General features: G+C 37.8%; 7 protein-coding genes across 18 annotated transcripts in view; 6 read left to right on the top strand and 1 right to left on the bottom strand.

The window, feature by feature from the left end:
- The window catches only part of LOC139150104 (neurogenic locus notch homolog protein 1-like), a 56,969-nt gene extending 54,277 nt beyond the window's left edge, over window positions 1–2,692 (top strand). For all 11 annotated transcript variants that reach the window (XM_070722270.1, XM_070722264.1, XM_070722269.1 and 8 more), the window contains 3 exons: window positions 1–6; window positions 539–607; window positions 1,713–2,692. The exon at window positions 1–6 is cut by the window's left edge and continues 183 nt beyond it. In XM_070722270.1, coding sequence (XP_070578371.1) covers window positions 1–6; window positions 539–607; window positions 1,713–1,802 — 165 coding nt within the window. In that variant the 3' untranslated portion in view covers window positions 1,803–2,692. The remainder of the gene's footprint in view (window positions 7–538; window positions 608–1,712) is intronic.
- A 32,474-nt stretch (window positions 2,693–35,166) lies between these two features.
- Window positions 35,167–60,428, top strand: LOC139150102 (uncharacterized). The gene is made up of 18 exons (XM_070722261.1): window positions 35,167–35,288; window positions 38,430–38,503; window positions 43,761–43,904; window positions 48,621–48,761; window positions 49,597–49,824; window positions 50,099–50,226; window positions 51,508–51,595; window positions 51,970–52,149; window positions 52,835–52,966; window positions 53,599–53,692; window positions 54,376–54,503; window positions 54,779–54,805; window positions 55,533–55,691; window positions 55,927–56,379; window positions 57,732–57,941; window positions 58,468–58,635; window positions 59,334–59,507; window positions 60,208–60,428. Exons 2-18 carry the CDS (start codon window positions 38,440–38,442, stop codon window positions 60,411–60,413), a joined length of 2,724 nt encoding a protein of 907 aa, XP_070578362.1. The 5' UTR covers window positions 35,167–35,288; window positions 38,430–38,439; the 3' UTR covers window positions 60,414–60,428.
- A 1,215-nt stretch (window positions 60,429–61,643) lies between these two features.
- Window positions 61,644–72,253, top strand: LOC139150101 (uncharacterized). The gene is made up of 6 exons (XM_070722260.1): window positions 61,644–61,790; window positions 62,539–62,605; window positions 62,853–62,948; window positions 65,660–65,857; window positions 67,170–67,238; window positions 68,073–72,253. The coding sequence occupies exons 1-6, from the start codon at window positions 61,678–61,680 to the stop codon at window positions 68,121–68,123; spliced, it is 594 nt and encodes a 197-aa protein (XP_070578361.1). The 5' UTR covers window positions 61,644–61,677; the 3' UTR covers window positions 68,124–72,253.
- Window positions 72,254–73,480: 1,227 nt separating this feature from the next.
- On the top strand, window positions 73,481–79,760 carry LOC139150100 (dynein axonemal assembly factor 10-like). Its single transcript, XM_070722259.1, has 8 exons — window positions 73,481–73,770; window positions 75,837–75,937; window positions 76,613–76,743; window positions 77,101–77,202; window positions 77,606–77,721; window positions 77,919–78,053; window positions 78,492–78,589; window positions 79,128–79,760. Exons 1-8 carry the CDS (start codon window positions 73,597–73,599, stop codon window positions 79,333–79,335), a joined length of 1,065 nt encoding a protein of 354 aa, XP_070578360.1. The 5' UTR covers window positions 73,481–73,596; the 3' UTR covers window positions 79,336–79,760.
- A 335-nt stretch (window positions 79,761–80,095) lies between these two features.
- LOC139150099 (fumarate hydratase, mitochondrial-like) lies at window positions 80,096–88,867 on the bottom strand. 2 transcript variants are annotated; one of them, XR_011556192.1, is made up of 10 exons: window positions 88,681–88,867; window positions 87,812–87,937; window positions 86,696–86,806; window positions 85,853–86,029; window positions 85,298–85,453; window positions 85,023–85,134; window positions 83,727–83,807; window positions 83,199–83,402; window positions 80,519–82,834; window positions 80,096–80,422 (listed from the first exon to the last, which is right to left on the bottom strand). XR_011556192.1 is itself a non-coding variant. In XM_070722258.1 (9 exons), exons 1-9 carry the CDS (start codon window positions 88,786–88,788, stop codon window positions 82,407–82,409), a joined length of 1,503 nt encoding a protein of 500 aa, XP_070578359.1. In that variant the 5' UTR covers window positions 88,789–88,867; the 3' UTR covers window positions 80,096–82,406. The 2 variants fall into 2 exon arrangements, 1 of the variants encoding a protein (XP_070578359.1); XM_070722258.1 differs by having other exon boundaries at window positions 80,096–82,834.
- Window positions 88,868–89,095: 228 nt separating this feature from the next.
- On the top strand, window positions 89,096–106,664 carry LOC139150098 (steryl-sulfatase-like). Its single transcript, XM_070722257.1, has 6 exons — window positions 89,096–89,302; window positions 93,165–94,015; window positions 94,813–94,935; window positions 99,646–100,340; window positions 101,325–101,606; window positions 102,185–106,664. The coding sequence occupies exons 2-4, from the start codon at window positions 93,730–93,732 to the stop codon at window positions 100,236–100,238; spliced, it is 1,002 nt and encodes a 333-aa protein (XP_070578358.1). The 5' UTR covers window positions 89,096–89,302; window positions 93,165–93,729; the 3' UTR covers window positions 100,239–100,340; window positions 101,325–101,606; window positions 102,185–106,664.
- Window positions 101,375–102,543, top strand: LOC139148811 (steryl-sulfatase-like). Its single transcript, XM_070720242.1, has 2 exons — window positions 101,375–101,606; window positions 102,185–102,543. Exons 1-2 carry the CDS (start codon window positions 101,375–101,377, stop codon window positions 102,541–102,543), a joined length of 591 nt encoding a protein of 196 aa, XP_070576343.1.
- Window positions 106,665–112,500: the final 5,836 nt, after the last annotated feature.

Raw genomic sequence — 112,500 nt, 5'->3', positions numbered from 1 at the left:
TGTATGGTGAGTGTTTTAATTTAATTATAGGGTCAGCTTCGTAAGAAATCTAAAATTGAGTGAAATCCACAAATATTACAGTGGAGCGACTGGAAATAGCTATTCCGTTATGGATTGCATGGTGTCATCGAAGTATCGCATTATTTTTAACAATGTCCAAAATCTCGCAACGTTGCTTTAATAACTGAAGGGAAAATGTTGCTAGTCGGCAGATTAGAAGCGGACATAAATCAGGTTGTTTGAAACACATTTTAGGAAAAGGTCGTATGGTAAATACAACCAACGATTTTTCATTTGCTTGCTTCATTTTATCACTCGGCAGGACAAATTACTTAAATTTACGGCAATAATTGGTGACTTGGCTCTGTGTTAGTGTGTATGGTGCCAGCATTGCTCGATTATACAGTTGCACTGTGTGTGACATTTGAAATTTCTTCAGGAAACCGACAGCTCACACAGTTTGCAGGACTTGAATTCCAACCGCATGGCGCCGCACCGTCTTTTAAAGATATCTTGTCGTCATTTTTGTCGTTCACAGGTTGCTGGAAAATGTAACGACCGCAGGCGCAGATCCAGAGAAAAGGACTACCATCATAGCAATGGAAAGGTATGGATTTTTTGTGAATTAAAGAAATCTGTGCCTCAAATAAAAGTTTCAGGCTTATACATGATCAAGGATGGTTTGAACCGTTCTCATTCATGATATGATCAGATAAAGATCACTGAGTAAATGTTTTGAGTAAACACAGCCGAAATACATTACATTTACCCATATAGTGGAAATTAAATTTATCGAGTATTCTGTATCGTGAAATTTGGAGGATCCGATTGGCTGTCCCCTTGACGCTTTCTGTCTTAATGGTCAATAAACGAGTGTTAAGAATTTATTATCAAATTATTATCAAATAGGATAGAACAGATAAGATCCAAACACAAAGCTGCAGGGAATGAAAAAATACAGAGATTTCGACTGTACAGTTCGGCTGTGCTTGAGACCGCAATGAAAGAGAGAACTGAATACATTCAAGAGAAAAACAAAACGAACAACCAATCAAAGGAAATAAAGGAGACTTAATATTATAATTCTCTTTCCTTCTGTACAATATTGCTTCTCTGGTATCCACCAAAGAACTTGAAAATGTATTGTTTGAGAAAAACCTAGAAATATACATTTCAGTTGACTTCAATGAAATGGCTGTATCATTTATAATTGTGGTGTATTAGAGGGAAAGTCAAGCACCGTGCCATTTCAATCTAATACATTTCCAGAAAAGTTGCCCTACATCACAAAAAGACTTCTGAGGATATTGACCATTGATATCCTTGCGTGAGGGGCTTGAACGATTGATTTTGAAGCTGAATTTTTTTGTAACCAATATCTGTTGATAAGCTTTTCTTCATTTCTGGAAAAGTCAGTAGACGTTAGTGTATCAAAACGTTTGCCCCTTGACATTCCATCTTGACATTTCCCTCCCCTAAGTCGGTATCAGGGTGAGTGTTAGGGTAAGTGTAGCAGTGACTGTGTGTTATCCCCCTCTACGCATGACTGGTCATCAAATTGATTTTCAAACATGAATATTTCAGATCCTTTTCTTCACGAAACCGTTCAAGTTCCGCTTATATAATTACAACAAGTCCACTCCATTTTCGGTTGACTTTAAGTTTACTTACGTGGGTGTTTTGTTTTTGTTTTTGTTTGTTTTTCCCCGCAGCATGCAACTCCACGTGAGATTGTCCATGCCTTCGACAACAACGGATACACCAATGGCGAGTCCCCAGCAACAATAAGCGACAAGGTGTAGTTCCTTCCAGACAAAGAACAAAAGAAAAAATCAACCAGTACCTACGTCATCACTTGAGTGCCTTGATCCAGACTTTCCAACATAAACATAAGCAAATAAGCTATGCATATATATCTTATGTCTAGACCATAGAGGTAAACATGTTACCATATAAAAGTACTTACCCAGATTTGAATATTTCTTGTCGATCATGAACTTTTGTTGATAGAGAATGATGTGTTTAAAAACGGGTGTCCTTGAATGTACTCACACGCAATAATCAACTCCATTCTACCCAAAACAGGTTTTTTGGTAGTATTGTAGATTCATAGATTTATGAAGAGTATTTTCATATCCGAGTGTATGTGAATTAAGTAACGAAAGAGAAACATTGGTGTTTGTCGAACCAACGCATAAAAGTCGTAGCATGAATTATGAAGCGCAATTTTAACCACATTTAACTGCGAACTCCATTGTTACAGTAGGAAAAAATTGAATAATTTGAATTTAGATAATGTCTTCCCTGGTGGAAATGTTTGTTTGTACAGAATTGCATCTTCCTTTCCGTTTGACAGAATATAATGTAATTCTAAAATATATGACAACTGAGTCGTAAGAATTCTAAATTTATTACAATATCCGAGAGTGATTAATTGTAAAATAGGTTTGCATATCCGAGATTATAACTTACAATATTGAGTTTTTTTATCATTTTGTGACTATTTTGTAATGCTCATTTTTATGCGCAGCTCAGGGTGGCGTAATTGGCTTTCTCCGCTGTTCAAGATTGTATCATTAATCTGTTTGTGTACAGAATTTACAGAATCAGGGTAAACACCTTGAATAAATATCTGTATATTATGCAAGGGTATTGCTGCAAGCATTGGCAATAAATGAACTTTTATTGGTAATATCAGCGTTGTGTGCCGGGGGAGGGAGGGAGAGAGAGAGAGAGAGAGAGAGAGAGAGAGAGAGAGAGAGAGAGAGAGAGAGAGAGAGAGACATGGCATGGCGCGAGAGGAAAATCCAAGGTTTGAAGATTAATTTTTTGTTTATGTGTAAACTGCTTTTCAATCGTTTAAATTGATTGATTGATTAATTTCTTAACCGTATGATATGCAAAACTCGGTGGTCAATTGTGTTTGTCCATTAGTCCATTTATTATACGTCAAAGTCACGGATGGCAAACTTGTTTAGGCCAAACAAAAAAAATGGGGTCGTTCCGATAACCCGACCTACCCGTTACCTGCCGACCCTAAACTTTTTAGAGCTACGTAAACACTAGAGTAAAAAAAGAAAGAAAAACCCCGTAAAATCACGCGTTCGTTACTTGGCATTTGATTTTTGCTTGAACGAGGATGTCTTTTAACTTATTTCCTTTTATATGTATAAAACATTTTTCTGGAAATGTTGTGGCCTGTGTTTGACCGTCCTGAAACGCTGAAAAATGCATATTTAAAAATAAAAATATTTTGGAAAAAAATTCCTGCCGACCTACCTACCCTATTTTTGAAAACCGTGTTATCGGAACAGCACAGTTTTTTTTTTGTTTGTTTGTTTGTTTGGGTTTTTTTGCCTTATGACGTCGGGCAAGAGGTCACCTCCCCTCGAGCACATGGTTCCTTGATTGGTTGTTTGGGATATGATATATATTGCGGCCCATTACGTAATGGTGCATAGCGGGTTTCTGAGACCGCTACTTGCAACTGTTCTTAATGCAAACAATAAGAAATATGAAATACTTTGAGAAGGGTATTCAAAATGTTGAGTAAGTGTTGTGTTTGATATATATGCACCATTATAGAACAACTGGTCACTCGGTAAAATCCAACGAATCACAAAAGTACCTGGCATACTACACTCGAGCGGTGTGATCGTAAGTGCATATATATAGTTTCACGTACTAAGGTTTGTGGAGCTTGTCTTGAAATATTCGTTCGCAAATAAGTCTTCATTTGATATGCGAGGCACACAGTTATCACGTTTGCAGATTGAACTCCAGTCCAGAGACAAAACATTTGAGAGTGGTTTTGAGCATATATTTGTGGAACACGATGAAATCTTGGATTTTTGGTCCCCTCTGAATTATTGTCCTGTATACTAGTATTATCTTTTTCTGTATATTATCTGAGTTTGCGTAAAAAAACTGTCATTACAACGTCGACAAGGGAAATCTAACGAATGTAAACACAAATGTTCGATCGATTACTCGTAAATTTGTCGTTGAAATATCAACATTATCAAAGTACCAATTAAAACATATCTAAAGGTTGCATTGCATTTGCCGGGAAAAGGGTTAACTCATACAATAGACAGGCGATTGATGATTTATCATGAGTAAGTTATGTGTAAGTTATTATAGTATTCATTAACGAAAACAACAACTGTCGCCAGTAAGGTAAGGTATGGAAGTTCAGGACAGAAACACTGCTTCACGCCAATCAAAACATAACACGACAGCAGTTTCATAAACTTGTGAAAGGCGATATGACTGACCGTACACCACTGAGTAAAATCTGACAGTATCGATAACAGGATAAAAGACGTTCAAATTTGTTTCTAACACACTTATCAAATATCCATAAAAAAAGTGAGAGGAATTTTTAAAATGGTAAATCTCATCTCCCCGAAGCTCAATCCTTTTCCCGTTTTCGCCAGCACGCCAATTCCGCTCAGTACTACATGACAACAACAAGACAAACTTTACCGAACATACTTTCGCTTAAAAATGGCGTATGCCAACGTATGAAATATTTGGCGAATACGCTGGACGTACGGCTCGAGGAGGGCCAAATTAACGGGCTCGGCAAGCCTCGCCCGTTAATTTTTGGCTTTCCTCTCGCCCTTGCCCATAAATAAACGTTAATGGTCAGCGCGTCGCCCGTTATTTCTATATTAACACACGTTACTTGTAAGTTACTCATAAGTCGAAATAGCGATCTTTCACTAAACGAACATGAAAAACGAACGAGAACGTCGTGTTTCCAAGCATGCTATTGGTCAGCTTTCGTCACACTTGCATGCCTCGTCGCCAAATCTACATAGTCATTGGACTGAAGACTAATTAATAAGTAGCCGCCGAGGACTCATCAGTTCCTTCCGTCGTCTTTCGTAACATTATAATATTCAGACACTGCTTTGTATTGCCGCCACGGTAGCAGCCGATGCATGCCTGCCAATCAGAGAATAGCTTCATGTATGACAAATGATGGCTGGACTGTGAGTGAGTGTCAATGTAAATACACACCTGTCATCGTGTTCCTGCAATTCAAGGGATTTGTCACTCTGATAGCATGTGCTCGTGGGTGTTACAAGTACTGTGGGCTACGCAACCTTGATACATTCACGTCGTCTATAGTGGTATGCCATGATGTCTCGGAAAATTACGTTGCATTATCTATCACTTGTTTAAAATAAAATTAAAAAAAAATTAGATGTATTTCTTCATTGCAATAACGGAGAGTTTTTAAAATCTATTTTTGGGTTCGGAGGTCAGTCGGTCGGAAGAAGAAAAAAAAGAAAATCCATTGAATAGCCAAATTTTGTAATAATCAAAGTAACTTTGTGGAACCGTTACAGTCGCGTTGCATGGCCGTTCGGAAAGCATGACGTTACGAATATTCTCTTGGATGGGTTTCGGTGATTGTGTCTCGAACTGTCACAAGCAGCACTCCCTGTTGTCTATTTTGCGGCCAAAGTCCACTTACACTGTTCTTAACAACTTTTATTGCTGCCATTTAAAATAAAATATACTACAAAAGACATTCTCGATATCATGCGGGGAGTATCAAACTAATCTGTGACACCAGGGAGAATATTATATAACTAAAGTCTGGATTTTCAGTTGCTGCTGGGCATCGGCTCTGGAATGGCATTGGATATTTCGGATGATACACATTTATTTGCTAATGATAGATACATTAACAAGTTTCCGCTTATGACAAAGTTTCCAGCGAGTCAGCTTTTTGCGAGAATCGGATGTACCGTATAATATTCACTCGTGACTTTAATTGGTGTCGCATTGACGTCGAGCACGTAATATCATATTTCAAGATCTCTGAAAGCCACAGAAAGAACTGTACCACCAACCCCGTTGGTTCGTGCCTGTAGTTGCCGATGTATGTGCCTTTCTCGCTCAACGCCACATCATCTTAGTACGAAGACTGCGTTTATGAAAATATCGCAATATTTTGTTCAATCAACCAGTTTCGTTTGCCTGGTTTCTTAATATAAGTGAATGACAACCATCGTTACCATAACCATTGTGCGTGTACTCAGTATTTTATCTCAGTAACCAGATATGAACTGAATATGCTCACGTGTTTTGCAACAGGTTCAGTAGTACACTTCACAGAACAATAAGATATATGTTATCACTATATGTAGCAGGTTTTTTCAACATCGCACAGTACATCGCACAGTTTAATCACTAATTACAAAACTTTATTTAATATGCAATTAACTTGACACTGCTCAATGCTTTATGGAACAATTAGATATCCACCAGATCAACATTTGTAGCACGTTTTATTTAATTTAATGCTGTAATTTTAGAGTAATGTCACTAATTACAAAGTTCATTAAATATGCAAATAAACCCTAAATTTACTTGACACTGTTCAATGATTCATAGCACAATTAAATATTTATCAAATCAACATCTGTAGCAAGTTTCATTAAATTTAACGCTGTAATTTTGGAGTTATATACCTAATTACAAAGTTTATTAAATATGCAAATGAACCCTTAATTTACAATTTACAGTACTAAATGCTTTACAACACAGTTAGATATCTGTCGTATCAGTATGTGCAGCAGTTTCATCACATTTGATGCAGTTATTTCGGAGTTATATGACTAATTATAAAAATTCATGAAATATGCAAATGAGCTAATTATTAACTTGACACTGCTCAATGCTTCTTAGTACAATTGGATATTTATCAGATCAACATCTGTAGCAAGTTTCATCAAATTTAACGCTGTAATTTTGGAGTCATATCACTAATTACAAAGTTCATTAAATATGCAAATGAACCCTTAATTAACTTAACGCAACTCGATGCTCTACACCACAATTAGATATCTGTCGGATCAGTATCTGCGGCAGATTTCATCACATTTGGTGCAGTTATTTTGGAGGTTTATCACTAATTACAAAACTTCATAAAATATGCAAATGACCTATTTGTTAACTTAACACTGCAAAATGCTTCTCAGTACAATTAGATATTTATCAAAACAATATCTGTACTCAATTTCATTGACCTGGGTGCCGTAATTTCAGAGTTATATACCTATTTACAAAGTTCATTAAATATGCAAATGAACCCTTAATTAATTTCACACTACTAAATGCTTTACACTACAGTTAGATAAAAATCGGATCAGTATCTGTAGCAGATTTCATCTCATTTGGTGAAATTATATTAGAGTTATATGACTAATTACAAACCTTCATAAAATATGCAAATGACCTATTATTAACTTGACACTGCCTAATGCTTCTAAGTATAATAAGATATATATCAGATCAATATTTGCTGCAAGTATCATCAAGTTTGGTGCAGGAATTTCAGAGTTATCTCATTTATAACAAAAGTTCATTAAATATGCAAATGAGAAGATAATTGACATGACACTCAGAGTATCATCATAATGTTCGTAGATTGTCATGTGTGAAAAGTTTCATGAAATTTTGTGCAGTATTTCTTGATATATGTCTACACTGTCACTACCGTCTCCATAGGGAAACCATTGTAAGGAAAAAACAATATTGCATAACTTCATTAATATGCAAGCCACACTAACCAAATCTAATCAGTCCTTGCAAGTAGCATATGGTACCTGTGTACCAAATCTTACTTGAATCCGTTCGTGCGTTTTTGAGTTATCGTGTAAACAGACAGACACACACACACACACACACACACACACACACACAACACACACACACACACACACACACTAACACACACACACACACACACACACACGGACAGACAGACAGACATCGCTATGACAATAGCCCACGTGTTTACACACGTGAGCTAAAAACGAATGGTTTACCTCCTGACCTATAGAAGTCGTGCTACTCAGGATTTGAACCCTATCATCTTGGAAACCTCATCGCTAATACAAGGTTCCAGATATATAACACCCCCGTCAACCGCAGCAATGAATGGTCCCTTTGAGCTACTATTTCTGTCCATTGTCTTTTCAGTGACACAAAGCAGTACCCGAGTACTATAATGCGATGAAAGACGACGGAAAAAACTGACGGTTACTAATTAATCAGGCTAACTGTCCAACCTGGTTGCAGAATTTGCGACGAGACATGCAAATATGACGAAAGCTGACCAATAGCATGCTTGGAAACACGACGAGCCCGTTCGTTTTTCACGTTCGTTTGGTGAAAGATCGCCAATGCCGTCGAGATAATTGTCAAGCGTACCCAAAACGAATTTTAACCTATGACTACGTTATGAATACGCTATGTAAACGCCAAAAATTGAAAAAAACTTCATCGTTAGATCAGCAAGCCAGCGTTGTAGAGAATTTTTGATATGACGACGGCTAAATCGTCAAGGTGTGACAGGGCTCTCAGTAAGAGAGAATTAATTTCCTTCCCGTTTACATCTTGGCTACATCCATAGGCAGCGGAACGGAAAACCCTCCACTGTCTATGCTACATTCTGAATGAATATCCTTGTTCCTAGGTTGTCGATATTGTTACCATGACCTCAACTTTCATGCAGGAAACGATGTAGTCGTATTTTTGGTACAGTTTAATTGTCGTGAAAATTGCAGTGGAAATAAAGCGCCTTTGTTAAATTTCTCGATATCTATATTTCTGACATGCATTACGCAAACTTTCCAGAATTTTTGATTGTAAGGTGGACAAGTTAACTCCTCCCTCGAACATCAACTCATCTGATTAAATATGAAACTGGATTTTCAAGCGCAAAACATCTAACATGTGGTCGTTGCCTTGTGTCCCAGTGTAAACAAAGTTGTGAAAATGCGCAGCCCAGCACTGTAAAGCTTCACAAACACAATGAAAGTTTTCTGATACCCACCTGTTTTGCGTCTTTTTGTTTTGCATTGATCATTATGCAAATTCTTCGCAGTACATCTATAGAGCGTGCCGTATCGGGCTTTGCCGGCGGAAGGGGAATCCCGCCCGCTAGCAGTTTTGGCGTGCCGTACCTGTCAGTACACCCTTGCAAAAATTTCGCCCTCCATCCTGGTTCAGGCCGAGACTATATATAGGGGTAACTCTTGCTCGAAATGGGATGAAGGTGAATGCGAGAAAGTACGGACTTTTGCTGTGCTTTGGCGGCTTTAGCTTCGGCATTGCCGGTACGTACACCTTGGCCCCGAAGCCATCGTCGCCCCTGCGACGAAAACGTGCAGTACGTGCGCGCTTGCAGTGACGTACCGCGCACAGACGGAAAGGGAACTATGCGAGAAAATAGGGCTTCTGCCCGCGAAACTGCAAGAAAGTGGCGATCTCTTGCAGCTTAAATGCAGCACTCGGTTTTGCCTGGCCGAGTCGAAAGTACAGGGCTTTTGCCCGCAAAATATTAGACGAAAAGGGAACTATGCAAGAAAATAGGGCTTCTGCCCGCGAAATAAACTGCAAGAAAGTGGCGATCTCTTGCAGCTTAAATGCAGCACTCGGTTTTGCCTGGCCGAGTCGAAAGTACAGGGCTTCTGCCCGCAAAATATTGTTTTCCCACTCGGGAAAAACTGCAAGAAAGTGGCGAACTCTTGCAGTTTAAATGCAGCACTCGGTTTTGCCTGGCCGAGTCGAAAGTACAGGGCTTCTGCCCGTAAAATATTGTTTTCCCTCCCGGGAAAAACTACAAGAAAGTGGCGATCTAAGCAGCTTCATGCAGGGCTCGGTTTTGCCTGACCGAAAAGGTGCAGTACGTGCGCGCTTGCAGTGACGTGCCACGCACAGACGGAAAGGGAACTATGCAAAAAATAGGGCTTCTGCCCGCAAAATATTGTTTTCCCAGCCGGGAAAAACTGCAAGAAAGTGGCGATCTTTTTGCCGTTTAAATGCAGCACTCGGTTTTGCCTGGCCGACACGGAGTCCAAAGTACAGGGCTTCCGCCCGCAAAATATGTTTTCCCAGCCGGGAAAAACTGCAAGAAAGTGGCGATCTTTTTGCAGTTTAAATGCAGCACTCGGTTTTGCCTGGCCGAGTCGAAGGTGCAGGCTTTTGCCCGCAAAATATTGTTTTCCCACCCGGGAAAAACTGCAAGAAAGTGGCGATCTCTTGCAGCTTAAATGCAGCACTCGGTTTTGCCTGGCCGAGTCGAAAGTACAGGGCTTCTGCCCGCAAAATATTGTTTTCCCACCCGGGAAAAACTGCAAGAGTGTGGCGATCTCTTGCAGCCTAAATGCAGCACTCGGTTTTGTCTGACCAAGTGAGAAAGTACAGGGCTTTTGCCCGAAAACGTGCAGTACGTGCGCGCTTGCAGTGACGTTACCGCGCACAGACGGAAAGGGAACTATGCGAGAAAATAGGGCTTCTGCCCGCGAAACTGTAAGAAAGTAGCGATCTCATGCAAGTTAAATGCAGCAATTGTTTTGCCTGGCCGAGTCGAAAGTACAGGGCTTTTGCCCGCAAAATATTGTTTTCCCACCCGGGAAAAACTGCAAGAAAGTGGCGATCTCTTGCAGTTTAAATGCAGCACTCGGTTTTGCCTGGCCGAGTCGAAAGTACAGGGCTTCTGCCCGTAAAATATTGTTTTCCCTCCCGGGAAAAACTACAAGAAAGTGGCGATCTAAGCAGCTTCATGCAGGGCTCGGTTTTGCCTGACCGAAAAGGTGCAGTACGTGCGCGCTTGCAGTGACGTGCCACGCACAGATTGAAAGGGAACTATGCAAGAAAATAGGGCTTCTGCCCGCGAAACTGCAAGAAAGTGGCGATCTCTTGCAGCTTAAATGCAGCACTCGGTTTTGCCTGGCCGAGACGAAAGTACAGGGCTTCTGACAGCAAAATATTGTTTTCCCACCCGGGAAAAACTGCAAGAAAGTGGCGATCTCTTGCAGCCTAAATAGAGCACTCGGTTTTGTCTGGCCAAGTCGAAAGTACAGGGCTTAATTTTGCCCGAAAACGTGCAGTACGTGCGCGCTTGCAGTGACGTTACCGCTCACAGACGGAAAGGGAACTATGCGAGAAAATAGGGCTTCTGCCCGCGAAACTGCAAGAAAGTGGCGATCTCTTGCAGTTTAAATGCAGCACTCGGTTTTGCCTGGCCGAGTCGAAAGTGCAGGGCTTTTGCCCGCAAAATATTGTTTTCCCACCCGGGAAAAACTGCAAGAAAGTGGCGAACTCTTGCAGCTTAAATGCAGCACTCGGTTTTGCCTGGCCGAGTCGAAAGTGCAGGGCTTTTGCCCGCAAAATATTGTTTTCCCACTCGGGAAAAACTGCAAGAAAGTTGCGATCTTTTTGCAGTTTAATGCAGCACTCGGTTTTGCCTGGCCGAGTCGAAAGTGCAGGCTTTTGCCCGCAAAATATGTTTTCCCTCCCGGGAAAAACTGCAAGAAAGTGGCGAACTCTTGCAGCGTAAATAAAGCACTCGGTTTTGTCTGGCCGAGTCGAAAGTACAGGGCTTCTGCCCGTAAAATATTGTTTCCCTCCGGGGAAAAACTGAAAGAAAGTGGCGATCTCTTGCAGCTTCACGCAGGGCTCGGTTTGCCTGACCGAAAACGTGCAGGCAGTACATGCTCGCTTGCAGTGACGTACCGCGCACAGACGGAAAGGGAACTATGCAAAAAAATAGGGCTTCTGCCCGCAAAATATTGTTTTCCCACCCGGGAAAAACTGTAAGAAAGTGGCGATCTTTTTGCAGTTTAAATGCAGCACTCGGTTTTGCCTGGCCGACTCGGAGTCGAAAGTACAGGGCTTCCGCCCGTAAAATATTGTTTTCCCACCCGGGAAAAACTGCAAGAAAGTGGCGATCTCTTGCAGCCTAAATGCAGCACTCGGTTTTGCCTGACCAAGTCGAAAGTACAGGGCTTTTGCCCGAAAACGTGCAGTACGTGCGCGCTTGCAGTGACGTTACCGCTCACAGACGGAAAGGGAACTATGCGAGAAAATAGGGCTTCTGCCCGCGAAACTGCAAGAAATTGGCAATCTCTTGCAGTTTAAATGCAGCACTCGGTTTTGCCTGACCGAGTCGAAAGTACAGGGTTTTGCCCGCAAAATATTGTTTTCCCACCCGGGAAAAACTGCAAGAAAGTGGCGATCTTTTTGCATTTTAAATAAAGCACTCGGTTTTGCCTGGTCGACTCGGAGTCGAAAGTACAGGGTTATTCAGGGCTTCTGCCCGTAAAATATTGTTTTCCCTCCCGGGAAAAATTGCAAGAAAGTGGCGATCTCTTGCAGCCTTAAATGCAGCACTCGGTTTTGCCTGACCAAGTCGAAAGTACAGGGCGTCTGCTCGCAAAATATTGTTTTCCCTCTCGGGAAAAACTGCAAGAAAGTGGCATCTCTTGCAGCTTAAATGCAGGGCTTGGTTTTGCCTGACCAGGCCGAAAGGTACAGTAATGATGCGAGACGACCACCTTGTTTGCGACAATCCAATGGCTCCGCTTTCGGCGGAGGTCCCGTATATGCCAGCGGCCGCTCGGGCCTTCCCCACCAAACCCTGCCGGCACCGAGATAGAGAGCGCTTCTCGCTTTGTGCGATATATGCCACCGTGGAAGAAGCGGCAAATCACTTGCCCAGACAACATGGGTGTGGATTGGGATGTCATACTTTTAGCAGAGCAGGCTTCCATCATCCGCTGATTTGCCCGCAGCGGACGGGCAAGTTCGACCCCGGATCGACTGGGTCTTGTCGGGGAGAGACTATGTTGAAAACGTTTTACGGGGACAGAGACGGAGACCAAGCTTGCGGAGTGTCGGCATCGCGGGATGGCCGGCTGCAGAGGTGCGTCGGCGCCCGGCCCAACACCGTTGGCCTGCCAGGCTTTGTTGGGGAGAGGCATGAGTTAATACTTGTCTTCTCGTCGGGTGACCGACACAAGGGTAAAGTTGCAGAGGACGAGCATCGCGGGATATTCTGCCCAAGAGGTGCGTATGTGCCCAGCCACGCTGCCTTGGCTTGCCAGGCTGTGCTTGGAAGACGCAAGAGTCAAAACTTTGTCTTCTTGTCGAGTGACAGAGACAGGGGTAAAGTTGCAGAGCACGGGCATCGCGCAATGGTCTGCACCAAGCGTTGTGGCTATCGACACGATGATCGTGTCGGTAAGCAGGAATAAAAAGCAACTTAGCGACACGATCATGATAATTTGCGATCAAATGCAAATTGTACACTTTTATGTCACCATTTTGCGTTATCAAGTGGTCTCAAATGTACGGCTTTCGAGCTGAAATAAAATTTCCTCGTGTGACAAAAAGTGTGTTCTCCATAATTTAGCCTTAGGCCCACGTGTTCAATTGACAATTGAATTGCTGGCATCGCTTGCTAAAATCCACTGCCGTTTTATAATAAACCACCAATGAAATCTTGTTCGCGATCTCAATATTTCACGTTTTCGAGGCTCAAACTGCCAAAAAATTGAATTTGAGAGCATAACAAACAAAATCGCAGCTTGAAAGAGACAACAATACTTCTTCTATTTATATTGCTTATTTTCTCCTCCGTTTGCATCGATAACCCGATGGCACACCAGGAACGCAGAGTGATCACATCTGAACGATGGAAGCCAAGCCTCAGGAGATGCACATTCGAATCCCGGTCGCAGCCACATGTTTTTTTCCCTCTTTATTTTCTGTCAGTTACTTTGTAATTTTTCCCTTCTCGCTCTTTTACTCTCCTTTCCTATTTTTGCTATTTTCTCGCTAAATTCATTGCATTTGACAATCTCCGCCGATCCACTGCCAGTAATTTGAGTCAAACTAACAAACCCCTCAAGCAAAGCGCCATACTAGTACACACAGTACGTACACAGCCGATGTATGGAACTCACCATCACTCGTTTGCGACATTTCCAGGATAAAAGATGGCCGTCAAGTTTGAAACGTCGTGCATACTTTTTTTGCATTTTAGCTTATTTATATGTAATTTAGGGGGTTGCATGGTGTAGGGATAGAGTCGCCATTGAGTCGCGGATATAGTCACCCAAACATGCAAACCTTCCTAACTCCATGACCAGACCGAGTACGCCCATATTTTTTTAAGAAACATATTTTCTCTATATTCAATATTCAAATTTTCTAATTGAGATGATAATTAAAGTCTTGAGATGTAAAAAACTATAAAAAGGACGTTTCAGGAAAAGTGCAAGTGATCGTGCAAATAAGTAAGAAAAACCGCTTATTTGCACGATGATCGTGTCTATAAGAAGCATTTTCCGCTTATTTGCACGATGATCGTGCAAATAAGCGGAAAATACTTCTTATAGACACGATCATCGTGTGGATTATCCGTTTGTTTCTTATCTACACGATGATCGTGTCGGTATGTGTTGTTCTTTATCAAAACGATGATCGTGTCTTTAAGAAGCATTTTCCGCTTATTTGCACGATGATCGTGTAAATAAGCGTAAAATGCGTCTTATAGACACGATCATCGTGCAAATAAGTAAGAAAAACTGCGTATTCGCACGATCATCGTGCAAATAAGCGGGAAATGCGTCTTATAGACACGATCATCGTGCAAATAAGTAAGAAAACTGAGTATTTGCACGATCATCGTGCAAATAAGCGGAAAATTAGTCTTATTGACACGACCATCGTGTGGATAGGTAAGAAAAACCACGTTATCCACACGATCATCGTGTCGGTAAGCATTTTTTTTTTGTTTATTCACACGATGATCGTGTCGGTAAGCATTTTTTTTGTCTATTCACACGATGATCGTGTCGATAGGCGCCACCCTGCCCAAGAGGTGCCAGCCCCCCTGCAGCGCTCCCTTGGCTTGCCAGGTTGTGCCGGGGAGAGGCAAAGGTTTAGTCTGGTGACCCAGACAGGGTAAAGTTGCAGAGTACGGGCATCGCGGGAGGAGATGCGTCGGCGGACTACGAAGTGACCACTGCACAATCACACATCTTCGTGCTCATCGTGCGATTTCAAACGCCCCACAACTGATAGAAGTGGAAATATTCTACCATCGCCCGAGACAATGTATGCCCAATATGGGCCGCATCCTAGATTCGGTGATTTGGTCGGGTACGCCTCTACAGAAAAAATCGGTTAAATATGCACGAAGCAGGTCGACTCTAAAAATTTCCCCAGTTTTAGGCTGAGAAATGGCCAGAGTATTTAAAGCCATTACTTGGGTATAAAAGGCAGCTTAACTTCAGTGGGTTCATTGTTTCGAATGACTGACACATGGAAGCAACGCGAGCAACTGCTCCAGAAAACTGGCAAAAATCTTATCCACGGAGATAAATATAGCGCTGTGCCACCATAGTAACTTTTGTGAATACTTTTGACATAAGGTTGTAAGCCAAATATTGTCTGTTTTACAGTTTCAAGCGGCTTATTGATGAAAAATCTCTTTCTGTACACGGTCAGTGGCGTCGACAACATAGCCGTTGACCATTTCAAACGGCTGTCAATCACGAAGTGACGCGCAGATCGTGCTAACGATCAAACATTTGCTGTGTACACCGGATCACTTACGAAATACACAATGAAAAAATCCCCAAATAAATAGCATTCAATCAATAAAACCCCGAAATCGGCCGAAGACATACTGCCACAGTTTAGCTAAGAACGTTTTCATTCAATATTTCATAAGACTTTGCTTGTGACAATGCGCAATTTTAGGTATGTGTGTACGGCAAAAGCCAGTGTAGTATTTACGGTAGTTCTCTTTTTGGAAGATGTGTTGGTGGCCCTCAAAAGGGCCGTTTGGTTTGTGTCGAAGACACGACTTACTGCCAACGGTGACCCATGTGCGAGCGATTCGGAGGATTTGGGTTCAGGGACCGTATGAGCTGCAAAACACAATCGGGCATAATTTCCTCTTTGTGACAACAGCCCCTTCGGCCCGCATCAGACGTGCCTTGCGATCAATGTACCTGGCATCTATCCAGGTACCTCTCCTGCACAGAAGAGTCCAGTATTTTCTGTACAAATTTCTTCTGATGCCAATGTTCAGGTCACAAGCCTCATGCAGTACAGTTCCCAACCATTTCTGCCGTACTGTTGTTACACAGGGCTGACAAAGCAGTGCCGACATTCTTCTGCATTCTGATCTCTCTGTATATGGATATCGGTGGACAGTCTTCGGTTTTCCTGGGGCATAGAATCTACCTCCGCTTCTCTTCGACGTCAATGCGTTTCTTCCAGATCGATCTCCCATCCAAAATGGGCTTTAATGCCACGTATGACAGCCTCTTGCTCGTGATTCAGAGAGAGAGAGACAATTGCGCGCCTACTCATGTCTGTTCGCGAACTGTAATGATGTGAAAATTACTTTCACGAGATCATTTGATGCGTCACTAAATATGCAAATAGAGATAAGTGCCGATGACGCTTACCTATGGTTATCGACCAATAAGCTGCTTGGTTTTGTAAGGAAACCACGTGACCCTAAAAAGATATCATTTACATTTACCCAAAACTTTTGACAAAATCCTAACATTATCAACATACAGAAAAAAGTAATTATTAATGGCAATTTTTTTCGGTTCGATATATATTTGAAACAATTGACAAAAGTTATTTTTAATATCTAATAATACTAAAAATATATGTTGCTTCCACTTTATCAATTTCAATGTGTCTTTTATATTTATTAAATCTACTATGTTTTCAATCGCTGAATGCACCTATCATACATACCAATTACGGAATGGTAAAAATGACTTATGATTTACACTTGTGACCACCCCACCCCACCCCCGTTTTGTATCGTTATTTTGTCTCAGTGTTGATCCTCAGCGTTTTAGTTTTTTTCGAGTCGTTTTACGTCAACGTCACCTTTCGTCTTATGTTCAGTTGACAATTGTATAACTTGTTCCGCTAACATATTATTGTCGCAAAAATATGAATACTGAAAAAAAAGTGGCCTCGCTTTCTGGGTTACTTGTTGGGTACCGTAATTAATTTCATGTACATATTCTATGCCATGGAAGAATTTGTTTCCTCCTTACGATATGAAGGAGCAGTAACGAAGAATTTCGACATATTGTTGTTGCTTTTACGGTTTGTGGGACAATATTACAGTGTTAGCATTAGTCACGAGACGGTGCATTAGTCTTGGAAAGGTTTCGGACTATCGATTGCGTAAGTGTTCCAATCATTGCAAAAGACACATGTCACTGAAACCACGGTAGTCAAGGTGAAAATAAATCTGTTCTCCGTGGAGTCCTGTCGCCAATCATCCTAATCATGGAATTTTAGCACACAGGAGTTTACTACACTGTAAAGTTAAGTGTTCAAGGATAGAACACCGATTAAACGCCTTTTGGTAACACTTTTTGAACGCCTCCAGACGTTCAGAAATTTAACACTACGTGTTCAACCAACGTTCAATTTTGAACACACGTGTGTAGATTTTGAACGCTATGTGTTCATTAGACATTATATTGAACACCATGGTGTTCCATATCTGAACACACGTTGCACAGGAAATGTGTTCAAAAATTGAACGCTTTTACGCGTTCAAAGGGCTGTAACACTTTTTGAACGCATGGACGCCGTTCAACGATAAGTATGTTAAAGGCTAGAACACATGATGCGCGCTTCTTGAACACCTTTAATTTTGGGCGTTCACGGTATGTTCAAGCCTTGGAATAACATTACAGACCATTGATTTCCTGTAAAATTATTTTATTCTAAAAATACTAGAAACATTTCTAGAGTAAAAAAAATACAATCATTTCTAGAGTAAAATACAAAAATAAAATGGTAAATAAACATTGCAACTTTGTATGTAAAGCTTGTCAGAGGAAAAAAACAACAGTGTTAGCACCTTCCTATCAAAAACATAAGCAATAGAAATCACCATATTGTGGATTACGTTTTATGTTCATACTTGTTTAAAACGTACAAAAATCATCTGAAAAAGCTCAAATTTGGCATACTTCTTGTCTTGAAAAGACGTATATGTATGAAATGCATACTCAATTTTTGTAAGATGGTTTCTTAAAGACATTTCCTCCTTTATGGACAATAGTAAATTTTGAAGAAAATAGAAGTTAGTCAAAGCTTCTCTGGTGCACATGGCATATAGTTGTCCACACTAAAGTAAACACAACATGTCAAGTTGTCAAAGTGTCACAGTAAGGCACAACATGCAGAAAGTCGGGAAAGTGGGTCCTTGGCAGGGTAAAACCTATTCCCTTGTCCAACAAAGTCCTTCCTAAACAAAAAGGTTAGTTTGTTTGTAATATCTTTAAATAAACCCTGAAATAAATGGGTGACATTTCAAAAATATACCTCTCAGAAATTTAAAACATATTCGTAAAAACCTTTCAAATTCTGGTGTACCCTGCTTTTAATTTTTATGCAATTTTGTTTTACTAAAAATGGTAAAAATCACCCTTAAAATGAAAAAATGAACATTTCATCATAACTTGAATATATCACATTTTGGTAATTCCCAATGTCTTAAAAATGTCTGAAATGTCTTTAATGTCCTAAAAACACAAAGTTGCAAATTTCTGCATAATTTGAACAATCTGAAAAAGACTACCAGTAGAGAGATCTATGTCCTAAATATCAAAGCTGTTCGATTAGCAGTTTTGAAAAAGATTTTTTAAAGATTGTTTGACCAAAAATGACAAAAATTGCCATAAATTATAAAATTTGAATATTTCATCACAACTAGCACAAATATGACGATGGTCATTTTTAGGGACATGTTTACAAAATATTGAAGGCGTCAGTAAAAGAGAAGAAGATTTTTTCCAAAAAATAGCAAAATTAGCCTCAAAAATATAAATTTGCATATTTCATCATAATTTGAGCATATCTGATTAGGGTAATCCCTTTGGACCTTTAATCCAAATATTAAAGGATTCGTACAGGCTGTTTTGAAGAAAAACCTTTGGTTTCTACACATCCACCTATTTAGCTGACAGCAAAGCTAAAAACCAGTTGCTAAGTACAAGAGACGTGTTGAGCTACAATACAAAATAATTTACGGTTTGGTAGCAGGCTATGATCAACTAAATGTTACAAGGGCATAAGCTTTCAAAGTACGTGAAGTCTCCTTCATCAGATGCAAGGGGGGGGGGATGAAAAATTGAAGCAGAAAGTGACAGAAAATTCAGAGTGAAAATTTCAGAAAAATCAGTAATTCAGAGTGGACATTTTTACTCTGAATGGTCTGTCGCTTTCAGCTTTAATTTAAATAAGGGAGACTACACGTCTGTGAAAGCTTATTCTCCAGCAACATTTAGTTGATCATAGCATGCTACCAAAGCTTAGATTAATTCAGAGCATAAATACAGAAATTTATCAAAATTCAGTTACTGACCCTTTGAAGTTTAAATCTACATTAGAGATGAACTGAGGTTCTCAAGCTTGTTTCCAGACAGCTACCTGTACACTCATCTTCTTCGTTATCTGTACCACCAGTTTCTATAACAACTCTTCGATTTTCAGTTAAATCCAACTTTTTACATCCTGAAAAAATGCAACAATAGGTAATATGGCGAGATGAAACTTTAAATGAAAGACAAGGGGCTGATTATCATAAGGAAAAGTGGAGACTTTCATATACAGCGCCTCTCTTCAATACTGTTACAAAATATTTGCTGCTTCTTGTCATCAACTGATTAAAATTAAAAACAAACTCTCATATGCTGAAACAATACATTGTACACTCTACGATGTTTAACTGATGTTTTACATACGATTGTGTCTACTAAAAGACATATGTTAGCTGTGATTACGCAGTGGTACTATGCAAGGCGTATCGATCGCGCTCAGGTCAAGGGTTATCACTACAGTTGTATTGCGATGACCCTTGACCCGAGTGAGATCGATCGATAGGCCATGGCCAAAAGTACCACTGCGTAGTCACAGCTAGTTGTTGGTATAGCAGCCACTGAAAGAAAAAAGGTTTTTTTCACGTAGTTAAGCTATTTAAAGGTACAATACAATTAATTTCAAGGACGATAATATAGATGCTTCAAAAATCGAATACCTTTTACTATTTTGGAGAGGAAACTTACCCTTTCTGGTCTTGCTTCCGCACGATCACGACTTCAGGGTGCGCTTACAAGAAAAATGTCGCAACTTCCGTTTTGATGCATCATGGGATAGGAAAAGACACCAAACTTGAACACCAAGTGTTAAGAAGTAGAACGCCCCTTGCACGCCGATGTTAAAATTAAAACGTTCATGGTGGTTTTCTGATTTTCTTTTCTAATTTTTAAACTTTCACCCGTAATAAACGTGTAAAATTATTTTGTATACTTCCTTTTTTAGAAAAAACATGCTTTCAGCAATTGTAGGCCGGAAATATTTTTCACTTAGTGTGAAATTCGTTACACCAAAATCCGTGTACTTTTGCCGGACAGTGAAGCAATAGTAAATTTAATATAGCCATTGTAAAGAAAAAAACACAAAAGACTGTTAATTGTTTCACAGTATTGTAAAATTTCTGTGATGCTGAGTTTTTGAACACTTGAAGGAGATCGTTGTTAACACATAGTGTTCAGGTTAGAACATCATTGTTAATATTATGAACACTAGTGTTAACAATATGAACACTAGCCGTTCAAATTTGATCACCGACATGTACATTTTGAACGCGTAAAGACGCGTCTAGCGTCCGCTATTTTTACAGTGTACCCGCATGCTGTATGAACGTATTGTCTACTTCCATATGTTAATTGTCACATTGTGAACGTCTTCTCGATTAATTCCCACGACATGTGAATTGCTTTAGACAACGATACTCACTATGCTCTGTTTTGACAATTACCTAACGACAGCAAAAAATCGGGAAATAATAGTGCCACATGAAAAAACCAATAACGTATCAAGGAGACGTTTTACTCTCATAAAAAATCTTGTCCCAATACTTGGTTCAAGTCTGTGATTTGTGAATGTTAGAGTGGGGTGAACTTGATGAGTGGGGTGTACGCGATGAGTCGGATGTACGTAATACAGGGGAGTTTCTTCCGGAACCACGGCAGAAACTAACCCACAACCGAATAGACACAAAGGTAATGCATTCAATTGCTAGGTAAACCTGGCCTTGGCTGCAAAATTCCAACTGTATTTATATGAAAGACAAGAGACAGAAACTTTAACATGATTTTCTTCCAGTCTGTGAGCGGTTGAGTGAGTCAGGTAGGCATAGATCGGAATTGAGTTGATTTCGACCGAAAGTAGTGTTTCGTGCGCGGTCCAAATTGGGACCGCGGTGGCGGCTTTGTCTGTGGCATGCAGTCAGTAGGACTGTGTTGGGAGGCCGTATACTAGTAACGCCGGGAACACTCAGCATCGTACGCAGAGCTATGTACTCGGTTTTTCTTGCTTCACTCGGTATCGTACATGAATACTGAGCGTGAGGAATATGACAGCAAAAACTAGCTACCGTTTTTGTAACATCGTCTGTTATGTTAGCTTATAGTATTTGTGTTTCAAACAAAACTGTCTGGATTAGGATTTCCGTAGAAGTGGGTTTTATCTAACCCAATAATGGATTAAACACGAAGTCAACATGGGTTTTCCTTCATTATTCATTGCCACTCCCGGACCCAGGGATCGCAAGCGATGGCTTTAACCGATTTTATTTTGCCTAGTGTTTGGCATGCACGTAGGACCGAAGGGTATAGTTGTGGCCAGTAAATGTGGTAACCTTTTGATTTTGTAACTTTTTTATTTAGTTTGTTAGCTTGTTTCTTCCCACTGAAGTTTGACAGCGCAAAGTAATTTGGGATGTAAACATAAAATAAGTATGTAAATCTTTTGGTAGCTACCCTCAAATAGTCCTGACCATAGCAATTCACACGTCATGCTTTTACGTCACTCATAAAGAACTCGGAGTCAACTACCATCGCCTCATCGCAATGGACACCTGTGACAAACAATAATAATGAGACATTTGTGATGTCGTGGTTAAAAGAGCCTGACACCATAAGGGAAAGTCCAAATATTTTGTCAGCTGATGTTGCTGAAGCGATCGTAAAGCTCCCTCTTGAAAAATCTATCGGCCATGATCATCTGTCTGCCGAATACTTCAAATATGCTAATGAACGTCTGCATGTAATGCTGGCTTTGTCTTTTACTGCAATGTTCAATAATGGCTTTCTTCCTGAAAGTCTCATGAGAACTATTCTTGTTCCTCTAGTCAAAGACAGAACTCGTGATATGTCTAGCAAAGATAACAATAGACCAGTCGCCATTGCCACAGTGACTTCTAAGATCTTGGAGTTAATTATTTTAAAGCGTTGTCAGGATTGTCTTAATGCTACAGATTTTCAGTTTGGTTTTAATCCTACTGATTTTTGTATTTATGCCATGAAAGAAATAATTTCCTTAGGCTACTACAGTCATCTCAAAAGTCCAGTATTTGTGTGTTTTCCAGATGCAACCAAAGCATTCATGGTGGCTGTACACTTAGAAAAACATGGATAACCTCAGAGTGGCACACGTGACTGCAGTGCCAGTAGAATGTGTGTATCGAACAACATTCCATCTTTTGATGCTTTCAGACAAAAACTGTCGTATAATTTCTTCATCAGACTGCACAATAGTAAAAATTGTGTTCTAGCCGTGAGTGTGTGAGTTCTCATGCATTCGTCGAACTGTTATGAATTCATCCTTTATTATCACAGAAACATATATTTTGACTTCAGTTCAATAACCATTTTGACATTTAACCATACCCTATTCAGGCGTTTCATTAGAAGCTGGCAGCTGGAGAAAGACACAAGAAGGTAACAGATTTTCCATTCATCCACATTCTTTGGTCGTAATCTCCGGCAAACTAAGAAACGTTTAAATTAACAAAATGTATTGTCGTTGTTTGGCTGTTGAATATTGTGACTCAAACACTAAACATGCAAAAAATGTAATAAATATCAGTGTTCAATGTCATTTTCAAACAATTTTACCGAGTGCTAAACACCTCTCAGACTGCATCATTGCACACATCATCAATTTCTCAAAATTTTTGATTTGAGAGATTCGTGCTGCCCCCTTTGAGGTATTCTAACAGTTTCACCTAGTAAAAAAGAAAGTTAAAAACACCGCACCATTGCACACATAAATTTCATCCGAATTTTCCACGCCAGATAGGCCTAGAGGACACCCCCTCTGACACTTTCCCCCTCAGCCTCTTGCGTAGTTTCACGTATAAAATCCTAGGAAAATAAGATTCGTTATTTTTCCAAATATAATCTAACTGCCACAAAGTGAGCGATGGCAATGCAAAAGCTTTCAACTGAATACAATATGAAATAATCCTGCAGCTTAACTTTAATAATTTCAATTTTAGGTTTCGTTCTCTAGGGTAATAGCAACTAGCGGACGCGCTGAACGCATTCACAGTCTGCGTGCGATTTCGCGACGCAATGTAAGGCACCTGGGACTGAAAACCCGGTAAACCGCTACACGGTGACATTTGACTTATCTTCTGAAATTGGTACGCCATGGCGCTAAGCGCCTCCGTTGTACAATTGCCGTTTTATATCCTCTGATACCGAAACTTACTGTACATTGTAAATCTATAGGTTACAGACGTATTTGGGAACCATTTTATTATCAGGTATCGTTATGTGGCAGAAAAAAAATTCAAGTTGCTGAATATTCACGTATTTGCAGATAAATAACTGTATTATTTACGAATTTGAAAGTGCTAGCAAGTGCATCTATCATCCTCACTGTCTTATGTACCGATTGCTCATACCTTCACTTCATCTATTTTTTTAAAGTTAACTATATTCTCATACAAGAAATATTTCAAATTTCTTTTTCAAAGTACAAGCTTATTACTTGAATTCAATGCAACGATTTATCGCTTTTCTTGTTGCACATTCCTAGGGCTGATCACGTCACTATGACTATCTAAAGGGAGCTGCGGACGCGGACCGGAGCTGTGGGCTTCAGAATTATCACGGCCTACATGTTTATTGATAATAATAATAAGATACAAAAATAGATCGAATAGAAGAAAAAATACTCTGAATGAGCTTATATTGTGAAATACGCAAATATGTAAGCTTCGACTAAACAAGACCTAGGCCTAAATGATATCGATGCCGCCATGGCATCACTGGTTCTTGTAATACTAGTGCAATGTTTCCGTGACGTGGGGTCTGACGCACAAGTTGCCCTATCAACTGGCTGAAATGTTGCTAGTTATCGCTGAATTAACGACAAACTAGCTGTGGGTCAACCCCATCCATCAAACCTGAGCTTGCTTTTTGATTTGGCGGGAACTCAATTAAATAGCACAATGTCAGCGTAACAAAAGATTTGGACAAATATAACAAGTTCTGCGGTTTGTTGCTACACTGCACTGCACTGTTTTTACTTTGGATATAACAAGCATACTTATACAGTGAATGAGCAGGAGATTATTTGAAGTCGTATACCATGAAAAGGAAAAATACAAAAATACAGCTTTTTGTTTTCTTTTCCCTGGGTATGGGACTAGAAAATCTTCGTTTCGAGTGTCTAGTGCTTTGAGTAATCCCCTCCCCGTTTGGTGAGATGGGGGTACCCTCGTTTTCTTAGAATTCATGATATAATTAAATAATAACACACGCCAGCGAGGGCAAGATCACGATTTGTTGCCCGCCCAAGGGATGGTGCTCATGACGGTGATATGATGATGCCCGAGCCGAAGGCGAGGGTATCATCAATATTACCTTCATGAGCACCAGCCCGAGGGCTAGCGTGTGCCATTAATTTTATTACACCGAACAAACACTTGTTTTCGAAACTTTGCTCAGAATGCAGTCAAGTGTCGATCGAGACTCGCAACAGTGAAACGTTCTATTTGTTGCTCGATCGTAATGCTACATGAAGTTGAATTAACGTCTAAAAACGAAGACAGTGTTGTTCAAGCTTTTCTCGTTTAATGTACTAAACGTCGTCGTGTACTTCAGGTCGAGCTAATTTCTTGTACCTTTTCAAAAGCCATTGCTTTACAGAAAATACCAAGCAAATGTACGCGATGATGTGGTACGCGCAGAAAGGACGCGCGGTATTCCAGAACGTGGTAGCGGGCTATATCACTGCACGCGACAGGGCTATATCAGCGCAGCACAGGGCTATATCACCTAAGCCATGTTCTATCACTTTTTGTTCTATATCACGTGAGTGAGGCTCAGCCAATCACAGTACCTGGATAATACGTGAGGTGTAATAATAAATATTATTATTTATCATACACATACAGTCTGTACTACTATTCCCCTCTTGTTTGCAGACTACTGATATGAACCAGTGTGATTTGAATTTTATTGTCGTTGTAAACAGAACTTTTTTCAGCATAATACAGCTGTGCGAGCGACAGGAAGCATCGGGTAAATCTGCTGAAACTAGTTTCAGCATGCATGGATGTAAAAAATAGACATCCATGGTTTCAGCGTACAACCAAGATATTTGCGTTAAAAAGCCGTCTTAAGGTAGTATCGAAAGTGAAAGACAAACTTTTGCTCTAACTTTCCTCGAGGAATCTTTTATACATTCTCTTTCAAAATCAAGAATAAAAATAGGGGGTCACCGTGCAAATTTTGGTACTAGAGAAACAAATTACCCAAGATTTACCGATATTAGAAATTCAAAATGGCCGCCATCCTTAAGTTAACTCTATGGAGAGAAAAATAAAAATTTCGAATTTCGAAAAACTAAGCCGATGAAAAGTTGTCTTTCACCAAGAGCTTTAAAATGAACCCCCACATGTGGTATATCAGAAGAGAATTGTAAAAGTTTGAGAGTCCGAATGTCTGTCCCCGAGGTGTATGAGGGCCCGTTCTGGTCAAAATTATGTTTATTAATTTTAGTATGTTAGTATTAATTTTATGTAGACTTGAATTAATTTACTAGCACCTCGAATTAATATTATGTTTCTTTTAATTAATTTTTATATGCTTTAATTAATTTTGTGCAGTCATGCCAAATTAATTTTATGTGTTCCAATTAATTATTTCTGCTTATCTTTGCCGTAATTAATTTTATGTAGTCTAGAATTAATTTTCTAACATTTCAAATTATTTATGTTTTTTATGTGCCGGAATTAATTTTATGTAGTCTAGATTTAATATATTAATTCCTTCAATTGATTTTGGGTTCAAAATGTTTTCACGTGCTGCAATTAATTTAATGTGTGCTAGAATTAATTTCTACTAGTGTCTTGAATTAATTTTGTGTTCGGTCGAAGTAATTATGTGTTTGAGCGAATTAATTATATGTGTTCGCTCGAATTAATTATATGTGTTTGCTCGAATTAATTATATGTGTTTGCTCGAATTATTTTCGGCCGATCCCACAGTCCTTTGCGCACACTTTCTTAAATCAATATGGCGACTCCCGACCGGAGTGGTATTATTCAGGCGCTCGAACCGTGATCTGTGAAAATGGAAATCAATAAACTGATCACAAAAACTTGGTAGTGTCTCCTGTCTGAGGGATCGTGTATGTGATTGCCCATAGAGCGAAGCCCGACCAATTTTGTGTTTACGTCAGACGCGAACGTTCACCCTTTCTATCGGGCTTTGCCAATCATCGTGTACTGTAGTGTAGTGCATAGCCCTGCGTACGATGCTGTGTGTTCCGCTAAAGCTAATAGCCCCGCTCACCACAGCCCTGCAAAGACCCGTACGTAGAGTTGGTGACTTCAAATCCATTTTGGACTTGACGTAAAAAGCCAAATTACTGCCGAAATTCAGCGTTCTTGGGCCCAAGTCGTATCCCTGCCTACCTCAGCTACTCGATCGCTTCCAAAAATGCCAGTCTTTTATTCTTTTTTCGTAAATAACCGTCGATGTCGGCAACTCTCTCGCTAGCCCTGCGTACGTACGCAGTGTACGCTGTGTGTTAGGAACGCACACAGGGAATGCACAGCGTACACTGCGTACGTACGCAGGGCTAGCGAGAGAGTTGCCGACATCGACGGTTATTTACGAAAAAAGAATAAAGACTGGCATTTTTGGAAGCGATCGAGTAGCTGAGGTAGGCAGGGATACGACTTGGGCCCAAGAACGCTGAATTTCGGCAGTAATTTGGCTTTTTACGTCAAGTCCAAAAATGGATTTGAAGTCACCAACTCTACGTACGGGTCTTTGCAGGGCTGTGGTGAGCGGGGCTATCAGCTGTAGCGGAACACACAGCATCGTACGCAGGGCTACACAAACTACAGTACACGAGATGATTGGCAAAGCCCGATAGAAAGGGTGAACGTTCGTGTCTGACGTAAACACAAAATTGGTCGGGCTTCGCTCTATGAGCAATCACATACACGATCCCTCAGACAGGAGACCCTACCAAAGTTTTTGTGATCAGTTTATTGATTTCCATTTCACAGATCACGGTTCGAGCGCCTGAATAATACCACTCCGGTCGGGAGCCGCCATATTGATTTAAGAGTGTGTGCGCAAAGGACTGTGGGATCGGCCGAAATAATTCAGCAAACACATATAATTAATTCGAGCAAACACATATAATTAATTCGAGCGAACACATATAATTAATTCGACCGAACACATATAATTAATTCGCTCAAACACATAATTACTTCGACCGAACACAAAATAATTGAAGACACTGGTAGAAATTAATTCTAGCACACATTAAATTAATTGCAGCACGTGAAAACATTTTGAACCCAATTAATCAATTGAAGGAATTAATATATTAAATCTAGACTACATAAAATTAATTCCGGCACATAAAAAACATATAAATAATTTGAAATGTTAGCAACATTAATTCTAGACTACATAAAATTAATTACAGCAAAGATAAGCAGAAATAATTAATTGGAACACATAAAATTAATTCGGTATGACTACACAAAATTAATTAAAGCATATAAAAATTAATTAAAAGAAACATAATATTAATTCGAGGTGCTAGTAAATTAATTCCAGTCTACATAAAATTAATTCTAACATACTAAAATTAATAAACATAATTTTGACCAGAACGGGCCCCATAGAGGTGCGTTCTACCTTATAACAAGTGAATCAAAACATATCAAGTTATGTCAGTTGAAGGTCAGTTGTTGGCCACCGCGTTTTACTGCAGGTCCAAAAATTAACAAATGAATTAAAAACTTGCGTTTGGTACATCCGAAACGTTTCAAACACAATATTCAGCATATTCGCTGCTATGCATGGTGTTTTGCCGTCGTCTCTTCATTTAATAGGGTCGACAGTAGGCTACACTATGGCAGAATTGTTGTTCCCGAATTTTCCTGAAGACGATATTTACATCGGTTACCAGATAGCGAAATTACATTTATACGAAAGTAATACAGAAGAGAACGCGCACAAGTATTTTTTATTCGTACAATGATTTCGAATGAGGCAGAATGTTCTATGAAATTTCAGTGTTACTACACACGCGATTGTGCAATACCTTAGTCCAAGCTTAGTCAAAGCTTATATGAAGCTTGGCGCCGAAGCTCAGAACAATGGTTTGCGTGCCGACCTTAACTCTTTCACCCCCAGTTCCATGTATACAGGTGCAACTTTACCATAGAAAACAATGGATTTGGGACAAACCATGGTGGTGAAAGGGTTAAATTAAGACCGGGACGCCCAAGATTAGCTGAAGCTTATCCTTGCACACCATTGTTGAAGCTTGGGGCAAACTAATCTTTATAAAGGCTTAACCTTCCAAATCTTGTTCCAAGCTTGGGCAGTAAACCTTGGGCCGAACTTTACGGATGAGCTTTTTATCATCCTCGTTTCTACTGTAGCTTTTGGGTCCCTAGACCCAGCATTTGACCTAAGGGTTATTTTTTTTGCTCAGTTTGAGCCGATTTTGCTGCCGAGTCTTGGCAAATTATTGGTTTGAAAGTTATGATCCACATTTAAGTAAAAACATACACCAGTAAGCGGACTTTGGATTAAATAAACACGAACGAGTTGAAATATGTTTGCGTAAACACGAACGAGTTGAAATATGTTTGCGTTCAGACATCCGAAACGTTTCAAACACAATATTCAGCATATTCGCTGCTATGCATGGTGTTTTGCCGTCGTCTCTTCATTTAATAGGGTCGACAGTAGGCTACACTATGGCAGAATTGTTGTTCCCGAATTTTCCTGAAGACGATATTTACATCGGCTACCAGATAGCGAAATTACATTTATATGAAAGTAATACAGAAGAGAACGCGCACAAGTATTTTTTTATTCGTACAGTGATTTCGAATGAGGCAGAATGTTCTATGAAATTTCAGTGTTACTACACACGCGATTGTGCAATACCTTAGTCCAAGCTTAAATTAAGACTGGGACGCCCAAGATTAGCTGAAGCTTATCCTTGCACACCTTGTTGAAGCTTAGGGCAAACTAACGTTTATAAAGGCTTAACCTTCCAAGCTTGGGCAGTAAACCTTGGGCCGAACTTTACGGATGAGCTTTTTATCATCCTCGTTTCTACTGTAGCTTTTGGGTCCCTAGACCCAGCATTTGACCCAAGGGTTATTTTTTTGCTCAGTTTAGGGAGCCGATTTTGCTGCCGAGTCTTGGCAAATTATTGGTTTGAAAGTTATGATCCACATTTAAGTAAAAACATACACCAGTAAGCGGACTTTGGATTAAATAAACACGAACGAGTTGAAATATGTTTGCGTTCAGAGAGACCGACATCGCGAAAGGAACACCTCTTGTCATCACGGTCCAGTACGCCATGTCGTCTGCACAGCTTAAGAGTGCGGCTTGATCGATTGCATCACGACTTTTATGAATTACCCGCTAGACTACAAGTTCCTTGTTGACAAGGTTTAATACCGATGTACTGAATTATATTGAGTATAGCAATAAATGAGCCACACAAATCGGACAACACTTCTGAAAATACACGACAGCGAAGAGATGCACTTTACGATTCATAGTGACTCAGAAAGTTTGTGATCCTGTTCCTTGTACATTTTTGACACAAATCATATTACTAGTAAAGATACTCCCAAGAAAGACAAACTTTAATGTGGGTCGTTTAAACAAGTTAAGTCATATTAGGCAAGCCAGTGACAAAAATATACGAGCAGACAGTGTAAATACCTTTGAAATGATTTATTCGTATATTGCAACAAAATCTACACAGTATACAAGTTATGAAGCTGTACTCACTTCAAGTATTCCCTAATCCGCTCACAAATTCCTTTCTAAGATGATAAATTCAGCATATGGGACGTGTAAGGAAGGGCATGGATAATTGTTGAAGATGAACTGACTGGCATAACTACTATAGACCACAGGGTGTTGTCTAAATGTCCGTCCCCAGGGGTGGGTAGGTGTTTCGTTGTATTGCTAATAAAGATATATTCTACCAACCTTTGGTGTTTTGGTCTTAAACTTAGCACTGCCCTTGACAATCTTGCGTTAACGTTTTATCAACATGCTGTATCTATTATCTGATGAGTTTGAGTGCCTAATTGGCCAAAGTAAGCAAGGGTAAATTACTAAGCTGTGGACGCTGTCACCAGATTATCACCGGATTAAATTTGACAAAGTCAACAACGAACGCGCCAGTAAGGTATAACACAATTTGTGTTATACCTTACTGGCGCGTTCGTTGTTGACTTTGTCAAATTAATCCGGTGATAATCTGGTGACAGCGTCCACAGCTTAGTATTTACCCTGCTTACTTTGGCCAATTAGGCACTCAAACTCATCAGATAATAGATACAGCATGTTGATAAAACGTTAACGCAAGATTGTCAAGGGCAGTGCTAAGTTTAAGACCAAAACACCAAAGGTTGGTAGAATATATCTTTATTAGCAATACAACGAAACACCTACCCACCCCTGGGGACGGACATTTAGACAACACCCTGTGTATAGACGTACATTCACATGGCATTCGTACGAGAGGCGCGGCCGTACCGTACAGACTAGCCTAGGTTTTTTCCTCCGGGAGTTGCGCGAGGTCGATTTTGACCGGATTTTTGGCTGTTTTGGTGGGCCTCGTAACTTTCATGAAGGACTGTGAGTATTTTTCAGAGCTGAAAAATTACTCACTTTTACACACTTCAGCCTATGTTTCACATTAAATGCGGTACTTCACATAAATATAAACATCCTTCAAATTATGGAAACCCGGATTCGCCCTTCTCAATCCCAGGTTCTCGCATTAGCGAATGTGTCAATAGCCTATGAACAGTTTGTCATTCTTTTGTTTTCCATTGAATATTTCATCAAGTAACTAATATTTATATTAGATAAATATAGGTGGTAGGTGATAGGTGGGGCCTCTAATAATTAAATTGCTTAATTTGAAATTTTACCACAACCACCCAGTGAAGTGGAATGGCCCAAAAGCGGAATAATATCAACAAGTGAACGGTTGCCATCACTCCTTCGGAACCAACTTTCTATATGAGTACAGCGCGAATAATGAATAAAGAAGGGCCTATTTCTATCGACTTCGTAACAAGTATCGGAATGTCGCCAGGGAAATGATCATAACCAATGTATGCAATTATGATAAAGGGGTTATTACACATAATGCGTCTACATTTTGGGCACATCACTCGAATACAACGCGATATCGACCAAACTGCGTGTCTGCGTTTTCCGGCCATACGTAACAGCTCCGTTGTTTGTCCTTTAAACGTGAACGTTAAAATGCAAAGCTTCACTGAAGCTTAATCCCAGGTACGCTTGATTAAAGATTTGGCAATAACCCTGTTCCAAGCTTTGGACACAATCCTTATCTCAAGATTTGCAAACAAGATTGGATTAATCTTTATCGACGACAAGCTTGGTCGAAGGGAATTGGCAAACCTTCACCTAAGCTTAGACTTAGAGTACCGCCAAGCTTGGACTAAGGTACTGCACAATCGCGTGTGTAGGTGAATATTATGAATATAAAATATAGAAATAACGGACGACGCGCTGACCATTAACGTTTATTTATGGGCAAGGGCGAGAGGAAAGCCAAAAATTAACGGGGCCGGGCCGCGAGGCTTGCCGAGCCCGTTAATTTGGCTTTCCTCTCGCCCGCGCCCATAAATAAACGTTAATGGTCAGCGCGGAGTCTGTTATTTCCATTATATTATCAACGAACCCTGAAAATACGTCAAAATTTACGAAAATTTACCATGCGAACGACAATGGGGCCCCAGAACCTGTCAGTGAGTAGTGCGCCCGCTGCGAAAATTTTGCAAATCCGAAGTTTTTTTGAAAAAGCGTCTAAACTTGGCCCACAAATGCTCCATTTAATTTTGTGGTTGATTATGATCTTTGTACAAATCACAATTTTCGTTTTAGCTGTAAAGTTACTATGTTTACGATATTATTCATATTCTCGGGCATGTAAACCATTACTGTGTATTTGTGGGCAGTCACGTGGTTCAGCTCGACCAATCAAAATGCGATGGACAGGGCATGGTAATTTAATCATTATTTGAATACATTAGCATAGCACACGCACGGCGACGTTTATAACCCAGTTCTACCAGTAAACACGGTCCCTCCACAAAAGGGACCGTGCAGTAAATCATCAAGTAATTTTGTTTACTAATTTTACACATGTATATGTACATCAGCAACGATAACACCTGTACGATGTATTTGAATATGGGTGCCTCAGCTCATTTTGCTCTGCAGGTGTTTTCGTCTGCTGTCTTCGCCCTTTACAAGAGCCAGCTGAGGATGAATACAAGAGCGAAGCGAAAAAGTACCTTATATATGAAAGAGGAAATGAACTAGACCATAAAAATACATGATCATAGTGTAGACTGACGTTGGGCAGCTAATGCAAATACATTGATAATTTTGTAGATGTCCGGCCATAACATTCGCCCGCAATCTGATTAAAATCAGAAATAGAGTACGGCTATATACGTCTACTTACGCGGTATTATAGTAGACGTCGCCGTACTCTACGTCTTATTTTAATCAGATTGATTCGCTCGTAGAATGGAAATGGTTGATTCCTAGCAGCATGCGGCATTGGCTGAGGTAGGCACTTGCAAGCCAATGGTGGAAGTTGGATGTTAAATAAGGGAGATTGCGCCTCGGGGAACATATATTTAGGATCTCAAACTTGTTTTGGTCTTCCACTGGGGGTTGGGGGAGGGGGCTTATTTTGATTCATGGAGAAAATAAAGTTTTCACTGGCTTGTATTTTTGAAAATTGAATATTTTACACCCCTCCCATAGAGTTAGCATTGTCACGGCAACCACTTTGAATAGCACCCTCTAGTAATAGCGTAGGGGATAATTCACATGTACGTGTCCAGGGCCGCTGAGGTCATGGTCTCAGCATTGGGTTCTTGTTCCTATTATTTTATTGTAATACGTTTGTTTATAATTATATTGTAATACGTTTGTTGCCAATAAAGATTTATACTACCGACTCTTCGTGTCATCTTAAAGTGGTTTTGTAAAGATTTCTTTTTCTACTTCACTGTTTTGTGTATTTGTCCTTTGACAATCTTACGCTGTTTCTTCACTGTGTTGCGTCCACTATCTGATGCGTTTGATTGCATAATGCGCCAAAGCAAGCAAAGGTATGTTACTAATCTGTAGGCTCTGTCACCAGATCATCATCGGGTTAACTTTGACAAAGTCAACGACGAACGCACCAGGGTTTATACCCAGTGGGTGGAGGGACTGTGATGTATACACTTGCTGGTGATGTTGTTGTTGACTTTGTTAATCCGATGATGATCTGGTGACAGAGTCCACAGATTAGTAACATACCCTTGCTTGCTTGCTTTGACGCATTAGGCAATCAAACGTACCAGATAATAGTAATAGACGCTACACAGTGACAAAATTTCGCGTAAGATTGTCAAACCCCCCCCTCGAAAAAAACCCCAATGCATGACACAGTGAAGGAGAAAAAAAATCTTTACAAAACCAGCGTAACATAAGACCACGACACCAAAGTTGGTAGTATAAATCTTTACTGGCAGTGCATATAGTAGTAAAACGTTCTTGATAATAGCGACAAGAAACCTGTACTGTGACCAAGACACCTATATGTTTTCCCCCGCCCCTAGGGACGGACATGTGAACTATCACATATGGTAATAGTTATGATGGATATCAAAAGCATTGGTATCAAACAGTACAAAGTGATATCTTTATAACTTATGCTAAGTATTAGGTGTTGTATTGAGAGACTTAAACTTTTATCCAAACTTTCCGCAAGGAAACATTAAATCATTCCCTCTCGAAATCAAGAACAAAAATCAGGGATCACCTTGCAAACTTTGGTACTAAAGAAACAAATCGCCCAAAATCTTACAAACACTTGAAATTCAAAATGTTTATGGCAACAAGAAATCTGCACTGTGACCGAGATACCTCTATCCCTTCCCCGCCCCTTGGGACGAACATGTGAACAATGGATTGGGCATGAAATTGTTGATTTTCATAAATATAAGCCGGTGAAAACGTCACTTGCTCTATGATTCAAAATGAACCCCATAACATAACTCTTATTTGAAGGAAATGTTAACAAAGTAATCTAAATATAAAGCTCCGTTGTCTTTTTCTTCTAAGAGGGTACCATTTGATGACCCGGGGGGGGGGGAGAACTCGGAAGGTTTCGAAAAAAAGTTTTCTAGTGGTTGCCTTTGAAAAATATAACCAGACAAGAATGGCCGAAAAAAATGATAACCATTACCAGCAGATATGAGATAAAAATCAATGCATGGACAGTTAGTTTAAGTCTTTCCTCAAAATATTCGGTGCACGCCCTACGGGCGCCCCATTTTATGACATCTTTAATTTTAAGCATCTTTAATTTTAATCTTTAAAATTAAGCTTAATTGTGCTGCAGTGAAGGACGCTTCTATTTTCTTTCCATCTTTCCAGTATTCTGAAGCAGACGCTGTTTGCCTAAAGGTCAATGAAAACTTTGTGCTGCTTTACATTTCTTTCCGTGCCCAGTTTTGTCATGTTATACGAATAAAAACCATCTTAACAAAATGAATTGGAAATATTGACATTTCAGCGCGCGTATAAAAATGAGGGGCGAAGTGAAAAAAGATTCAAGAGTTCTCACATCACACTTGGGAAAAAATCAGGTGAAGCAGGGAGAAAAAATAATTCTTCACAGTCAATCTTCCAAGCCCCCCCCCCCCCGCCGAATATCGAATGGTCCACCCCTGATATCAGTTTTTACAGATACGGGGACATACTTATCCAGTAGCGACTGCCTAGCACTTGCAGCAGCAGTGCGGGATAGGCCAGTCCGATTGGATTGAAGTTCATGCTTTGGATAGACACTGGCGGCGCTCTTCCCAGTCGTTTTCAAATTTGCATATCACCTGACATTCTCGAAATCGGATGACTGATGTTTCAAAACACATAAAGGCGACGACGTCTTATCAGAGTTTTCAACAATTGTAGCTGCATATTCTACAATATCGAGTAAGTTGAAATTTAATTTATCGCTTGCTTATGTGAATTTGCTGTCGGTGTTGCATAGGAAACTATTTGCCTTCTCTTGTCTTCGAGTTCGATTGAGTGTGTACTATTTATTTGTATTTCGGGATGAGGGTAGTCAGGAGAAATATCAGAGACGCACATGTGTCCCCGAGTGTACGTGGACTGAACTGGTAGGTACGTATGTGTAGAACCAACATGCTTAATACTTCTAGCAATGAGGATGAACGTTACACGATCAAGAGCTCATTTTAGGCGTAATGCTGGCGTGGAATCCATGTCTTGCCGAGCTCGGACCGGTTACTCCCGCCCGCGTGAATCAACCCACAACGCCAGTGTGTACACAGTGTGGAGGCCACATGCGCATGCATGGAGAGAGAATGGGAATATTATTACAAGACCATGAGCGGAAGGTTTTAGTTGGGGGTTGAATTCCCCATCCTTTCTATTAGATTTTGAGGCTCTTTTTTATTTAGAGATGATCTTGCCAATCGATATCTGGCAATTAATAATTTGCAAAGTCTTCACACAAATCAATACATAATGATAAAGCATTTGAAGAAAAATTAAATGACCAAGAAATCACGATCGAAAATTTTTCTTCGTTTTTTCTTTAAGCTAGAATAGTTTGCCCACATTGTCTCACATTTACTATCTATACCTGCAATTTTAAAAATGTTCTTACAAAAACAAAAGACCTATCCTTATGCAAGGTTACAATTATACATTAATAAAAGAATGTTCAGATCCATTCCAATAAGATATGAATACTAATGAAAGCTACCACTGTCAGGTATATTTAAAAAAGCCCAGGTTTTGATGAGGTGTCCTGACAAAGAAAAAAATTTCACATGTACTATATAGGTGTGAGAGTTCTGTCCATGCTTGTCAACAGTAATGCACAAAGGCTGTCAAATTAGGCTAACGAGACAGAATAATGACGCATTTCAATACCATTGTTTTTTGTAATTATATTTCAGTTGGTGCGTGTCTTCAAAATGAATGAGTTTAATTGTTCTACTCCAATACCATTGTTTTTTGTAATTATATTTCAGTTGGTGCGTGTCTTCAAAATGAATGAGTTTAATTGTTCTACTCCGACAGAAATCCACCACACAGAAAAGTTGGGGAGAAATTTAAACTTGACTGAGGCAACATAACAATGCAAATTGCATGACAATGACAATTAACATAAAAGCTAGATTTTATGAGCTGAATATTAACTTTATTGAGCAGAATTGCCTGGAGGCTTGCCGCCATACATGCATATGCATGAATATGAATATGTATATACTTATACATACATAGCTGATACACACAGACACGGACATACATAAGTATATATAATATATCTATCTATCTATCTATCTATCTATATATATATATATATATATATATATATATATATATATATATATATATTATATATATATATATATATATATATATATATATATACACACACACACACACACACACATACATACATACATACATACATACATACATATATTCACATACATAAATGTTTGTACTGGGAAGAAAAATGCTAAGGACGTTTTTGAAAAACAGAAAAAGTGTAAGATACAATTTGCTGTTATCATTATTGGAGGCAAACTGTGATAGGTTTTTGATAATTTTTTAGGCTGTTGTGTAAGGCAAATGTCAGAAAACTTTATAAACACTGAAATTTTTCTGAAATCAAACCGCGTCTGAGCCACTGACACCAATACTGACCTAGTGATCTGCCCTAAAAAGAAAACACCTATGTCAGACTGAAATAATTCTTATGGTCTCACAAACAATTTAGTTTGCGGCAGTTATTCTTGATGAATGAGGACTTGTATTTTACAATGGCCAAGGGGATACAGGTGACCTTGAATTCAAATGTCATGTCTGTAAAGTGTGGGCTTTAAAAACTACAAAGAATGCAAAACAAAAGAAAAAACCAAACCAGTACGGTCATGTGATTTTTTATTTACATTACGACAATGCCATAGACTGAGACACATTGTTTTTGCGTGGGCCTAGAATAACTATAGGTGAAAGTACAAAAATGAAAAACACAGCTTGTTAGCAAGGTAGAATACAGCAATTGTCCCTGTGTATCAGTACTTCTGCCTCTGCCAGTTTGAAAATTTAGATATTTCAACATCTAGGATTTTGCTGAGTGTGTCATACTCATGGGCGCATGTTTTGTTGTCATTTTCACAAAAGTAAATATGCCTGTATATTACATTATTTAGTGTTGTTTCTGTTCCAGTTTCTGTTCTGTAATGTATGCATGCAGAGACTGAGTGTAGACAGTAACAATGGATTAAACTGTCAGTAAATTAATGATTTGCAGATACAGGTAGAAAATTGCATGTGGGTCCTATTGTTTTGTTAAAATACTATGATGAATAAAATATTAATTTTTCTGCCAAGCCTGAGGGCAAGGTCTTGTAACAAAATAAAACATGCTAGCCATGTTCAATATATTTGCATTGTTGATGAAAGTAATATATTTGCATTGTTGATGAAATCAATATCAAGTACCAAACAAAAATCATTGTCCAGTTTTAAGTCTTTAAAGGGATCTTTCATCAGTGTTGTAGTGATCAAAGTTCTAAATTGTGATTTTCAAAGGATGGGGTTATTTATAGCATTAAATTAGATAACCTGAAAAATATTGTATGGGCTGAGGAAAGTTGGTTCCACATGATGAGGGCGCAGGCAATACATCATTGTAGACACATCTATAATTCTCAAGCTGTACCGAGCTCTTGCAAAGACAGTTTTCAATAGTGTTGTGGTCTGATTATCATTTTGTAGATTGCTTAGGCATTGGTTGTACATCTTTCACTGAAACAAAATGAAAATTATCCATGAATAATATAGAATGCCATGAAACTGAAATTTTACGTGTTCATTGCTGATTCCCTTTGAACAGGTTCATACTCAACGTTGAGAAACTCTGGCTTTTTGGCAAAATCAGGATAGTGAAATCATGAAAATCTCCTGAAACTGAAATCTGATCAGTGAAATTAAAATTTTATGCCTCAGTTATTGAGGCGGAAGTCGAGGCAGTAAACCTGTATGATTACTTTGATTAAATCATGTAAATATTTTTTCTATTTTTCACAGGTAGTCAGTCATGAGATTGCAGGTACTAGCATTGTTATGTACAGCAGCTTTAACTTTTGCAGTGGATGAAGATAGTAAGTAAAAAATCTTCAACACTTTTATGATGATATTCTGTTCAAAATCTAAATGAAATTCTGTTCATAGTGTATATGTATACGTGTATGTGATATACATTATCAGATGTTTTCTTTGACTATATAGTTGTTTATCTTTTTTTCAATAAGATTTATGGTAGCAGTAGACCCTCGAAGCAGTCTGTTCCTAGGGTCAATGATGGAAGTTTTTGTTAAAGCCGCAATTTTCAATCCCAGGTTCTCGCATTAGTGGAGATTTCTCCTCCCAGTCAAACACTTGGCCAGTACAATGTTTGACTTCTATAACATTAATTACACTAGATCTCAACCTTTTGGCACTGTTTGCTAATCCTGCAAACAGAGCTTATACAAGCCTTTGATTGACGGTCGGTTCAAATCACCAATAGTCATTGATTCCCCACCACCAACACTCAAATTTCCTAAAAAATCGTCTTCCAGTCACGTTAGAATTTGAATATAACCACATAGTTCAATCGGCAGCAGCTTCGCGCTGACCGCTTGGCAGTCTGTCTGTGTTTTTGTGGCCGGAAAAGACTAAAAAGTGGCATTTTCTGGAGCCTGTGTTGCGTGTTTGGTGTCCACTTACACAATGAATGCCGCCATGGCCTCGCGTCCTTTTAAAGGGAGGCTCCGCCTTTAATTCTACTTCATACCTACATGTTGATATATTACATTCATAGGGTAGACACAGCCCGGGAGACAGTAGGAGGACTGGCACTTTCCCTTTGCTGTCTCCAGCTCTGTTTTATAACCCTTTCACCACCATGGTTTTACCCAAACCCGTTGTTATCAATGGTGATATTGGACCTATTTACAGGGAACTGGGCATGAACAGGTTAATACTTTTCAGGCCAAGACATTACACTGGAGAAACCAGGTGGTAAATTTGCATATTCTATTATAAGCGAAAGCTTTGCTTTTGAATACACAGACGTTGTCAATATTTCAGACCACAGACCTAAACCATAGACGTAAACACACTTTTTTTTTTTTGTATTTAAATTGTCTTATTGGTAACATTTTCTTTAGTAACATGAACTTAAATTAAAATGAAGTACAGTGCTTAGTTATCTACAATTTTGTGTAAAATTGAAATCCATTTGCTGCAATGTCTCTTTAAGAAGTGGTTTATCCCCATTGAACAACCCAAAAGAAAAATTAAATTCACTTTGTATGAGTAAGAATGCAATAATTATTCGGTACACGGAAAAATCTGATAGTTTAAAATTTTTGCAATTTATAACCTGTCTCAGCACCACTCATTCAGTGTAATGACTATGATACATGTGCCCATCTTTCACGGATGGGTTCAGGGTCACAGAGGTCTTGAGCCAGAACAATACTTTAGACGCATGACTGTGAAAGTTTTAAAATACTTCATGCAAAATATGGAAGTTGTGCTGCCTTGCAAAACACAAATGATGCACTGTTTTAGGTCACTCAGGCGACCGAATTGGGTCATTCACTTCTTGGTTTCCAGGTGGTGATGTCTACGCTTTGAGGTACCCCGAAACACTCAAAAATTTGACCTTTACATTTTATTTCAACAAACAGAATGCATAAAAGTACCTTCAAGACATTAATTCTTGAGCACCAAAGTCAATTTTTGTCGCTTTTATAAAATATACTCCAGTCAATTTTTTTTCAGATTTTGGCTAAAATTTTGATTAAAAACTGTAGCCAACAAAACACAATGTCCATTTGGTACAAAATTATCAAAACAACTACAAAAAACTTCATAATAATTGATAAAATGTTGCACTAAAATTTTGATGGGAAAAATTACAGCACTCAAAGGGTTAAGTCTCCGTATGTTAATTAAAGTCAGCACCAGAATTGGTTTTTACAGAGGAAAAGGGTCCTGGTATGAACACTTCGGGGATGCAGCTCATCCATAGGCAAACAATGTAAACATGCATGCAAACTGAGATAACTCTGTTATCTGTGCTAAAGGTATAAGATATATCTTCTTGTAACTAATAATTTTTATAAATATAGAAAAGAAAACATTGCTACATCCTCATTGTATTTTTTAATAGACTGTTCTAGCTTTGTAACCAGTCCAGGTCAATATACCATAATATTTTTTTCCTATCATTAGCCAATCAGCAGCCAGTGCACCATCAGTAAAGTTTGACACCGACAGCTCCAGAGTGTATTTCATGGCAACCTCCACATACGTCCATTGTTGGTGTGTTGAACGTTTATCTAGCTATAAACTCCTCTGCTGCACCATTCTCATAATTTTGTTGTGTATTATCGTAGATCTGTGTCAGAAATATTGTCAGTTGTGAAAGAGGTGTTTTGCCAAAACATTTGGTGTTGCACATCATATGGGAATATGGATGTCGTTTGTGAAAAAAAACCAATCAATTGTGCCATATTCTGTCATGATCTGTCAACACACATTTTCAAAATCACGTACCATTTTTAGTCTGGCTTAGACAGCCAAACTCTATATATTGTTGTGATCCCCAGACTCTAGCCAGAAGTCCTGCGAAATATAAATTGTGTACCTACACAGATCATTCAATAAATCCTATTTATATCGGAGATGGCAGCTATCAAAACTTCTACGTGAGAGAGATGAAGGAAATCAGGAACGGGGTAATCAAAATGAATGATAAATGTCTTGGTTACGGAGTTGCTTGATGGTTTTATTGTTTGTCAAAGTGTTCTTAGAGAACATGCATGTACATGTAGGATCATGTTCATCATGAAAGAAATGTGAAGTTTTGGATTTTACGGCCTATATGAGCACCAAAGTAGCCAGTGGTGATTTGTACAATGCTGGTGAACCTGCAGTTACTGCAGTCTTATCGAATACGTAATCCAATTATTGATTGGCTAATTGTAGAAAAAATATTATGCTATAGCATAGCCATTTTTGGTATTTTTGGGTGTGACCCAGACTGGTAACAGAGTTTTGACATGCATCGTACACAAATTGGCAACGTGTGCTGTTTTGTACATGAACTCAATAATTGTCAGTTTCATCACTATCACTCTCTCAAGATGCAATGCAATAAAAGGGAAAGCGACTCCACTCAAAGTTCATATCTTGGTTGTTTGCGTTATATGCATTCTGTTAACGTTGTCGTGGTACTGTGGCAATGACCCCTGACCCAAGCATGATCAATACGCCACAGCATCACTTCTGTATTCACAGCTATCCCAAAACCTAGTAAAATTCACTGGGTCAAATCTTCACCTTAAGAAGTGTGAGACGAACTGAAACGATAGGTATTCAAAGTATAAGATAAATTTCTGATACAAAATACACACTTTTACAAGTTTACGCTTGCAAATGGATAAGACACAGTGTTTATCTTAGTGCTTATAGGATCGTAGCGTACAGATTTCTGTGCCCAAATTATATGCCTCCATCAACTCAATTGAAAGATAACTCTTGGCTAAAAGGTGAGAGATGCGGTTTTGTGGCAGAAATTGTACCTTTTGGGTTAGAAATGGACAATTTGCAGAGACTGAAAAAGTACACCAATGATTTATGAAGGAGTGAGCGTCAGTGATCTTGTCATTCAAAGTAAGTCTCATTAACATATGAAAATTTACTACTCGAAAATCAAAAATGCAATGTAAAAGAAAGTACCAAGGTGACCGTGACACACTATCACTATCAGGTCAGGTCACTACGATTCACCATGCATGTCTTGGTGAGATGAATTGGCGAAAAGCATGTCCATGCATGTTTCTCAGTAAAGGTGGTCTGTTAAAATATGTTTAGTAGAACATCTTATGCTCTACCTGGTCCTAACAATGGAGCTAGCTCCATGTTGTAAAGAACTTGACTTGATAGTGGCAGAGGAACCTTACAGTACTGCGCTTCAAGAAGGGTAGTGTTGAGTAATCTTGTCACCAAAAACTCAAATAAAGAAACTGGAGACCACTATTTATCTCTGAAATTATGGTAACTGAAGTCTATTTATTGTTAATATTTAAACACTCAATATTTACTTAGTTTGGCAAACATAAGGTTTTGGGAGCAAACAAGTTGCAAACAATATTAGTTTCTCTGTCGTCAATGTTGCTGAAATTCTAACAAGACACAGTACAAAAATGTGATGTTTTTTGTATTTAACATTTTGTTTGGTTACTTGGGGTTTACAAAAAGACTGTTTTCCAATTGTTACAGGAATGTATTTTACATATCTTATGGTTTTCATGTAGTAATACAGGTTATAATAACACAGGTCTTGTGACCAAGTTTGGGTGCTTTCAAAAAATATCTGCAAAATATTCAAAGCTTGGAATTTCATATTGCTAACAAAAAGAATAAGTTGAACTCTCATCTTAAGAAATGGGGACAGTTTTTAAGATTATAAGTTTTCTTTTTCTATTTCTTTCTGTCTCTTGTGTGTGTCAAAAATGTGATGTTTGTGTATGCCATATTGGTACCAAGTGACGGGACTTGTGTAAACAATACTGTTGTCAAATAAGTCAATTTGAAATGTGAAATTTGGCATTACATACATGTGTGCTACATTCATGTTATCTTTAATATGAAAAGGTATATGTATGTAAGATTTGTTTCAATATATCCAGGTAATTTTTTCTTCAGAGAAATTTATCAAGCTGACAAAAGATCTTCATTGATTATATGCTCCATTGCTGCTCACAGTTTTAGTACAAATATAGAGCAATAGCAAAAAGCCCACAGTCTTACACAAATGCACCCACGTAATTCAAACACTGTGTGTAACCATTAATGAAAGTCGCATTGTCTTGATAACCCTTTGTGAAATGTCTGTCACATGATCCTTGTCTAAATAAGGACTAATGGAATGTACCTAGACACATTCCTGAATATGTAAGTCTTCAAGAGGTATCTGCCCAACAGGGTAAGAGGATGCCTATTCTATGTCTTCAGGGGGATTGTTTATACGGTGCCCTTCAAACTTCTGGTGTGTCGGCATTCTAAATTTACGATCAGGTGACCTCAGAATCAAAGCAAATTGCTTCAAGCTGCTCAGTAAATATGCAGTTGCAAATCAACTGATGATTTGATGGCATGTGACTCCTACCTAGCGTTTATGGATGGTCTGTGCATGATGCTGTAGGCCGTTTTATCACAATGTTTCAGCCCACTGTACATTGTTTGTTCAGTTTTATGTAATCACCCCATTACTGTTGTGATCCTTTGCTACACTGAACAAGTACAATACAGTACGCAATAAAAAAAAAATTGTCATTTTTTGTCTTTTTTTTCTCTCAACAGGGAGTAAACCAGGTTCCTGCCCTGCAGTAGAGGCTGATACGGTTGGTATTTGTGTTGATGTCTGTACTGGTGATGTAACCTGTCCAGGAACAAAGAAGTGCTGCCCCAACGGATGTGGTCATACCTGTCAAGAACCACCGAGGGGTAGGTGAAAGGTCATTTGAGCTTGTAAACAAGAAAAGCGTCTGTCAATGCAGGCCTTGGTTTCTGATTCAATCATTGGCACGTTGTCCTCAAAAATGAGGTCACAAGATATGGGAGGTCAAACACATGTACACAAACACACCCCCTTTCTTGACAAATGTATCTCACTTTAACTGGTAAATTTTTCAAGCAGTTTGTCCTGCAGCCTGATTCATGTGTAGTGTTGCACACATTTGAATGATCCTAGGTTTCCCTAGAGATACTTTGGTCCAAAATGGGGAAAGAAATCGCAGAGTGAAATAAAAAAAATTTCACCATTGCTTCCCATAAAGAAAATGCAAAGGACTTCAAACTTCAAAAATATTTACTTTGGAAAAACCTATAACATGCCCTACAATCTAGGTCAGCACAAAAATTTGCATATCCCCATTTTGATCATAATTCCCCGTTCCTAGATCAAATGGTACATTCCCTACCTCATGATTTATGCAACACACATACATGTATGTCAAAGCTGAACAAGATGGTGTATTTGCAGTGATAGATTTTGAGATTAATTGGTCTCGATCTGCTGAAAATGTACACAAATACCATTCAAGTAAAATTGAGCCAATTAAAGATCCTCTTGTGAGTCGGTGTTCAAATTGAAATAGAAAACAAAGTTGGTCCTCTGAAGATTTGTCACATTCCCATTTCAACATTCTGTTGCTGAATACCATGACTTGCTTGGTTCACTTGGTATAAATATGTATATCTGCTGTTAGGCCAAAATAATAACATTTGCATTTTGTGAAAATATGGTCTCAGTTTGATCTGTTTTATATTTAGTTGCTCCACTAATGTAACACTAAGAGACTGACATACAGTAGTAGTAAATTCATGTGCTGACATAAAATGTGATGAAAATTTTTCCTCGACCTAATTAATCTACTTTCGTTTGACTGGTTTCTTCCACATCAATGATAGGAAGTTGTAGTTTCAACAGTGTTTGAAACATGCATAAAAGAACATTGTTGCAGGTGTTGCATTTTTGACTTGTGTATTCTGTGAGCAAGTACAGCTGCGTAAGCAGTCAAAGTCAAAATATGACAGTCAAAGCAAACACCACAAGCGTATTTCAAGAACCACAACATTGTGAAAGTTTTGCTCCAGTGCAAGTATCTTTGTAATCGAAGCTGGCCATGGTTACTTTTAATCAGGATGCACTCTGACCTATCAGTTGCATTATTCCAGTAAGTTATCTATTGTGGTAGTCGTACCACTTACTGTGATACTGATAGTGCTGTAATTAGATGCCAGGCAACAGATGCCTGGCAGCCATGTAACTGTAAGAATACAGTCAGCCTGTTACACAAAGAAACTAAACAGAAGCTGTGAAAAATGTCACAGGGGTTCTTTGTGAAATTTCTGATAATTAATAGCTTGTGCTGTGAGTATCGGCACCAGGGTATTCCATCACTGAAGTCTGTGGCCGGCATTGACGTTTCTAGATTAAATTTTACTCTCAGTATGAAAAATGAAATGCCACGATTCATTACACAGCTTTACAATACCTTTGAAGATCTACCAAATTACATCTATACAGTATAAAAATTTCAGAATGTTGCAGATACAAAATTTTCAAATTTCTGCCAAAACCTCTCTTACATACAATCTTCTTTTGCAAATACTAGGAAATCCAGTATTCAAGTTCATTTTGTCTGCAGTATTCTTTCAACATCTTCATCTCAACATATGATAATCATGTCTTCTTTCTCTTTCTGTTCAACGATCTGATCACTTCACAGAAGACCTGTAGGCCATATAAGGAAGTGACCATCTGTCGTACCTTAATTGTCGTCACAGCCCTCCGTCATTTTTCTTTCTTTCTGCCTATAAAGTAGCATTGTAAATGCAGATGATTGAATAAAAAAAACCAAACAATAACTTTGTGCTGTTCACTTTTCTTTCATGTCTATAATGTATTATGTGTGTGGGATTTTAAATTCTAAATTCTTATTGAACAACTGAAGCATACAGCACAATAAAAAGGATTCCACTATACCAACAAATAATTCTTTAAACTTAATTGCTTCCAGCAGAACTGGCAGTTTAGTTTGAAGCCAGTTAGCCCATGAGCAGATGCCCACTAGGTAGTTTTAGGAAAGTTAACCCATGGGCAGGTACCCATCATGCAGTTCTAATCTAAGTCAGTTAAACCATGGGAAGGTACCCATCAGACAATTCTAAGCCAGTTAAGGCATGGGCAGGTATAAGTACATTCATCAGACTGATTTAAGCCCATTGACCCAATGCCATATGTACCCATCAGGCAGTTTTAAGCAGTTAACCCATGGCCAGGTACCCATCATGCAGTTCTAATCTAAGTCAGTTAATAACCCATGGCCAGGTACCCATCATGCAGTTCTAATCTAAGTCAGTTAACCCATGGGCAGGTACCCATCATGCAGTTCTAATCTAAGTCAGTTAACCCATAGGCAGGTACCCATCAGGCAGTTATCGCTTGATCTTTAATGCATAAGGTATGTCAAACAAACTCCTTGCAGTTTTGCTCAAACCCTTTCCCCATCTCCTAAACAAAACTTTGGGCAACTAATCATAATCATATGATCTTCCCTAGACTTGACAAATTTGTGGAAAGGGTTTTTGGAAGTTTCTATGGAGTTTAAAAAAAGTGTGTTACAAACGTGTCAAAACAAAATAGGAACAGCTGTTGAGTATCACACATACACATATAATTTTCTCCATGAAACCATGACATAATGGATAATGTTATTTTTTACATAATACTCAGAATAGAGGGGAAGCCCCCTCTCTAAAGCCTCAACCAATGAGTCTTGTTTTTCATATGCGTGGCCCTTCCCCCAACCGTAGTGAAATGCGAAATGAGTAGATGGGAAATGTCCAGGTGGTGTTTTTTTGATAGCAAAGAAATCAACAAAATGTCACAATTTCCGGTACCTAGCAGAAATGTTGTAACATTTCACTGTCACATGAACCACAAAGCTATTTGCATAGCATGGCTAGGTTATTGGACGATCATACATGTATAATTCATGATCAAAATTATTTGACATTGTATTTCAATGTCCACTCTTGTCCTTCAATGCCATCAGTTGCCAAACAGCTGTCATGGAAATCTTACCATAATTGCTGCTTGACAGGAAACGTCAAACATCACCATATGAAAGAATGTGGATTTAGATTATGTTGAAAATTTGATAAGTTGCCATTTTTATTTCAGCAGTTTTAAAGTTGCTTCACTCATGATTGTGAACATATACTTGTCTTCAGTAAAAAAGGTGATACTGATGTGAACCAGCAAATGCAAAGATAAACAAAATCATAACACACTCCTACCTGAGAAAGCTTTGTATATTGTGAATATGGGATGTTTTACTGCTCCAAGAAACTCAGATGTGTAATATTCTCCTACAAGGCAATAATAGGATTTCCAAAGTCGTTTAAAACCTAGAAATTTCTAGCCCATGCATGTACATGTAAGCATTTAAATCTCTGCCAGAGCTAAGGGACGGAATCAAAACCTAAACAGTGAGCTACAATAGCATTACGTATGGTAATATTTGTATTTGTGTATGGTACTCCTACCTGTGTGTGCACTCTCCGCTGACTGTTAAAAGGTATCCTTTACTTTTCATCAAAAATTGCACGCGACAACCTTGAAAATCTGGCGTCATACATTTAAGTGAATACAAAGGGAAAAAAATGAATAAATAAACAAACTTAGAACAGTAACAACATTCACTTGTACTATTTGTTGTCATCAGAATCCTAAAAGGTAACTTCCATGCAGGTAGTATTCTCAGTACGTTGCAAGGGAAAATGATTCAGAGACACATGAAATATGATATGGAAAATGAAACAGCACATAGTTCTGTGCACAGAGTGATCGTAGACTAAGATGGATGTGGGATAAGTGAACATTCATCATTATGTGTTACATTTCATAATCTCCATGTGTCCTCAGTCACACCACACTCCTAGGCTATAGAATGTATTCTGTGCCCCTGTAGCCATTAAAACCACACACTGTCCATGTGATCTGGTGTCTACCCATTTATGATGCCAGATTGAGCATGTTTATTGACGTAAATACTTGAGATAGTTGTTACTATAATAACAAGGCCAATGTTTTGGCAAAATTTGTACCATAGAAAGTAGCAAGGGAGCTAGAGTATTGTGGCAGCCACGTACGTCAAAGTTAATCATTACCAACATTAGGGAAACACAAACAAAAATGATGGATGTGCTATTTCTCATGATGATATTTATTGAAAAGATGGCAATGTTAAATGGTCACCAGTCAACTGTAGACAGTTCAGGTTGTCTATGGTTGTCAGCCCAAACTAAGACAGTTCAGGCTGTCTATGGTCACCAGTCCACTGTAGACAGTTCAAATTGTTGCAATTTCTACAGTGCAGTTTGGTAATTTTATTTTCACCAGTGCATCAGAATATCTATCATTGCACGGTTAGAATCATACAGCTGATCTAATTTGTAAATGAAATGTCTCCAAGCTGTTGGTATTGTATACCAGTGTCCAAAGTCTTCTGTGAAATGGCAGTGTCAAATCGGTTTTGGCCAATGTGAATTATGGAAGAATTGTATTCATCTTTATTTAGATTTAATGGATGATATTTTCAGTGGATGAATAATGTTTTTCTGTCGTCTACTGGTATTTTATTTATATTCTAGTGAAACCTGGGCAGTGTCCAATACCAAATGGTGATCTTGGTACCTGTGCTCAGTCGTGTGTGTCAGATTCTGATTGCTATGGCAACAAGAAATGCTGCCACAATGGATGTGGTACCGAGTGCATGGAACTGCCCTTGGAAGGTAAGTTGTCGAACAACATGAGAGATGAATCGCCAGTATGTTTTCACTAGTCAAAGTTTCTGGCTAAGACACATCATACAAGTCAATGAGATTACGTAGACGTGAAACGATAATCCCTACCCAGCTGTGGTCTCACAATGAAATTTACAATTGTCAGGATACCTACAATGACCCTACATTCTCAGAGCTTTCATCGTTATAAATCCATCTGAAACAGACAATGATTCAGACAAATCACTGACACATAATGGCAAATGCAGTTGATAACAAAATCAGATCAGCATCTTCTGATTGTTTTAGGCAAACTTTTGATATATCCGCACCAAAATACAAGATTATTTAAGACTGAAGTTCCAGCACCAAGTACTGGTAAATCAGCAATTGGCTGTTTCACAATCATATTCTCACTTATGGAAATTCACCTGCTGGATATAAAGTCAACTGTACAAAAATCTTTTGTTTATGGAATTATCAAGTTGACATACCGGTAATATCTCCCATGCAAATCAATATCATATCATACAAGTCAGAATGCCAGTAGTTGCTACATGTATGAACTATTTTCACTGCGGGATGCTTGTTATTACCCATTGATACAAATTGACAGTTCCAATCTCCCTCTGAAGAGTATTGTCACAGAAAAAAAATTGATATTCAAAAACAGCTAATGTATATGACAGTATTTAAAAACAGTAAATGTTTTTTATCCTGTAGTTGTCATTCCCCACTGTCCTCAGATTTCACCTGCTTCAAGATTCCCAGGAGTGTCATATCACAAGAAATTTCATGTTTCCTTGCATTGTGTCACTCATGCTTTTTCCTTCTTTTGCCGTAGATGCCCAAGGAGCGTGTCGATTTGCAAGGATGATGGTGGAAACTGCCATTGCATCCATGGGCCCAAGGGGAGGTTCCTCAGTGCTTTATGTGCCACAGTGCGATGACATCGGTAATTTCCAGAAGGTGCAGTGCGATGACAGGGCTGGTTTATGCTGGTGTGCTAACAGAATTGGAACCAGGTTACCAAACACATTGGTGCAGAACTACACAAAGTGTGATCAAATAGGTATGTGCTTCATTGTTGGATTTCCTTCAGATTGATAGATTGTGAAAGGACTTATTGATCCATAAAAAAAACCAGCATGGCTTAAAAAAGTACTTTACTCACCACAACTGGAATTTTAGGTCTCGTAGTACTTTTCAGATTCAGTCGAGTGGTTGATAGCTTATGTCTTTACAGTGTCTTGGATCTGAGGTTACAAGTACATAATGAAATACATACCGAACATTATAATGAAAAAATGTTGAAAATTGAAATGATGAAATTTTGTTAATTTCAGAATTAGCCGACTCATGTGAGTCAGTGGATGTTGAACAGTGCAGGACAAGTCTTGCAGACAAGTGCAAGTTTGGTTTCCAAGCAGGAGCCGATGGATGTCCGATCTGTGCATGTTACAAACCCTGTGATGTAAGTTTCTGTTGGTAGTGATGTGAAACTCAAAACCACAGAGTTAGGGTGCATTAAACTGCAAACAAATTTTTCTCCGGCTTCATGCTTTGGTCCTGTAGTGCTTCCATAAATACACACTGAACTTACAGTTCTACATGTTTCTGTTCAAAGGGGAAGTTTAAAATTAAATTTTAAGAGTCAAAAAGGAGAGTTTTGTGTACAGGAGGAATACCTTCAGAAGCCATGCTTAAAACAGATGAACAGATTTGTACAAACTGTCTGTACAGTAGTACAGAGTGCCAGTTTTCACTTCATAGAATCAAGCCTTTAAAGATTTAGTCAGTATTATACTGTTTCCACATTTTTGGGACTTGCTTCACCCAACACCCACCAGTAAATTACATGTCAATTATATTAATTTGTGTTCAGGCCTTGTCAAAATCTACCTGCTGTCATTTTCAATAATTGTTACTGGTATACATGCTGTATTGTAAATATGGTATGCTTTCACTGTTACAATGAAATCTAACTTTAAATTAGCAGACCCTTTGTAAAGTTGAGACTTATGTCTACGTTATACAGACTCAATGTCTTGCCCTTAGACACTATGCAAATATTGGCTATGCTAACAATTGGTGTCTGGCCTTTGACCAGTTTCACTTTGATATGTGTGGCTAATCTCAAGGTTATACCAGTGGAAACACCCTTGGTCAGAGGAGGGTGTCTACAAATACACTCACTACCAGTGTTCTACTTGTTAGAGAGTCTCCTTGTAAGACAATTAAATATATCATCTCACATTAACTCTTTGAGTGCCAAAGTCAATTTTTGTCGTCTTTACAGAATATACCTCAGTCAAGTTTATTCAGACTTTTGCCAAAATTTTGATAAAGAATTGTAGCAAAGGAAATGTGATTTCCATTTGATCAAAAATTCTCAAAAAAATTACAGAAAAATTCATAAAATTTGGTAAAAAGTTGCTCTAAAATTTTGGTGGGAAGAGTTACAGCTCTCAAAGTGTTAAATGACCTTATTGCATGAGTTAATGACTTTTGAATCAATTACCGCTGTTTTCATTCTGTTTTGGAAAAAAAGTCCTTGGCAGTATAGCTCTCTGTATCCCTGTACTACAGAATGGCTAAAATTGGATGATGTCCTCGCTGTTTTTATAAACAAATGAGGCATTTGAAGCTCTTTTGAATATGAAGTGGATTTGGGCTGTTCTGATATGTCTTACTAAAAAGACGCTTTTGTAGTTTGGTAATCTGTTTTCTGTGTGATGGTTGTAATTACTCCTAGGGCTTTACCTGTCCTGCTGGTACTGTTTGTAAACCAATGCATGTCCTGTGTTCAGAACAAGACTGTCCAGGCATCCCACAGTGTGTTCGTAAGTACCCTCAGTCTGTTTATCGGTTGTTGTCTGTTCTGTAGCGTCTCTGTGTGTACATATCCCATTGACCTGCCCTCATAATGTATCCTTGCACAGTCTCAGTCGTGAAAAATGCAGTGGTTCTTTTCTCAGATATCTGACTCATATGTATCAGGAAGTAATGAGAATGTAGAAAAATTCAGAATAAGTTGATGACCAGGTATGTCAACGGAAACGAACTAAATATGATAAAGTATGATATAGTTAAAGTCATGACCAGATGTGTTATAATAATAACACACAGGCAAATGTCCAAATAACTCAAGGTATAGTATCATACTGGTGTTTGTAACAACTAAAAATAGTGTCTTATTAAATGTTCTTGTTCACAGCTGAACTTGATAATTCCATGTGTGAAAAAGATGTTGAACCTGTGACTTGTCCAATTGATCCATGTGCCAGTGCAGCCTGCCCAGCGCATCCCACAGCTACTTGCAAAATTGACTACTGCGGGCACTGCAAAGCTGTCTTCTACGACACCATGCAGAACAAGGTGGACTGCAATGAACAAGGTAGACATCCATTTTTCTTGCTATCTGCAAGCGTAGCATTGAATGCATAAACTTAACCACTACCGATACAGTGCCTTGAACGTTTTTTGTAAAAGATGAATGGAAGTTACTTTTTTGTTTTCATCTTGTTTTCAATATTACCATGAGTCTGTCAGTAAGATTATGTAAAGGATTGTGGTATTCACACTCATACCATGGTTGTCAAAGAAACTTTTAGAAAATCACAGATAACTCGTTCAAAGTTGAAAGTTCAGTGGACTGGCACAAGCGCTTTTGTAACCCGTGTAACATGTAATGGCTCACTTATCGCTAAACTGCAGTTATTTTGCTCTTTCGTACAGTATGTTGAGATAAAAAGTCTGAAATCCCATAGTGAGGAGTACAATTGTTTAAGCTTGAACCAGAGTTTGTCTTGAAAATTCAGGTCAACTTGTTGATAAGCTGTAAGCAACAGATACAACTTCATGCAAAATTTTAGTGCATGAACATTTGTCTATTTTAAAAAATCTCATGAAATGCACACAGAAATATGTGTCAGCAGTATCAAACGAAAAACAAACTGGCTTTGGTGTGGCAAATCTGTGTTTGCATGTAGTTATTGTACTTGCTGTTTAGGGGTCATGTTTGTTTGTACAAACCATAACATAATATATTTGATGACCATTTGATGGTTGATATTTGACAGGGAAGTTTGAATGTCCACGCCAAGACTCAGACATTGTAACAACCTGTGTTAACACCTGTGGCAATGGCTGTCCAACTGGCAAAATGTGCTGCTCCGTGGGATGCAGAAGGGAATGTCTCACTCCAGTTCCAAGTAGGTGTACAACCTGTGTGTCACACAGCCACAGAACCTTTCTGTCCCTTTTAAGGAATTTCTGGAAATTTCCTTGCCACACCAATGCATGTATTGTAGTACAAAATGTTCTTGTGTCATAGAGAAGGTTTTCTTGCACATGAAACATCAATCTGACTGCAGGGCTCTCTGTTGACAACAATGTAGTAGCAGTATGTGGAATGACTCTTGAAAGACTTGTACCAGACCTGAAGCCTACCAAATTCTTTGCGCAACTGAAAATTAAGCAGTGTAGAAGTTTTCCACTATTCCGGAGGATGATTTGATGGGAGGAAAATGACAAACTACTGGTATATGTCACTATTCCTCAGCCATGGACATGTTACAAGCCTCAGTGATGTCACATATGGCAATGATGACTTACATTGTATGTTTGAAATAAATGTGACCGACAGAACTCATCATTATACACCTACATTGGAAAGCAGAAAGATTATGTAATCTTGAATGAGAGCATTAATTGATCACAGTGTGAATTCAAATGAGCCACGCCAATACTGGACAGTCAAATCATATTTTGTAGAAACCGCCTTCCATTCAGTGCTGTCTGCTTTTTAACAGGTCTCTTTCCATTTGCCATTCTTTGTTTGCAGTTGCCCTTACAAGTTGCCAGCAAGCTCAAAGAGCCAGCAAGAACATATGGGCTTCTCCCCTGACTGCAGCTCAGCTTGAAAGATACACTCCAAGGTATCAGTCACTCATGAAAATTTCCAGCTGTGTCATTGAGCCACTGTGCCGATGGCTACATTTAATCCTGTAATGTCCATAATTTGATGTCATGCTAATATTTCCCGCAGTAACATTCAGACCAGTAGTGAATATTTTAGAGAGGGTTACAAGGAAGATGCAGAAGCAGGCATCCTTGCTCCATATTTATACAGTTTCAAAAAAAAATGAACTACTGTAGGTTTTGTTCTGTCCTTTTTTTTTTTAATGTTAGAATGAACAAAATATTCAGTAATTATAATTTTAAAGTCTGCTTGTCATTGTCATTCAAGTGTGGGTGAACACGGTACACTTGGCATTGTTTGTTTCTAGAGCTAGCATATTACAGTGAATTTAGTGATCCTACAACCAAATGTGATAATTTAAAATTTACTCTCTTAGGTTCACTCAAACTAGCATACACTAGTTCATAGAACTTTCACTATAAGCAGTAGAAAATAAAAATGCATACGTCTGAGTAAAGAATTACCAGTCCAAACGAGTACACTACTTCTGATACTGTTTTTATTCACCCTATGATGTGCTTCATGTCCGCTGCACTGTTTTCAATGCAGTCTAGCCTTTGCTTTGCTTTGCTTTGAGCTGGTACACATCCTGGTATACTATTGAAGTACTTCACTGGTCGTGCATTGGTTGTGTTGTAGATGCACTACTGATGGAAGATACGAAGAGATACAGTGTGCCGAGCACATTGGTATATGTTGGTGTGTGGATCAGAACACTGGCCAGAAAATTGAGGGAACCCAGGTCAGAGGCAATCCAGATTGTGGAGGTAAGAATGGCGCCAATGTGTTATCAAGGATTTTCACATTCTTTGTGATGGTGATAATTCTAGCAATCCGCAGGTGAAGTCTTCATGTGTGGTGGCCTTGTATACTGTCAGTAATTCAACAAAACAAAAAAAATCACCAAATTAGTTAATGCAAATATTTTTTGCTCGAGAAGGATTCTCAGTTTATCCATTAGCTCTGAGAAGTGACAGGTAGTCTCTGCTTAACCACCCAATCAAAGCTAACATCTCTCTTTGCCATGGTTTGCTACCTGCAGGTGAAGGCACAGAAGAAGCTGTCACAGGTAGGTTACGAGACAAATCTACTGCCTACGTTTTTCACGACTCATTGTATTCCTCTTATTGCTCATCACTTTTATGTCTGTTGATGTCAACTTCTTACTATGATGTCATCCACTTCAAGATAGCAAGTGCTGACTAGCCCTCATTTTTTCGCAGGTGTAACCCAAAAATGAACTTTGCTTGTACCATTCCTCGAAAATGAGTTTGTTGGATCAGTTTGATGGGATGTATCTATCATTCCCCTTTGCTACATGTAATCTTGACACTATTATTCTGCCCATACAGCCTGTGGAAAGTTATTTTGATGCTGGTGAGATTGAGATTGGGGCTGAGTTTTGAAGGGCCAGTCTCAGTAACAAACTGTTGATGATTCCTTCGCCATTTCTATTTTTGATATCAACTACAAGTTTCTTGTTCTACGCTTCAAAGCATGTTGAGATACACAGCGCTTGTCAACTCAGCCTGTACATGTGCAAACTGCATGGTTATTGAGTGAATTCTGGTCCAGACTACTAGAATTCAAATGTAGACAATATTACCTTCAACAGGTACAAACCCCGAGTTTACAAACCAAATAGTACATGTAGGTGTCTTACATACTTTAGGGAGTTGAACAAGAACTTGCCATTAACATATATACAAAACAAACGATTCTGAAAAAATCATCAAAAAGTGACAAGTACCGGCTTTGAAAGACATGAATTGATAAGACCTAAATTTGCATTTCAGTGTGTGAGGAAGGAGAGCATATGCAAAGATGTGCCCAGAATCTATGTTACCAAGCAGTATGTCTAGCTCACCCTGCAGCTGTGTGTCGTGTCAATCCCTGTGGAGAGTGTACAGTACACTTTTATGACCATCTGAACAACATCATTGACTGCAATGACGGTAAGACACTGGCACTGTTTGTCAAGAAAGTTCATATAAACATGTATACACAAGCAAAATAAATGATAAAAATATGAAATATGTAAAAGTGTCACAAATAATATGAATCACAATGCTGTTTGTACTTGTAGAGTCATCCTACAATTACATTGCACACTTTGATGGGATACAATGATCTCACCCAAAATCCAGCTTAGTAATTTTGCATTTACTGTTTGTGTTCTTCTACTATTAGGTTTACAAACCTGTCAGAAGAGACGACAAACAGCCTTGAACTCAAACAACAGGGGAGTTCTGTCACCAGACCTGCTCAAAAACATCACCCACCACTTACCGGCCATAGTGCAAAGTGTGGTGAATCAGCTAGGAGGCGTCTGTGGCATACCCAGTAGCATGTCAGCTGGAAATATCCCTGGATTTGACAAGCTTGAAGGATTGCCAGATGTGAATGATATATTCCAAGTCCTATTCGGTCAGGGAGACGCTGAGCTGCCAAGTCTGGATGACCTGACTGATGCCATCGAGTCCATGGGTGGAGACCTTGCCGAAGCCACCGGATTTACCATTGAAGATCTCTTTGATCACTTTTCCACCTTTAGAGACTTCTTCAGAGATTTATTCATAGGCGGTGATGATGATGATTCAAGAAGGAAACGAAGAGATGAGAGTGGGCTTGGCAGTGCTGCAGGTAGAGTTACATGCATGAGCCATGCAGTATTTGAACTTTACGTGATTTGGGTTCAAACGTCATCCAGAACTCCTTATCACTGCCAGCAGAGCATACCCGCAGTGTTCCCGCTACGGCTTATTTGCACACTATTTGTGAAGTGTCTCCGACTGCTATCGCAGTGGAATTTCATGTATTGCACTACTTTACTTTTAGTCATTTTGATTGGTATTAGTTTTGGTAATGATAAACATCAAAACTCGGGGCAAAATGTGCAATCTCAGTCAGTGGCGATTTTACTTCCGCATTTTGAGTTTTAGCGTTCTTTGGCAACGCAGTTGCTACCAATGCACGGTACACGTATGCATTCAGGGTACATTGTGACTACATTAACAGATTTACATAACTCGATAAATTAGCGTATATACAGAAGACGCAATATGGCTACCTCTGTGGTCGCCGTATGCGTGCCCTACCTTCAGGCATCATAGCCACTTACTCAAAACCTTAGGGGGAACACTGCTTTCCCGTGCAGCAAAAGTGACTTTCAGTGGAAATCTTTTCCCAGGGGAATTACAACCACAATGCTGCAAAATTAACTTGCAATTCTGATTTGTTTTGCAATCTGCCCATTAACCTTAATACTTGCAATAGCTGTGATTTTTCATATACTGAGCTCATACTGAGCTCAAAACTATGTATGCCTCTGAGAAGTTGTTGAAATAGAGTCCCCATACACTAACATCGTTTTACAAGGAAGTCCATACTAACAAATATACATTGGGAAAAATAAATAATTAAAATATATAATGATTTCATGTTTATTTACAGTTTTATATACTATACAAGAGTAGAAAAATAAACATTTTATGCAAGAGTTTCAAAAAAATGAAACGCTGTAAGAAGGCTTGGTTGGCTTTACCCTCTAATAACCCCCAATCTAGTGTCAAAACTGTAAAATACTGTGTGGATAGTGCATTGAAAAGCAACAACACTTCTGTTGTGCAAGCACTCTTCAGGCCACACTAGAACTGGAAAACTGACAAAAACAGCCTCAAAAGTCTGTTAATTTTCATCAGATGTGAGTGTACAGACCCTAAAAACAGTAAAATGTTGTTTCTTCCAACTGGCAAAGGGAAGGCTTGTTGTTAGTATTACTGTATGTAAGTTGATATATCCATGTTTGTGCATTGTCATCAGTCTTGATGCATACTGCGTTAAAACAACAGCCATCACAAACTGCAGTCAGCCAACTCATGCGTTGATATGTTAAAGTTACATATGTCTGTAAAGACTTATGATCTACATGCATTCTTTGGCAAGTGTCACATGGTGATCACATGATACAGTTCTATGGTTTTCTTCCTCAACAGTTGTGGCACCTCTCTTTGGCCCCTACATTGCTCAGTGTGCTGATGATGGTGCCTTTGAATGGAAACAGTGTCATGGCAACACCGGTGTATGCTGGTGTGTGAATAGCGATGGGAAGGCTTTTCCAGGCTCGGTAACAGCCAAGCCCGCATCGAAGACACTCAGATGTAATCAGAATGGGCAAGTAGAAGGAACTGGGGAGGGCCAACAGTGTAAGTATCTCATACCAGTGACGGTTTGTGTACTGGGATTGATATCGCTGTCAACATTATTTGTACCACTGAGAATAGGTTTGCTCAAATGCCAACCAGCAGCTTTACCGTGATTGGGTGTTTGTACAAATAGAAAACACCCAGCAATTCCAGATCTGAATAATTGTGTGTGCACTGTGCTGAAGATGACTTCATAATGAGGTTTAAACTTTAGCAATGTTTCACAAGAAATAGGAAAATGTGTGTAAACTTGGCAAAACTGCTTTTAGCCTATTCACTCCAATTCCCTGTAAATTAGTCTGCACCATAGATAAAAATATGTTTAGGCAAAACCATGATGGCGAAAGTGTGAAACAAATTGCACTAGACTGCAGGATTATCCTGTTATTTGCAACTGCCTAATCCATTTATATTTGATGAGTGTTGTGATCCGTATAGCCAGTTATTCATGCAAATTTCCAATGCAGGAAAACAGAAAGTAACGTTTTGTTTTGGTTTATATTTCTCAATGTTTTCTCTCTTTCAGTCACTTGTCCCAATAACAATGAACTAAAGCTTTGTCTTGACGTAGCTTGTTCACGGGATTACTGTCCCAGCAATCCGGATGCTTTCTGTGTCATCGATCCGTGCAACAATTGCGAAGAAACCTGGAAGACCTGTGAAGATCTTGGAAGTACAGTGAATTGCAGTGAAGGTTGGTAAAAAGGGCATTGGGTATGTCTCACACTACCAATGACCTTGAGAAAAAGTCCTCCACTTCCCTGTGTAGATAGCTCACTATTTTGAAACAACAATAACAAGATGGCAGTATTGCTGAAGGTGATGACTGTTTTGACCGATGTTTGCAGTGTAAGCGGTGAACAAAGAAAACAAACATTTTTGTGGCTACTTCAGTATCAATCACTCTTCCCACCCAACAAAGTCAAATGTGCTTTGACCAAGGTCTGGTAACAAATTAATGATGATGACAATAACAACAACAACAACAACAACAACAATAATTATATAACAACAACAATTACAACAATAGTTAGCGTTAATAGTGGTTATAGTATTTACAGTGTCCAAATCAATGTAAAACTAAATGTAAATGTAAATGTAAAACTTAATTTGGTCAGAAATGCTAGATCTGAAAAGACTTTAAGAATTGTAACAAATGAAGCTTAGAATGGAAGCTGACAAGACTGATCAAAATAGAAAGGTTTTAATTCTCTAAACAAAAGCTTGTGCAATAATAAAATTCCAAGTCTTCTAAGCTTGTATGTGAAAAAATATTTCATTGTAGAACTGGAGTTTTAATTTTTACATAAAATTACTTTTGACATTAACATTTGACCATGCACAGTCCATTAATGATTCAATGTGTTCCTGTCATTTATGTATGATGCTTAGTCACACCAGGACATATGTGCCCAGATGACAAACCAGCTCAGATTTGCCCGGAAGATCTGTGTGCCAAGGCTGTCTGCAGGTGGAATCACTGTGCCACATGTCGTATGGATGTGTGTGGTGGTTGCCAGGCCAAGTTCTATGATGAAAACAAGCAGGAAGTCAACTGTGAAAAACGTAAGGCTATTTGAAGTTGTAACCCAGTCTACTACATACAAAGTGTGCCAAAGAATTTTGTTCTGGTATTGATAGCTAAAAAAAATGTGCTGATGCTGTATTTTTGGATTTTGAACTCTTCCAAAGCTGCATGTGTCTGGAAGCCGAATGTGACATACATGTATTCATGTATGTATTTGTATGTGCACATTTGTCAATAGTAAATAAAGTTCCAAGATGACTGGTGTTAATTTAAGTAGTCAGTTCTTTGATTGCAATGCAAATATAAAATGTGGAACTCACATATTATTCCCTGTATTTTTCTTCATTTAACAAAGTAAAATATGAGTGACAGAATTACCTCAAAAATTTGTCAATTGGATGTATTTTGTCAGACTCTAATAATTATAACGCTCTTGTACGGAATTTTCATGTCAACACATCATAGGATCAAAGCTTGATGCAAAAAAGTGTTGATGCATACATCCATGCAATTGACAAATTACATCCAATTGACAAATTTTGATGCTCCAACATTGATGAGATAGACGTGGGTTTTCATGACATAGAAGGACAAGAGGATAACTCCTGTAGTTTTTGTCAAAAGATAACAAATGCTATATATTTTTAGTGCTTTGGACTTGTACGACAGAATTTAAGAAAGTTTGTCTGTGTTGATTACAAATCATTGATATTGCCTCAACATTTTGTTCTGAAATAGCTGTCAGTAAATGTTTGCTGGCAAACCAGTGCAAGACGGGTCGCATAGGTGAATACAGACCTCAATGCGACAGCGACGGCAAGTTCAAATCAACACAGTGCCATCCAAGTACTGGCTATTGTTGGTGTGTCAATCAAGCTGGTGTCGAAATACCAGATACCAAACAACGAGGACAGTCAAATTGTGGTCAGTGTTTTGTTACATAATATTTATTCGCAATCAAAGTAGAATTCCTCTAGGGGACATATATTTGGACACTCAAACTTTTACAATTCTGTTTTGGTCGACCACTTGTAGGGGTTTATTGTGAAGCTCTTGGAACAGGTAAAGTTTTCGCTGGCTTAGTTTTGTGAAAATCAGGAACTTTATTTTCCCCCATAGAGCTAATACAGGGATGGCGGTCATTTGGAGTTTCAAATATCAGTAAATATTGAGCAATTTGTTTCTCCAGTACCAAAATTTTTATTCTTGATTTTGAAAGAGAATGGTTGAAAGTTTGCTTTACACAATGACTATGAGTTAAGTTCTAACCTTTTGATCTGTAAAGTTGCATATATGTTGAAAGTTAAGTTACTTACACATTCTTTCCATTATTGAAAAGTACCTCAAGGATCCCATTGATGCTTGTTGTCAAACTGTTTGCCATTAAAAAGTATTGCCAGGTGATGCCCTATAGAGGGCAGTATACCTAAGTGTTTTCTCCAGCAAGTGTATCATGATAATTGTTGAATCAGAAGTGCTAATTTTGGTCACATTTTAGGTCATTTAGAGTCATAGACTCCATTTTGTTTTATTATTTTTATTTCCATATTGCTGGGAGTTATTCCAACATTCACTTCATGAGGTTTAATTTTTCTTCAAAATTGCTATATTAAACACAACTGGTATTTCAACTGCAAGTGCATGGATGATGATCCATTAATTGGCTGGCATTCATGGAATCGTAATGTGACTATTGCATGAATATGCATGTTCTGTCTCAGATTATACAGTATATTTTGCCAAAAGTAATTTGCCAGTGTTGTATTTAATCAATTAATCAACTTGTAGAGTATTTTAATAAGATTTTCCACCTATTTAATTTCATCATCGGAAATGACTTTATACATTATAATACCAAAGTCAATGAACACAATTTGTTTTTTTATTTTTCAGACTTAATTCCAATCAGGTTAGTATCTCTCAAAAGTTCACACTCTTAGTTGTCTGTCATCTATGTAAATCCTTTATGTGACCCATTTTTCCTGTTCATATTCCCTGGTTGAATGACTTTCATGAAGCATTATTTCAAATGATGATCCTGTCCATGATATCCCGACCAGATTTCCACACCTCTTAGAACCAGCACTCTGACATTGGCGTTTCTGTCAAAACCCATGATCTTCTGAACCTTGTATTTTATCAATACATTTGTAATTTGTCTCTATTAAGAATTGATCTGAAAAGCAATCATATGAACATTCAATTCCTATGAAATTAGCAAACCTAACACACTTACCTTTGTTCAACAGAAATGTGAAAGTGAGTTTTATCATCAGAGCTGAGTTCAACCTCATTAAAGATAATCTTGAAGCTTTCAAAGAGTAAGTAGTGAGCAGTGATTTGTCTGCAATCTCAATAAATGTACCAGCTATGTTTCTTGTCCTTAAAATCAGTTGTTTCTAGATCCAGATTTCATCATAAATTTTTTCAATATTGTACGTTTAACCATTTAAAAATCGTATTCACTGAAGAAACCTAATTTGATTATTGATCGGTTTGTTAGCATTGGATATTCTAGATTAGATTCACAGGGAATTGATTATACTGTATATTGAATTGTATATCTCTCAACTCATTGGGGTATGATGTACGTGTAGTTGTACAGAAACTTTAGTCAGTATATTGACAAGCCAGCCTGTGCCAGGAAATGAACATCTGGTTTCTGGTGGAATTTTGGGTGTCAAAACCTGTGGACATTGTGGAACATTTTGCAACAGAAAGTATGGATCTGCAATCCAATTACAATAACTTAAAATAACGTATTGTCTGTATCATCCTCTATTTCATTTTGTAGCTTTTGTAGGTAAATTTTGAAAATAGAATATGGCTCTCCATGGGCTTTTAGAAAGTAAATGCTGTAGAGGCTTTGCATCCTATGGCATAGAATGAACTCCGAGCCGAACCATTTAAATCTGATTTTTAGTCATTTTATAAATACTGGTGTCTGAAATCTGGGTTTCTGATTGCATGTTGGCCCTTTTGTGTATGTCTTTGAATTTGTTAATAAGACTATCAGTATATGTTTCACCATCAGTATTTTCCTTATATCTCTACTATTTCATTTCATAGATTTCTCACCCAACAACTTGTCACAGAATTCAACCTACCCGAAAGCAAAATGATTCAGAACCTTGAGGTATGTGAACTTTCCTTCAATGGTCATCATTGCAATGATGATTCTATTGACAAATTATTCTATTTTTTACAGAATTTTTTTTTTATGATGGGTAAGATAATGCAGGGCAATATTAAATTTGATACCTCAGTTTGTATGAACCACCCAAGGTGTTTTCCATCCACTGCTATTGGTCCGCACTGATGAACTCTACGAATTCTGAATGCAAAGCGTAGTCTGACGTGTGGGGGTTTTGGTTATTTTGTAGGTGAGGGAAGGCAGTATCATTGTACAGTACAGCTTAGAAGCAGTTGATGGCTCTAATGCTTCAGTATCAGATATTGCATCGTACATGGAAAGTAAGGTAAGCAGCCTGGTCCTATTATTACATGCCTCGTATATTGAATGTCATGCGCTTTATATGATTCAATGGTAACTCCATTGATAACGTCGCGGGCCACATAATCATCATTTGACTGAAAGTGAACCTGAACTATTTTCAACTTGTCAATTTTGGGATTCAAAAATGTTACATTCCATGTTTTACATAGGAAATCCAGTTTGTAACAAATTATACATGAAAAATTGATAAATATATCAATTCTTCATTCTACAGTGAAAAGCTATTTTTTAAAAGGATTTTCATCTAACATGGAAATAATGCATATTAATGTCATTTGCAAATAATCCTAAACATTTCGAGTGAAAACTATTGAAGAGAGGCATGTAATAAAAACATTTTATCCCAAAAAAGGGACTTTACCTCCAGGTAGGAGACCATTGCTCTCCTGATGCTGGGAAAAATGGTCACCTACCAACCTGCACATAGTCCCTTGTTTAGGTTACAATATATATTATTAGAATTTTGTGACAAGGTCTGAACAGGCGTGTTTGCTTACATGTATGTCTTCTGCCATGCTGTTGTCAGTAGGGCTGTTCTCGGTCACAGGTTTGTTACTAAGAATAGCTGCACATGCAACATTGGACACTGCGGCTAAAAAAATTTGGACAAATTTTATCAGTGTTTCATGTATGGCTGTGGTCAGAGCTTGCAGTCTGGGCTGTTAATTTTTGTCTTTGCTGGTGTTCATTGTGACATTTTCAGTCGCCGATTAAGTTATATTTGTTGATTTTGCATGTGTAATTTCCAAAAATGTAATTGTGATTTGCAAACAAATATTTATTTTTACATATAAATGAGAATACATTGACATTATTTGCATTTTATTATACATGGTGAGCATTCCTCAAATTGTGAAAGTGGTATAACAACAGCGTCTCCAAGTAACTTTGATGTGATGTCTACACTTAACATTCATCCCAACTGTCTTTTTAGTCCCCGCGGACGAAGTCCGGCGGGGACTTATAGATGGGTCCCGTCTGTCCGTCCGTCCGTCCGTCCGTCCGTCCGTCCGTCCGTCCGTCCGTCCGTCATCAACAGTTTCTCAGACACTGCTAAACCAATTTCGTTCAAACTTGGCACAAAGGCATAGCACTATGACCTACAGATGCACGTTGATTTATTTTGTGATACGATCCAATATGGCCGCGAGGCGGCCATTTTGTTGCGATTTTTCATGTCTTTGGACCATAACTCAGACATCCTTGAACAGATTCTGTTCAAACTTGGCACAAAGGCATAACACTATGGCTTTTATATCCATGTCAAATTATTTTGCGATACGATCCAATATGGGCGCGAGGCGGCCATTTTGTTGCGATTTTTCATGTCTTTGGACCATAACTCAGACATCCTTGAACAGATTCTGTTCAAACTTGGCACAAAGGCATAACACTATGGCCTATATATCCATGACAAATTATATTGCGATACGATCCAATATGGGCGTGAGGCGGCCATTTTGTTGCGATTTTTTCATGTCTTTGGACCATAACTCAGACATCCTTGAACCGATTCTGTTCAAACTTGGCACAAAGGCATAACACTATGGCCTACATGTGCATGTCAAATTATTTTGCGATACAATCCAATATGGCCGCAAGGCGGCCATTTTGTTTGCCATTTTTCGTGTGTTTGAACCATAACTCAAACATCCTTGAACCGATTCTGTTCAAACTTGGCACAAAGGCATAACACTATGGCCTACAAACGCATGTCGAATTATATTGCGATACTATCCAATATGGGCGTGAGGCGGCCATTTTGTTGCGATTTTTCATGTCTTTGGACCATAACTCAGACATCCTTGTGTTCAAATTTGGCATAAAAGCAAAACATTATGCCCTTCATATGAACACCAATTTATTTCGTGATATGATCCAATATGGCCGACAGGCGGCCATTTTGTTGCGATTTTTTCATGTCTTTAAACCGTAACTCAAACATCTTTGAACCGATTTTGTTCAAACTTGGCACAAAGGCAAAGCACTATGGCATACATATAGTTGCATGTATCAATTAACCTTGTGATAGGAGCCAATATGGCTGCAGAACTGCCATTTTGTTGGAATATTGCATGTCTTTGAAGCGTAATTCAAAGGTCATTACACCCATTCTGTCCAAACTTGGCACAAAGATCAAGCACTATGGTATACATACATGTCAAGTTACTTCGTGACATGTTCCAATATGGCTGCCAGATTGTCATTTTTTTCCAATATCGCTGCCAGATGGTCATTTTTGGATTTTTCATGTCTTTGAGGCTTAATCATATGCAAATATTCCTTAACCAATGTTGTTGAGACTTGGTACAAAGATAAAGTACTATGGCATACATATGCATGTCTACTAATTTTGTGATTCGAAAATTCCACCAAAAACCATGTGTATAGTACATGTAATATATGTGCCGTCATGACACTAGAGGCAGTGAGGGCATCGTTATGTGTGATGTAATCAAAAGTTCCTTCAGTGGTCATTACCGGCAGAGATGAGTCATATATTGAATGTTCCTCAGATAACTTTATTATGCAAGTCACAGGCCTGATGCACCCGTTGCATCAATGTCATTCCACAGCTACCTAGACCACAGCTACCTAGACACCAAAGATTATAACAAAATGACAAGCGGGGACTGTGTCATCAACGATGACTTTTTGTTTGTTTGTTTCTAGTTCAAATCCGGTGGCTACAAAATAACCTACAAAGGTCAGGAATTTCCCATAGATGCAGAGTCACCAGAGTTTTCAATGCTTGAAGGGGAAGGCACAACAACAGACGCTGGCAGCAGCAGTGGAAGTAGCTCAATTATAATTGCAGTCGTCGTTATACTACTAATTGTTTGTATTGTCGGAGTTGTAGTCGGTTATCTGGTATGTCCTTCTTGTATCATAGATTATTAAAGGCCCATGAGCTGCAACTCTGCAAAATTTGTCCAACCTCAAGGTACCTCCAACTTCCTCAGATATTCATTGCAATCTGCAAATTGAATGATATAGTCATTGACTATGCCTCAACAACATTTCCTTGTGGCAGAATAGGCAAAAAATTGAATTTTTGTTCATTTTCAATTTCCCGCCATTTTCAAAATTTTGCCATATTAGGTGAAAAACGGATAATTTTTCATCAAAGTGGAGTGAGTCCCTTTCCCGTCCTTTCAAATGTGTACATGCACCATTCACGCTGTTTATCATGTAGTTGCATGGAGGTGGCAATATTTGGGTGCAGCACCTGTTTATTATTTGTCTTACTGAAACCTCCCCATGCAGTCCCACTCAGTGGATAATAATACTTGAGTAAACATCTCTGAGTAAGAACATCTCTATGAACTAATTTTAATCTAAATATAAAATTATGAAAATAATGTCAAAAGTTGCAGCTCATGTGCCTTTAAAAGTAGAGTAGATTTAAGTGTAGAACAAAACAGAAAGAAACCAGTCCAATTTCTCATAGCATTACACTGCTTCAGTGAGTCTACCATACCCGTCCGAGTATAAGCTTCTCCACTGATTTCACAAGATTTTTGAAAATGCTGTACATCTGTGTATAAGCCCCTACTCTAGGAATGAAAATACGGAAGGGTTAGGAGAGTATACAATGTCATTACAGTTAGTAAAATTACTTTTCAGATCAAAGAAACTCAACAACAGGATATTGAAGTTCCTGTGACAGCATCGCAATAAAAATGGCATGTTTCTTATTCAGTAACTGTTTGTCCCCATTACCTAAATAGCACTGTCGAACTCCATCTGCTGTTGTTGTCATTACTATTATCATTATCATTACAAGACTGGAATCTTTGAAGTGACCCAAGCTAATTTTCAGTGGGATTTAGGCAATTGGTACCATGGAAACAGGGCATCACAAAGGGTTCATTTTTGTTAGCTTTGACCCTGAGATCATTGCGAAAATCAGACCTGTCATTATTTATTATTCTTTTTTTAATAATGATTGTTATCATTATTGTTCGCTTTTGTAAAATTGTCATGTTTACCTAAATGAAAGTTACAAGTTTTCTTCAATAAAGCATGAAAAAATCAAAAACTCTATTTTTCATGGCATTTAGCTGATTGTATATTAAAAATATACTACACCTTTGACAGCAATTTTCAATTTTAATCTCAGTTGCCAAATTGAGATTTTACAGTCCATACTTACAATGATATTTATTTGACCAATTTTTAGGTGTATCGGAGACGGTGCGCTCCAAATCAATCAACAGCAAAATACATGAGAAGTGAAAATGGTCCAGAGGTGAGTATTACATAGAGATCAATGCACTCCAAGCTAATATATCTCATCATGAAACAACACCAACTTATGCCAAAAAAGCTATGTCAAAGGGACAAAAGCTGGAAATTATGATAATATTTTCATTATTTTTGTTCAAGAAAAGAAGTACGTTTTGGTATGCTTCTCCCTGAAGTAGGTTGATACACAAAGCAATTTGCATTGCAAACCTAGTACATTGTGTACAATATGCAGTATTACTCTTGATAGATGAATTCAGGTCCAATCCAGAATATATTATTCAACATTACAGACATTACATACACACTGGCCATGTTCATATAAAGTTGAACACAGAGCAATTCAAAGTGATTTTTAGAGTAGAGGAAGAAAGTGTATTGTGACAAATGGGAGGAAAATAATTGAAGAGTCACAGCTAATTATACTATTACACATCACGTCAGTTCAGGTCTCTTGTATTTCAAATTTAACAATACGCATTTACCACAGATTTGATATCTCCATGGGTGGTGAAAGTCGCAAGTGGGCCTTATCTATGTGCAATCAAATCTATACTAGGTGCACATATCAGAACATTTGTATATGAAGTCGGGTCAGGTCAGGTCAGGTCAAATCGAGTCAAATCAATACAAACAGAGAAGGTCAAGGTATACAGTAGACCTGTAAGATCTACACTTTAGAGAGTACCTTCCTCTTACCAGTTCACATTAAGAAGTAAGGAGCAGAACGCCCTCAAGTGAGATTGAATTAAGTATTAAGTATTTCATCAGAATATGTTTTCAAGATATCGACAGAACTCATTTGTAACATTTACTGATGCAATTTTCAATTCATCAGGTGTCCTTCTCAACGGATACATACAGCCTTCCAGCACCGGAAAATGCTTGATGAAAGATAAAGAAAGCAGAAGCAGGGAGACAAAGCAAAAGTCACAGAGGTTGTGTTACATCAGATCAGTACATACGGTGGTACTTAAAAACTTTCACCGCAACAGTATTATTATGCAGATTGTTTGTACAGGTAGACTGAGTTTAGTGTCTTAGGTTAACATTCTGAGAGAGAGTATATTGGTCATTACTTGGTTTTAATCTGAGATATTCTGATATTTGAGTCTGTGTGATTTTGGATAAACGTATGAGACAGTCAAAACCCACCAATGAAGTCGTCGTGGGACAGTATCCCTGTTGTTATAAGAGAAAGTCTGACATTGTTAAAAAGTGTGAGTTATTGTTAAAAAGTGTGAGTTATTCCAACACAGCGTGTTGGAGTTAGTCACACACCTATGCAGGCTATATCTAATACAGTGACACAGCATGAAAAAAGTTACTCTATTACCTTTTGAAATATGTCTTCTTTGTGCTACTAGGTTTTCCGTGGGGAGGGGCAGGGATTCATGGAGAGGGCTTGTTGTAGGAGTAATAGGATTGAGAGGGGCAGAGATTCATGTAGAGAGGGTTAGTGAAGTGATAGGATTGGGAGGGACAGGGATTCATGTAGAGAGGGTTAGTGAAGTGATAGGATTGGGAGGGACAGAGATTCATGTAGAGGGTTAGTGAAGTGATAGGATTTGGAGGGACAGGGACAGAGATTCATGTAGAGGGTTAGTGAAGTGATAGGATTGGGAGGGACAGAGATTCATGTAGAGGGTTAGTGAAGTGATAGGATTTGGAGGGACAGAGATTCATGTAGAGGGTTAGTGAAGTGATAGGATTTGGAGGGGCAGAGATTCATGCAGGAAGCTAGTAGGAGTAACATGTTATAAATGTGAGCAACCTGCAGTTTTCGTACATGCTGTGATTTGCTAGAAATTAATCTGTTGAACTGTAAGCTTGTAGTGACCTGTTACATCATACTGAGATATCCCATTGAAAAAGGTGCAAAGGCTGAAATACAAGGGGGAAGGGATGCTAGACATTTGATGGTGGCATTGTGCGCTCTGAACGTGTGTTATGAAGTATGTTGGAAATTTTGTTTAGGTGTAGTATTTATTTAGTGTTTTGTATCAATACACATAAAATTTTGCTGTCTCAAAAATAATTGAGTGCCTTTTGTAATTACCTTTCAATTTTGTAAGAATAATATGTTATTGACCATTTGATAATTTACTATGATGCTTTGTGCAAGATTGTCTTTGGACACAAGATTTGTAAATGTTTTTTTTTACTTTAAAAGTGAGTATTTATTCAACAAGTCTTTATGTTATGTTGTGTTCTGATACCAAGCTGCAGTTGGTACAAGTACACTTGTCGAAATTCTCAAAGTCTGAATTCTGATTCTGTCTAATGACAGAGAGCAACAAAATGTTGTCAGTCTAAAAGTATCGCGGAATACAGTGCAAGGCAGGGATAGATGGCTGACAGTATGGGCTTTATCATTTGCCCAACCAGTAGAAGGAGCACAGACAAAGCTTACTTTGGAAAGCTGACGTACAGTTGCCATATTTTAGACGATACGGCAACTTTTCGTGATTTCAAACATAATTCTGATTCTCATCATTGCTTGAAAAACAGCAGTGGAGAACTAGAACCAAGAGAAGTCACATAGCGTTTGCATTTTTTCAGTGAAATGTGATGATCAAATTTTCAGACTGACTGAATGCTTAATGGCTTTTCTAATTTCTTATAATTTAATTTGCGTGACACTTTTCAGCGACAACCAGGTTTTTGATACCTTGCCTGATCAACGACAATGTTTCGAATCGAACCAATTGCAACATGACCATCATTTTATGATAGTAATTTCTGTCAGTATTTGTGCGAATGTGATATGTGATAAAGTTTAAGTGAGCAAAAATGACGGTCATTCCTATGTAATCAAAGTCTGAAAATATTAGGTAGAGGCTTTTACCGTGACTTAGCAAGAGATGGGAAATATATGAATACAAGTTGAGGAAGACACAATGAAACTTTTGTTCACAATTTGAGACAATTTCCACACCTCTTCATGTCATGAGGCTTGTTAGGTAGGTCAACCGCTATCGGTATGCTGTATTGTTTGCAGTTATCAAATATGATCACTTTTATCATTTCACTAACCTTTTTCATTTTTGTATGTACAGCATGTAACGTATTATGTAATGCCTCTTTATCCTTTGAAAATAATTTTCAGAAAATGATGTCCTTTTTTTCCCTGTGTTGTGACAGACGCATTGTCGTTTTGTAACATCTTTTAACCATGTCATTTTAACACCAACAGTCCATATTTGACCGTGCAATTATGAACAAAATCAATAAAAAACTTGCAAAATCGATGAAAAATCTAATCATACTTTCAGAGAAGTTTTGCATTTTTATGATACTCTAGTTTTAAGTTCAAAAGATGGCACTGGCTCGCGTAATCTTAACAAGGGAGCATGGACGTGTAGTTCTAAATTAAGTGAGCATAGTACATCATAGGGGTGGGCACATTGCTTCTGTATAATAATCCACCTTTGGAACCCACTCCAACTAAGAAATAATTGCAAGACATCAGATTCCTAGGTTTGTGACTTGAAACCATTCTTCTTCTCTCAATTTCGCACAATCCACCCGTAAAATACAGGTCAAAATGAACTGTTGGCATTAAAATAAGAGTTTCCGAAAATGTAAAAAAAAGTATAATCCACTCCAATATTTAATTTTGAACTTTTAAGTGATTTACTTTCAAAAACAAGAACTGATCATGGCATTGTATTGCCTTGTACGCACAGACAGGTCCACACTCATACTTTTAGGCCTCCAGCAGTGAACCACCACAGTGCAGTAGCACACTTAAATTGGCAAATTATTACTGTTATTTTTTCATTTTATTTTGCTGAGAGCACACAGAGAGACCATTTTAAATCAGTTCAAATGTAATCATTCTCAGGAGAAAAAATGTGTATGTAACGAAAGCATGTTGAAAATAACATTGTGTATGTCTGAGAGCCAATGACATAACAGGATTGACCAGGTCACAGCACGTGATGGATAGGTGTACGCAAAGCATCCTTGCTAGCTTAGTAATGATACTTTTAGCCAGGACTTGCCTGAACACATTCTTTGGTGGCAAAAAGATGTACATAGTGTGATTGACACATGCCGTCGCGGAGAATTGTTTATGGCAACCAAAAGTTACTGTTTACCGTAGAGCTTTGAACCGAGATGCAGAACAGCAACACAAAAGTGATATCAGTCTGTCGATATGCAAGGTAAATGGATGCACACTCTGCCTCGTCTTCTTACTGTGTAAATACTTTTGAGCACTTCATGCATTGTTGAGACTGCTTCACGCACATCTGTCAGCTTTTAAGCCAGGAAAATGGTCTCCATTGATTCTTCTGACAAGTCATGCAAAATCTGATCAAACGTGTCTAGTGTAATCAGAACAGCTTTATCCTTCCATCCCATGTGTCGTCCTGATTAAACCAGGTGGTGTGTACTGTACTCTACCTTCCATCGAATCAGTCATGCTCTATAGGTTCAAATTGCTGTCACTACGGCTACAGACAGTTTTGTGCAATAATCATGAAGTTTCTTCCTGGCTTCCTGGCTGGAGTTGAAAAATCAGACTTTCCCACCGCCATGTATCAATACATGGAAACTTAACTAGTGATGAAAATTATTCCACCAGCTTGTGCCTGAGAAAAGAAGTTACCATGTATGCAATATTCGTCAAGCTTGGTGTAATACAATAAGGTTCTGGAGGAGAAATACATCATTTTTACCCACCAAACAAATGGCTGCTCATGAGAATGTTTCTATAATATTTCAGGATGCAGAAATTTTTATAAAAAGGGGGTTTAAAAATGCTACCAAAAATGTGGTGGTTCAATCTGTGTCAGTATGTGGACAATATTATGTATATTTGAAATTCAAGCTCTTTATACGATATTCTAGAAGTACTTTTGAATAAATTGTGACAAATCGAGCATACAAATCTTAGAAAGCTATGCTTATTGTACGACTAATTTTTTAAGTTTTTAGGGTATTGAGTAGATTTTTGGCAGTGTCTTCTATTTAAGGTGAATTGATGCACATTAAAAACGATGTGACACTAGACAGACTGATCAACTTGCATGTTGTTTTCCTGGATGATAGAGACTGATGGATTGATATATCTAGTGATGTTTGTAGAGTTATTTGACTAAGGTTTGATACATATCCATTGTTTATTATCTCTCAAACAAGCTTGTGACTGTCTCGGCATTAAACTGAACACTGTATAGCCTGTGTCTGCTAGTTTCCCTAGAAAAATGTCACAATATAAGATGATCCATGCCACCCAAAATTTTTGGCACCTCCCTTCACAGCACCTTAAGGTACAGATGCCAATGCCAATGACAAGTTTTGCATTTGAGTAGTGTGTGTGTGTGCAGGTTGTTTATTACAAACTTCACATAAAGTTTTGTTCTGTTCTCTAATACCGGTAGATCCAAACATATTGAACATTAATGATTTTAAACAATGCAGCAAATTATAATTGGCATCAAGCAAGCATGTCTTTTTGTCAATGGTGACTACCTTTTTCCTCTAAGGAAAATAATGTAAATTACAGTGCAAAAAATTGTATGCCAATGTACCTGTGAGTACTTGAAAATGAAAGAGCATTCAGCCAGAAACATAGTTTGCAATGTTGCATTTAATGTTCTCTCTCATTCTGACTATTTGACACTCTACTGGAGATCGTGTATTCTCACCGCACTAACTAAAGTTTGAAAAAAATCGCCGCGAAGTCATTGATAATGCTATTGCTCCCAGGGATTTGGCAGAAAAGATTGTTTCGTAAAGACACCACTTTCGATAAGAAACTATGTAGCCTAAATAGGATTGAGTGGCCAGCATTTTGATTGATTAATTAATTTGTTTGTTTTTTGATACATTAATTCTCACAAAATATATGTGACACCTAGAAATCCATATTTTTCTATCTATTTGAATGTGGACATAACAATTATGTGTTAATTGTTCGTAAAGCGCTCGGAAATCTCAAGTTGCAAATTATCATGTGTTGAAATTATTGTGAGTACGAGTTCCATATATCTTACAATGTACTTGTTATGAAAGTGCCATGATTTTACAGCAGTTTTTCGACAAGCTTTTATAACTGAGAAGTGCGGCCGACACGCTTCGATGGGATGAACGGCCTTTGTAATATGCTGGCTAGGTCATGCAAGGTCACAAAGAGGCCGTTCACCCCTGATCGATGCTGCACTGCCTCAAGCACTTGATGTCCTTGATTTACATATGTTGTGTCGGACTGAGTAGAGAACCAACGAACAAATTAACTCAAGAGGGCGCCGTTTTGAAGATTCCAGAAGCGAGCTCGAAGCGAGCTGCGATTAATCGTCGAATGTAGACAGGCAAATTGCGATCGACAAACAGATGAAAGTGATATATCCAAGATGGACAAGCCTCAGATAATTGCTCACGTACAGAAGTCCTTAAATTACACTTTATTCGACGCCAAGTGGATCCCCTGTAGTGCCAAGTTTGTTGTACTAGGCTGTCATCCGCGTCAAACAGGTGCTTTTCAAATCTATGAGGTAACACACGGAGATGTCAAACTTTTACACGAGGTAAGCTATAAATTTAATCATTCGTCACCCCGCCTTGTCAGCTGTGCAGTTTACATATTTCATAAAATTATGAACCTCACGAGATCACGTCTTCTGAATGGAAGGTTTCGTCATAGGAAGAGACTTTGGTTCAGGCATTTATAACGTTGCCAAGGTAACAGCAACAGCTAATTGCTTGCCAATGCGGGACTTGCTCACCTTCACCGCAATAGATTGTGCCTCTAACAACAATTTTACATCCACAATTTAGCGTTTACCTTGATGATCTCATTATAAATCTCTGAAGACCATGGCAGAGAGTGTCATCAAAATTAAAGTAGATCTATACAGAACCAAATTCACGTCAGTGTAAGTTATTAACAATGTAATGAAATAGCAAAAGCTGATGGTTGTTTTCTCATCATTTTATAAAATGAATGTTTTATATCATTCTGTGTTGGTATTTCAGATATTTGTTTTTAAATATTGCTCTGCCAATTCAAGTGAACCAGAAACTTAATATGTGGGCAAGGTTATTTAGAAAAGAATAGTTAGGAAGGAATCATGGCTTTGTTGGCATTTGAGCTTGATTTGCAGAAAGTGAGACAGCTCAAAATAATCCATTCTGTAAAAATTGAAACAAAATATCTGTTTTATTGTTATCAGCTGACACATTATTAGCATTTCCAATGCAATGGAACTTTGTAAACTCTAACCTCACTAAATCATCGAGATTAATAAGAATTTTTCTTAGTGGCATGAATATTTCATTTGTCTGTTGCTTTGTTGAAAGGGGTACCGAAGAATATCTAGTGAAGTTAGTGTGAAGTACAATGTAACATGTACTTTGAAATTGTGTGTTTCAATAAAAAATTCCTGTGTAACATTTGTGGTATTGTCTATTATAATGAAAAAGTTAGTATGGACTCTGAAGAGGGTGTTGAAACCAAGCAATTTCAAAGAGGCTGGGGTCATAAAACAAGCATCTTCTGGTCCACATGGCTTGGTTAGGTTGGCTTAGGATAATCTCCCTAACCAACCTGTGTGTGAATGCTCCAGATAATATCTAAAGCATCTTAACCCAAGCTTGATTTGTGAGGGCCAATCACAGCCACTGGTAAACCGGAAATATAGCCAAACAAAGGCAATCTCTAATGTTGCGTTTGTCCTTGTTAAGGACTCAACACACATGTTGTTCACTAATCGTCATGGTTACAGGATCTTTGGATACAGGTCAACACACTGCCTGATCAAATCGTGCTTTGACCATGGCCATAAAATGCTTCAAAGTACATGTAGATTCATTTGTGACTGTAGTGAGCGGTTTTAGTTGGTTCTTTTGACCGCAAACTCTCGCCAGACACCTCACAGTTCTGACTGAATAGTATCAGAGATTTGATTTAATTGCTTTTCTCTCTGGTAGCATCACAGTTTCATAGTGACAGTGATTGTTTCCCACAATGCTATTTCATTTACTAAAAATTGGAAGATTCAGCATGCAAGTTGTATGGTACATCACCTTTTTGGTAGGGTCAACAGTGCAAAGCCAAAAGGTTTGGTATGCTTGTAATGGTGACATTGCTCTCCCTCTAGTAAATATAAAATCGAGTTTGCTCCGTTCATTGATTGTTGGTCAAATTATTGGTTGAAATAAAATGCCTGTGACATGTTCCTCGACTGGAGATCACGTGAAGGTGTTGTCATTTGAAGAGAAAAGTGCAGTGAGTAGGAATGAGTTACATGATTGGCGGCCTACAGGCCATTTCTGGCTGAGCAATGGTGCTAGTTGTCAAAAAGACAATTTATAGCCCATTATGGCAAGGGTTGTCTCAAGGGAGGGTCTTTGCCCAAAGAAACACCCTTGGCTAGCGAAGTTGAAAACAAGAAAAGGGATTCTTTCTTTAACCAAGAAAAAATGTACCATTCTGTTCACCTAATCTACAGCACCCATTGCTTTTATGCTTTAAAGTTAAGGAGAGTCCATGTTGTGTTGGTGAAACTTGATTATGTGGCTATAGCCAAACTGTGTTTGCACATGTAGGCATATTGTGACCAAAAGAACACTGGTATTTCTCTTGATCTTGCAGACAGAGAAGACAAAAGCCTTCAAATGTGGCACATTTGGTGCCTCTAGTCTTCAACAGAGAAACTTTGCAACAGGTGATTTTGATGGAAAACTCATGATATGGTAAGTGTACAAGGTTTCTCCTATGACGAGTTATTGATCAGTGACTGTTTATCTTATTGTAGGCAGGCTTGAGCTTTCCACTTTTGTTCTCAATAAATAGTTGTGATGTTAGAGTTGATCGTAAGCTAAATTCCTGCCAAGAGCCTGTTGGAATTCAGATGCCATTTATTTTCTACAGAATTTATCATCATTATTCATATGAAATTCAAAAATTACTGACAATTTTTTACCCTTTTGGATAGATCATTTTGCTTCTTGCTGTGAACCTTTTATTCCTTGTTCCCTTCTTGTTCCTTGTTCATGACTGCCAAATTATTAAAACTAAGTGTGATCCGTTCACAAGGGAAAGAGGGATAGTTTTGACAATGTGAGGGGACCATATGGTTCTGCAAATTACAGTACTTGAGAACTTCAAGCAGGGAAAAAAATGGCGATTGAGATGACCAGCTAAATGTCTCAGTGACACCGACAGACAAAAATATTGTCTGGAAAAGTGAGTGTTACCATTTACCCAAGCATATGGTGAAACAAATATTAGACATAATGCAACACAGAAACTGAATTCATAGAAAGTTGAAGGTGTTGTGGGAAAATTTCATACTATCAGCAATATTACATGAATTGATGTCTACGTACTAAAGATATATGTACATGTATCTGTCAATGCCTTTGCAGGGACTTAGAAAAGACAGAAATGCCAATATACTCAGTCAAAGGACATAAAGAAATTATCAACTGTATTGATGGTGTCGGTGGTCTTGGTGTTGGCGAAGGTGCACCTGAAATAGTCACTGGCAGTAGAGATGGTAAGATGTCAGCCATATCAACAGAGAAATAGCCACACTGCAAAATATCTGATCGTTGAATACATGCATATTGTATTGATGTACATCAATGGTGCTTTGATATCATCAGCATCACATGTTAGAAGAAGACAAACCAGATATACGGTACCACTTACGAGTACTTCCGGATCTGTTAATGGAATAAAAACCATCAAAGTCTGTGTTAATAGCAGTGGTCTGCATTCACTGGTGTGTTGGTGATTAATGGTTTCTGCTGATACTGAGGTGAATTGCAAAGAAAGTCTGCATGCTTCAGTCAGATCTTCAAAGTATTCACTGCATTTCATGATTTTTAAAATGTGTATTTTCATCCATCAGGTACAGTCAAGGTGTGGGACCCGCGTCAGAAAGATGAGCATGTGGCCAAGATGGAACCAGCTGACGGTGAAACAAAGAGAGATTGTTGGACTGTAGCGTTTGGTAGATATTGCGTTTTATCATTAATTATGTTATCACAATTTTGTTTTATAATAACTATTAATTTAATTGAACTCAGATATGGCGATATTGTGATAGTGTTGTAATTGTTCACACAATATCAAAGGAAATGTGAAACATACTTTAGTTTCTCAGTAAAAATTGAGTAACATATATGTTGAAGAGACATTGTTCATATGAATAGAATGGCATAGACATGTCACACACTTACCAAATACTTTAGCAAGACTTGTTTGTACATGTACCTGTGTGTGCTGGACCTTGGGCCAACAAAATCATAACGAGGTTTTCTGATTCATAGAACAATTTAACGAGGAGGGAATTTCATAGCAGTATGTGTAATTCAGTTAAACAAGCAAGTTTTTTCCTTTTTCCATATTCGCAGGTCATGCCCATAATCAAGCAGATCGGATGGTTGCAGCTGGTTATGATAACGGTGATATTAAAATGTTTGATCTGAGGAAAATGGCACTGAGATGGGAAACCAATATTGGCAATGGAGTGAGTGTCAAGTAAAATACTAATTTTGGAATAAAGGGCCTCTTGAATATATTGCTCATATCTATGCAATATCGGTAAAAATGCTCTTACTTTCCCATATTGCTCACAGTTCATCCCATGATAACTCTGCAAGTATATTGTTAAATTTTGGACAATACCAGTCTCCATGACTCATATATGCTCTGTCTTTACTCTAGATTTGTGGCCTGGAATTTGACAGAAAGGACATCATTATGAACAAACTTGTGGCGACAACGCTAGAAGCTAAGTTCCACGTCTTTGATTTAAGGACGCAACATCCTCAGAAGGGCTTTGCCTATTGTACTGAAAAGGTAAGTCATGCCGGTGACCTCTTGACCAGTGTCATCAGCATTGAAGTGTCAATCACTTTTCTAAAACCACCAACAATGCATGTATAAGCGCTTGAAAATTATTCCATCCACATCTGATACCATGAAATATGTTTATGAATAGTATCAGTCTTCAATAATTCAGATCAGGGAGAAAGCTGACACTGAACACAGTAAATCTCCTTTCTGAGTTCCTATCACAGACAGCAAGTGTAACCATTTCATTTCTGTTCCTGTAACTTAATTTGCTGAGACATTGTCAGTACATAAATGAATGTTCACATCCAAAATGACGGAAATATACATGTCAAGTTTTCTTAAGACATGATCTGTATGGCCTCAGAGTTTGAGTACTGTTCTTAAATTAGCTACTTTGAACAATATTTTATGTAATATTACTCATTGTGTATTGATCTACAGGCACACAAATCGACAATCTGGGGCGCAAAACATTTGCCACAGAACAGAGATGTATTTATGACTCTAGGAGGCAGCGGAACATGCAATCTGTGGAAATAGTAAGTACAAGTGACTGTTGAAAAGTATCATGTTGTAATTGGTGTGTGATTGAAAGTAGTGTACATCAAATTTTGAGAGTGTTCAAAACACATGAAGCTGGAAATGAAACAGCCTGCGATAAAGCCCTGTGTGGTCACCTTAGTAACCAATAGAGTAAAGATCACAAAGTCTGGGATTGTAGTCTTTGCTGGTATTTTTCAGCTGAAGTCTTGACACAGTAAAATCTTTTCTAAAGTAGAATTTCAAAGTTATTGTGAAGTTTCATTACTATGCAGTATGCTGTGCAAGGCTTGATAAACATATTGTGACCTGAAATTTCTAAGAAATTAAAAGCCATGGACATTTTAAAAGATGAAACAGAAGGCAAGGAGAACAACTTTCATCTTGACTAGGTATGGGTAGCTATCTTGTAAACCAACAAAAAGGAAAATTGGTTAATTTCACAAAGTTTTGGGAAATTAACAAACTCTGCAGGAAACATTGTTTGGCAGTTCATTGCCTTCTGATGTGAATCCATATTATCCAATCCCGTTTCAGTGAGTATCCGGGAAAGAGAAGTAGAGAAGATAAAAATGGCATTGCTGAAGGAGTTCCAGGAACTGTTCATCTCTTGCAAAATGTAACGCTTGCTACACAACCGATAGCATCATATGACTGGAGTTCAGACAAGGAAGGACTAGCTGTGTGTACAGCCTTTGATCAGACACTTAGGGTACTCATAGTCACTAAATTGAACAGAGTGTAATGTGCCCTGTATTGGTGTACAGTGTTGATTTCTTGTACAGTGTCAATTTCTTGATTGGTGCAAGAGCAAGGAAGAAATCGACATTCTCTGTGTGTATTGTGGTCATGGATTGCATTTCCTGACTGAGTGGGGAAAAACTGAAAAAGATTGCCGCGTCTTAAGAGAAACGGCAGCCATCAAGGTTTATACCACCTGATAAAAGTACCATAGACTATTTGTCGTGCTGCTGATATAGTCTGTCTTCTTATCTCATTGAAAATCTACAGCAAGTCAATTTAACATGTACTAGTACCTCAGACCTTCCTGTCCTACATGTTTCTTTAACAGACTGTTATTTATTCAAGTATGACATGATCGCAATCAAATGTAAGATCTATGTTGACAGTAAATAAAGGGAAGTTACTTTTGTTTGTTTTTTATCATGATGATCGTGGTCGTAATGAATTGAATGGTTATGTGATTGTGTATGTGTCTGAACTATGTCAACCATTTTTGCATGGAGGTGGCCATGTTTGAGTGGGGCATTTATCAATCTTCATGAAGTTCACCAGTTTATGGTTACATCTATTTACACATCTTCCACCCTTAGACACATCACAACAATCAGTGACAAGAATCTCTCAGAGGATGAAAATATTAATTTTCAATATCAGAAAAATTTGTCAAATCTGGCGTGATTTAGACTTCTGACGACAAAAATTGCATAGTGGTGACCCATGGAATCTTCCACAAAAAATATTTAAAATCTTCGGCGAAATGATTTCCCTTTCCATTTTAAACTTTATTTTGTACCACAAAATTGATACAATCACAAAAAATAAATTGATAGAATAACAAAATAATATGTATGAGAATATGTTTTAATTACGCACCATGATAATGGTTACTGGTAGTACTTTCCAAATGCATAGATAAGCATACAGGTAGTCTATCCCTACAGCTTTGTGAGGCAACGAGTGACCATCACCTCCGTGGCTTCTCCTAGATCCTCTCCACGTGGCGTCTCATAACAACAGCAAAGACATCTTCCAAATCTTACTGTCTACACAGCCTTTCACATTTTGCTGAGCACCTACTGATACACTGGCTTTTACAGTATAATGAGAAACAATGCTACACCTTCCGCTTAAATGAAAATGTGTTTTTCATGAACTGCAACACAAACATGTTCATATTTCATTGCTAGCGCTAGCGTACTCATGACTGATATATACTGGCGTAAAATTGTTTAGCAACGGTACTACCCAAGTTTTAGCGTCCATAAAACCAACAGTTATGTTATCCATGGTACAAGAATTTACTCAGAAATGACCTTTAGTTCAGCCTCTGTTGTCATTGAAAAAAAGAAACACCATGAAACAAAGAGTCAATTGAGATGGAAATCTCAATCAGAATCAAAGATTTTCATCTCAATAGTTGCCATGGTATGTGCAGCCACAGCTATTCTACACTGAATTTTACAAACTAAGAAGTTCAAGCTGATCTTGACAGGGATATATTTCTGTAAAGGCACATATTTCTGAAGAATGTAACACAAGATGCTGAAAAAGGTTGTGGCAGTCATCTAAAAATATACTTTTATCACCCTTGAGTTATTTGGAATTCATTAGAATAAAACCTGACCAAGTATTGCCAAAACACAAACAACTAGTAAGTAACAAATTGAAATCTTTGGCTGACTACAACAATGCAGCATTTCTTCAGGAACCCCTCTTCCTGTGTTCCCATTGACTTTGATTTCACTGGCATGCATGCAGCTGCAGACTTTACTGATAATCAGTTTCAGAAACCAACAGTAAAAATTTATTTACCTTCATACGAGTCTTTAGTGATCACTGCAAAAAACGAGGGTCGTTTTTGCCAACGTATGTCATACATATTGTACTGACAAAGTGCAGAGTGTGGGAATGGTATATCTTGCAATGCAAAGAACAGCTAGGGTGACCATATTGTAGGGTCAAGGTATCTGTCAGGTGCATCAGATTGGAAGGAAGATATGACAAAAAGAAACAAACAAGACCCTTTGGAAATCATGGGGCTCAGTAGCATCAGTGAACAAACCTTGAAGTTTTCATAAATGCATATAAATTAATTGCACCAACAATTAGCAAATAATCCTTTAAAGGGAATAAATAAAATCTCATTATCACCTTCAGAAATTGATAAATATACCCTGAAAAACTCAACACAATAATTTAATATTAATGCCGTCACTACTGTTGATTTTCAAATATTTGTGTCAGCCTGTATCAACCTGTAAACTTCAAACGTCAATGAATCTCATTATTTAAAATAATAGATAAAGTATGTCTGGAAAACTTTATTATGCTCTTGCCACAATGTATTTCTTGTGGAAAATTTAAAATATTTCTGATGTTACATGCTGGGATTTGACTTTTAATACTTCTTTTTCAGCCTTAAATGAAAATCAGTATTTCAGTATATGTTTGTGTCCACACTTGAATTTGAAATGACATACAAAAGTATAACAACGGAATTAAACACCATTCAAAGGCACCATGTTGAAATAACTGATTTGGAATAATTTGCCTGCAAAGAACAGAATCATCAGACAATGTTCTAATAGTTATATAACAAACTTCAAGGAACATAATGGGAAGTAATACAAGTGAATATCGTTTAACAATACAGAAGTCGTTTTGAAACCTTTGGTAGACTCCGTCATGCAGTGAGAGTTTGCTTAAGGAGTCAAAAAGACAATGTGATATACCGTTTCAGTACCTCATTTCGTGCCGAACCCCCCCCCCCCTCCCCATAACCATGGATTAAAACTGCAGCATAACTTTTGTAGATTTTGATTTTGAATCCACTGAAATCTATCAGTTTTCTGAAAAAACAAAATCTTCTAGGGTCAATTTCATCCAACTCATAATCATAGGTTTGTTATTCACACAGATGCTTAGCTGCATCAATCCCTTGCACTGCTTTTCCCTAGGTACAAATGATTGCATGCCATAGGCACTGTAATCAATCGTGAATGTTGTTCATACAAATTGAGATTGTTGGTCTGAGCTGAGCAACCATGATCTTGCTTGCATCAATGTCAGTTTCTAATCTCTTGGACCAATCATCTTGATGGGTTTTACCCAATCATCAAACTGTTCATCTGTAAGATAACCCAGTTTCACGGCGGCTTCCTTCAGCGTTGTGCCCTCAGCGTGAGCCCGCTTTGCAATTGCTGCAGCTTTGTCGTAGCCTATGTATGGGTTCAGGCTGGTCACCAACATGAGAGATTCCTTCAAGTACCTGCTAATCTGTACATCATTCGGTTGTATCCCCACGACACAGTTCTGGGTGAAAGACGCACAGGCATCACCAAGGAGACGGACTGACTGCAAAACATTGGCAGCGATCATTGGTTTGAACACATTCAGTTCAAGATGTCCGTTGCTAGCCCCGATTGTGACTGCCGTGTGGTTACCCATCACCTGGGCTGCAACCATGGTAACTGCTTCACACTGCGTGGGATTGACCTTTCCTAATGGGTCATGAAAAGGACAACAGAATATTAGAGAGAAATGACAAAAAGTGGACATACATGTATTTTAATAATTGATAATTGTAATATGGTACCCTCCAAATCTCACTTTTTCCATCGTGAACCAAATTATCCAGCAAGTCTCTATTGCCATGCGTTTTCATCGTGCACAGAGCTCATAGAGCTAAAAATTTATCCTTGTAGTTCTGATGTTGTGGATACATTTTCCATTTTAACTGTCCTAACATGGTTCAACCCCATTAATTTTGTCAGTATAGTTGTATCAGTATGACAGGAAACAGTGATGGAAAGGACTATAATATTCTTGCAATATTTTGCTAAAATTGTCATGCTATATGCTTACCAGGCATAATGCTGCTACCAGGTTCATTTTCTGGCAGAATTAATTCCCCAATGCCACACCTTGGCCCTGATCCAAGCAGCCGTATGTCATTTGCTATTTTCATCAAGCTGCATGCTATAACATTGAGGGCGCCATGCACTTCAACCAGTGCATCATGGGCAGCTAGTGCTTCGAACTTATTGGGAGATGTTGTGAAAGGTAGACCTAGAAAAAGATTAAACTTGCCAATGAGATCGTACTGAGCGATAGTCAACATTTTCTTTAGTGATATAAAATCTGATGAAGTCTATTTGTATGTTTCTTTACATTCACAAAATGGTCATCTGACTGCATGAAAGTGGCACCGAATCCAATTATTGGTACATGTATCATTGTTTGTGACTTGTTTCCATAAATCTAGAGATAAATCAATAGTGAAATCTAATGTAGTGTTCTAATGCAGCATGGCAGGGTTTTGTTTCTTAGATCAAAAAATTTAAGAAAGTTTTCTATCCAGTTGTCTTAACATTTTAACTGATGGTTTCTTACTTGAGAGTTCAGCAATTTTGGCGGCAACTCTCTCGGCAAATCCTATGCGGGTATTAATGCCTGTACCAACAGCTGTACCACCTGGTGAGTTAAAAACAAGAAAACCAATCACTGTACACAGATTTGCATACCACCTGGTGAGTGAAAACAAGATAACCAATCACTGTACACAGATTTGCATACCGCCTGGTGAGTGAAAACAAGACAATCAATCACTGTACATAGATCTGCATACCACACAGTACAATAAATTACCCACAATTCTCTTCGATTTGTATCCTTGAAGGTTTCTTTTCTTATAACTTTTTCAGTTCTGTATGCAAGCAATAATGTGCAGCATCAGAATAATTGATAAATAATATCAAGTAAAAGTACGGTTAGAAATTTCAGTGAAAGTTTCCAAATAACCATTAAACAACCATGGAAATCACGTTCTGTAGGTCCTACAAATGCCATACTTTTTAGGTAGCAAGTTACGACGAACTGAAGGGTCATTGTCTGAGAAAACTTTGAATGCAAATTTCTTTTGTCATTTCCATTGGAAATAATCAATATCCTTTTGTTTCAAAAACAGGTGCGACTAGTGTCCCTAATTTCCATTACATTATTCTGTATGGCTGAAGACACAATCAGTGGAAAATTTTACAAAAATGCTATCTCCTCTCTCAATCTTGCATTATTTTCAAACCATTTAAAATGAGAATTGAGAAGAATGGTTTCCTTAAAAGTACAGTTCAGAATTTTTACAACTAGTCTATGAATTTGTCTACACATGGGAGACCTGGTAGACTTCTCCGGCTGACTCGCAGCGTGTTTGCAAGGTTATATCTGATTGGTCGATTGTCACTATTCACAGCCACTTAGGGAGTCTATTGTATTGTTTTCATTATATTGGTAAGATTCAGCCACCCAATTGGATAACAGCTTCGAAATCGATGCGAGTCGGCTCGACTTCTCTGGGGAATCTCTGAGGATACAAATCGCAATGAATTATGGGAAATCTACGGTACTGTGTACCACCTGGTGAGTAAAAACAAGAAAACCAATCACTGTACACAGATTTGCATACCGCCTGGTGAGTGAAAACAAGACAACCAATCACTGTACACTGATTTGCATACCACCTGGTGAGTGAAAACAAGACAACCAATCACTGTACACAGATTTTCATGGATAGATTTAACCATAAAACATGACGGAGAAACAAATTCTTCAATGTACATTTGTTTAAAAGTAATTTGACAACACAAAAGAATTCCTTAAAGTTTGAAAATTCTATGTCTGCAAGACACCTACCTGCAGCTAGCTGATAAAGTCTTGGTAAAGTTCCAGACACCCTTTGCATACCATTTGATATCTGAGCAACATATCCACTGAGTTCCTGTCCTAGCGTCAAGGGTACAGCATCCTTCCAACAAGAAAACAAGTATAGATACTTGAAGTAAAACAGAACAGTATGATTTCTTTTCATCAATAATAATTTGTCACATACTGATGTATATTCTATGCTAATTACATGTAAAATGCTTTTGGAAAGGGTTTCCAATAAAGTGTCTTTACATTCATCTTACCTGTAAATGTGTTCTACCAATCTTAACAATATCAGCAAATTTCTGGGATTTCTCATCGAGGGCATCGTGCAGTATTCTAAGACCTGGAAGCAATCGTTCATTGATCTCCTGGGCCACAGCTATATGCATTGCTGTTGGAAATGTGTCATTTGAACTCTGTAGAAAGAAAGAAATGTAGGCTTTGAAATGTTGTTGCTTACTATTTTTGTTTTTTTCTTTGAACAATAATATGTGAACTTGATTTGAAATGTGAAAATTGTACATTATCCCAACTCGATCTACAAACTCTATGAGATTTGAGAATGTATTTGTAAAATATGTGTTATACAATGATTTCAAACTTGGTAATCTTTGCAAATCTTTGTTGCAAATGATAAACTATTTTAGTTTTATTTGAAAAATCTCTGGTCCATTTTTTATTTTTTTTAAATTTAATGTAAATGAAAACTTTCACAAAGCATTCTGTAACATGAAACCTGTGTCTGAACAAGAACAAGTTCCTTTTCTTTTCTTTTTATTTCAAAGTGTTTCTTTCAAAGATCTGGTGTGAAATACCTGGCTCTTGTTGACATGGTCATTTGGGTGTATTAGGTTCTTTGTTCCCACAGTGCCTCCCATCATCTCAGTGGCCCTGTTACCGATCACTTCATTCACATTCATGTTGGTTTGGGTTCCTGAGCCGGTCTGCCATATCACCAATGGGAAGTGCTCATCCAGTTTGCCTGCTATGACCTGACCATTTACAGAGACAGGAGTTAACAAAAGTAAGGAAGTATATCACAATGAATGCATTGTTGTCTGAATGCAAATTTAGCTGCTGTGAATCACAGATAAAATGGACACTATCATGCACAGTGTACTTACATTGTTCAAGCATGTTTATGTAATACAAAACATTATTGAATCTTGCATTCATAGAGTTATTTTTTTGTAAATGCTCTACGTGTTATGCCAACTAATTTTACAGATTATCATGGAAACTGAAACAAAACTGAAGAAAACATGTTTTAAGCAAGTACAGTTTGTGCACATCAATGGTGTACAGTTAGGATATTACTTGGGATGGGGGTGGTAAGGGGTGTTCCCTTCATTAGATATATACTGATTAGACTATTGAAGCAAATATCTGAAAATGACTGACAATTTTACTTATTTTTCAACCTAGTCAGCAAGTGATACTATAGGCAGCATTTCATCAACACTTCATGAGTGACATTGTCTTGCCATCTCCACATCAAACTTTTATAATTTTCTAGCAAAAAGCAATAGTCCCTATTACTGAATCCAGTCTTTGGATAAAACGTGCAATCATACTGGTAAGATTTGAGGTGTAATTAAGTGTTATGATGTACCTCCTTGAAAAAGAATTACTACATTAAAAATATGTTGAAAGCCTACCTCATCAGCTGCTTTTTGAATATATTCAGCTTTTTCTTTGTCTAAACCATAGTCTTCATTAACAGCTGCAGCCGCCTTCTTCAACAATCCAAACGCTCTTATCAGAGGTATCTGGAAAAAAAACAGTGTCAGGTAGTCACAATAGAAGCAATGAAAACAACTGGATAAAATAAAAGTTAAAAAAGTTTGGCAGCATTGTGAGTAAAGTTTTGACGGTGCTGGGGGTGAAAAAGGGCATCAGAAAGACTAAAATGATGTACCGGTATGTCTATAAGATATAGACACTGTTAAACAACAGTAACACACACCACATACACTGACATACAACCTGCAGAAAACATTTTAGGTGACATATTGCCTGAATTTGTTTCTTAAGATCTTGGGATATGAATCTTAACATTAGCTTTCCAGGAGTGTTTTATTAGTGAACTTCTGTTGCAGATGATCATCAATGTCACAAAAAGCCTTCATGATGACAAACACTGGACATGCTGACCACATGTACTTTGCTAGACGTGTTTTTTCCAGAAGTTAACACCCTCACATTTTCAGACCATTTTATGGGTTTTCTTGACTCTCCAGGAATGTATTTATGCCATCCTCACAAATGACTTTACCCTCACTAAGACTATACTGAGTCACTCAAGCTACAGTGCACTCCATGATGTTGCTCACACGTTCGCCCTTTTCACTTCTTTATACAAACAAAAACTATCTTCAAACTATTTTTCTGTATTCTGTTTATTATATAGTCTGTGTCAATCAACGAGTGAGTGCCCTATTTATTAACCTTCATTACAGTATGGCTCAGTTTGCATTGATATTGTCAACTTAATCTGCCAGATTGTGTCCACAGATTAGTCAATCAGCAGTCACTTATTAGGCGACATGATAGCTTCTACAGTGGAGTAGAAACAGATAACATGCGAACACAGAAAGTGTCTTCCCCTCAACTGTCTATGTATTTTTTATGAGGATGAACTAGTAACAAGGACAAAGAGAGAACATCTTTTAGAAGGCCACTATGACTTTAAGTATCCCAATACCCTATTATATATCATGTGCAGTACAAATTAGGTTTTAAGTTGTTACATGTGACTGAATGTTATAACTTACTGGCATTCTCTCATTGGTGCCACCAATGGGAAAGTTGCGTATGGATCTTGCTGTATTAGCACCATAGTATTTGTCAATTGGCACTTGGATTGGTCCAAAACTATCAACTTCAGTTCTGTAATTGCTCTGCAATAAAATACACATTTTTTCTTCTATCATATATGTCAATGTACAATATCAACAGTACTCAACCATGTTTATGGAAGACTAGATCCACACACACGTGTTTCAATGCCATTTTTTGGTGCAATCACCAAATAGCTGTGGGTCAGTTGTTGGTGTTTTAAGACGGTATTTCTGCTTTTTACAGGCTGGTTTTGACTTTTTTGGTACGATTTTTAACCCTGCCACCACCACAGCTATCATGGACCCATACCTCCATGATATAAAATTTTCATTGTTATTATCATTACTGGTATTACCTCCACAACATCGTGATATATTTGCTCAAACATAACTTGCGATTGGACTGTTGACAAGATTACAGACCTTGGAAGTGGTGGAGATTTGTTGACACTAGAGGCTGTTTGTGATATGATAAGTTTATCATGTTTGTTTCGGCTTCTGTTCACAACATAGTACATTGTGAAACTCGAAAGTGAATGTGAAAGTTGGTGAAGTATGGCATTGGCAAATATGTTGTGTTTCAGTGCTAGCTTTGATATTCCATCCAATAGCTGTCGGCTGATAGCTGCAGTGCTGTAGCTCGAGGTTTTGCCTGGGTATGTGGGTCGGACGACCCACATACCACGTAGGTACCAAAGAGCCAGAAGCGAGGTGAGTACACATTAGTCCGCTACCACGGGACCGGGACCAGACGGGGACATCGTGTCATATGAACGCGTCATCATCTTTCCCTCTCTACTTACCATCTTTCTTGCGATTGAAGCACTGCCGACTATATTACCACTTATAAACTTGTTGTGAGCATTAACAGCTTTGAAGTTACGACTTGCTCCTCTGACGAAAACCGACATGTGTGCGATTTAAACGGCAATTGATTCAGCTTATGTAATGTCTTCAGCACACGCATGCATGTTATACTTAACCCGGAAGTAATTATTCGACCTGACGGCGCCCATCGCACACCCATTTCTGGATGCTCTAACTGTCTTCGTCTAAAAAATTTCAAAGTTCTTGCGCATATCAGGCATTTTATTTCCTTGAATGATGGCGACAAAGTGGTGAGTATCAAACTGTGCCGACAGTCACTGCTTTTCTCTGCATGTTTGTAATTCAGGTCACAGGTCATAGGATTTGCGAATTATGATGAAGTTAGGGGTTATTTGCAACTAATTTGAATGCCGTCAGCCTACCGGGTCACTAGTCACTCGAGGCACCGGTGTGCTGCTTTTACATGTACCAAAACAGGTATATGGTAATATCTCGGTGATCCCATCTGCAAACTCCTTTAAAGAGGTCGATAAGAAGCATTAGTGCAGTACAAACACTGGAACGAAATGTACATTGATCACAAACAGATAGCATAAGGTAGGTACATCATGGTATGAGTACAACTGATTGCCGGTGACATCGAATCAAGTTAGATAATCGAGAGTAGAATGGCTGGGATTCGTGAGAGGGCAGTGGATTTGCAACGGCATTGAATCTCGTGAAGTTCCCTCGGGTGGAGGCCGAGGTCGAGCAGTACCTGGCAGTATGGGTGTCTACTGCTCGACCTTCGATCGATGCGGATTTTAGCTGATGCTCGAACTATAGAGGTAGCACAAAGGTGCTTCAACCATGGATGGACGTAATAAAAAAAAACGATTGATGAATGGCGTGGTTTGGGATGTATCGATTCTATTCATCACGACATCAGTATACTGAGCCTCATCGGCAATGCTGGGCACTTTCCGTATAATATTAGACCTCACACCAGAGTCAAGGAGTCAGATCGCTCCTCGACCTCTGCTGTACTTTGTACGAGTTGGCATCAATATTGCAAAATAGATCCAGGGACGAGAGATTCTATTGCTATTGCTGGAACCAGTCAATTTCTTGTAGGTGATCGATGTGAAAAATTTCCTCATGATATTGTACAGCTGTCTATCATCAGTATAGAAATTTTAGTCACCAGGGACCAAAAAAACTAAAACCGTGTACATGTGACTTCTTCTAGCACGATCCTTTCATTGCAGTCACTTCTTACCTTATGTTGCTCTCAGTGGTGTCAGTTGAACCATTCACTGCAATTTGGCCCTAAGTTAAACTAAATTAAAACCTAAATTGCCAAATTTTGCAGTTTCAAACAAACAAAAATTGCATTCTTATGAAATAAAACTTTGTTGCCACAGGTAACAGTTTGTTGGTTGAAGATGTATATGATAATGATGTATATAAGATACCAGTGATGATAATGATAAATGATAAAATAATCATCAACAGCAGCAGTATGCATGCACCATCATCATCATAGCAGTCATAGTAGCACTTAACAAGACTAAACAACACATTTTTCAAAGCAATATTTCTTATCAAAGATGACATAAAAACCCCCTCATACTATATATTCTCAAAAAGCAGAGAATCTTAAGTTTAGTATCGAAGCAATATTTTACTCAAAGGATTAAGAGGTAAGTATTTAGTGTAGAAAACCTCAATTTTAGTATTGATGATAAAAATTGGTTTAAGTCAAAAACTTGATACTAACTTTAAATAATTTAATATCTCATTTGAAACTAGAATATATGTAGAAAAAAGGACAATTTTATTTTACACTATGTATTCTCATTCTAAAATGGCAGGGGTTGAAAGACTGACACTAAGAAAGTGATTAAAAATCATGATCAGCAAAATTGAAATGGCTCTTATTCAAAATGTAAGAACTTTAATGCCAAACAAAATAGTAATTTTGTTATTTATTATTGAAAGAACTTAATGTGCAAATTTCACAAAATTTGACCAAGCCTGAGTCGAGCAATTTTTTTTTTCAAAATGATGAAAACTGACCAAAAAAAGCCAGGAAATCGGGTGATTTGCATAAATTTGCATAAATTTTCACTTTTTACAAACCAATAGTCTAATGTTTGGTTTACAAATATGTGAAAATTGAGTAATTTTTGCAAAAAAAAATAATCTAAGCAAACTGCACTGTGTTATGTACAACACCACGTTAAATTCTTTATTCAATCACCACTATTAATATTATTACTATTATTATTATCCTTATATTTCATAGCATCTTTCAGCTTTAGGGATAATATAAAGCCCGAGTACGAGGGCTCTTCTGGTATATAAAGTCCAACCCAACGATAAAATGTCGAGGCCGCAGGCCAAGACATTTTATCGTAGGGTTTGACTTTATATACCAGAAGAGCCTGAGTACGAGGGTTTTATCCGACTTAAAAACTATCTCCCCTAACTGATATATTTTCGTTTTCAATGTGTTTACGTCAACCGTCCCCTTTGTCAATGTTACATGTTTAGGATATGAATTAGAACTTTTATTTGTGAAATAGCCTTCAAATGTAATGGAACATCCTATAAATGCCTAGGGCACATTATATAAATGCCTAGGGCACAGCGGATTTTGTTTTGCAGCTGGTTTCCGCTGTGTTACCAAATTTGAATATTAAACATACCAGATGTCTACAGAATATGACATGTTCACTTTTGATTGGACAGTACTTTACTACGGCGCTGTCATTCGTTTCTGGAATTTGGTGACCAAGGCTTTACTAGTAAATAAAACACCCTGAATTGAGCACTCTGATTGGTCAATCAACGGTAGATAGTTTTTAGGGATAATACAAAACGTCTGAAATTATATAAAGTCATGATGGTCAGCTAGGCTTCACACTCTGAGTTTACAATCTTGCCCTATATCGGTGTTGGTGCAGCACTACCTGAAAGTAATTCAAACAATTCATTTCTTTATTATAACCTATAACCTTGACCTGGCCACATGCTCAGATTTTCAAAACCTTGACCATTTTTTGTATAGTTTGTACAGAGCTACTTGAGATTATTTCCAACAGTTCCTTTCTTTTTTATTACCTGTAACCTTGACCCAACCACCAAAAAAGGAGGCAATATACAAGTGCACAAATGACAGTATGAACAGTTCTGACACTTTAACCTTGAATTTAATAAAAATCGGACCATTAGCATTTTTTTAATTCAGAAAATTTCTTTGATCAAAAGGCAAATTGGGAAAAATCATCACATATCCTGAACACCTTCTATCAGTTCACTCCTATCCATGACTTTGTTGTTTTAACATTTATGCATGAAGTCATTTAGAAGTGGAGTCTCTGTGGTCATCTGTAATGGTATGTTGTCAGATGACCAGAGTGTGTCACTCAGGACAAAGTCCAAAAGTTTATGCCTGCTCTCCTGGTCTCAACAATGTATCTATAGCATTCTTTCATAACTGACTGTCTAAAGTATTTATAAATGGGTGACATATTGCGATCACAGATTTTTCATCGTAACCAATGTCTGTATGATTTCTCCAAAATATTTCTTTCATTTCCGTACAAGCAGTTTCTTTAAAAAAATATGTCATGAGCTACCGTTCTTCTGTTGTTTTTCATTCCTTTCCAATTACCTCTGAACTCTGTCTTGGTTCGTTGTCTCTTTACTGTGCGGAAATGTTCGTTGTCACAACATGCTACATGTATTTGAAATTGTTGCTGCAGTGAGGAGTGATATCATTGCTATCATTTAGCAATTCAGTTAAATTTCACTTGATAATTAAGTGATTCTCACATCCATATTATTAGAAGTTGAGTTATAAACACTGGTTGAACAAGAACATGTCAATTCCAAATGAAAGAAATAGATTGTGATTTGAACTGTATTAGTCTTTGTGTGCATCAATTGAAAATAACACAGATTTACCAGAACACCATCTAGTGTCAAGAATATTACAATATTTCTATCAGGAAGCATATCGTAAACCACGGTGCCCCTACATCAGTATGGAAGAAGTGTGCCTAACTCACATACTGATCCAGTCTCTGATATTGACAATGACATGTACATACTGCATGAAAGCATACTATCCTATGCTATGGGATTTCAATTGTAAAATCAATTTGTTGCTACAACCAATAGTTTATATAGCAATGTTGAACAGATCTTGAAACAATTTAACTTGGACCAAGCAATGAAAACACAGGTTTTGTTCAAGGGATGAACCTGATGTTTACAGGTTAATAGCTGCACAACCAACAAATACCACACTGTGTGCCTTTGAATAAAAGCTCAGTGTCTTGATATTCATGAAATTGATTGTTGCATAATCAGCCCGCCGAGTTGTGGCTGCTATTGATATCCACAATGTGTGAAACCTTCAATGATGTGAAACCTAACCAGCACAAATCCTCTTTTGTGTTTATACCGACAGGGCATATCGAAAGCGTCATTTACAACTGCCACGAATAGAGACAAACCATCCATCAACATCAATAAAAAAGAGTCAAACCCTGAAAATGTTCACCTAATATTTGACCATGTGTTGTACATTTCAATTTAGATAGTTCAAAATGACACATTAGCTTTAATAAGCTGTGACTTTGCAATAAACCTCAATGACCTCATAATATGTACGGTATGTACACAAATTTCCAATTTGCTTTACGTAGTTTGCAGGTAGCACGTTTCCATCGCTGAAAAAAACATTCTATTTGACAGATCTATTGAGTTTAGTTTCAGTTTACTTTCCACCTGTTTATTTGCATTGATGCCAAAGTTGACTTGTGCCTGATTTTTTTCCAAATTGTTAGATTTCTTGGTTTCAAATTTTGCATGCACTGGAAATATAGCTCACATACAGAGTCAGAATATCTGATGCAGTTTACCTGATAAAGAAATAGTGTCTGAGTGAAATTGGACCTGAGTTTCATAATTGAAAGGGAAGGACTTTAGTGTCCTATTCTTTGTTTGTATGTTGTTAACCTGATTTTATTGAAATGAAAGTCACAGTTATTTCAGTGTTACTGGTCCTTATTGGTGGGTGTGCACAACCCAGTTTAGCTCAGCCACAAACAAAATCCAAAAAGCCAAATTTTGTGTTGTTGATGGTTGATGATCTTGGAATGGGTGATGTCGGCTGCTATGGCAACGACACTATCCGTACACCAAATATGGACTCCATCGCTAAGCAGGGTGTCAAATTGAGCCAGCATGTTGTACCAGCTCCTCTCTGCACACCAAGTCGAGCTGCCTTCATTACTGGTAGACATCCCATCAGATCTGGTAAGAAACAACTTTCATGAGTTGATCCTGCAGTGTTCTCACTTCCAAAGAAACATCATTCATGTAAACTTTCTCAGGATGTCATTTAATTTTTCTCACACCACCTCATAAGTACAACTTTTTAGCCCTATTAGCTGTGTTAAGGATGACACCACATACTGACCAATCAGTATAGCAAACATTCATCAAATTCAAATTCTATTTTGCCACTTGAACAGCGCCCTCATCAGTGGGCTCTGGAACAAACAGGCTGTCTTTAAAAAGTAACTTCTTAAAAACAATAAAATTGAAAGCAGAATTGGCAAATGAATACCAGATGGTCAGTGTATAGGATTAATTTGTATCATATTCACTTTGTACAGAAATGTTCAAATTTTTATTTGAAGCTATACATTGGCAACCATATTTCAATAGGTGCACCCCAAACAATTTTCTACATGTACATGCATGGAGATTTACTCATACATGTCTTTTACAAGTGGAACATACACAAACCTCTTGGTAGCTTCAAAAGCATGACACAACTTCTGTTTGAAATTCAAAGGAAGGTCTCGTGTGCTACACAAGATATTTTAAATGCTGACATTATGGAATATATCTACAAAGAAAATTGGCTTGAATGGATGTTTGAATCGAATGCATGCTGTGGTTTGCTATTATTGTAAAAGCATGCTCATTCTATCATTGTTGACAGACAAGTGTCGTGTCCTTGAGCCACTGTTGCAAGGGTCTCTTTATTAATGCATAATGAGTGCCTGGCAACTGTGGTCATGGTAAGTTCACTTTTCCATCATCAGGAATGCTGGCATATGGTCGTCTTCGAATGGTGCCATTTCTTGCTGCAACTGCAGGACTGCCATCCAATGAGACAACGTTTGCTGAGAGTTTGAAAGATGTCGGATATAGGACAGCATTGATAGGTATGATATTTTTGATCACTAGTTTTCAGACGACACATGTACAGGTGCCTTGGCCCTCCTTTCTACACATTTAGGGAAAGTAATACATTTTCCCAAGACAGCAACAATGGCCTTTTTAGCTCCCATAGCCATATGTATATATATGGCAATGGAAGCTATTCTTATAGGCTAGGGAAATGTCTGTATGTCTGTATGTCTGTATGTCTGTATGTCTGTCCGTCAACATCAAAAACTCCAAAACCGCTGCACATTTCATCCTGATATTTGGTGTGTACATGGATGATGGGCTGTAGATGAGATTTTGTTCAAATGAAGTTGTCATTGCCAAAAATATGCAAATTAAGTGAAAAATGTAAAAACAGTCAAAATTGAAAATCTCAATAACCACTGAGCAGATTACGTGAAAATTAGCATGTAAGTACTTTGGGCTGACCTGAAATAATTGTGCTTATTTTGATTTTTTGATATTGTTGAAAATATACAAATTAGTGCCAAAAAAGGCGTTTTTGGTAAAAAATCTCCTTCTTCATAACCGCTGGTCAGACAGCTTTGATATTTGGTATACAGGTCCCTATGGATAACCCAACTTGGATTTGTTCAAATTGTGATGAAATATGCAAATCTGTATTTTTAAGGAATTTTTTTGTCATTTTTGGTCAAAAATTTATTTCATCAAAACGCTTGTCTGACAGCTTTGATATTTGGTATACAGGTCCCTAGGGATAACCCAATTTGGATTTGTTCAAATTGTGATGAAATATGCAAATCTGTATTTTTTAAGGAATTTTTTGTCATTTTTGGTCAAAAATTTATTTCATCAAAACCGCTCGTCTGACAGCTTTGATATTTGGTATACAGGTTCCTACAGATAAATTAAATATGATATATAGAATATATGATGAAATCTGCAATTTTGTATTTTTTGTGCAATTTTTGACATTTTTGGTCCAAAAATGTGTTTCTCAAAAACTACTTGTCTGATGCCTTTGATATTTGGTATACAGGTTCGTGGGGGTTCTCAGTGTGATATAGTGAAATTCGATGAAATCTTCAATTTTGTATTTTTGGGTCAATTTTTGCCGTTTTTGGTCAAAATATTTGTTTCTCAAAAGTTACTCATGTGATAGCTTTGATATTTGGTATACATTTTTATATATAATTATGATGAAATCATCAATTTTGTATTTTTGCAGCTAATTTTGCCATTTTAGGTCAGGCCATCCTGAAATGAGCTATCAAAGATCTCAACCTTCTTCATCAATACATATGTCACAAAAAGTTGCTCTCTACATAACACAGCAGAGCTCTGTCGACTATTTGGTCGCTTGATTTTTCAAAGCCGCTGGTCAGACAGCTTTAATATTTGGTTAACAGGTCCCTAGGATGACCTTAGTGGGATGATTTCATACAGTCAGGAAATACTTAATTTTGTATCCATGTCTATAGTAGCTTCAGGGACATTGGCCCTATGTTTAAGATAATGTTGTGATTCAGTATTAAAGCATTTGAAATGGTAAACTGTATTTGGTGTTGAAATGCGGTAAAAATAATGAGAAAACATAGCTGAGGTGATTTCAGCAGGTTGGTTTCCAACAAATATATTCAAAGTTTTTTTCAATGTTAAAGAGTGATGGAGGGGGGGGGGGGGGGGGGGGGGGTCCTGGCAGATTTTGAAAAAAATCCAAACAAATGTCAATAAAAAAATCAGCCACAGAAGGTGTGTCAAAAGAAAAGGTGAGATAGTGGGAAAAAAAGAATGTACAGTGTATCAGATAAAAAAGATGTTCCTCATCAATCTTCCAGACAACCCCCTTTTATCAAATGGTACACCCCTGATGTATTTTTGTGTGCCATTAAACATGCAGTGTATTTTAGTTTAAGATGTCAATCAAGTTAGGTAAGGATTTGAAAGGAATAGTCAAGTTCACCACAGTTTAACTTTATCTCTTGTGTCATCATCCTTGTGTAATTGGTTAAGTTTGTAAGTTGCTCCAGATGTGGATGTACCAGCTGTTCTGGAAGAAAAACAATGTTTACTTTTCCCTATAGGGTTTCTGAGTTAATGATTGCATGTTGAAATCTCTCCATGTATCTGGTGCATGGGCAAAATGTAATATTGGTTGCATGTTATGTATTTCAGTCTATGTCAATATTGTAAATGAAAAATCAAGAACAGTTTGCTGTGTGCTTGTAAAAGGTAACATGTATGTCAATACATATTAAAACTGCCTTGCAGTTTGATTGTCTTAAAAATTATCACAGAATTAGAAAACGAAAGAAACTAATCAAATTGCTGTAACATATTCATCCTCAGTGTCTGTAGGCCTATACTTAACTATTTTATCATTACATTCAGCTTTTTGTTATATCTTTATCGCTCTCCATGGGCCAAGGCACACTTGGGGTCAATGTCATCACTCTGTGCCAGTCTCTGAATGTCAGTCTGTCTGTATTTAGGCCCATGTTTCATACAATTGGTGGTTTGTTTTGATAACTTTATTTGGTATATAGGGATAACCTAGCAATACAATTTTTTTGACAATATGTGACATGACTTCGGTGACCTTTGACCTCAAATATACATATTTGTCCATAACTCAGTAACCACAAGTGCTACACCCTTCATGTATGGTATGATGGGACACCTTATGATGCCACATATTGTACCTCATTAATTATGTGCATATCTAATTTGAGCAAGCCAATAGAGCCAGAGGTCTGATTTTTGATATATAGGGATAACTATAGGAGAGAATTTTTTTTGACAAAATGTAATGTGACCTCGGTACCCTTTGACCTCAAATATACATATTTGTCAATAACTCAGTAACCACAAGTGCTACACCCTTCATATCTGGTATGATTGGACACCTTATGATGCCACATATTGTAGCTCATTAATTATGCACATATCTCATTCTGAGCAAGCCAATAGAGCTGGATGTCTGATTTTGGTATAAAGGGATAACTATAGTAGAGAATTTTTTTGACTAAATGTCATGTGACCTTGATGACCTTTTACCTAAAATATATGTTTATGTCAATAAATAAGTAACCACAAGTGCTATGTCTTTTGTATTTAGTAGGATGGGAGACCTTATGACAACACACGCTTTACCTCATTAATTGTGCACACATCTAATTCTGGGCAAGTGAATAGAGCTAGAGGTCTGATTTTTTGGCATATAGGGATTAATTAGCAATATAATTTTTTTTTCAAAATGTCATGTAACCTCAATGACCTTTGACCTTGATTATACATATATATGCATATCTCAATAACCACAAGTTCTATACCCTCCAATTTTGATAGGATATTAGACCTTAAGATGTCACATCTTGTACCTCATTTATTATGCGCATATGTATTTCTTGGCTGTCCAATACTGCTAGAGGTCTGATCTTTTTTCCCGATTTAGAACCATAACTTAGACATGCCTCATGTGTTTCAAATTGGGAACAACGACATAGACCTATTTGCCCATAGATCTCAACATATACACTCCAGTGATACTTCTTAATGACCACATTTCCCTGCCCCATCAAGACTAATAATCCTATACAAGTGGGGACTGTCATTGTCAATGACTTGTTTAGTTAATGGTTGTATCACAGTATTCGATATTTCTAATTCTGTATTTTTTCCGTTTTATGTTCTGAATAATTACATTAAACATATTTCACTGTCTCCAGTACATTACATTTAAGTATTTTCACTTCATGCACTTTATCCCTTTCACACATGTTCAAATATCTGACCAGAGAACAAACACTAAATAGTCCAGGATGGGAGCTACAGTGTCATTGACGCTATTTTTATATTTTGCCCTCACTTCATTTACATCTCCTGTATGGTGTGCTAGGGTTCAACCATGGATTGAAGGTGGCTTTTGGAAATGCTTTGATACTTTCTCCAGGATTTACAATCAGGTTCATCATAATTGGTTAAAGTTAGCTTTGATAGAGAAAGCTGGTCTTATAATGAGGTTCATCATAATTGGTTAAAGTTAGCTTTGATAGAGAAAGCTGGTCTTATAATCAGGTTCATCATAATTGGTTAAAGTTAGCTTTGATAGAGAAAGCTGGTCATACTGACTTTGCTTATAATTAGAGTCTTATCAAAAAGTATCCCTGAGCAGGCAGAATTTTACCTATTCAACCAACACAGGTCTACATTCACTACTGAAAACATTGGTCTTAGCAAAACCAGGTGGCAAAAAATTCAGGAAATAGTATACCTAAATGTAGGAGTAGGGGCAAAGATATCTGCTACATATTTATTTCCTGAAAATCATGACTTTGTGATTTAAACATTGAATGCATGTTTCTAGCATTCAATCCAACATCACTTTCTTACATCCCTTCGCTAACTATACAACATGGCTGGTGTATAACCTAGCTCAGTTAGCTGGCATAGCCACATTGGCCTCTCTGGCAACACCAGCTCCCCAAGCCAGCTATGCCAGCTTATGCTATGCCAGGTTACACCAGCTGTAGTGTGTGTGGCCAGCAAGTGGCTGTGAAAGAGTCTAACTGTCTAAAAATGTGTTGTCTAGTAGACGTGACAGTTATTAGGACTTAATTATGCATTATGAAGTTTACAAACAAAATTTTAGAAGAATCACTCGAAATTATTTCTATATTGCATGCATAGTTTCTCTGACAATAGTTTTCGGTTTCTTTACTCTGTATCAATTTGATTTCATTCAGGAAAATGGCACATGGGTATGCACTGCAGTCATTCCAAAGACTACTGCCACCACCCGCTCCAACAGGGCTTTGACTACTTCTACGGACTGCCCCTGACAAATCTGCGAGACTGTGGTGAAGATACGAGTCGCAGCGTTGTCACAGCATGGTGCCCTGTTTTCTATGAAAATATTGGCTGGTCTGTCATCTTGACTGTCTCCTTCATCTTTGTGCTACTCAAATTAGGATTTGTGAAAAAGCGGGGCTTCATCACTTTGATTGTAGCGTCGTTCATTTTCTTCGCACTGCCCATCATCATTACAAAAGGAGTCCGAGTGATGAATTGTGTTCTAATGAGGAATTATGAAGTTGTTGAACAACCCATTCAACTGGAAAATGTAACGCTGAGGCTTACAAAGGAAGCAACGCAATTTATCGAGCAAAGCCAAAGCGAGCCATTTGTCTTGTTCATGTCCTATGTCAAAGTGCACACTGCTCTGTTTTCGTCAGCAAAATTTAAGGGAATAAGTCGGCATGGTCGTATGGGGATAATATTGAAGAAGCCGACTGGAGCGTTGGGGAAATATTGTCTACTTTGGAGAAATTGGGTCTGAAAGAGAACACATTTGTGTACCTGACATCAGACAATGGCGGCCATCTTGAAGAACTTGGTTCAGACGGTCAGAGAGAAGGGGGCCATAATGGCATTTTCAGAGGTAAGTCTACTAATACTATCAAAAGGGCAATATAAACTTCCAGGACATTTTCAGAAACCTTTTGGCATGAACCAAGGGGATTCATATCTATATCTATCTATCTATCTATCTATCTACCGTATATATGTGTGTGTGTGTATAAATAAATAGATATTGTGTCACAGTACTATACATATTAGTGTTGTTTTTGAACTATTGGTCTACCCGGTACAAATACCCTGTTATGCAATTTTGTCTTCTTTCTACCTCTATTACCCCATATTACCCCATTCACTAAGACAAAGTTAAGCAGCATTACATTGACATAACTTTTATGTTGGTGTTATAAAAAACTCTCTGAACACTCGACATCTGACCAATTTTGTCATTTGAGAAATTTGAGTCGGCCAAGATTTCTGTGTGTGAACACGTTATATTGGGCCTTGTCCCAGATGATTGCCAGGTTTGATGATAGACCTTTTATTAGAGTCTAAACTGAGAGACCCACCTATTATCTATGTTGTTATTATAAACCGCCAAGTACTGATTGTTTTTCCACCACCAATTCCGGCCCATACACATAGTAAAGATATGCATAAGTTGTCTCCAATCAATGGTTGAAATAGTCAGTGGCAGTCATATTGGCCCTTTTTGTGTGTAAAATGCATACAATAAGCATGGACAGGACAAACATCTTGATGTTAATCTTGATGTTATTGAAGCTCGCTATTTTGAACTTTGAAAGGTCAGAGGTCACTTACAGCTGAAGTTGTGCTGGCGTATTATTTCATCGCGATCATAACGGAAACTAAATTTTATAGGCCATGGGCCGGTGCTACATCGGACCAATTTAGCCCTTGCCAAATTTGCCTGTGTGAATCAGAAGTATACAAAGAATAATTAGTGCGTCAGTGGAAATTTGCACAAGAGTGACTGAGACAGACATTTATTTTACTCTGTGTGATGATAATCAATTTCTCAATACGACACATGAACCTTCCACAGGAGGAAAAGCCCAGGTTTGGGAAGGAGGCTTGCGGGTACCAACGTTAGCCATGTATCCGGGAGTCATTCCTGCAAACACAGAAGTGTCAGAGCCGACCAGCGTCATGGATGTCTTTCCTACGGTACTGAAGCTTGCCGGTGCACCTCTACCATCGGACAGAATCATCGATGGACGGGACTTGATGCCAATCATGACAAAACAAGTCTCTGTATCAGAACATGAATTCATGTTTCACTACTGCGGAATTTATTTGCATGCGGTGAGATACAGACCAAGGAAAGGTTAGTTTACAAGAGAAGGTGGACACACCTGAAGAACTCCAGGCCGAGCCCTCATTGTGAAAATGATAAGTTTCTTAGGGGGCCTCCTGTAAATAATTGAAGAAAAGGTACCCCCTTAGATTATGTTCATTTGTAAAATTGTTAAGTGTTGGCCCACACTCCATCATCGGCCAAAAATCAAATTGTTAGAAAGTTATCATTTAGCTAGATAAATTAATCCATTTATAGTAATTTTGGTAGAGTGTACATTTATACCCACCGATTTCATCAGATAGTTTTAATGTACAAATACACTATCTGATACAAATACAAAACAAAAAAGGTCATCAAATGTAATTTTGGGTTAAAACTGATGTCTACAGCTTCAAATGGGTCTGTCATTTTGGTTAAAAGCGTTTTCAAGTTCACATTTGGTCTGTTGAGCAGTCATTGACCAGACAATATATTTCAGTTGTTTTCCCAAGTGCCAACAATCAACATTTACTTGTGAATGGTAACATGCATGGCCTTTGTATCTGTTGTCAAACTAATTCGTGCATACCTCAGTATGATATGAATTTATTTGTTTCCATCTCTAGGAGGCAGCACATACAAAATATACTATGTGACTCCAAACTGGACTCCCGGTACTGAAGGATGTTTTGATGAATTCGTGTGTCAGTGTTGGGCCCCTCACGTTACCCATCATGACCAACCCTTGGTGTATGATTTGACCATTGACCCTGCCGAGAGAAACCAGCTAGGTCATGGTGACCCAAGATATCAGGAGGTTGTGAAGGTAGTTGGACAAGCTGTTCAAGACCACCTAGCTGCGCGGGAAGAGGTGCCAGTTCAGTATGAATACATTAATCTACTGTGGTATCCATGGCTACAACCCTGTTGTAATTTCCCTCTGTGCTATTGCAAGGAAGAAGAAAATATTACTGAATATCTGTAGTCTGCTACCCTTACATTTCGCAATATGTGTAGTTTTAAATATTTTTTCTGCTTTTTTATTAACATTTTACATTTCATCAGATGAAATGTTTTTAGATGAATTTATGAAGAGGATCTGATACTCTTACATTTCACAATAAATGTGAAAGCTGGTTATAAATATTTCTTCCCACTTTTATTAACTTTGCATTTTCATAAAATGAAATGTTTTGAGGTGAATTTATGTGTGGATTTCAAAATCCAATTTCTATTTAAATTTGAGGTAAATTTTGGATATTCAGGTTTGTTAGGGAAGGTGCTTGTCAAGCAAGTCAATTTTTGTTAGATTTAAAAATCAGATTAGTTGACGACTATAACGACCATGCTGTGTATCTCTTGACCACGGTCACTCTTTGTGCTCTAACACAAAATATCACAACACTCTATTTGTAGTTTTGCAGAGTTGAAAGATCCCTTCAATTTATACATAGTTTTGATGATGAAAACACTGTGCATTAATCTGCAATAAATATCCTAAGTTTTCACATCATAGTTTTGCAGAACACCAAAGACAGTCAAGATAAGTTTGTAAAGTGTGTGCAATGACTGCTTGAAATAGTCTCTGATGCAATGGTGATGTTTGTGTTCGTTGAGTTACTGATCCTTGCCAAATTTTCAAACGGCATTTCATGCTTTTTTTCCAAAAATGTGATGAACATCAAGCACATCTCTAGTGTTGTAATGTTTTGCTTTAAATATCAGTCTCATGATAATGCGTTTTATCATTCTTTGCTCACTAGTCATGTCATATATTGTATTGTAACCTCTTTTGAAAATCTTTGAAGTGTCTAACTTAACAAATAGTTGTATGTATGAAGTATGTACATGCTCACCCCATAAATCATAAAAAGTGTTACCTACCAGTCATCAATTAGAATCTGAAAGTGAAATGTTTCATGGGCCGTCATTAGTAGACCAATCACAGATTGTGTATAGCTTCTTTTTAAGGAACAAACACTGAGTGTGACTCAGAATGCAAAATTAATGCAAAAAGACTTCATGAGTAGCTATGTGGGAACTTTTACTTATTATGGCAGCTTCAACTAAGTTGATTTGGAGGGGAAAGGGAGGAGTATATCAAGGTGTTATTACAAATCTCAATACAGGAGGGACTGTGGTATTATTATTATGATTATTATTAATGGTGTGCTTGACCATGATTATAGTTACAGAAGAAAATTATGGAATAACAGAAAGATTCAAACATGGTTTTGCACCATAAATGTACTGTTGTCAAAATGTGCAAATGAAGACAGAGACAGCTCTGCAAACGAAAGAATAACTGAACATACAGCGTAGCTGTTCAGAAAACTATCTTTGTACTGCCATACTGTGAGCCGGATTGTCGTCCAATGAGAGTGTCATTTACAGTGCCAGGTGATAACCAATAATGCAAGTTCAGTTTTGAACGAGAAACAAACATACAAAATACCAATGATTTGATTTTATTACGTATTTTAGCATTCCAGTGTGCAATAACTAAAAATCACAATTCAGGGATTGTTTTAGAATTGTTACAACTGTATAGTTTTTACAAAGTTGTTTAAGACTATCGCAAAGTCTGCTTGCCGAAAGCACCTATGTAAGCAAACTAACCTCTGGCAAAGTTAACCATCTAATATGTCCTCCCGTTGAATGGAATGGCAAACCCAGCAGTATGTGCCACTAACTTTTCCTGCTTCATTTGCATGTTGTTGGCATGACGCTGAATATCTGGCAGCTATTAAAATGTGAAGTGCAATCTCACTGCTGAAATAAGAGATGCAAAAATTTCAGATACTAGTGTATACACTGATATATACAGTGTTTACAAATATATACATAAAATATTCTCTGCTCTGTCTTATACAGTACCGTCAAGTGTTTGCAGAGTGTAAGTCGGGAAAAAGCAAAAAAATCTTGAACCTTTTAGTCTCAAGTACCTAGAAGAATTTGAAGCTTAAAAATGTAACAGAAATTGAAAAGCTAGCTGCCTTATGCTTGGCTGCTATTGCTTTGATAGAAAACTTTAAAGGTTCAGTAACTGTCACTTATGAAAATAATTTTCAGGTTTTCCTTGCAGTTTCTAGGTATATTCTACAGCATATTGGAATACCCAGTACTCAGCATGTCAACATTAACTGTATGTGTGTGCCCTACATCGTTTTGATAATCAAATTCAGGTTTGAGCTTGACTTCAGTTGTCGACAATAACGACGCATGTCGCACACTGGTACACCGCATTGACAAAGCAAATAGCAGCCGGTATTTCAAAATGCTGTAGGGAATAAATTAAGAAACTAGTTGATTCATGTACCAAACAAAAATTCTGAAAATAAATTGTATCAAAATGACAGTTATTGTAGCTTTAAAAGGCACATAGTGACTTTGTCCAAGTGTAAAGCATGTATTTAGAATCATAACATAGAAATGTACCAGCTGCTTTTTTGAACTAACACTTTTGAAAGTACATTGTTGTACAGAACAATGAAATATGTGTTGATAGTAAATCATAGCATTGTGGTCAACAGTTGCAGTGGAGTATATTTGATTGATAGTATGTAATTTTCATTGACAGATAGGCTCAGGGATATCTTAGAACCTGTCTATATTTTTTGAAATTGTATATTTTTCAAAACTTGATTGAGTACAACTTTTCATATATCGTAATGTTTTAAATTCTCAATGGGGCATTTGCAACACCTGATGAATGCTTGTAAGTTTATCTGAATTTCATATAAAAAAGTTTGTCATACGTACAATTGATGGGTGCAGGTGTTTAAAATTTTAATATTTTTTGAAACCTTGATGTTGCGAGTTTTATCCATTAACAGCAATATTCGAAGTTAACTGTATGTAACTGAAGTTGAAATATTTTGATATTGACACTGTAGTTGGGCATTATATTGGTGTGCAAGTAGCTATTTAGTAACAAACCTGTAACTGCGAACAGCAGTATTACCTTTGCTGACCATTCTTCTATCAAAAAGGTATTCGTATCTGTCATGTGGGATGCCCCCTGTGTGACATCCCCTACTCAACAAGCCGCCAATCAATAGAAATGTGCCACCTGTTTGAAAAATAGAACACGTCAACTATAACTGGCAAAGATATTACAGTGTCCCCTGTCAGTTTACCCATAGTATACCAAAGAGACCGTGGAAACACTAAGCAAGACAGTGTGCGCCTCAAAACTGAACATGTGAAACTTTGGCTCAAAAATTTCCTGGAAGAAACGACAAACTGTTCTCTCCCATACAGGTGTAACAGAGGGCAAACCTGGGTCTTACTAATATTTGAAATTCAAAATTGCCACCATTAACTGCAATTCCATAAGGGATGCTCTATATACAGCTGTTCAATCTGTAGGGAAAATGAAATTTTCAATTTTTATGAAAAGCAACACAATGAAACCTCCACTTGCTCCATGGGGTTCAAAATGAGGGCATACCAGTAGCAGCCTAGAAAACTACAGTGAAAATTTCAGTGTCCAGTGCCTCGTGGTGCATTCTACTTTGATATTAATATCCATTTATGAAAACTCGCCCATCCTTGTAAAAACAATGGAATTATGATGGAATGGTACGTGTCACTCCATTTTAAGGGCAATAATGGGTTTTTCATTTTTACAGTTAATGCATCTTTTGACACAGGTGATTTCAAAATCAGCAATATTGCATGATTTATGATTTATCTTTATTGATGAATGAATCAAAGTATTTGTTCTGACTGACTGTGCTAGCTGTTCACTCAGCTGCCCTGACCGATGTAATACAGTGCTATGGACTATATTGATATGAATACTTCAGTACAGCTTGCTGTTACTGCTACTGGTATTTACGATGTGACAGTGACATTTTAAAAGTATCCATTTTACAAGGTGTCAAGTGACAAACAGAAGATTTTTCTTGTGGAGTTTCCATGCAATAAGCACAGTTTGCCATATCTTGCACATTTTTTGTCGAGTAACCTCTTGAAAAAGACAGTGTTGTAGCTCACTCATTACAGGTAAATGTGTGATGTACATTTTACTGACTTTGTTGTATGATCAGCTTGTTTTTGTGGGAAATAATTCAATAAAGATTTCATAAATGTGTGGGCAAATTTCATGTCAACTACTGAATGCTATTTAAATGCACCCCAAAATGCATGCTTCCAGGTTTCTGGAACAAAATTTCAAGACATTGAAATTACTGTGTTGCCATAGTGTCAGAAAGAGCTGATAAAAGATAATCTAGCATGTGCTTTGCACATGCCAGATTAATTTGTTTTGTGAAACGATCCAATATGGCTGCCATGCGGCCATTTTGCTACGATTTTTTCATTTACAAAGCCATAACTCAGACATGTATCAAGTGAGTTTATTCAAAGTTGGTACAAGGACATCGACCAATGTCATAGATATGCACGTCGATTTGTTTTGTGATACGATCCAATATGGCTGCCAGGCGGCCATTTTATTACAATTTTTTCATGTACAGAGCCATAACTCAGGCATATCTCAACCGATTTTCATTCAAAGTTGGTACAAGGACATTGACCTATGTCATACATATGTACATCGATTTGTTTTGTGATACGATCCAATATGGCCGCTAGGCAGCCATTTTATTACAATGTTTTCATGTCTAGAGCCATAATACTCAGACATGTATCAAGCGAATTTATTCAAAGTTGGTACAAGGAGATTGACTAATGTCATAGATATGCATGTCAATTTGTTATGTGATACGATCCAATATGGCTGCCGTGCGGCCATTTTGTTACGATTTTTTCATGTACAGAGCCATAATACTCAGGCATATCTCAACCGATTTTATTCAAACTTAGTACTAGGACATTGACCTATGTCATACATATGCACATTGATTTGTTTTGTGATACAATCCAATATGGCCGCCGTGTGGCCATTTTTTTTTTTTTCTGATTTTTTTCATGTCCGGAACCATAACTCAGACATGTATCAAGCGAATTTATTCAAAGTTGGTACAAGGACATTGTATTATTTATACATATGTATGTCGTTTGGTTTGCCGAGATGGTCCAATATGGCCACATGTTAGCAATTTTGTTATGGTTGTTTCATGTCCAGAGCCAGACTCTGGCAAGTCTCAACTGATCTTATCCAAAGTTGGTCAACATGGATATTGACTTATGTCATACATATACGCATTGATTTTTTAAACAGTAAGATCAAATATTGCTGCATGGCGGTGATTTTGTTACAATTTTCTAATGTACAGAGCCATAACTCAGACATATTTCCACCAGTATCATTCAAAGTTGGTACAAGGACATTGACCTATTTCATACATATGCTCGTCAATTTGTTTCACGTCATGTAGCAGTAACATGTCAATTATTGAAATTTTGTAATTAGGCTGATATGTCAGGAAATACTGCACCAAATTTCATGAAAATTTGTATAGATGTTAAGCTCACATTGCTTTTACATTGAAAAAGACATTTACCAGTGTCATTTTAATTAATTTGTAATTGCATATGTAATGAACTTTCCTAATTAGAGTGATATAGCCACAAATTAATACAACGTCAAATTTGATGAAACTTGATACAGATGTTGATCTCATAGTGTTGTAAATACCGCATCAAACTTTATGAAATATGGTACCAGTGATAATCTGTTAAGTGTTAGGATTGTATGCAAAAATGTTTTGCAACATCCTGTTGATTAATTCCTAGTTGACTCATTTTATGAACTTTAGGATGGTGGCCTACATATGTTTTATGTTTTCATCACCATGGAACTCATTCTTGGCCATTGAGAGCCATCTGTATCAAAGTATTTTTATCACAGACCTAATTAATGAAGAGGACTCTATCCTCTCTGAGGACATGTAATCAAAGTACCCATTAACAAGTTGGGACTGTGTCATCAACGATGACTTGTCTTTTTAAATTTATGAGTACCATATGGTTTATGATAGAAAAAAGTAATAAAAAATAGGTCAAATAATGTTATTGAAAGATTAGGGAAATATGTGGTTTCCATACTTGTCAATATGCAAAACCAAGCAATGATCAAGCCCTGAAAGTTGCTAGAAGATCATCCAAAATTTTGAAGAAGAAAATTTATCTCCTACTGGTCATTATCCAGCAAATACCAATCCTCTCGCCCTTGTTTTTTTTGCTAATGAGGCAATGTTATTCTGAAACCTCAATTGCACTGCCAATGCAAAACTGTCAAATAAGTCAAAAGGCAGCCAACTATTTGAAAAACTTTTGCAGTGATTGCTGCCATGCTGGTATATTAAGCAATGAAGAACATAATTACTTAGGGGCCCAAGCCCATGCTTCGGGATATATTCTTCTTGTTGCTCTTCCACTTCTTCTTCCGTAACTTTTTTACTCACCTATAACCTAAAAACTGCTTGACGTTAACTTCTATGATTTGGAGGGGTGATAGAGACAAATGAGTACTCATGCATATTACCCTACATTCTGATTGGTCACATGACCTGGTGGCCATATTGGATTTTCCAAAAATCTAAAAATGGCTTCTCTTGAGGACCTAGGCATTTAGTTTTTCTGAATTTTTTGAAAAGCAAGCATGACCTCAGGTGTTGTAATTTGCAAATTAAATCCCATGCTGTCATGTGGTTTGGCCATCATATTGGATTTTCAAAAAATACCAATCTTCAAAAATCTTTTTCTCCAGAACCAACATACTGATTTAACTGGAATTTTACCCTAATATCACCCTTAGTGTGAGCACTTTTAAATTTGTTAAAGGTATTTGGATTGGTCACGTAGTATGGCCGCTATATTGGATTTTGCAAAATTCCAATTTCATGTTAAAAATCTCCTTCTCCCGAACCAACACATTGATCAAAGTGAAATTTTACATGTATCACCCTTAGTGTGTTTGTTAAAGGCATTTGGATCGGTCTCATGGTTTGGCTGCCATCCGGATTTAATCTTTAAAAATCTTCTACTCCACAACCAACCCACTGATTGAACTTAAATTTCACTTGTATCACCTTTAGTGTGAGCACTTTCAAGGTTGTTGAATGCATTGGATTGGTCATGTGGTTAATGGCCGCCGTATTGGATTTTGCAAAAACCCCAACATCTAAAAATCTTCTTCTCAAGAACCAACGAACTGATTGAACCAAACTTTTACTCATATCATCCACAGTGTGAGCGCTTTCAAGTTTGTTAAAGGCATTTGGATTGGTTATGTGGTTCGCAGCCATATTTGTTTTCACGAAAATATCAAGTCAGCAACACTTGTGATCACTGATTTATAGGCATATATGTGAAATCGAGGTCCGTGAATGTCATCCTTGTCATGTGACATTTTGTTAAAAAGCATTGCTTCCATACTTCTCCCTTTGTAGCAAAAATCAGACCCCTGGCTCTATTGACTATCCCAGAATTAAGTATGTGCATAATTAATGAGGTGGAGAATGTGCTACAATATTTCCCCATCCTACCAAACATGGAGGCACTAACACTTTTGCTGGCATATTCATGAAAGTGAGGTCAAAGATCATTCGGTCACGTGATATTTTGTCAAAATACTGTACATCCATATTCATCCCTGTGTACAAAAAATCAGACCTCTATCAGCTAGCCGAGAATTAGGTGTGTGCATAATTAATGAAGTAAATAATGCTGAAAGTGTCAGAGGTCAAGGGTAACCCTAAAATTTAGGTGCAAATTTCCGTCCAATACTGGTCATTTTTCAATAGACACCAGCTGTATTGCATCCTCATACATGCAAGAATAAGACATGGCAGGCTTAGCTGAAGAGGTATAGGCAAGTCAAAGGTCAGAAAATTCTCAAAATAATAGTTTGAAAACGTTTTCACTAAAAACATGGGCAGTGACTTTGAAATTCAGCACATAGGGACCTTGGGCCATGATCTACAAAGTGGATAGCAGACCAAACTGAACACTGGCGCTCAACTCTGTATAAATGCTAAGTAATGAAAGTGTGATATGATTTTATGCATGTTGAATACAAACAATAGATGCAGGTTACTATAAAAAATAAAAATGAATTCAAGAAGACTTAGGCTGCATTCACAAACACTTCTGGAGGGGGAGGCGGGAGATTTCAGAGGGGGAGGGGCGGCTTGAAAAAATTTAAAACAAATTGCCAGGGGGGATCTGAAAAAATTGACATTGCAAAGGTTGGACTTGAAAATTTATTGAATATTAAATTTCTTTCCAAATACCGTCTGGCACTTTATTGCCTGCCAAATTCAATTTTTATGCACCCTTCAGGTGCAAGCTTTAGGGTATTTTAAAGCCTCACTAGCTGTAACTCTTGAAATTTGGTAACCTCAAAATATCTTCCTGTTCTCCTGTGTGCCATACTGTTGATTGTTGATGGTTTAAATTTTGTCACACTCAGATTTTTTCATTTTGCATGCTATACTGACAATATGATTGTGAGTTGTAAACTTGATATTTCAACATAGAGAGAATTAGCAACTGTATACAGCAAAGTCTGATTTGGAAACTTCAAATAAATTTAATGCATATGTCAACATTGTCAATTTAAATTAAACTCTCTAAGGTCCATTTGTAGGACATGCACAAATTAAACTCTCTAAGGTCCATTTGTAGGACATATGCACAAGGTGGCAGTTCAGCCTAGTCAACACACTTGAAGCTGTAGCTGGTACACTGTCAGCAAAGGTTCAACGTGTATATGTCGACTGTAAACAAAGTAGCCTGGCTCACTGGTGACTGAGAGATGAATGCAGGTAGAAGGAGGCAACAGTTCAACAGAAACAACATTTTTATTAAGGTCGAGTGCATATTCACACTTTCAATTTTTTACAGTACTTTTATGGCCTACCATTTGTGAGGCTTATTTGAAAGCTCTTGGAGTAAGAAATATAGTGTTTTGAAAATCAGAAAGTGTATTTTTCACTATAGAGTTAACACAGGGATGGCGGCCATTTTGAATTTCAGATATCAGTAAATGTCAGGTAACTACTTCTCTAGTTCAAGCTTGCGCACCGCGACTCTTGATGTTTATTTTAGATTTGGTAAGAGAATGGTTGAAAGTTTCATTGAGACAAGTTTGAGCTAAAGTTTAAATCTTTCACTTTCAAGGCATATACTACCTTAATGTTACTTTTCAATTGTAGACTTGCCTTTCATGGATGTAATTTCTTTCTGTAATTACTTTGTACAAGAATATTTTTTTCAGAGAAAACATACGGATATCAAAACTGGATTGACGGGATTAAAATACCTTAACAAAAGAATGTCTGCTCAAGTTTGACAAGTAAGAGAGGTGTATAGAATGCAAACAGTATTGAAAAATGTGATACCTGATGAACATGTGTGGCTTTTGCAGAGACATACTATCTGATGTCAATAGACTATGTCAACACTGAGCGGTGACTGTGAACTGTTTTATACATGTAGGCCCCCTAAATGTCAGCAAATTAAAGCATAGAGAGAGAGAGAGAGAGAGAGAGAGAGAGAGAGAGAGAGAACCTTGAAAGTAAGGTGAATCGAAACAATTTTAAACAAGATTTTTGTCAAATCTTACATATTATCAAGTTTAAAGTAAATTCATTGAAACTCGGTGTTTGCTGTGTTTACGTCCATCTATTGAAATATTCCATATGTTCAGATCATAGTGTTTTCATCGTTGAAACCTTTATTGATCTCTTGACGTCATTCTTAAAGCAAGTCTCTTGTCGAATCTCAATTTTGCACACCATGTCATACTATAGAAGCCTTGAAAGCTCTTGTCGTAATACAGACAAACTGATGATGGAAAGATCACCTTTCCTGAAAATCTCAGTTATGATTGCAAACCATGATTGTCAAGTAAGCAGATCTCATCATCTCCATCCACATAACACGCTATATTAGCTAATTATGAAGTTTTTTATCAAATAAATATTGATACAACTGTAGGTCAATTCTGAGAATAAAATCAATTGTC

Source organism: Ptychodera flava, chromosome 14 (genome assembly GCF_041260155.1).
Source record: "Ptychodera flava strain L36383 chromosome 14, AS_Pfla_20210202, whole genome shotgun sequence".
Lineage (NCBI taxonomy): Eukaryota > Metazoa > Hemichordata > Enteropneusta > Ptychoderidae > Ptychodera > Ptychodera flava.
Note: the sequence above shows the minus strand (reverse complement) of the source record. Positions and strands in the feature narration are given on the sequence as shown.

Bases quoted from the DNA above. Each gene is read 5' to 3' on its own strand.
- LOC139148811 (XM_070720242.1), top strand. From the start codon at position 101,375: ATGTATCCGGGAGTCATTCCTGCAAACACAGAAGTGTCAGAGCCGACC. The intron at 101,607-102,184 runs GTTAGTTTACAA...TTCCATCTCTAG, and splicing joins GAGATACAGACCAAGGAAAG to GAGGCAGCACATACAAAATA.
- LOC139150099 (XM_070722258.1), bottom strand. From the start codon at position 88,788: ATGTCGGTTTTCGTCAGAGGAGCAAGTCGTAACTTCAAAGCTGTTAAT. The intron at 85,135-85,297 runs GTAAGATGAATG...TCTTGTTGGAAG, and splicing joins TTGGTAGAACACATTTACAG to GATGCTGTACCCTTGACGCT. The intron at 82,835-83,198 runs GTAAGCATATAG...ATGACCCATTAG, and splicing joins TGGTAGCAGCATTATGCCTG to GAAAGGTCAATCCCACGCAG.
- LOC139150100 (XM_070722259.1), top strand. From the start codon at position 73,597: ATGGACAAGCCTCAGATAATTGCTCACGTACAGAAGTCCTTAAATTAC. The intron at 75,938-76,612 runs GTAAGTGTACAA...ATGCCTTTGCAG, and splicing joins GATGGAAAACTCATGATATG to GGACTTAGAAAAGACAGAAA. The intron at 77,722-77,918 runs GTGAGTGTCAAG...TCTTTACTCTAG, and splicing joins AAACCAATATTGGCAATGGA to ATTTGTGGCCTGGAATTTGA.
- LOC139150098 (XM_070722257.1), top strand. From the start codon at position 93,730: ATGAAAGTCACAGTTATTTCAGTGTTACTGGTCCTTATTGGTGGGTGT. The intron at 94,016-94,812 runs GTAAGAAACAAC...TTCCATCATCAG, and splicing joins TAGACATCCCATCAGATCTG to GAATGCTGGCATATGGTCGT. The intron at 94,936-99,645 runs GTATGATATTTT...GATTTCATTCAG, and splicing joins ATATAGGACAGCATTGATAG to GAAAATGGCACATGGGTATG.
- LOC139150102 (XM_070722261.1), top strand. From the start codon at position 38,440: ATGAGATTGCAGGTACTAGCATTGTTATGTACAGCAGCTTTAACTTTT. The intron at 55,692-55,926 runs GTAAGACACTGG...TTCTACTATTAG, and splicing joins CATCATTGACTGCAATGACG to GTTTACAAACCTGTCAGAAG. The intron at 56,380-57,731 runs GTAGAGTTACAT...CTTCCTCAACAG, and splicing joins TGGGCTTGGCAGTGCTGCAG to TTGTGGCACCTCTCTTTGGC.
- LOC139150101 (XM_070722260.1), top strand. From the start codon at position 61,678: ATGAAATTAGCAAACCTAACACACTTACCTTTGTTCAACAGAAATGTG. The intron at 62,606-62,852 runs GTATGTGAACTT...GTTATTTTGTAG, and splicing joins AAATGATTCAGAACCTTGAG to GTGAGGGAAGGCAGTATCAT. The intron at 67,239-68,072 runs GTGAGTATTACA...TCAATTCATCAG, and splicing joins GAAGTGAAAATGGTCCAGAG to GTGTCCTTCTCAACGGATAC.